General features: G+C 40.0%; 3 protein-coding genes across 5 annotated transcripts in view; 1 reads left to right on the forward strand and 2 right to left on the reverse strand.

Annotated features, from left to right (window-relative positions):
- Positions 1-6,337: 6,337 nt before the first annotated feature.
- On the reverse strand, positions 6,338-67,861 carry znf385d (zinc finger protein 385D). 2 transcript variants are annotated; one of them, XM_063877984.1, is made up of 8 exons: positions 67,586-67,861; positions 60,326-60,465; positions 38,050-38,157; positions 27,161-27,329; positions 15,894-16,229; positions 13,430-13,611; positions 10,150-10,251; positions 6,338-7,819 (listed from the first exon to the last, which is right to left on the reverse strand). In XM_063877984.1, exons 1-8 carry the CDS (start codon positions 67,605-67,607, stop codon positions 7,583-7,585), a joined length of 1,296 nt encoding a protein of 431 aa, XP_063734054.1. In that variant the 5' UTR covers positions 67,608-67,861; the 3' UTR covers positions 6,338-7,582. The 2 variants fall into 2 exon arrangements, with proteins under 2 accessions (XP_063734054.1, XP_063734048.1); XM_063877978.1 differs by having other exon boundaries at positions 6,338-7,825.
- On the reverse strand, positions 31,321-33,814 carry LOC134861028 (tetraspanin-8-like). Its single transcript, XM_063877995.1, has one exon. The coding sequence runs from the start codon at positions 33,037-33,039 to the stop codon at positions 32,344-32,346; it is 696 nt and encodes a 231-aa protein (XP_063734065.1). The 5' UTR covers positions 33,040-33,814; the 3' UTR covers positions 31,321-32,343.
- Positions 67,862-121,066: 53,205 nt separating the features above from the next.
- The window catches only part of LOC134862345 (ubiquitin-conjugating enzyme E2 E2), a 36,040-nt gene continuing 12,927 nt past the window's right edge, over positions 121,067-144,179 (forward strand). The window contains exons 1-3 of one of the 2 annotated variants that reach the window (XM_063880215.1): positions 121,067-121,165; positions 136,421-136,604; positions 137,598-137,648. In XM_063880215.1, the coding sequence (XP_063736285.1) occupies positions 136,429-136,604; positions 137,598-137,648 (227 nt within the window). In that variant the 5' untranslated portion in view covers positions 121,067-121,165; positions 136,421-136,428. Of the gene's footprint in view, positions 121,166-134,844; positions 135,026-136,420; positions 136,605-137,597; positions 137,649-144,179 lie in introns of those variants that run through there. The other variant, XM_063880214.1, reaches the window with a different exon arrangement.

Here is a 144,179-nt window from a genome sequence, read left to right on the forward strand (position 1 = left end):
TCTGAAAAGGATAATGTAAGTTTTGCCAGCAATGTTTAGTTCATGATGGCTAAACAAAAGGTTTTGATGGAGAAAACAAGTTAAAGGAACACTATGAATAAGGCTTCAACTAGCAGTTATTCAACCATTTCTCTGCCAATTTGTTTTCTATCAACCTATTAATCTGTTCAATGCTGGTCTGTCCGTGGTCCTCTAATCACTTTTTCCAGTATGTATTTTACCAAATGTTGTCCTTTACCATCTTGTTTTGGGACTTGTCTTGAAGACAAAAGGATTGCTTATGACCAGTGTGGTTTGAGGATTATGAACACCATCAGATTCTAAGGAAGATGAACAGTTAAACGGAGAGAGTGATTTTCTGTCAGCTGCTTAGTGTGAGTCACAATAACAGGAGAAGGCAATGCTGTCTATATTCATGAGCACTGTGATAACACAACTGTCAGACTAGTCCTTGAAATGTTTTGGATTGCACTCATTCTGTTCATGTACACCTGTTCTGTCCTGTGCCAGAAGTTTTTAGAGCCAGGTGCAAGCCAGCATCTGACAGTTTGACACCTCTCAAGCTGTGTGTTAATAAACCCAATCACACTGAGGATCACATCGTGTTTGCTTCTTGGACTAGTTAGAATTATTATTTGAATACTGGAAGACATGGAACATTAATTCCACTTCTCTTACTGACAGCATTTGTTTCACACTGAAATGTTCAGAAGCAGCTCACAATAAACATGAAACCAATTAAAACCTAGATTCTTGTTATTCACTCAATTAACATACAACATATTAAAAATATGATCTTTGTAACTTCGCTTTAGAAAAAGAGCCACTGCAAGGAACTTCAAGTTTGTGTTGATCCGTATCATAAAGGTTTTGCTAGCACATGATATGTCTGGGAAGTGAGTGACAGAAAGGCGCAACTTATTTTTAAGTAAACTTTGTTTTGGCCACCAATGTAAAACCATGTCATGCATAACTAGACATATGAAAATCAGAGGAAGATCAACATCAAGTTTCACCCTTGCTCTGTCGCTGTCCCTTTTAGCTTTCTTTCTTTCATTTTTGCTCTGTCTGCATCTTATTCATTTATTTGGTCGAATTTTGGGAATCAGGTGTGGTGACAGGCCTTAAGATTAACTGTTAAAAAATTGTCTTCTGAATAATACTCTTGTTTCATTATGAAGGTCATATACAGGCTTCCGTATAAAGACGGTATGGTAATCCTGACTTCAGCTCAAGTCACCATCGGCCTCGCATATTTTTTATTGCATATTATGGATGTTTTGTCTTCAATTTTAATTCCTGGAGCCAAGTGTTAACAGTTTTGTTTTTGTGATTTTGAGGCTTCAACAACTATGTAGTGGTTTGGAAATCCCCTCGAGTTTGGGTGGACTGAGTATGACATCAAATGTATGTTTTGAATTTGTAAAGGGGGGCGTGTTTAAACTAAAAGTGTCTCAAGTTGCTCTTTAAATGAAATTACAAAAAAACAAACACATTTAGCTTCTTTCTGTTCACCTCCCAAATAGCAGTAACAAACACTCTGCAGCTGATCAGCTAGTAGCAGTGTGGGGATTGTACTTTTCATTAACATTTTGAAAACAATGGCACAGTATTGGCAAACTTGTTATGTACAATCTGATTTAGGGTTCAACATGAAGATTATTTATGTCAAAATCTAAATGGATTAATATGTCCACCAACCAGATCTACCAAACTGCTGCCTGGTATATGAATAGAGACATATACTGTATTTTAATAATGATTCTGCTGTATGTGTGTGTGCATAGGCAGATTTGTGAGCACTTCGAATATATGGTACAGGCTCTGGTCATCTCACGCCTTGACTACTGCAACTCCCTTCTGGCCGGTCTATCTTCAAGTGTCATCCAGCCTCTACAGCTCATTCAAAATGCTGCAGCCCAACTGGTCTTCAACCTGCCCAAGTTCTCCCACACTACATCACTCCTTCGCTCCCTTGGATGGCTGCCAGTTGCTTACAGAATATTAAGACACTGGTACTGGCCTCCCATGCTGTGAAGGGATCTGGTCCATTCTACATCCAAGATATTGCCAAACCATACACTCCAGCACGTGACCCAGGTACACTTCAACAAAGTCACGCCTTTTGCTATCCTGGCTCCCAAACGGTGGAGCGAGCTTTCCAATGATATCAGGACAGCGGAGAGCCTGCATATCTTCCGTTGCAACCTGAAGACCCACCTGTTTCGCTTATACCTCGGTGAATATTCAACAAAAAAAGTAATTTGAAGCAATTATCTCAACATGGCTCTTGTTTTCCTTCGTTTAATCTTTATGGTTTATTGTACTTATTGTATATCGCTTTGGATAAAAGTGGCAGCTAAAGCTATGTAATGTGTGATGTAAATATGCGTGTGTGTGTGTGTGTGTGTGTGTGTGTGTGTCTGTGTGTCTGTGTGTGTGAGTGTGAGTGTGAGTGGGTGTTTTTCAAGTAGTCCTAAACCTTCTTGCCCTAACATATTTTGGGCTTCAGTGAGTCACTTGACAAATGTGCCAAGGTGTTCAGAGGGCTACTGGTGAGCAAACCTTTCAGAGACATTTTTGCAATCCTCCACTCTTGTTAAATCTTTATCTTTTGGTGCTGGAGCCTAAGAGCACTCTGTAAAAACACACACAACACTAAAACCAGGGCGCTTTTAATGCAGGTGTTCAGTCAGGTTCACAAGCGAGACAATGTTTCAAAAAGATCCCTGCCCGTGAGCGAGGCTTTTTGGAAACGTCCGGATAAAGTAAAAATGTCAAAGCTTTAATGGACTGGAATGTTAATTGAGGCATTTATCATAATGTGAATCAAAGCTTTTACACGGACATGGAAATGGGCTGTCTGGACCTGCACGGCCTGCCGGAAGTCCCGGGGGCATTGTCAGTGCAGCTCCTATCGAGTTACAACATCCCGCTTGAGTGCTGCGGCCTTTAGAGCTTTCTTTTCTCAACCGTTTCTAAATGAAAAATGAATAACAACTCGATAGAACTAATAGGAGCAATGTACATCTTTTATGTTACAGTGACAGAGAGCATAAAATGAAGAGTCTGGATGGAATTTGGCCAACACAAGCAGGTAGTCTGCTTATAAATTACCTTCCTGTGCAGTGAAATGAGCAAAGGGTGTTGCGGAAATGAAGACCATATGGATGTGTATATAGAGCAAGATGTAATGGTCTTATAATTGATTCAAATAACACCCAATGTGTTACCATTGCTGTAATTCTTTTTAAGAATTCACTCTCTTTCTACTGAGTTTTATTTGGTGTAAATATCCCACTGCAATCTTAAAAGTTTATCTGTTGGCCAGTGTTTCGAAACAGATGTCGACATGCTCTTTCATATTACTGTCGGCTTGTGAGTTCAGTCCTGCTACTCCTCCAATAACAGTCATAAATAACTTTGAGTTTGTTTTCTTTACTGGTTGTACAGTAGTTGACATTCAGTCATAGACAAGTAGATAATAGGGAGAGAATGGGATGCATTTTTTCCATTGTTCGAGAGTTCTCTTGATACATCACCACGCATAATTAAATGTCAAATGTACCTAAGACGGGACTTTTTGGATCACACAAGCTGAAAATGTCACATAATTATGACTCAAGTTCCGTGACAACGCATTCACTGGGAAAGAAATCCATTTCAGCATCATAACGAGCTGTGCTGCTTCATCAGGCTTGATGATAATGACATACAGGTTTTGCCCATTAAAAATGAGTTAAATGAGAAGAAATATTTTGCACCATTTCAGTTTTCCTGGTTCTTAAGACCAAAAACTGTTTTAATAATGACGTTTTTTTTGTCTCGCTCTACATTTTTTGGGAAACCAGCAGCTCTTGATTGGCACACTCATTATGCATACCTGCATTGCTGGCACTTGAAAAGTGAGAATCATATTTTTATAAAGTTTTATTCCAGTCATGCTCTCAGTGCGATGATCAGACTGAATTGCCATTTAATTTCAAGTCAACATTCAGACATCCTGTTCATGTTACTCTTGTTCTGTCTGCAAGGGGTTGTGATTTTTTGAAATAACTAAAAAGGTATTATTTTCAGTCGACTTGACACGGATATTCAGCAGCATTTACAAAGAATAGTTACCGTTTGTTGGTTTATCTAGGCAATCTATTGTGTTCTTTCTCCGTGAATGTGTTTGAAGCGGATGATTACTCTCTCATTCTTGTGAGTCTTCACGCTAAAACCTTGTTAAGTCTCCTAGAGACTGTGAATTGGACCAATTCCAAGATATACAATAAGTCTATCCAAGTTTTAGTTTGAAATATTTTCAACAATGTATTTATATAATATTGCTTATCATAATCGGAAAAAATAAACAAGTGCTAAAATACTGTTGGACAATTGTTATTGGAATCACCTCCACAGCTTAATGATCAAAAATGTAGCAGTGAAGTTGTGTTTTTTTAATGATATATTATGTTGTTAAACCTTCTCATTACTTACTATTGGTTATTCTTTTTTTTAAGTAGCAGGCTGAAAAAAGATGTATTCTTTTTGTATTCATGCAAATTCAGGCTTCAGCTAAGGTTAACTTGATGTGTCAGTCTTGACATTAACCGCAGCCAAGAACTTTTTTTTTTCTTTTTTGAGTCACACTCAGGCGTATTCTACATTCCACTGCTTGCTCAGTTCGATGCCCAGCTGTTCACAGCATTTTTCCCGCTGACAGCGATGGAGTCAGGCAGTGTTTTTCTCTTGATAGCTCTCCCGAACCGCAGATAGAGAGGCTCCCACTTACAGATGTTTGTGATTATTTCTACAGTGAGAATAAATGGAAGAGAGATGGAGGCCACTGAGTCACTATTGCTTTTGGAGAGCGAGCAGGGCCTTCGGCGGAATGAAGCTCCCTTGTCTGGCTGGACGGCCATCTTTCATGCGTCGGGGAGTTCGGGGATGGAGGTGCTGCAAACGAGGGATGGATGAATAAGCTTCAGGGTTCATGGAAAAGTTCACAGACTCAACATCTGAGTTTAATATGTACTGTATGAGTTATGGTGTTGTGGTAAATTGGGGTCCCTCCAGAATGTCAGAGTTAAGGCGCTCAGACCTGCTTTGTCAGTGATGTTATTTCCTGGGGGAAAGAAAAGCCATCTGGGCTTTAAGATGTCAGACATCATAGATTTATGATGTGTGCATCAGTGCCTGTGATGTTCTTTGTTAATGTATGGGCTGATGGTTGTCTACCACATGTATGTTTTTTGATGAAACCTCTGCATGGTAACCACAGAGTACTGCCTATTAGTGAAATTTATTTTTATAGTAACGCATAAATGTCTGCAGAAACATAATGTTACGTCAATCGGCTGGTGATATGCTGTGAACTCTTCATTCTGTTTGTGCACAGTATATAAATGTGGTGCACAATGGCAAAGATTGACTAACAGGATTCCTATGTTGCTATGCAGAAAAACAGTGCAAGAGACACACATTAATAAAGGAGAGAGGGATTGGAGCATTGTCAACAACTCCCATTAGAATCCAAAACCAACGATCCGTTTTTTCTTGTGTCTGTAGCCAAAGAATTATAAATGTTATTCATCTGTGTAAAATACCGCCATTGTCCAAAAACTGTAAGAACGCCAAGGGAGCTTCAGTGATGCACCCTGGGTATGTGTTCTTTCATTTCAACAAACATGCACTGTAGCTTAATGTAGTCTCAATACACTGTCCTGCTGCTGTAAGCATTCAATAGATCCCACAATGTGGATTAACCCACAAATGAATATAGCCCCTATTAAATGCACAATGTACACCTGTTTGTTACAGATGTGTTTTTACTTGCAGTGCCTTAATGTTATGCTGTTAAGTGTCAGATGCTGCTCGAGTAAAATGACTAGATGCAGTGAACAATATAGAGCGTTATTTTTCCAGTAGGTCATCTGTCATTCAGTTACATAGCACGTTTAGTTGAATCAACCCAAACGTTAATGGGCACGTCCGCTCTGTTTACTCGTTCTAGTTAAATACATTATAACACTGAATAATAATAATAATAATAATACATAATTTAATAGAATCCAACAGAAATATTTACATCAGAATTACGAATAAGCCTTTGTATCACAAACATAGTGATACAAACAAAGAGAATGCACATCCTTCAAAAACATATCTTGTTAGTAGTTCAAATGGAGCTGAGTTATGAATTTGATATATTCTGGATTTTAATGTAGTACTCTTTGTGTGTATGCGCATCTGAGAGACCTTTCTTCCATGGATAGATTACCCTAATAGTATTTCTATGTATATACATTTTTCTACCCCATATTTGATTTAAAATTACACAGAATCCACAGCGTTAACAAATAAGGACTCTTTTTATTTGAAATTGTTCACCTTTTACACACTGACAGTTAATATACACAAGCCTTTGTGGTCCCTCTGGTCCGAGACATGGTCAGTGACAATGGGCCTCATTCACCAATATGTGCGGAGAAACTTTGCACACATAAAAGTGTGCAAAATTATAGACGGATTCATAACGCTCATTGGTTAATGTTCTCCTTAACACAATGCGAATGTTAGTGAATAAGGTTCATTCAGATAGATTTGTGTGCCCCCTATTTGCACTAGAAATAGGTGGGGAAAAGCTGATCATTACAGGCTGACTATAAAATCAAACTAAAACAGTAACATTAAATTAAACAAAGGTTAAAAACAATGTGTGAAATCACGGTTCATGCACAGATTTGTGAGTTTGCAATGATGGTGAATGAGGCCCAAAGTGTACTGGATATCAACTAGAATGGCTTATGGCAGATGAGAAAACACACACACACACACACACACACACACACGCACACACACACACACACACACACACACACACACACACACACACACAATTACACACAATCTTATACACATGGACAAGCACACATGCAGAAGCACGCACTTGTACACACATACACATATGCTGGAACAGATACAAACACACACATCACGACACATACTCTAACAATCTAACACAGTCTAGCCATCTAATGTAGACATCAACAGAGGAGGGGCTTAAAGTGCATACAGGAACAGAGGAGGGCCTTTGCTCGCTCTTTTATCAGTTACAGCCTTTGAAATTACGAGCGACAGTAATCCTCCACTAAAGCAATGATCTTAGTGCCACGCTGTATCTTTATAGAAAGCATATCCGTACCCTATTTTTAGCTCAAACTGTGCCTTGCATCATGAAATAAAGACACTGCATAGTTCACGGGGTTATTCTTATACATTATTGCGGTACAATGAAGAACCAGGTAAGGGGTCCGGGTGTGAGCCGTGGGCTGCAGGTTGGCACGGATAAGCATGTAGACTGTAGCCCAGGTTTCTTCAGTGGGATCAGAGAAATAAATCCAATATGATAACAGCCATTCCTTCTTCTGGTTTAGCTTAAAATGTGGGATAATCCATATGAGGAGAGGTGGGGAAAAATGTTTCCGGATGCATAGAAGGAGTGCAGATGCTGACACGACTCCATGGCCTGGTCCTGGTGTACCTGGTGTAGCACATGTTTTGGTCCTTGACAGGAGGTGGTGCAGTTCCCCCCGGGTCAATAAGGGGCAAATAGGAGTTGTGGGTGGGAGGTCCTGACAGGGCCAGGGGCCGGGCGGAGCAGTGCAGCGGAGAGGGTCTGAGTCTGGAAGAGGTTGGGGGTCGAGGCGTGGTTAGTAATGTGATTAGTGCGGTGCGTGAAAGTGTTGCTGATGGCGGCCGCCACTGCCACTAGGTGAGAAGGTATGATCTGAGTGTTCAGAGCAGGACATTGGCGCTCCTTTCCCAGGGACAGCTTTACCTTGTAAAGTGAGACAAGATACAGTCAGCACAGTCTATGTGTACACAGGTTGTATAAAATAATTTGAATACATTTTAAAAGACCAGATCTATAATGGCATTGCATATTCTGCTACAAATAACAATCTTAATTTGACCTGGGTTAGAAATACTTTCAATTTACAGATTAAAGCAAAAGTCAGCAAATGGTAAATGTCAAATATGTAAACACAATGTTTTATTGATATTGGAGACACAATTGGGACCTTACCAAAAAATACTGAGGATAAATAGCAAGCCTGATTTTTGTAGCCTACGAGGTCACCGTACCCCCACACTGCTTCCCAAGTGCTATAGTAGCTGACCTCCTAATACTAGGATGGTTTCAATGCCGGGACTACATATGTGTGTTGTCCTGTGTACATGTGTGACAATGAACGGGGATTTGATTTTTATCTTCAATTTCCATTTCCATACAAATTAATTTGACAATTAATCTGAACTGTACAAGCAGGAAATGAATATCTTGTTATCTTGATAGTCAAGTAATAACTGGAGTCGCTTATTCAGGGAAAATGCAAAACAATTCCTATTTCCAGCATCTCCATGTTAATTAAATCTTGTGGTTTTTGGACTACTGGTTGGACTAAAATGTGAAGACATCACATTGGGCTCTGGGATAGTCTGGTCTTTATTAATGTTGTTCGGGGTTAACGGGGTTTTCCAGACTTCTCTGTTAAAATCGTGGAGACACCATGGGGATGTCACAAGAAGAAACATGAATAAACAGTTATGGTACGTTATGGCTGAGGACATTGATGCTGAAGTGCAGTCTTCACACACAAAAACAGTCAGGGGAAGGGGAGCAAACAGGTGCCAGAAATCAGCTGCTAATTGCTAAATGCAAGTGTTCCAAGATAATTTGAGGCACACAAGCTTCCCCTGGATATTTCAATAGAGTTGTTAGCCTCTTTACATTTAATAAAATGGTTCAAACACTCAATGTCCCTACACTTGCAAAAAAAATAACAATAAATCCAGACCTCTATTTATCGGACAAATGCTTATTTTTGGCAGTGTGTTCGAAGTGGTAATTTTTGTATTTCAAAGTCACAATACATTGTAGTGTCCATTGAAAAAAAAAGGAAGAAGGAATGCAAGAAACTACAGAAGGACAACAGGAAAAAAAGCACTCAACCTCCAAAACCAGCCTAATAGGGTGAAAAGGTCACCAAAGTTATCTGGCTTAATCTTCTGTATCAGTAATGGAAAATCTACAGTCTCACAGCACCGCGATGGCAGCCGTTGTCATGGGTTATCAATCACTGACTCAGACATCGTAACCCTATGGGAGGCATTCTTTGCTCCCCACTCATCAAAGAAGCTTCTCACCGTTAACTCAGTCAATGATGGGTTTCAGAAAAAGTCATTTCCCCCACACTGGTAACCCCCGCGCATTGTCTCGGCAAACAGTGGGTGTGATTAATACCTTCTTCTGGGAGCTTCTGTAAGATGAAAAGTCAGGCTCTCCTTTATCTTTCCTGCATTTAATCCACACAACTCCTTCATGCATCCTACCAATCCTCGTCATGTGGCATTCAACCACCCTGGAGTGTAAGACGGCCGGGGTTCAGTCACACAGGACACTGAGTACCAAAAAGTTTAAGTTCACTTCTCTTATTCTGTGGTTTGTAAACTTGCCTGACACTAATTTGGTCTTGATGCAGGAGACCACACGCTGAGCAACTCAAAAATAGTTAAAACCGACATTTACAATTACTTATAAATAGTATTTGACCCAAGTATGCATTCCACCTCCAGCGTGCTGGCTCAGAGGAGCCTTGATTCATGCCATTTTTGTCAATAAAATATCAAGTTTTCAAATTGAATCCAACTGTGTTCTGCCAGTGATCTTTAATAAAAGTCAGGTAACAGGTGAGCCGTTTATGAAAGTTGACATTTTATTGAATTAGCTGACGTCAAGCAAATTGAATGTGCCTTATCAAAGTGCAGAAACTTTAGAGTAGCTGTGCAGGACTTTTTGCTGATAAAAGAGAAACATTAAACTGCCAAAATTCTGCATGCAGTTCTTTCCAGCGTTTTCTCCCATAACAAAAAAGCACAAATGAGGGGTACATAATCGGTATGGGCACAGAACTATGTTTTTCTTTGGGAAAACAGGAAGTGACTAACAAGAGAAAGACAATGAACTAAAATATCAAACAATAACTGTTTGTCATGGGTTGATATGTCTCCTAAGAGACTGTCAGAACTGAGTCATTGTTATTGTTGTGTCGACACCATGACATGTCGCTGATAACAAGATTAAAGCGTGCAGTGACTCACCGGCTGCTTTGTCTGTCCTTTCTGCGGTTTGGTGTAGGGGCTGTATTTCGGTTTGGCTGGTTTACCTGCCGCTCTGTCTTTATGACGCCGGCTGCTGATGTGCTAAAAAATGAGAGAATGGAGAGATTATTATTTTTATGTCGCAGACAGGTAACTACAGGCAGGGAGGTAGGGTTCAGGGTAACACTCGATTGTGGTTAAAGCAGCAATGATTATGAATGAATGTATAACAGAATGGAACATTTCAAATGTTGTTTGTTTCTGTGTCTATCTCTCTTTATATTTATGCCTAAAATCCACATTAACCCGAGTGTAAAAGTTAACCGGCCTTCATAATACTTATATGAAGGCCGTTCGCGTGGCAATGCAAGCCAGGAAAGTGGAGGCAGAAAAAGTGAAGGAAAGAATTAAATGTTCTTTCAGAAGTCAAGCATTTGCACCACTGCCTCTATTGTTTCCAGTTGCAAGTAAAAAGAGAAGCAGGCCGGCTGCAGCTATTAGGAGCATGCACTTCTTTTTGCCTCTTACATGATAGCTGAACTATTTGGCCACAGCTCTCTTAAACCATTGCAACTGCTTGAACCATACAGAGGAAAACTATGTGAGAGTGTCTGGATGGTAACCCTGCATCTAAGGTACTTTGTGAAAATTCTTAGGTAACTCACTATCTGACATCTTATCCTAACCTTAAACATACAATGCCTAATTCAACCAAACAAAGACAACAGATCAATCATCTAAAACAGTCTTGGCGTCATCTCCTTTAAATTAAGTTACAATTCAATCTTTTGGGCTTCTTAATGAGATTAGATTTGATGCATGGCAGCAAAAAGTAGTATACAGGTTTTTAAAAGGATGAATTCAACCACAGTGAGGACGAAAGTGTTGTGCCTTGCTGCCAACTATCGTTAATACAGATCCGACAACAGAGCCTGTCCTGTCCTAAAGATGACAATAGAGATATGGCTCTATGTGGATTGTTGGAAAGACAGTGAGGGTCAACAACACAAAAAGGATCTATCTTCAGGGGGTCATGAATACCTAAAGAAATCCATTTATCAGATTTAAGGATAGCTTGTTAGACAATGAAGGAAGGTATAGTTTCATGGAAATGCTGAAACACCACTTTAGATGTGGCATCTTTCCCTGGATATTCCGAAGAGAAACTGTGAAAATCCTCATTATCTTTTTATGACAGAGGTGTTGCGATGCTTCACAGTTGCCTGCTACCTCAGCCTCGGGGTGTATGCCATTTCAGGGTAGATAGCTTATCATGCGTTGAGGTGGGAACCTGAGAAGGTGGGGCAAAACTAAAAATACACCTCCTGTCTCAAGGGCGTTAAGTATTACAGCTTTAAAGGTTTCATTGCGACGGGAACCACCCATGGTGAAAATTGCTGCAGTTATGGCACTGCAAAGTATAGCGCAGAAAGCATTTACCAGATGACAGATACATATGCTCATGTTTAATACAGTATGTCATACGCAACAGATATGAAGCTTTGCTAATATTTAACCAGAGACAAATAGTGGATCTGAATAAACAGGTAAAATACAAGAGGCTGGAAAGACATACAGAGAAATCCCCTCTAACATCAAGCCAATAAATAATTCATAATGGATAAATGTTGACAGCAAAGGGCAGATTTCTGGCTGCGTTCTAAGTGTATCAAGTCCTTGCAGTGGATTTCAAAATCTGCTTTCAAGCTCTAACTGAAATTTGTCATGCTGGATTTTTTTTTCACAGAGAACCACAGCTGTCTTAAAAGTATTCTCTTATTTTCTGTAAGGGAGCTCAAGGTTAGCTCAGACAAAAACCGAGTCGGTTTCTAGTATTGTAGACAAAACTACCTCTGTGACAGAATGATCAGCAGCTACAAGGAAAGAAGATTTGCGGGGTGCCCCAAAGCAAAAACCAGGAAACACAATCCCAGGAAGAGTTTTCATCCCGGCTTCACAAAGAGAAAACATCACTAAGAGATAAGTTCATGTCATCTTTCTAGGGTAACCTCATTTTGCTGAACATATTGTTAAACTAGGAAATGTTTTTCTTATTAGCGGAAAGGGATTAGCAGAAACTCCACTCAATTATGTCTATTTACGCTGGAGAGACCTCATTTCTTGGTTATGTATGCTTAACCGGTTTCCTTAAGAGTTTTTGCAAAAGACAGGGAAATCCTTGCTGTGACAGCGGCGCAGCAGGATGAAAGCAAATATCAGCAGGAGTGGCAGCGAGTCTTTGTATCCCAAGTATGTTTTATCTTAAAAGCAGCCAAAAGCTAAATCTGACACTGAAGTAAATGAGTGTTAATAAGTAGGTTTTCACAGATGAACAGCAAACTGTTCGTGCAATTAAGACACATGCACTCGGTAAACTGGGTGCTTGATGACACATTGAGGCTAAGTAGTAAGAAATCCGCATCAAAAGAGAAAAGTTCTTATCATGAACCCCTGTATTATTTCATTTGGTGTTTTACATTACATATCATTCCTCTCTTTTCTTCCTGTTAACCATTTCTGTCATTTTGACGACTTCATAATAAACTCAAGGGGGTAAACATTCATTTATTTATTTGACTGATGTCACACTGTGTAAGCAATACAATGAACAAATACTGAATTCCATTTCGATGGTTTGGTTTCAGTTCCTGGTGCTTATTCGCAACCCTAAAAAGGATGGATCTGTCATTTTCATACAAAATGTAAACTGAGAATAAGGTCTATTAGTCTATACCTTCTTAACTATGCTCGCATTTCAATTATCAAATCTTGCCAACAACTCTGTATGACTTTGAAACACAGTTAATTCCATTGTGACTTTAAAATAACAGTTCAAACATTTATGTGGGTTAAGTGCTGGAATACTTTTTGCCAGACATAGTCAATTTAAAGGCAGCTGATAATTACTATTCATCTAGTTCAATGGAAATAATGCAAAATGAGCTTATTTGCTGCTGCAACGTAAAAATGTCCCAAATTGGGATCAATAAAGTAATTCTATTTTATTCTATTATTTCCCTAAATGTTATGTAGTTGTTCAAAGGCAAAATATAAACATTTGTTATATCTGATTATGATCAAATCTAGTGAAATAACCCGGCTAAATCCATTATATTGTAATCAGTAGTTTGATTGTATTTCAGTCCAATTCCTGTCTATGTCTTGTCTTTGATCACTCTCTCTTTTGCTTGGATTTATTTACAAAAGCTTCAGTTAAAAATGCTTTGTGTGCAGGAAAGAATTGGTTGAGCATTTCAATGTCTTTGTGTGTCCCTCTCACCTGTTTTAGCTGAGTCTCTGAGTTGACATGCACATCACACGTTTCACAGTAAAACGTTTTGTTCTGCAGGCCCGTTAATGACTTGGTGACTGGAGCCAACTTGCTTTTGACTCCCGGCCGAGGGAAAGACTTGATGGAGCCCACGCCGGCCCTAGCCTCCAGCATCGTCTTGTGCTTCGTACCTGCGGGTTCAAGCAGAGGCGACAAGGTCAGTACATTAACGTCACAAAACAGACGCTTGCCTGAAGGAGAGGTGAGATCAGAGGCTAACTTCTGTTATCCCTTTTTTCTGGTGTGGGAAGTATGGAGGTCAGTGTAGAAGGATGGCCTTGTAAATTAATAGACCACTTCCCTGATAAGAGTAAAGAATCCTGTTAAAATTGCTCAGGAAGAATGTTGTGTTTGCACAGATCTTTCACTTTTAGATATCCCCGCAGGGCACAGTTAGCACTGAGGTTTACCCCGGCCTTTAAGCGACTGAACTTGCAAGTGCAAACACCATTTTTATGTCCATTTCAAATCCCTGCTGATACACCTCGTGTCAACGTGAGGTCTTAAAAACAGAAGCAGCAGCTGCCAGCACCCATGTGCATTTTCCTCAGAGAAAACACACCAGTGTTTGAGTGGAAATAGTTTTCTTTTGTTAGGCTGATGGTGTGTCTGAAGAAGGTAATTGCTGAATTTCTACACAATCGACTGGCTTCAGTGTTGAAGTGTTCTTTCTCTTACTTACTGAGGTATATTGGCTGTCTGTTAATACCTAGTTAACATAAACACAGAGTGAGGATATGAGATAACTCTTAGTCATCCATTAATCAAGGCTTAATGCACAGAAATGTCCCACTGCTTTTGCCTCATCCCACAATTTCTAATGAACATTGAACAATCTATAAACAGGTGCGTGGCAGACACAAACACACTGACATCTCTTGGATTGCAGGCAGTCCATAATAAATTACACAAGTGACCTCGAAGTTATTGAAAGCCAAGCAGTGAGGGTCCAATGCTAACTCATATTGATCAAATTTGTTCAACAGAGAGTGTATGACACCTTTAGTTAGCAGCCTGCTGGAGCCATTGTTTTAAGCTATTCCAAAGAAATGGGGGGGCATGTATAACATTCCCACTAAACACAAATAAACTGCATAATCAATTACGTTTGAAAGGAACATTTGTTTTTCGCCCAGGTTAACATCAGTTCTAAAGCAACTAAGTACATTATTCAAGTACTGTACTTAAGTACAATTTTGTGGTACTTGTACTTTACTTGAGTATTTCCATTGTATGCTACTTTGTACTTCTACTCCACGACAATTCAGAGGTATCGTGTACTTTTACTCCACTATATTTAGTTTGTAGCTTTAGTTACTTAGCAGATGATGAGAAATATAATCAACACTTTAAAAAGACTTTAGTTACACCTGGAGTAAATTAACAAGCTACCCTGCAGTATACAAAGTCATTAAAACTAGCTGCACCTTTAGAAGAAGAAGAAGAATCGGAGGATGAAACCCCCTTTATTGTCACATACATGCACACAGCAGAGCACACACAGTGAAATTGGTCCTCTGCATTTAACCCATCCCAGTACTAGGAGCAGTGGGCAGCTACCGTGCAGCGCCCGGGGAGCAATGGGGAGGGGGGATTGGAGATGTCCGGTGCCTTGCTCAAGGGCCCCACAGCCGGGCCCAGGAGGTGAACTGGGACCTCTCCAAGTAGCAGTTCACTTTCCATATTTCAAGTCTGTTTGGGGACTTGAACCGGCAACCCTACGATTCCCAGTCCAACCCTACGATTCCCAGTCCAAGCCCCTACTGACTGAGCCACTGCTGGACCATCTTTGATAACACTTTAATGCATCCATAATTATAATCCAAACATGTATTATATAATATTCTGAAATGGGCCTGTCTGCATAATGACTACTTTCACTTTTGTTACTATAATTATATTTGGATGCAAATACTTTTGTACTTTTACTTGAGTAACGTTTTGAATACAGGACTTTTACTTGTGGTATTCCTACACTCTGATACTTCTACTTTTACTCAAGTACAAGATCTGAGTACTTCTTCCACCTCTCAGAAAAACTAGTTTAAATAATTACTGTACAAATACCTAATAATTACACTATCATAGCATACATTTGTGTGTGTGTGTGTGTGTGTGTGTGTGTGTGTGTGTGTGTGTGTGTGTGTGTGTGTGTGTGTGTGTGTGTGTGTGTGTGTGTGTGTGTGTGTGTGTGTGTGTGTGTGTGTGTATTTCTGTAATTGTGTTTGTATGATTTGAGTTTTAATTATCTTGCCAACCACCTGACAGATCTACTTGAGTGTCGTGTGTTTGCTGAGGACCCAAAGGAGTGCCGTGCCGTACTTGGAGTTAATAATAATTACATTTTAGTTTTAGTTAAAGTCGCTCAAGTGATGTTTATATTTGCATCAAACATTGCAGATGCATCTCTTACCGCTGTTGTGAGCATCTAGCTGCGATGCCGAGTTGACCGCCACTTTGCACAGCGAGCAGTACAGAAGACGTCGAGCTTTCTCCTCTTCTGTTTCCGCATCTGTCTCAACCTCGGGTTCGGCCTCAGGCTCCAGGTCTGGTTCTGAGGGTGGGTTTAATGTCGAGTCCCCTCCAGCAGCTGAGGTAGTCTCGGGGGCTGTGGCTGCAATAATGCTCGAGTCTATCGGTGAGACCACGGGTGGAGGCGTTGGTGTTGAGAGAGTCGTCAAGGATGCCAGGGGTAGTGCCGGTCTGAGCACCGGGGATAGCGGTAGGGGCATTACTCCAGGAACACCATCTGCCGAGAGAAGGAGTGTTGTATTTTAATTGTATGGATTTATTCAACTCTTGGATGCAAATAATTATTGTGAGGTTCAACCAACCCGTGGCTAAACAGACTTTGAGATGTAGACTTAAAAGATAAAATGCAATAAAAGAAATAGAAAAAAAGTTCCAAAGCTGGATCTTAGCGCAGTAACAAGATGGGATTCATTAGGATTACGTGAGTGTTGGGTTAAAAAAGACAGAAATTCTGTGTATTTGCACATGGTGGTGTTTGCATGAGTGAACATTGAAAGTTAACACACTCCCAAAAACCACATACCGAGAACAAGTTAAGAAGACCAGAACATAAGGCTGGCAGCACAAACAAAAACGTTATTAAAATATCTTCACCAAACAGACAACACATGTGCGGCATGTGACCAAACACAGAAAGATGAACAAAACACAACGGAAAAGTTACAAATCCACCCAAAAATCCACCCGAACTACTTGGAAATGATGATGCAAGAAAACTAGTTGGCAAGGGTTTCGTAAAATATTGTGGCTCGGATTAAAAGATGTTTGTTTGTGACGTCTCATAGGTTACCGACATAAAGTAAACTTGACAACATGGACTTCTGGTTTAACGTGAGACATGGATAACAGTCTCCTGGGTGTTTGCTTTACCCATTCATCTATTCACCTCAGTCTCCTCAAATGTGCAGACTATGATTGTTAAAACATATATCTGATACATTTAAAACAAATGTAATACAGGGTAAAATAGTGGATAGGTAGGAAAGTTCAGTAAAGACATACACAAGCAAACCAAGAAGCCAGACTTTTATGTCAGTGTGTGAGATCACATTAACATGTAACACAAATAGCTGCTGGGGCATGAAAGAAATGTCTGATATTTTTAGGCAACGGGACAGCAGCAGATCAATATATTTGACTCACAGAACAACAGCACATGTCAGTGTTTGGAATACAGAGGACTTGCTGCCACATACACGAAAATCTAATTTTGCCTTGGGAGCACAACCTGATCGATGCCAATGCGTCGGAGTTCTCTGCACTCCAGCTTCACGAAATGAAGATCATCCAGCTACGAGAGCAAATCAATAGTGAATTATGTCATGCTATTTTTGTGAGCCATTATATATGGTCCTTATTTATCCCAGTGGAGGTGTTGGCAGTTGGCGTCGCAAAACTGCTCCAAGTTACATTGACAACGGGTTCACGTTTTGCAGAAGGTTAAAAAAAAAATCATCAAAGGTTAGGAACTATGGGTATCTTTCTGTTGAGACCCGGGGTTAGAGGAGTATGGCCTTTCCTTTAGATAAGAGGGATCCGGAAAGAGCTTCTGGTGAATGGTGTCTATTTATTCAAGCTGAGTTTTTGAATAGCTTCCAAGGATTGCAGCTTATTGCAACGGCACTCTGAATAAACGCTTCAGCTAAATGCTTTAAATGTATGTAAATATATGCATTGTCAAGTATTTCAGTGTTTGTGAGCATCCAATCCATTAACCTTTAAAATGGTTTTGCTGCACATTTATACTTGTTGTTATACTCTCTTCTTACAGTTGATTGACTCCAACTGTGAAATTTGCTGCACTTTCACGAAACTCGCTGAGTTCCCTGAATGCAGATCTGTAAAAGTAATGAACAGGAGCAGGTGGTAAATAACCGACCAAAAAATATGACATTTGCATTGAAATGAAGAGGGTGGCTTGCTTCAGTGATATGCAACAGAATCAGAAAGCGTGAGATAAATGCCAGATCTTTTGCAGAGTGGGTGAGCATCGAAGTCGAGCCCTAATGACGGTGATGCTGGTATTTGAGAACTTATCTTTAACAGCTTTTTAACAACACGGATCAAGATCAAGGCTATTATTTCCAAAGGGCTCTCTCTTTGATGGCTCTGCAAGCCAAAGTAGCTGATTTTCCACCAGGTTAGAAATCGATAACTGCATTTTCACAACATGATTCATTGCAAGGAGAAGGAAGTTATGTCATTTTATTAAAATAAGGAATGGTGAAATGTGAATTCATGTTCGTCCTTCTGGGACGTCAGCGAAAAACCTCGAGAGAGTAAAAGACTGGAAGGGGATATCCGGTTATCAAAGACTTTTTGCCATCTAATATAATATGTACTACCCAGTCACGAAAAAACTATTTGTTCTTTGTGTTTGGTCTGACAAGCAGCCCATCTAATCTTTGAATGAAACTCAACATCAGCAGGGAAATCAAGAGCCTTGCCACAGTCTCAGTTCTCCCCTCAGCATGACAGTCCATTACAATTCCCACATTAAGGCAGAGATAGCATCAATCCGCCTGTTGAGCTCTATCTCTATGAAAAACACCCAAGCACTTGAACAGATGCACCGTTAATATTTGGATATTTAAAATGATAAACTGGATTTCATGGTAATGTGAATAGGAGTGCATTAAGCATCTTTTTTCAGTCTGCCAGTGTTTCTGCAGCAGTTCTTTTCTGCTGCTCAGACTGCCCTGGAGAGGATGTGTCCATCACCTGACCAGACGACCTTAAGCAAGGGCATCTATAGATTAAGGTTGCCAGCAGAGGATTGATCGTTGGTGATGCAATGTTGTGCAGCTATAACTAATTGACCTCTACCCGTTTATCTGTGTGATTTCAGTAGACACTGCCTGTGAACTGATCTTAAGAAGAACATATGGCATGAAAAGGCCATTATTCCAGACTGTTACACTCAATGCCATGACTGGAACATTTATTTAAAGACTCTGGACTTTTAGAAAGGGGTCAGTGCCTTCAGTTATTAGTTGTGCGTAGCTTATGTTCTGTTTAAATTGAGGTGAGGCTGAATACGTTACACGCAAGAGCCAGAAAATCTATACAGATCTTCTAATCCAAATGTTAAAACTGATTTAACAAAAGGACATTTATATTGATACAAACAAAATAAGATATTAGCACTTCCACATTCAAACTTCAGCGAAAGCAATACATCTTTCCGGGTATGTTGATTATCATCAGTAACTATCAAACCCAAATAATAAACGACATCAATGACATTAGTGTAATGTACATTACCATGTCATATCAAGCCCAAGCCATTACCGATAGAACAGTAATTAATCTGTGAACTGTTTATGATGTGGCTGACCTTGTCACTCTTGATGAATAATGTTTATGCCTTGAGCAGATCGGCAGCGACCTCTTCACCCCCTGCAATTACCAAATCACCTACTCCCAGTCTGCGCTTGTGTGCCAGGCATCCAAACAACCTGAAATCACAGAGATTAGCTCACTCGATCTGACCGTTCTCACCAACGAGCTTAAAGCTGCCATCACACCTGCTTCTCTGGGCAGCTTTTCAATGGCACGGACTACAGGCTGTGTGTGTTTCCAGAAAAATGCAAGTAAAGTTTTGGTGGTGATGTGAGTGAGCAATGTTTTGCCTGTGGATTGTTCCTTAACTGCTTTTGGCGGGTTATCTGGTCATTGTTAGGGATAATATTTTGGTGCTGTGATGTCTTTGACCATCATGCATTTCTTTGGTTTCTTTTTTAAAGATGGTCTTCATTTTTCCTCTTTCATTTAGAAACAGCTGGGAAGTATAATCCGAATCATTTTCCAAACAAGAGAATGTTTCTCTGACAAAGACATACTGCATTGACTCAGGGTTTTGATCAGAATCGAGCAGTTGGGGAATGGTAAGTTGTTTGGGTGCTGTTATTAAAGAAAACTCAACAACATTTTGACAATCTGCTTATTTGCTGTGATCTGTGGAGTGTGAAGATCAATAGCAATTTATTTAATATGAATTCAGCAGATGGCTCCATGATTTGTTGAGCCTATCTCAGCACAGAGACTGAATGTAACGGGAAATCAGCTTCAATAAGTGGAAAATACACCTTCCAAGCCTTTTATTGGATGTATGTTTATACAAGTTAATTATCCAACATGTAAACAATATTTTGAATATCTCAGCTTCCACTCACTTGCCTTTTTTTATTGAGATACTCCTTAGTGTCTGCTAAGCGTTTAATAGTGAGTATGCTAAAACCTGTATACAATTCATCAACAAATCTAATAGGTGTCAAAACTCTACAAGGATGATAAACCACCATGTTTGCTGTGTCAAAATGTCTTCTTAAATCTCCAAAGTTCTCAATTATAATTAGCGAAACACCTTTACATTCATAACTCTCTTTTAAACCCAAACTGTTCAATTTGAAATTACTGTTTATTTTCAGATCAAACAGACAAATATAAATGGGCAGCTCCAGAAATATTGTACGGCATACATTTTGCTTTACAGAGCCATGGTAAGCAAGCTTTTTCTCCATGCTTCCAGTCTTTTTGCTAAGCTAGGCTAATCGATTATTGGCTCCCCCTCCACGCACAGACATGAGATTATTAATATTGTACTGATCTTATTAACATCAAATAAGATATAGCAAATTAGTTTATTTCCAAAATGAAAAAAACGTCATTTGAATGATATGTAAAAAGACACTTTTAACACAACATTTTTGGCATATATGACATCTTCATGTTACTAAGCTAGGCTTAACATATAAGAACCCACCCCTGTTCTTAGAGTATATTGTCTTAAAGGGCCTTTATTTGCAAACATTTTGGCCACCATTAGCACAGTATTACTTTTAATTCTATCGTCAGTAAGGACTACACAAGTCCAAGCTCATAGCTTTTTAATCTCTGTCTAACCGAGCAAAGAAGATTAAAATATAATCAACAAGAGCAAAAAGGGTTGTGTCTTTATCTGCCTACTTATAACAAAGCCTGGTTGGTGAGGCCATGTTAAGACATGCATGTCTTTGCCCTTGTGTTGGGGTGAACCCATCTACCATGGTGTCATTAAAGAGCCATTTGCCATTGGAAGGGCAGGTGATTAAAGTGTACTTTGGCTCGCCTAGGACGCCACGCACTCTGGGAAGCCTCCAGTCATCTATATCCCCAGTCCGTGTGACCTGCCTGGCTCTGCAAGGCCCAGTTAAGAACTCAATCCCCTCTCATTAATGGAGGTAATGACTGTGATCAATCTAAAGTTGGTATGGGCAAGCAGGGCCCGACAGAAAAATGTGGAGGGAAAAAAAGAGATAGGAAGGCCAGGTAACTGAAGAGGATAAGCAACAAGAACAAAAGGGGATAGATTTGGAGGGATGGAGCTTAAACTAGAGAAAGTTAAATGAAGGTGAAAATGGAAAGTAAGCTAACTTTGAAGCAGAACAACATTGAAGATTGAGTGTGTGAAATGGGGTGAAAGAAAAAGGGGGAGGTGGGTACGGGACGTGAGAAGGTGAGGGTAGAGAGATAACATTGAAAGAGAGTAATCGAGTATGGGACACAATTAAAGAGCAAGAAATTGAGAGGCTAGGAGGGGTGAAGACAACAAAGATGGAAAGAATCAAAAGAGAGAAAGATCAGGACAGGTGCTGCGACCCTTGGAGATAGGACACTGCCTCTTTTCATTCCTCCATTTGTACCTCAGCTTCTCCCACCTCTCCCCCGAGATTTGCTTTGGTGATAGACGAGAAACGCCGCTCTGAAATCCTTCCAGTCTACTTAGGCTTTCAGGCAATCACAGGACTCCCTAGAGATCTGATTACCTTTCTCAATGAAGCCGGATTAAGCCCTTTAATTAAAATGATTGGGCCTTATTATATGCCGTCAAAACTTAAAGGACAGAAATCCCTCATGGCTCTTGAGTTCTGTCAAATTTCATTTGACGGCTGTGATTCGCCCCCTCCCCCCACTCTGTTCTTTTCAGTATTCCAAGCAAATAATAAGAAGAGTCATGGTTGAATATTCCTAAAATAAAAGATTGATAAGGTAAGAAATTTGCATTCACAAATAAGGGGGCATCCACCCTTGCAATAATCTTTCTTGTTGAAGGGGGAAAACCGACCTTATCTCAGATATTTCACAGCGGCAGAGTCACTGAATTGAATTTAAACTGATTTATCCCTTTCCAATTTCATCCGAGCGCAAATGATCCGCACCTAATTTCTGTTGGGAAGATTCTGCAGTTATACATCACCATCAAAAAATCCCCTCAAATGAGAACATTTGTAGCATCGTACAGGTATAAAGCCAATCTAATCACACACTCATCAGGTTTGCGGCCTGTCTGACATCTGCCTGTAGGTGCTTTTTCCAACCCAGTGCGCATCTACAGAGTTAGAGACAAAGGGAGTTTTTTTCCTGGGGTGGAGGAGGGTGCGGCAAGGGTGGCGGAGGGCGTCGGCATCCGATGGGGACCTGAGGAAGGCTGTGGAGGGAGAAAGCCTCAGCAGCAGGCTCCATTGTACAGCTGCTGTCAGTGCTGGCATGGCTCCCCTGACAATCTGCTCTTTAATAGCTAATATCAGGGTACATTTCCTCAGGCACTGGACTGGAACTGAGAGATGGCGGGCTGTGCTGTGGGCATTTCTTTCTCTCTCCCTCTATCTCTACTCTCTGGCACTGGAGTAAGCACACACACACCCACACCCACACCCACACCCACACACACACACACACACACACAGAGACACACACACACACACACACACACACACACACACACACCACACACACACACACACACACACACACACACACACACACACACACACACACACACACACACACACACACACACACACACACACACACACACACACACACACACACTTGACAGGCGGCCGCTGAGTCACCCTGCTAATCTATACTATCTCACTGTGTCCAGCTGTCCATTCATTTCAGAACACACAAGATCCACGGTGAAGTGAAGAGCGCGGATGCTCGGTGCATTTTATGAAATCGACCCCGTGATAACCAGCTTTTATGCAGACTCGTTATTCCCCGATGATGCACTTATGTTTTTCTCACATCATCTTGAACTGCCCTGAGCAGATGGACTAAATGCACACTTATCATTTACTTCCATTACGTTGTGTAAGAAGTGGTCAATGTTAACTCTAGCAATTTGTCTTTGTTGCATCTCTTGTTACAGAGACTTCTATTAGATAATATAATACAACCTAGAAAGTATTATGCCTACCATCATACAGGAATCCACTAAGCTTCATCTTAATGTCAAAATGCACTATTAACTCAAATTCTAGTTTTCATTTTCAGCCAATTTTACAACTGTTGGTGGTCGAGTTGCATTGTGGGTAATGTAGACGCCAGGTTTTGACAGGGAAAAAGAGTGTGTAGATTAAACCTCAGTCTAACTCTGAATGGATCCTTTCTTTTAAACTGTCCACTGTGAGTCTAACAATTCTTACATTTAGAAAGAAATGCATCAAATATAACAGCAGACTTCCCAGCATGCACTGTTTGCGAGATAAAAACTCCAGACACCCCCCAATATGAACAAGGCCAACAGGAGCAGATTGACAAGTTAATTGTTAGGTGGATATAAAACAACTAACGTACAACTAAACAGCGACACTTAATGATGATTACACTTAATTCATTTGGTTATCTGTTCTACAATTGTTACCAAAAAAGATTTAAACCACATTTTTACCTTAAATCAAGATAAAATGTTTTACAGTGTATGCCTACAAATAACAGCTACCTCATCCAAGAAATACCCACTATTTATGAAGTGATTAGACCTCTTGTTACTAAAAAGCCCGTGATTGACACAATCAGGTTTATTTCTGTGACAAAAAATATGCAATTACCCTGCATTGTTCCCTGCATGGATATGTGGTGTTTTGAAATAAAATGATTACAAACCAGATATGTTATTCTCTGGTAATGTTAGAGCAAAACAAACCCATTGAAAGCCGAGTCTGAAAAAGGTAATACTCTCCCTCCCTGTTGTTTCTGCCTACTCTCAATATGGTCATTACTCTTCCCTGAACTGTGCTTTTCATTAGAGCCAGTTTGGTGCCACTGATATTCGTCAAATACTTCAGCCTTACAGATAATGCAGCATTTACCCGCCTCGACAATTAATTCCTCTGACATCTGAGCACATTAATATTCATTACCGAGTGCCATTTGTGACAATCTGCCGCCCCCGTGCACTGTAGATACGATAGTGAGATGGTGCAGAAATTTGCCGGGGGTTTTTAAGGGCACCGAAATGATTAATAGCTATTTGTCTGTTTGGTTATGAAGGCTTGCTGTTTGAAGTTTCTTGAGTTCTCCGCCTGTGTGTTTAATGTGTTTACAATTTGATATTTTTTAAAAGTGCAAGTTTAATGTCAGATAGATTCCACTGCGGATTACAAATGGCTATCTCAGTGCAGAAACAATCTTAACTGTTACGCACTCCAGTCATAAATGTGTTTGGTATTGTGGGAGTAAGTTCTGTATGAAAGTATTATTGCATTTTCTATCATGCTCATATACCACATATTACCTTTCAAACATATTTGCTGCTCATTGTTTAGTACTATGCTTCTTTCATTTAAACATCTTTAATTGAAATTGTTCTTCCTAGTTAGTGATTGAATCTTCAATTGAATCAAAACGAGCTATCAGTTAATGTATTCTGAAAAATGTGATCCTTTTGAAAGGTCCAAGTTTACTGGAGTTATGCATCTAATATTTTCATTTCATTCATTTTAAACATATTACCAAGAGGCCAAATAAAAATATATAGCAAGCGCTCATTACACATGACTGTTCACGTTCATCCTACCAAACCTTCCTCATCCCTGCAACTCTTTCAAAAAAAGGTTTCATCTTCTTTAATTGTTTCATGTTTTAATTTGCTTCAGAAGCCAACCCATCCTTCAAATTCACCCGAGAACTTGAATTATACATACGTTTTATAGTGGTATTAACACTACGTTTTTTTAAATAAAATGCTCTTGAAGTCGCTCTATGCACTTTCATCGACATTTTAGGCAAGGGTGCGGGGTCTGGGATGCAAATCAGCCTACACCGCGGCCCCTTAGCGGCTATTGGAAATGCTGCATGGAAACACCTTCAACACGGAAATATGCTAACAGAGAATATTTACCGGTGAATGAGCTTCTATTCACACATGGGCATAATCTCACTTCGGACTTAGTACTAAGTATCTTTCAACGTAAAGGCTGTTTGATGTCAAATCCAAATGTTTGGGGTGCTTGCGTTCTCACTTACAGCTCCTCCGGGCAATTTTTTGTTAATTTCAGGGTTGCAGTGCATGTGTAAAAGTGGCTCTAGAGACCTTGTAGATGGCTGCCGAAGGGAGCATAACGTCACCTGAAAGCTTTCTTAAGGTAAATGTTGCCTAACTGCAGTGCGGATTAGCTCAGGGGTTGCTTAAGTGCAAATTGCTCCACTTAACGGTCTGACAGTATGGGAGCTTAGTAACTCTGGGATGCGAGACAGAATGCTGCCAGGTATAAAGCTCTTAAAATACCATAAGACTGTGACCTATGTGAGGTTAAATTAGTAAAATTAAACACTGGTTTTCTCTTTGAACTCAGGAGAACAACATATGTTAATATTTTTTGCATTTATGAACCAGAATCACCAGAACATTCCCTTCAGAGCCATCATATGAAGACCTGTTTTAGAGCATCAGAACAGTTTAATGGCTCAGTTTTCACCTCAAGCAACATTTAAGCGTTAAGTGTGAATAGGTCAGACTTGACAAATAGGTCATGGTGCACATTGAGCTACAGAAATGTGCTCCTAATTTAAAAACGTGTGGAACATTGGAAGAAGACATAGGCGAAGGTAAAATTAATCCCAGAGTGTAATGGCTCAATGTGTTTCCAATTCCTTTAAAAGACCATTGTTACAGATGAAGGGGAAGACTTTCATTGGGCCCATTTCATGACATTATAACAAGCAGCTTGAAGAGCATTACAGGAGAGGCGGCCGAGAGAGCAGTGCTCCTCTGCAGATGTTATCCCCCACAGAACCGCTCTGAAACACTGCAGATAAAATCATTTAAAATAATCTGCATCTGGTTCCTGTCGAAGTTGCTGTTCTTGTTTGTTTACTTTTTCAACATGTTTTAAAGTAGGAGATCCACCGAGAATAGAAATGTTTTTCGTCAGACACCTGGCCAAGATAACCGGAATTAAACAGCCACCTGTCTGCTACGTGATGAATATGAAGGTACACACAGTCATCACACAACAATGTGCAAAAACAAAAGTCAATTAAGAAAAGGGATAAAAGGCAAACACCAGGTACAAATCCAATATAGGAGGCATGACTTCTGGAGTACATAGTTATATAAGTTGCAGCAATTTTGCTCAATTCCTGCAAGATGAAGAATTCAGTATGCTCCAAACAAACTAGTGTGTACAGCATGTCTTCCAACAACACTAAAGGTTTACCTGATTACATTTAAAGGATGAAAAGCATCCCCACTGGACGCCACCTTGACCTCCGTCCAAGATATCTATGGCGTGTGCATGCTCTGCAGTGTCAACGCAGTGCATTGTACAGACAATCGATAATGTCACACCCTTTTAAAAAGTCTTTCGCGAAAGGCCTGCATTGTAAGTACAAGCTTTACAAATAAAAAGGTGACAATATACAATATATCTTGGTGAACAAGAGGGTTTAACACTCTATAGTTGCATTCAGAGTGAAAAAAGCATGGCATTTTGACGCTGCATCGAACAAACAGAACCCATTCAAATGAATAAGGGAACTTCGTTTTTTCCTACAGTGCTGGTTGTGACCTAGGATGATCCAACAAGCTTTTTGTTTGAGGCATAAACAGGCCCTCCCTAATTCTTCTCTACAACTCTACAAATTCAATAAGTCAGCAGCCAGCCATTGACAGACCAGCCAACACATTTAATTGATTTAATCAACAGTGAGTCCATCCAGGTCCCACAGTGATTGCATGTTGTGTGCAGCAAATGCAAAATGCCCAAACATTTTTTTTTTTCGGGTCCAACATTCATCCTCAACAATGGCAGCAGCTATAAAAACACCACAACAAAGGACATGTGTTGGGGAATGTGCAGCAGGCAGAAAAACACAAACCTTTTCTGTCAGTCCCGTTGGGGACCTGCGAGGTGTTGATGCCCTTGGCGATCTCCTGGTTGGTGGTTTCCTTGGTGACCACTGAGCCTTTGAGCTTACTCTTTGGAGAGTCCAGGGCTTTTAGCTTCTTGGCATGTTTTGTGCCCTTGTAGTGGGCCAAGGCTTGGCTCTGTGAGGAGAACAAATAACAGGCTCGATTTAGCGCTGGGAAAGCAGCTCAACACAGAGCCAGAATGAAATAGAATATGAAAACCAGAGGAACGTCGTCACACAGCGAAGAAGAGACTAAACACAATTAGCAGGGGACAACTGATAGCAAAAGGGTGTAAAACATCTTCTAGTACAAAATTGTTCATAAATCCGTAAATCCAGGTAATTGGTTAGAAATGTAAGTGCTTTGTTTTGGGAATTTGTATTTTTCATTTTACCCAAAAGGATTTCATATAGTTAAATTAGCATTTTCAAATAATTAATTGTTCCATACAAATGATCTGATTAAGAATGCCTTGATGTCCATAAAAAATAAGTCAATCAAATGTATTAGCCCCTGAGTGGTTATTAATATTTCAGATTTGTCGGGCCATTGTTACTGAATTATAGAGATACTTCAATACAGTGACAATGTGATTATGAAGCCTATTTCTTCATTTATAAAAATGAAGAAACAAGTGATTCAGATATTTATGTGACCCTCGATGTATCATTTATGAAGCGGCTGTTTGTTTTAAAGTCTGATCACGTAGCGCCGCTAAGTTTCACCTTCAGGAAATACTAACCCAGGCACACAGAAGTGGGACATATGCAGAGACTTTGAACTGTCCTTGTTTACCTTTGCACATGCCCGTGCATACTTTGCCTGTGGCACGAATGAAGGTATCAGGAAAAAATGCAATTGCCTTTGGAATAAACAAGTAAGCCAACCACGCATCCCTAGAAGACATTTGGAAGACTTTTTATTTATGTGGGGACATTCACGAAAGGCTGAGAGAGCACATTGCATGTGGTCCTCTTTGCATTACAATTCAACCCAAAAAAAGATTCCTTTCCTTTCCTTTTGTTCCTCTTTAGCAACCAGTTATTTTTAGACAGTGGGGGATGGAGTACTCTTTACTTAACAGGTGAACACAATCCCCAATGTGACTACACCCAGCAGGGAACTAGCCCATGTGTGCCAAACAATCCCCAATCAGAAAATACAAGTTAAACTCATAAATCCAAAATGCTATCAAAGCAATAGCACAGAAATAGTATCAGCCAATGTATTTCAAATATTAAAAGTACACACATTATGCTTAAAGTCCAGTATCATTATAAAACATTATTTTAAATGACATATTTTTATCATTTACTGCCAATGGTTTAATGTTGCAGTTCCTCAATGTGGGGCCACAATCAGTGTATAATGTGTATACTTTGTACTAATACTGGGTAGTGGGTACTGCTCTCAAGCATACCATGTGTTGTTAATGTAAAACAACCCAGCAACTATGTCAAATATAGGTGCGGTATATTTCCCTCTCAAATATAATGGCGTGGAAGTATAAAAAGGACATATTGAAGTACAAGTCGCCGGTTCAAGTCCCCGAACAGAGTTGAAATATGGAAAGTGGACTGCTACTTGGAGAGGTCCCAGTTCACCTCCTAGGCCCTGCTGTGGTGCCCTTGAGCAAGGCACCGGACACCTCCAATCCCCCCTCTCTATTGCTCCCCGGGCACTGCACAATAGCTGCCCACTGCTCCGAGTACTAGGATGGGTTAAATGCAGAGGACCAATTTCACTGTGTGTGCTCTGCTGTGTGCATGTATGTGACAAATAAAGAAGGTTTCATCCTCCGTGACAGGTTATCTAACAAGACAAGTAAAGAGGTTTAATTATGTGGGGAGAATGCATTTAGTTCAACTATTTTGTTGGCAAAGGATGTTGGAATTGCTTGAACATTTCCCCTTCATTCCAATGAAAACATTTCAGGAAAAGGCGTCACTTTTTCACACTGAGTCCACATCTTGCTCTAGCATGAAACTATTTATTTTGACCCACATTCATCACTCTCCAGGTACTGAAGACATAACTTATATTTTTGTCATGAGACTCAGGTGATATGAATGGGTGTTTAATGCGAACGCGCCATAAATTCATCTTTCATTAGAGCAATGAAGCGAAATAATTGCCTGAATTCCAAGGCTGACACATCCATGATTAAAACTGTGAAGGAAATCATTTGTTTTCCCTGCAGGTGAGCTGTGTGAGGCGGGAAAAGACATCAACCTAAATCATAGTCGGAGGGTTTTAAGATTTAGAGGGGCTGTCTGGAAACCAAAAGGTCACCATTTAAATCTCCATGTATCCATCAACAGTCATGAGACCTGGTTTTGGCACTGCAGTGTCAGTTGAAGTGTCAATTTAACTCAGTTGTTGCATTAAAAGCCCTGAAAACATTTCTGCTGAACTGGCCTCTTTCTAAGACCTGAACACAAAAAAAGTTTGCCAAAGATTTAATAGTTTTGGTAAGTTTACATGAGATTTCTGCATTTGTGCTTGTAGTGTGCTTCTGTGTGCTCAGGCTTTATTGATATTGAAACTGTTAATTCTTACCTATCAGAACTATAGCTTTCATTGTACTTATTTAGTCCTGAAAAAATTGAATGATTGAAATGATGTTTTAATGACATTAGAACAATGGTGGTAATCACTACTCTGAACACAATATATTGTGTAAACCACTTAAACAATTTCACACTTGGATAATGTGTCTGTTTATCTTTTGGACTTGGTTTTTAATCTGTACTCAAAGAGAAGTATGCCTTGTTCCGCCAATCTTAAGCCGATCATTATTTCCGTGTTAACAATGGAATAAATAACTATGTGTGATGTGAGAGGTGCTGCTTGGGGCTAGAAATCCACAGAAAATGACCACAAATGCTTAATTTCCCCTAAGCCCTAAAGACCGGTTTGGTTTAATGATCCTTAACTTTATTGTTTGGGTTTATTCTCACTACACTCATCAGCTTTGCCTGTTCCTGTTTTTAACAAGAAAGCTCTAAATAGTGGAGTATTTGCTGCATCAAAGCCAGACATGGAAAAAATAAATAAATGATTAAACTATTAGACATACGGAGCAGGTCTTTGAATGAATGCGACTGTTGGTCTGTGTCTGCTGGACTTGAAGGCAACAGTTTGTCAACCAATTAATACTTCCAAAAAGTGGTAATATGTCAGTGTTCCCTTTACAGCCATTTAGGGAAACAGGGGAAAACAATGAATGCAGATGTATCATTTAGTTTACTTCTTTTTACTTTAGGAAACACAACCTTCTTGTTAAATACAGCCGCGGAAAAAATTAACAGACCACTCCAATTTATTCTTAAATCTTTACCTCTACATGTATGGCAGCCATTCCAGTGTCTGTTGAATTCCAACACAGAGAGAAATTGCCAGTAGTTTATAGAATACAATAAATAAAAAACTCAAAAGACGTACTTATATAAATAAAACAAGAGAAAGTGATAATGCTGAAGTGGTCTCTTAATTGTTTCCGCGGCTGTATACTACAGTCAATGTATATAACATGTTACTTACTTTAAATGTCAATATTCTTTTCCAGAAATCATCAACTTAAATTCAAATTTATAAGATAGATGAGGTGATGTTAACACTGAGGAGGTAATCTGCACACTAGTTAGTGTATCAGTGGCTCTGTCCTTATCTGATCAATGCAACAGGATAGTTTAAAGCTTCATAATCTGCATCAGTGCCTTTATTTACAATTGCGTGTTATATCAGATATCCTTGGAAATGGTGTTCTCAATCCCAATTTAAACACATGTAATTGAAGGTACTTTAAATACTAGTCTAAATAACAGAGGCAGGGTCATGGAAGAAAACAATACCAACTTGAAATGTTAAGTTATGATGAATGAAAGCTTTGCAAGTCACTCAGGAAAAACAACTTCCTGAAAAAACACATGTTTGACATTTGAAAAACAATATCAAACTGAACGTTGTTTTGCTGAACAAAGAGGGAACATTTTAGGTATTCAGCAAAGCTGGATTTCCCAAACCTGTTGTTCTGGTTTCCATATTCATTTAACTCAATGTGATTTGTAAAAAACTATGAGCATTTTCTTCCATAAACAGCAGATCATTCAGGTGGTCAGGGTGATTCTGAACAGAGCTCAACCTGGAGGGAAAGTTAACAAATGTTACAGCTGTGTGTTTTCTCAATTGCTCACATTCATTGCCTCCTGCTCTCCAACAAATGTTCATAAATGTATCTCCAAAGTCCAGAATTGATGTAATGGAGGGTTAACCAGCTTAAATCATTTTTATTTGTGGAATAGTTTACTCAGAGTATTTAACTTAGTGTGGATTTTTCCAGGTTTAATTTATGGAGTTGGAGTCTTCTCCCACGTTTGTGGTACTGAGTTTATGCACCATATTAGCTAGGCATAAATCTTTATGACCTACTTTCCGTGAGTGTATGCCAGGGTGTGTAGCCAGTATTGTACTGTTTTTTAAGGATGAAAGGACAGTTTTCTTTATGAGAGACTGAAGATGTTTATCAAAGCCCAGAGCCACATTAATTCCCTCTGAGGTCAGAAAAGTTAGCAGGTGAATCTCATCACCAGTTTTACACAGCACACATACATTTAACTACCATCTTGAAAAAAGTCCCCCGTTAAAAATCATACTTAAGTAAAAGTATTATCAGCAAAATGTAAGACATTTACATGGATCGGCAGAAAACAAAGATTGCTGTATTGTGATATAAAATCATTTGTCAAGAAAAATGTGTAAACTACGACAAATTTCTCGTAAGTGTTAACCTACTTTCCTCTGATGCATTAAAGTAAAAGGCGGAGCTAGTTTTCACATTTTTAAATAGTTAGTAGAGTGCAGTACTTCCAAAAATTGATTAACTGTTGAGGATTTATGAAAGTTCTGCTACACAAAAGAAAGAAACTCCGCACTAGCAATTTAGCAATTTCCATGAATAAATAAAACGGAGCTTTTTTTCATGGTTAAAATGTTTAATAACCAACATAGTTGCAAAAAAAACTGTTAAAAGACAAGTAAACAAAATGTACAATGACGCAGAGCCCAACAAAGAAGCATTCAACACGAACATGATGCTTTGTCCTTTAAAAAAAAACACAGGCAAACTTCAGGGCTTGTAATGAACCTTTTAAAAGAAGCGTTTCTTTCCAGTGCTCAGCTGACAGAACAGGACTGATGAGAAAATCATGCCCAGAATCATCAAGATTCCAAATCCAAATGCAATGCCCATGAGGGTTTCTGATACTCTGTCCAACCACGTCATTATGTACGTCATACAAGGCGTCGCATAGACCTCACGTTCTTCCAAAGCAGTGCAGTTTCTGGAGGTGTCTGTGCAGGTACAAGAGTCCGGCACCATTCTGGCGTTTCCCCAATCAAGATGTCCAACGAAGAATCCACAGCAGAACCCGGTCGTCTCCACTGTCTGAAATGAAACTTGAATATCTTCCGGCTGTTCGCTGAGCGGAAGCAGATCTTTCATGTGTTTCTTCAACATCTCCTGGGCCGACGCGGTTCTCGATACGGCTCCCAACACTCCCACAGACAACAGCATGAGGAACATTACCAGCAGGCCCTTGAAGAAAATGGCTAGCAGGCAGCGGCTCTCACGGATAGCTCCACAGCAGCCAAGGAAGCCAAATGTCATAGTCATGGCGCCAACAAAAATCAAGATGTTTATGGCCGGGAGAAGCTCATCTGTGATCTGGAAGTGTGCTTTGTTGATCCTGACAAATGTGGAGGAACTAAGAATACCAGTTCCTCCAAGGAAAAACAAAAAGTTGAAGGTGAAGAGAAGGTATTTGACGAGCTTGCTGACTGCCATTGGACCAGGAGGTTCAACTCAACCATGAAGCCAACGGGAAACTTCCTGCAGCTGGGTGCTGCTGATTAAATAGGGGTGGGAACCTTTGACTCTAACATGGGGGCGTGTTTAGTCTGTGGGGGTTCACCTTGTTGAAAGCAGAGAACAAAGAAAACTGACACGGTGGAGTGAAGAAAACTTGTCCTCCCAATTATTCAAGCTACCCAATCACAGATCACACATCCCCAGAGGGAAACTGTTGTTACTCAATGGCATGGAAGTATAGAAAATGATTAAAATGTCACAAATAATGATAAGAATATATCTTATTTCCCTTTAAATATTTATTACCTTTCATGTGGCTCTTACTAAAAAATATTTGTTATGAGAGTAAACAAACAAAACTCTACACAAATCATTTTCATATGTTAAGTATTTTATACGAGCAAAGCACGAGAACAAATGGTTTATTGTTTACAATAGTATTGTATGCAGTTATCCGGTTTCATTCAGCATGTTTGAGTTCAAAGATCCCAGAGAGCTCTTACTTCTCACACAGCGCTTATTTTCTTTGTGGTTTTCTGCTTTAGGAAATGTCTCCAAATAAACTATGCTCATCACTGTTGGATTGGTGATACATTTTTTTACAACCATTTTTGTGTGCCCTGTTGCTATACTCCTCATCTTAGCACCAAGTGCTTGTTCAAACTACCGCCTGTCTGACGCTTGAAAAGCCACAAGAACACATCACACACAACCAATGAGCCAACATTCACACCCAAATTACACCACGGTTGGAGCCAGGGTTTGAACTTCTCCCTAAAGCTCTTAAAACAACTCTTCAAGTCACTTTTTGTGTGCACTACTGTTACACCATGAACACATTGTGCCATTACTTATAAATTATATTGTGTAACCCCCCCCCCCTATAATGTCTGGACTTGTAACAGGGCTTCAAAATGAGTGTTATGAAAAACTATAAACTCAAATTACATCCTGTAAAAGCAACTTGTGTTGAGTCTGTTATACCTTTTCCAACCAAAATAAGCGCAAATGCAAAAATAGGCAATAGATTCCTGTTCTATTGCATGTTTCTAGTATTACTTTCAGTATTACACAGAGGAAAGCAGTGTACATTTCTCAAATATTTTTAATACAGTGTCTTTCAACTCCATATTTGGTAGCTGTTGCAGCAATGGAAAACAGGTAAAACCGTTTCCACTGGAAATGAAAGCCAGATGTAAGTGGGCTTACTTTCACATTTGGAAAGGGCTTTAAGTTGAAAAAAAGCCTATGAGAAAGTAATAACTTTCTGAGACTTATTCAAGGTCAACTCTGGTCCCACCTGTAGAGATATGTTCTTGACTTCCTAAAATACTTCCTGTCCACCTATAAAACATTATATACGATATACAAAAAAACATTGTTATGTATTGTGTACATCTAACTGTAATTATTAAAGAGAATGTAGACTCAGAAATCTCCTTTGGATTTGTATGTTGTAAACTATAAGTCGGCTAAGTAAACTTGTTACATTTTCTAAAAATATGATGCATAGTATGCAAGAATGTAAACTGAAAAAACCTGCTGAGGGAGTATATCAGTGCCTGCTGTCAACAAATTACAGACTTAAGTCCAGTTTATGATCTTGACTCATGCGTGCATCTTGTAAAGCAGCAACAACCTAAGATCTTTCTAAAAAGAAAAGCTTTTCTGTTTATTAACTCATGTAATTGTCTAACAAACAGTCTTTCTGATCTCCAACAGAGCAGCTTGGATCTGTATTTAGTAGAACCCCACAGGCTTCCTGCTCTGCATCATCCAAGCTGCAGCTTTATTTCATGATAAACTGTCACTGGAGCATATTAAGATTCACTTCTGCTGTGGCTGTGGTTTAAATAGAAAGAAACAACAGCACCTGGGTATTTGAGGGCTCCCAGCTCAACACAGCACCACCTGATGATTGACAGGTAAACACTGAGCCTATCTCTCTAATGAAGTGTTTAAATGAACCGCTGATGGACTGTAAATACATACCGATATAGATTTCTCCATGTAAAACATAATAAGCGTATCCTCTGTAATCACTGACACATTCAGTGTGAGAAATAGATTGATTACTCCCTTAATGAAAGAGCGATGACATTGCTATTTAGGGATGCTACTGATTTAACAACATGCAGCAGCAGCAGTAATTTTCCTTTCAAATATTTTGATTACTTTGGAAATGGTATGGAAATTAGATGCAAGGGAAATCGAAACCCATCTGCTATTCCATCGCTTAGATTTAGCAAGCTTCTATTAATGCAATGCATTTCATTATTGTACTGAAGAGTGCACATATGAGCTAATGACTGTGGAAATACTTTGGGATAAACTCAGAGTCTGCCAAAATATCTACTTCCTGTAATCTGTTTTGCTCATACGATGCAATATATTGAATCATTAAGACTAGTGATCTATAGCGAAGCTACCGTGGATAAGGATGAATCCAGAGAAAGCTTTTGGTGGATACCCTGAACACTATTAGGGCATGCTAGAGACTTTTTCATCAAAAGCACCCCCTGTGGACTTAAAACGGTTCCTATTGACTCGAACACTTCTGTGGTTTTATCATCGTAAAGCTGACGGTGCTTTGTTTCAATATGAATGGGTAGCTTCAGGCACGTCAGTGATGTGTTTCACCGTTCTTTTGTTTTGTAAACGATGGAATTGGTCCTTTCACACATCTGCCTGACTACAGCTAGGAGGACTAGATGCTATCACATTTTGAGAATTCATTGTGGGAACCTAAGCAACCATTTGTGGTCCAAGTAAGTTTAACTATTGTTGATAACTTATTGCAGATATAGATTTTGGTCAAATTGTTTCCAGAATGTTGTGGACACGAACAAACAGTTGTGTAGCTAACTTTAGGAATAATCTATAGAAAAAGAAGTCAGGTCAAACGCGTTGAGCTAAATTTTAAAAAGACATTCAATATAGAAAGAAGACATGTTTTGAAGCAGAATCAGAATACATTTCATAGTCCCACAGAGGGGAAATTCGCAAAAGAAAAATATCCGGAGAAAGAAAACTGTTTTCATCTCCTCACCTTTCTTTTACAATTTACTTGTACCACAGTACTTTTACAAAAAACCTGACATACTGTTAAAGACAACCAAAAACTATGCTCTTGAAATATGATGGAACATTTTTGGACATTATTTATTTACATGCTGAGGGGCAAGATAATAACATTTCCTATTGCTTATATCGCTCAATGTCATGTTTTAGTTGTTGTTCGGAGATTGTGTTATGGACGAGACTTGTCTGCACGTCCACTTTGTGTCTCCATGATCCATCCGACTCCACAAAGCTGATAAAACGTTCATAATGTCTGCTGCTTTGATATTTATCAGTAATGTGTCTTTTTAACATTTACACTGTAACACAAACTCAGCTATGATTAATGTTCTCACATCTAACAAATGAGAGCCTCAGACTAGAATGGGAAAATAGCAGCTAACTATGTGATTCTCCATCAACCTTTTGTCTGATTCACTCAACACCATCAGAACAGGGGGCTGAATACATCGACGGTATTTCATCTCTTTACTGGAGATTTATCTTTCAATGACTCATCTATTTTCTGAAAATGAAGATCATTAACCTCTGTATTTGTATTCATATCCCTCGTCCTGATTACTTTGCTTATTAAAATATGTATAATTATAAGCATGTTGTTCAAAAGTGAAGTATAGATTGAATATAAATTATACAGATAGGATAATGTTGTTTGAATAATTCAGACTTTTTTGAAATTGTATCCGATAATTTCCATTGTTGCCTTTTTCTGTGTCCTACTCCTCTTTCAAGTGTAATTAATTTGCCAAAAGAAAACCAAGGAAAGCTGAATGCTACTGATGGCATTTCAAGTTTACAAATGTTGCAATAATATTATTATTATATTACTATACTTTATTGCAACTCTGATGTTGTGAAAGCTGTATTTGGTAACCAGAAATGTTGGAATAGATGATTTGGTAATTCGTTGCTGCTCTCACAAATGAATTTCTGTACTGCGACAAAAAAAGGTTTTCCACAAGCTGTGTATTGCTATGCAAAATAGAGGCTCTAGTGCTTGACGACAGCCATTCAGACATAAGCTTCAGGCACAGCTGAATTGACCTGAAATTTACAAAGACTTGACATTGTTTCCAATGAGGGACCAAATACACCAGACGACAAACTAAACGACTGGTCAGTAACGGCTGGAGCTCAGGTGCTAGACGACCCTGCCAATCGCAAGAATTAGCACCAAAACAAAGGAATGGTATTTTCAAGGTATTCAAAATTAAAAAACAGATACAATCTATGAACTGATGATGGCACTACAGTAAAAGTCAGAGAATCACAAGAGTTATTTCGATTCACCCTGAGTGAACTGTGTCTTTGCAAACTTTTCAAGGCAATCCATCCAACACTTGGCAAGTCATTTCATAAAATAATGAACATCTTGAGTTGGTGAAGAAGGAAATGTAAGGGATACACCATAGTGCAGATAATACATCCTCGGCAAGCCACACATCTTCGGAAAATAATCTTGGCAATCCATGTTCCAGGTTTTGGAGTATTTTAGTTTGCAAAGAAAAGGGGAACTGGCAAACAAATAGCCACAATACTGGCATGGCTGAAACACAAGACTTCCACATGTTCACTCAGATTTTTTTACCAGTGTGTACAATTACTTTTTTGTTTCTGACTGGTTTATTTAATATATAAGTTGCCTTTTATCTGTTGCCCTTTGTCTGTTCCTTGCTGCTCTGACGCCATAACATTTCCCCACTGTGGGACGAATAAAGGTTTTCGTATTATGACACGACACGATACTCCCCCCTCCCTTTTTTTTTTTTGTGTTACAAATATAGAATTGCCCTAACAGAATTCTATTTACGTGAAGGACATTAGGACTGACTCCAGAGCAGGTGAGGTTGTAATGTGGTTTTGGGGTATATCCTGTGTATATTTATGGCCGAAGCAGTGGCTCACCTGTGAGTTGAACCTTAGCTGGCAAACGCTGCAGGAGACGTGCCTTCTCTTTGCGGTGGGAGGGAGGCCGAGGGTGTGATGGAGGACAGCTTTCTGCACAGGGTCCATCTGGAGGACGGAGGGAGACACAGAGAGAGGCTAATTAAAGCTGTTGTCAACTGACCTGTAAATCTCCTTCGCTCGATCGATCACTCGGCTGTAAAGAGCGAAGATGCTGCCTGGAACTTTTCAGAAAGCCGGCAATTCATCTTTAGCTTTAACAGGTGATTTCTGCCTCTGACAGTAACAAAGACATATAGAGAATTTATTCACAATTTGGTTACTAAAGGCATGCTCTCTATCACAGTTTCACTTTAAGGGACCTTGATGTAATGGCCATAAGCAAAATCCCTCAAGTGAGCCCTTTACTTTACACCACAGGCTTTTTTGCATCTTTTTGTTCTCAACAATTCACTAGAAAAGACTTAAAAACAATGATATATTCAACAAGTTCTGCCTGTGTGGACACAGTTGGCTAGTGCCTTAATGTTATAGTATTATTGTTTCCCCAAAATAATGTAAACACATAAAGAGCTGTTCTCTTGCACTTGGTGGAATGGTCCTACATTTTAATCAGTGATGCAGGACAAATATTCTGCCTAAAATTCAATAATAATCCATCTAAGAAATGTAAAATGAAACCACATGCACAAGGCCGACATCTTTGTCCATGGAATACTTTTTTTGTTTTACTATAAATCACATACAAATAGGGTTCAAAGACACAGTAGATCCAAGGAGAATAAGGGCTTCAACATCCTGTTCGACAAGGTTTGCACGGCCATGAAGTATCATGCCTAGCCATTTTTTTTAAGAGAAAGAGCTAGTTTTCCTAGTTCTTTTCGAAAGTAGATAGAAAAATAGACCAACAATCTGAAGAAAATAAAGTCATTGTTTCGATTTCAGTGAAGAGATGCTGCGCATAAAGCGGCATCTGGAAGACAGACCAGCTCTATGTCGAGGAGGCACAAGCCATATCAAGCTGCGGCTTCTCTGATAATACCTGTTGTCAAGATGCATTTATTGGACCTCACGCAAAAAAACAACTATTACGAAATCAGTTTTTTTGTGTGAGCAGGTAAAACCTTTCATTTCTCCTATGTATAAATGAATGTGATGCATGGCTCTGCCCTGTGTCTTGCATACTGCCATCAATGTGGCATAATAAGATAAATGTGGCACCGTTACAATGCAATATGTCCTGGTAAGGTTGATCACAGTGTACTATGTGACCTACTCTATGTACTGTATACCATTATCATTTCTATGACCTGCATGCCTCAGACCCAGCCTCCCATTGAAGTCCTGCATTGCTTTACTTTCCCCCCCAGCATTTTAAGTCTATATAATATCTTTGCCTTTTTTTTTGTTAAGGTACAAAATGCAGATGTATTAATCATTCGTTTGTGGTGCCCTGAGAGAACCACCGACATTGCAAAATGTGTTGTGCTTTGCTGATTTTCGACAGTAATTTACATTTACCTAAGATAATTCACAAATAACATCCACATGCAAACAGATAAAATGCTTTTTCCTGTTTTTGGCTAACGAGGAGTGGGCACGCTCCTGCTCTGCTGCATGCTGCTTGTCTGGTTGGTATCTGCCTCCCTCTGTGTGGTGACAGGGCTTTGGGGAATGAACAAGCACATCTGCCTTGCAGAGAAAGTGTCTCAATAGGCCCCACTTGGCTGCAGAAGGAGAAGAGGTGCCGGCAGTGTGTGGGAGGATTAATCTACCTTGACAATTGTGCTGCAGAAGGTAGGCACGATGCTGTTGACAACATAGTCCTGATAATGGTTGTCTTATTTATTCTTTTTTGGTTTTAGTTTGATACATTTTTATTCATCCATCTTTTAGATATTTGAATTGCTAAAAATCATTTACATTTTTTTTTACTTTACGTTTTTATAATACAAAAACATGCTTTCAATGAACTCTCTTTGTATCAAACAATCACACAGTTATACATGTATTAGATTTGCCTGTGCAGTCTAATGCAATGCAGTACGGGTACAGTAAATCCTATTTTATTAAAGTCAAATGTTTTTTGTTTTTTTTGACAATGTATCAAAGGGAATCCGAATGACCTCTGGTGAATTTTGAGGTTGTTGTTGCTGGTCTTTACTGGAAAAAGTGTTCTGGATATTTTGATTTTCCTCCGACATTACCCTGGAGCAGTCGGGGTTATCCGGCAAACAATTTCTGAAGACTGACGCAGGAAGGCGAGTAATCAGGTGCAGGTGACAGGGATGGCTGGAACGCTACAGCAGCTTGGAGACATTGACAATTTGGCAAAGACTGGCTGTAAATGGGTCTCTGTATTCACACTGTGGCGGGCTGGATGAGAGCAGCTGGGCAGGCAGGGGACTGGGTCAAGTGATTTTTAGAGGAGGTAAACTCACTGAGGTTGACTAAAGGGTATGTGACGTAAAAACATGGAACGGAAAATTCCAGGAAAAGTTAAAGTTTGAGAAGTGAAGAAAGTGGCTGAAAAGTGGGAACAGGGAATCCATGACAGAAGTTCTGCTCTACGGACTGCGTCCAACATCCCTTCAGGCCGGTCAGGGGGCCACCAAGAACTTGGACACAGGAGGACTTGAGTCACGGGGACTGAAAGGTGGAGGACTGGCTCTAGAGTAAGGAATAACTGTCTGTGGCAGAGAGTAGGGAAAAACTTAATGAACTTTGTGGCACTTCAGTCACAATAAACGTGGCATTGACTGTTGAGGCTCTTGGTCTTGAAGGCTTCTCCTCACTCTACCGTGACTTGGATTGCAACATGTTTGTATGTTGTTTTGTACAAAAGCATCTGCCAAATATATATAAATGTGATAACTCAGCCTCATGTGTGTGGTCCAGTTTTAACACTGCTTTGATAGTTTAACGAGACAGAAGTTCAAACTTATCAGCCCGTAATTTGCAGTGTGAAATTTGTGTGAATGTCAGAAAGCTTTTTTCAGAAAGTTATAGACATTTCCTGATTCAGCCCGGCCAAATATGACTTAGGGGACTAAGGTGTCATTTGGAGGGGTTTCCTAAAGTTCAACCAACTCACAGGCAGTTCTGATGGAGTACACTGGGGCCTTTATACTCATGTGGTTCTGAATTGGAGATCAGAAATAATGCCAAAAGGCGCAATAAATGCTCTTTACTCATGATCGTTGACCGAGCAGTGGAGCCAAAATCGATGAATGTACTGTACATTAAAAACTGTACATTTTGTATCCTTTTCTTTCATATGCCGAGTCTCAAATAATGTGAGCTGGAACTGTGAAATCATAAATGGTTCCACTTTTACAGATTGGATTCAATCAATAATTTCTGGCAAAATGAAAACACTTGCTTAGACATGTAATCAAAATCATGCTACAATAAAATGTACCCCTCACAGCAAACAATTACATCAATAGAGCTGTCAGCGAAGTGAGGGAGTCTCACATGAATCACTCGCAGAGCTTAAGTTCACAGACAAAACTCAGTGATACTCCATTGTGACACAAGATGTTGTGAGGAATGGCATTTTGATTCGGCTGTGCAGCACATTTATATTTCTGATAAGATTGTATCCACGGAGTGTGTTTCTGTACCCCTGAAATGATGCTGGTCTCCAGGGAAACTATATGGGTTTTTCAAGATAAAATGATCAAACTGCTCCAACCACGACAGATGCTACATGCTAATGCTATTAGCCAATTCGTTCTTAAAGGGCTCATTAGCAAATGACTTCCAGGTTGTTGTAAGTAAAGGAATATTTTTAATAAAAGTTTACTTTACCAAACGTTTCTATATTATATGATATCAATAGCTGTTTGAATTTTCCTCTGTTCTCTGTCGCATGTTGCAGCTCCTTGTGGTGGTGCTATTTACAAACTTTACTTTACCATTACTCTTTCCTAATGTGACCTATCTCTCATAGGAACAGCTACAGCTATAGACAAATATAGTATGTTAATAAAACTGTATTTCTTTATATCTGTTAGTTAATGCTAAATGGTAAAAAGCTCTAAACAAATGCACTATACTGCTCAGCACCAAACATCAACAGATGTAGTAGCAACAGATAGTTGGAAATGTTGCAGCTAAAAAGACAGATATTTCACCTACGAGTTGTTTAAGACTCAAACAGAGATACAATTAGAATGGCTATTAGGCTTAACATTACTAGACACACACATTTAAATGGATGCTTATAGGCTACTTGATCTGTAATTGGGATAATGGCTGCCAACACATGAAATATATCCGCTTCAAAAGGTGATCTTGGGTGTTAAGCTTTTACCACTGCCTGTGGGTGGCCAAAAAAACTGAATCTATGCAGCTCTAGGGCAATTTGCTCTAAATTTGCATTCATATATAATGGATAATGAACTTCAGAGACAGTATGAATGCATGTAAGGTCTACTGGATGATGCAGGTGGAGAAAATGGTATCTCAGGTCCTTTTACCTTACTGCTGAAGCGCAATTTGCAGTAATTCTGAATTGTAGCTCTCATGAATGTCCAGAGATAATGCAGCAGTTGGGGAAAAACATTTGATACATTATCAGCTTTTAATGGAGAATACATTTGCTGAAAATGTGTCCTAAAATGACACTTTTAAATTATACATGAGAGCATTTAAAAGCAGCTAATGTCAGAAAGGAACCTTGCTGTGAACACTATGAAACAGCATTATGAAACAGGCTGCACCAAATGTGTAGGCAATGTCAAAGAGGTAGAAGCAATAGCACCCACTTCCTCTATTGAAATACACATAATGATATTCAGTGAAATGTGCAGCTTTTCACAAAACACAGAAAACTCTGCATTTCATTATCAGGGTGGGGACTTTCCTCTGCCTTTGCCCTGACACACTTTGTTGCTAAATTGGACAGAAAGACAACGTTATGCAACTGTCTACCTTTGTACTGTAAATCTCGCCCAAGTTTTTGAGATGGGAGTAAAGGATGACACATGGGGTTGGCGAAGCTTGCTGGCAAAGAGGAAAACACTACAGCAGAGAAGCAGACGCACTGCAGCCTGCTGGGAAAGCTCTGGAAAACTAACGCCAGTTAAAAACATCTGGGCCACGAGAGAACGGATGACCTCTTACTAGAAACATGCACTGGGCTAGAAACATGTTATTTCTCCTTCACTCCGGCTCAGATGCTGTGAAATGGATCTGTGGTGACGATGCCACAAGAAATGGCACAATCTTGCACAGTGATCAGAAGAGATTTAAGTACGTGGCAATGTCATTAATCACTGGGTTTAAAGTGGATCTGTGAGAACATATTTCACTGTGCTATTATTGGCAGTGTCGCTATTTCATCCACAATTCAGCGCCATTATTCCACCACCTACTGTGAATCTTTTCCATGTTTCGTTCAAAGAAATCCCCCTGTCACATAGCATTTTGTCTCTGCTCTGAAACATGATTTTCAGGCCTCTTCTGCAGAGAGCAGCTGCAGTGCTCCTGCTCCCATCAACCATCCACTGAGCTGCAAACTCCACAGGGCCACGCCTGCCAGGGCTGAAAATGTCGCCGAAGCAAATGTACCGCGACACACATATCATGCATGCCCAAACACAGAGTACACACACTCAAACACACGCCAAAGCATATCACACATGCCCAGTTCAAGCCTGCAGCAGCGTATAGCGCATTCAGTGTCATCTTTCAAATTACTTCCTAAAGCACTAATATGCAATTTTTACTCAGTTGGTTGATTTTCAGCTCTAGGACTTGTCAATCATCCTGATGAGCTGTCTGCCTTAAAACAGCCCCTCGCCCGAGGCTGTAGTAACCGTAAAGCTGCCGCAGACGATCAAAGAGCAGATGGCGAACACAACCAATCCGCAATTGAAGAAAAAGAAAATGTCTGCGGTGTTTTTGAACAGGTCTTGTAGTTGCATAAACAACCTTAACAGTCGAAAAAGCTATTTCAAGTAAACACGGAGGGTTAAGGATGTATCACTCAGTGTCAAAGACAGCCATGTGTGCTGATTTATTTTAAAGTAAATGTTGCATAATGTAGCTTGAAATAGCTTCATGATTTTTTTTTTAAATGGGTTCTTTAAATGTAAGTCTAGTTTCCTAAAATGTGTAGGAGTTTTTCTAAACCTCCTTTAATGTTTTTCTCTTTCTTTGTTTTGAAGCTTTCATATACGCTTTTTATTTCTTTAACGACGTTTCAGAGGAGTTGGACCATTAAGAGCAATTCAAAAGCTCATTTTAAAGCTTGATGGTAAATAAAGTATAACTTTTAAATTGTTAATTTGATTTGTTGGCCTTCTGAGAAAACGCATCAAGATTCAGTTACCGTAACAATGTAAGTAAATCAATTTTTCCCTTCACCCTGATCTCTGTCTGTGGGTGTCTCCTTTCATTCCTCTGTCTGTCTTTGATTCGCACTGAAGTGTCAGAGGAAACGTCGGCAGCGTGTCGACAGCCGAGGGAGTATAAGCAGGTCATTTGCTGAATACTATCTGACAGCCCACAGAAGGCCTGTCCGTCTCAAAGTTCAGCACGGCAGCCGCCGCTGACGCCCTGCCCCACTCAGCGCTGCCAGATAATGTGACAGGACAAGACAGTGATGAGCTGAGATGGTCGTCGAGACCGGCTGACGACTGATAAAAAGGGACGAAAACACACACTGAGTGCTATCTGTTTTGGTCGCACAAGGCTTTTGTATGCCAGCCGTCCCTGGTATCGGCTCGTGTGTGACAGAAGGAGCTGGTGTGAAACAAACAAGCTGGCTTCAAAATACACAAACAAAGGCTCAAATAATCAATTATGTGACATTTTGGTTTAAATCCTCTGTCCGAATGATTTCTGGGGAGATTACAATCTCTTTGACGGAGCATTATTGCTGCCCTACAGCATGAACGTGTTAATTCACCTGCATCATGTATGAAGTCTGTTTTCTATTACGTGATGTGTTTGTGAAAGCATGTTAATGACTCTTTACAGAAAGTCGTACTCCGTAGTTCACAAAATCTTTTTTTTACTACCAAAAAAGCGACATATAAGAGAACCTGCTTCACACCAGGCAATAACAATCACTTAGTTATTAATTATTGATGCTGTTATGGTTTGTTTGTCAGTACAAAACAATCTGCATTTGGTTAATCATCTAATAAGCAACACACAAAATGGGGGTTTCCCATCAACAGTATAACCCAAAGTTTTTCATTATGCATGTAACTGTATATGCATAATTTATTTGGTCGAACAAATTACACATCAGAATATCTTGGAGGTGTAAACAGGCTGTCCACAAACAACTGAAGGTAATACAGCTCATGTTTTGGATAGAAAAAGAAACATCTCACGCTTGGAAATATATTATCACAAAAGGACTTGAAAATCTTTTTATACATATATTGCTTTTATGTTTATTTAAAACAAATCTGTTTAGTCTCGTTCCTTTGTGAATGCACCAACGTCAGGATTTTCTTTGTGATTTACAAATGATTTGAAAAGCTCTTGTTAAATACACCCGCTGATCTAATAATTAATCTGCCATATATGTCTATGCAAATCATTTAGAAACCATGGTAACAGAGCGGGGTTTTTGTAATCAATCAGTCAAACTGAGTCTGCAGCGCTTGTATCCGTGTACTTCACTTCATTAACTCCATTAAAAAGTATGTGACATAGCGATCCCACAGTAATACCCTGTGGATCATGGCTGTTCAAGGCTCCTTTTCATTAATCCCAACATGTGGTCGATTTCCCGTCTAATCATTTTAATAATGTTCATAATGAGTTGTTTTTCTTACTCATGTATATACATATTAAAAGCATTAAAGTGCAGCATAACCTGCACTCAGTCATCGAACTTAGATTTTCCCACACGAGTCCTGATGATCATGGCAATAAATGCAATCCTGTCTGTATGACTTCATGTGTACTCCTCTTCATTTGCAAAGAAAAGTCTGTGTGAACACGAAGCTGGAAGAATAAACCGACTGTTGGTGTCAAAACAGATAACATTTATGTAATACATAGCCGTGGTGGTTAAAAGAAACAAATGTTGACGGCAGGTAGGAGAAGGAGTATAAACCACATGCTCAGATGTCAAATTCTATCACTTCATAGCCCGATTTTCCACCTGAATGCTTCTCAAAAGAGGTTACAGGGACAATGCTCAGTATTCATGTGACCCTATCAGGAGATATGAAAACAGGTAGCTTTAGGTGCTTTCATTTTTGGGTTAGGTGGGTACAGTCTCATTTTGAAGAACAGAGAGACTATTCTAGGTTAATTTGTTTTCAAGGGAACACTGAGAATCTTCAGATGGTGCAACATGATCAAGCAGCCAGATCAGAAACAACTAGATTTGACTCCCATCTATACATTTTGCTAATAGTTTTGACTGAATTTAATCTGTCAAAAATATTTAGCTTTCCTGAAGCAAAAATAAAATTCCCTACCTGATTTACAGTAAACAGTGTCATTGTAATGGGCTCTTCAATGCCAGGGGCAGAACAGTCATCTTTCAGAAACGAAATGTAACTCACTGTAATTTATGTACAGCATAACCCACATTATCAAAATGCCCTAGAAATCACTTTTGTAATACTATGTTGAACTTCTACTTAGAATGTGTAGAAAGTAGTAGAAGTAGTACAAAAACCAGAAAACATGAGCCTAAACCAAATATAAAAGCCAGCTGCAAAACCTTCATTTCAAATAATAGGTCTTTTATTTGCAGCAGTGGCAATTTGAAACACCTTTTTATGAGTTCTTGAAAAAGTGTATGTCATAGTATTCAGCTTAAGTGTATAGAGTCGCTGGATAGCACATACCTGTCCAACAGACCCCATGTGTTTTGATCTACTATATACAATGTAGTCTATATTTAAATATATGTATGACAGAAGAATGGAGTGTTTATACTGGGTGTTCTCTTCCCATGCTCCAGAGGTGCTGAAGAATCTTTTCTGCATTAGCTACAAGGTCTTTAAAATATACATTTATATCTAGTAAAACACATATAGAAAGAGCGAATGAGCGGCCAATGAGGGCTCCACTGGTGAGGTCTAAATGCTCTGTTCACAGCCGTCAGCCTCACTTACTATTAACTAAAGTGGGATGAATGACCTGTCAAATGTAATCCTCCCCCCTATGTGTCTCCCAATTACCTCCGCCGCCTGACCCAGTGCGTTAGTTCATCATCAGTCGATGTCGTGGATTGTTGCCACACGGGATGGACTTTAAGAATTAGCAAGTCAAATCCGAGGGGGGGATTTCATTGGCTTGTAATGAGCGAGAAGAGGCTCTTAAGGTGTTCGCACAAAAACAGAGAACATTAGGATATGTGAGGAAAATGAGCAGGGAGGGTCCAACAAGATATTAAGCCAATAAAATGTAGTGTTAACTCTGAACTGTGCTCTTTAAAAAGGTTAAAAAAAAACAGCGCTAAATAACTAATGCCTAATACATGACTGAAACCCGAAAACTAAAAGAAATGTACAGAAAGAATATCAAACTAATAAAAAGTAAACTCATAACAATATAGATAACAGTGTTAGCTGAATAATCTAAATGCAGTATACAGACGTTTTTGCCCTTTTCATCTCCATACTTGATTTATTTGGAAAACGAATTCTAAAGAGTGCAATTAGGTGCAGTAATGGGTGTAATGAGTCTAACAGGCAAACACACAAGGACTGAAACAGTGATAGACAGGAAGGCAAACGCAAGAGATTTCTTTGTTGAGCGCTTCACTGGATAGGAAAATGTGTCTGTGCTTTGAATGAAATCCATCAAATCTGCTTTCTGTCTTCAAACCCTCTTCTATATTTCATCGATTCTAACTGAGTTACCAAAGATCTATTTAATCTTCCTCAAACTTTGAAGCAAAAGTCTGTTTCCACTAAATAATTAAACTTGTTTATCTGCCTTTTCTCCTCAGCTGGAAATACATTTGTTTAGCATTACATTCAAGCACGTAGTGTAGGAACATTTTTGTTAAAATGTAGTGTTTCTGTCCAATTACAGAATAATGAGGAGCCAGGAACTATATACATTTCACAAGTCTCATTGTTTATTTTCAAGTCAGGTTGCCTAGTAGAGAAAAGGAGTGCCAAAAGAAGCAGAGACACAGACACACAAATAAAGGTGCTGCATGGGCCAAATGGATTGTCTGTTGTAAGGAAGGTTGAACATTGGTCTTTATCTGCTTTCACTGGCTATTTCTTGTTGTTTTTTTATCTCTATGAATATGTGTTCCACCCTCGAACACTCAACCCTCTCCCCCTCTCCAGACACCACTTCTTGTTTGTCTCCTCATTTTCGATTGCTTTCACAATTTACTGAAACCCTGACCCTTTATGTCCCTCCTTCCTCTGCTTTCTTTGCACGTGCTCTCTCAAACACGTGGTGTTTTTTTCACCAGGTATGAATGTTCCCTCCGGATTTTCCCATTGCTCTTCACCGCTGACCCCTCTCACACAACTGGGCCCTATCAGGATGAAATATTGAACTAGGAGAGCTCCCCCAAGGCATTTGGCAGTCTCACAGTCTCTTTCCCTGTTCAGCAGAGATAAAAGATAACAATATAACCCTCTGGCCCCCTCTGCACCAGGTCCTCCTGCAACGTTAAGGAATTACAATCAGCACCGCTGTTATGCTGCTAAAACTGGCTACAATGCTTCCACATACACGGTTTAAAGTAAATATTCATACCACTTTGATTTAAATAAAGGCTTTTCTTTTTGGCCGATAAGTCTTGCCTGTCCACTGAAACAAAGCTTTGCTCTGCTATCCTAAAACATCCAGGGTCAGATAAAACCAGAATAAATGCTGCATAAAACCAGCATTTGGTTGTACAATGTTACTTTACAAGTTCAAGAGAGCTGTTCTTTGAACAAAGGAGAAGATTTTTTTTTGTCACAGCAACCTGAATGAATGCAGTTTGGTTTAAAGAAAAGCGTCATCTTTTCTGCAGCATTGGACTGCATAGAGCATGTCATTTTTTATACTACAATAGAAACAGCCTATTATAACGGATGCGTGTGTGTTATCTGTAATTGGGGGGATTTGATAGTGATGACATTGCAGCCAATAGTAAAAGGAACATCTATAAAAATGATTTGTTTAGTATCCATCACCTACCGCTGTAGGAATCTCCAGGACAGTAAGATGTAAGATTGCAGCGAAACAAAAGTAAAAAAACGATATACATGGGTACAAATATATAATGTCTATGAATAAAAGTTAGTTTATAAAAAAGATCACGTGATTTAAACATGTGTTTTTACTAGTTTAAGTTTTGAAAAAGTGTAATGTCAGGACATTAAAAGTGTGTTTTGCACGTGAATCCTCTTCCTTGCAGTTAAACTCCAGCGGATGGAGTTTGAGTGTGTTTTTGGTAAATTCCCTCACAGGCTAATTTATAATCTATCATTCTATCAAAGTGATCCAGCTACACCCACAGGATGGAGGAGAGTGTCTCACTCATGACAGGGTTCAATACAAACTAAGATTAAACGATTTATCTTCTCATAATATTCCACCATGAATATCAAACAAGGCTGATACCGTGGTAATGAGAGAGGAGCCAGAGGAGTGTGGCCATCTATTGGATTTTCAAAAATCAATGCCCTTGGATAGAAAAATGCATGAGCCACCTGCAGACACTGGATCTGAACAATGCAACAGACTCCCTGCGACTTTCCAGAACCTGCGGGTCATCATGTTTTCTAATCCTGCTTTCATTGAAGTTAGTATTATAATATATACCTAATGCAGGAACAGTTTGCTGAGCCAGCATGCTCTTTATCAACACTCCCTGATTTTCATTTATTTAGTTTTACATATTTATGCATACTATCTGCTAGAGTAAAGCCTAAAGAGCATTCGCACATATGAAATCCACTTGAGGGGCCCCCCTTCTGGTTGTGTGTGCTCCTCAAAGTGCAACACAAGGACATTTATTACATTTTCTCAACATAGATTTCCCAAGGCAAAGCAAGGAATTCAAACTGACTTTCAGCCCAGTTTCCTCAACTCCAAAGCGGCTTCTACCTTCCTAACAGGACGTTGCAGCAGAAATGATTTATGGTTGACCCTTGTTTGAGTTCTCTGAGCACACAGGGGACAGATTTATGTATGCTCATGAAGAAAAAATGCTACTCGTGAGAAAAATAGGTGAAAATAGCTTTACAGAGGGGAAGTATCACTGAAGACAAGCAGGGTGTGTCCACAGACCTCATATGACTGTGTCAGCCCCAGGCCGCCTCATCAAAACAATGATTTAGTCCTGAGAGTATGTCACTCTCATAAATCCTTGGGTCAACCCTGTCTCCGTGCAAAAAGACACAGTTGAATTCTCCCTCTGGGACCGGTGTGCTTTTCATTATGGGAACAATGGCGTTGCAGGTGCAAACTCCTTGCACTCACGCTCCAGCTGGTTTTGTTTTGACAATAAAACACAGTACAACGTGAGGCCAACCCTGACACACGCACACAAAGTTAAGTAGATAACTGAGGGACGGATGTCAGAGAATATGCTCAGCTCTGGGAAAGTCACACAGCTGTCTTTAAAGGTAATAGCACACAGTTTTCATGTGTTGGCAATGTGAACATTGTTATAGTTTCACTGATATAAACATTTCTTTCAGGCAGAAACAACCTCCGGATGAGTTAAGCCTCAATGGGCAAAAACAAACCACAAATTTTCTGTCTAAGTAGCGTCAGACCTCCAGTGAGACGGGCCGTTAACGTGAGAGAGAAGAAAATAACAATATGAAGCTGAACTACTCTTCCTGTAAACATCCAAATTGAACCCAGCCATAATATCACAATGTCATCGATGGCAATAATTTCCCATCACTTTTGGCTAGTGAGCTTTTCAAGGATTAGGATTTTCAAGAACAATCCTTATTCAGAGTTTGAATCAAAGAGTGATGTTCAGTAGTGTCAAGTAAATATTACTTTTGATCTTGCCAATTGTTGAGTTTCAGGTTTTTCTTGTGAAATAAAGCCTTTAGATGTGAAGGAAGCAAAGTTTTCTGCAAAATTAAGGGAACGACTTTCACTCGTGGAGCAGATTTACATAATTCTCATAATTTCTTTAATCCTCTGCCCTTTTGTGTTTTCGTATGAAAGGTAAAAACATTTTGACATCTGACAGTAAAGTGTACTTAACTGTGGACTACAGTAATGTTTTTCTAATGTGACTTCTATTTAATTGCATCCTCTTAGCAGGGGTTTAACCACAATTGGCCCTAAACTTAATAAACTCTGGCTATTTTTAATGTCCATTTGCCTTCAGATCATCTTTAAATTAACTACAGGTGGCAGTTCCTATAAACCTCAAACTGTGTGCATGTTGTCTCAGTCCCCTGCTTTTAATGTTGTTTACAGAAATCTAAGTAATTTGTTGTGCTCATTATTCTCTCACAGACTTAAAATCAAACAAACTGCTGCTTTTAACGGCTAAATGAATTCTTACATTTTTAAATTGAGTAGTTTTCCAGTTTTAGGATGACCAGATGGGGATTTAAAGCTGACATATTTTTGTTATCGTCTCAAAGAACCCCAAGCACATGGCAAATAAGCAAAAACAGATTGCTTCTGTCTTCCATTCCTCTCCTACACCCAAGCCTCTGATGTGCAGACTATGTGCACTAAAACACAGGAGAGAAACAAATATACATCACTGTCCTTCAAACCTGTGTTCATCCGTTATCACACTGTGGTTGACATTTCAGAGAATTTAAAAAAACACCCAGAGGAGTTTTAAAGTTGCTATCCTGTTCACGGTGTGGAGTACCAGTAGGTCACAGAGACAAGGATGAGATACTGGACTATAGCATCGACACAACCCGCCTGGGAAGCTGGCTCTAAGCTCCTCCATAAAAAATCATCTTGAGCTCCCCACTATTATCTCTGCATTCCACCGGAGAGACTGCGGAGAGCTGGCAGCTATCCAGAGAGAGTGAAATATTATCGTGGGAGAACACATAAAGACGAGCTCCGCCAACATAAAGCTTCCACTCAGTTCAGGGGGTTAAAAAGCCCCAGAGCATAGGCTAAATGATAAGGGCCGCTGCGCTGCACATTAGACAGATATTCACTCCACTACACTCCAGCAGGTGTGAGTCGCTGGAGGGAAGGCAGCCGGCACCGTGGTGGTCCCGCTCGCTCTCTAGCTTTGATCATTTACCGTTGTTCGGTGGCCTAGCAGGCTTCCCACTGGGATACATTTTATTGAGTCCCTCAGATGTTTATGGGACATGTGTGAATCAAATGAGAGTATGCAAAACAGCCTTGATTCGTCCTCTGTTCTTTTTAATTTTATCTTCATATACAGCAGGATTGGATTGATCATTCTTCATTTGAAAGTCAACTAAATATAAAAAGCTGAAAGGAAGGAGGAGCTGCTGGTTCATTAAGTAGTTTTACTATGCTGGATCGTTGTGATAATACCATAGGTTTAGAAGGTAACAGATAATCATTTTTTGACAAAATTGTAAGACAAAATAAGGTTGAATTGATATTATTGCCTGCAGTTTTAATCAATTAAACTCTAGGTGTTATGGCTAGGAGTGTTGTCAACAGCACAAAAAAACCCAGCAAGATTACCCTTCATTGGGAGTAGGAATCTCTGTAATGCAATAATGTTTAGGGCTTTGAAATCAATCATAGGGCAGAAAGGTGTTAAAATGCTTCAAAAAGCCGAGAGAAGCAGCCGAGTCGAATGATAATTCATCACTTCAAATGTTCACATTACACATTGTCAATATAAGTATATACATCTCAAATGCATGATAAACTGTTTTTCGTCACTTCCTTTTTGGCCCTTTGTTATTTGGCCATCCCCTAATACTACAATACAGATAAGCCTCAGCTTCTGTTGCTATGAAGAGCTTTGGACACAGGTGCAGATCAAATTTCATGCTGAAAAACTCACCAACTGTTTCTTTTCTGACCCGTAAAACAAGGTTAATCTCACCTACAGAGCTCAACTGTTTCTTCAAACAGCCATCAATGAGCACATCATCTGACTGACAGTAAACACATCGGGGACTTGATTCTTGGAAGTGTTCGACTGTCATCTTACATCGAACCATGGAAAAAACGACTGGGATATTTACTTCTAGTGCCGTGAACGCACAACAGGATTCCTCTGAATTCACTGCGTCCTGTGCTTTGTCGAAAAGCACATTACAGCCATTGATGCTAATATTGACTTAGCAAGGGTGGGTACACATTTAAAAGGACTGTGATGCTGTCGTTGGTGCACACGGAGGCCTCTGTCATTGCTGCTGCGGGACTACAAAGCAATTTCCCAGCGTTCAGATCTGCGCGTGGAATCGATAAATCACATTCCTGATTACTCTGCAGGGGGAAATGGAGGTTGTATTGTTTCTTCAAGACAAATGTAAGCTCCGGGCAAGATAGATCTTATTTTCAGAGCCAAAGAAAGACACACACACGCACACACTCACACAAACACACCTCGATCACTCTGTTAAACTGAAAACTAGTTTTGCCCCTTCCACTTTTCCCTTTCATTACACTCCAAAACTCACTCGTTTCTGTTGAGCTCTCCCTCCTTTCCCCCACTTTTTCTTCTCTGGTTTGCTCCATTTCTTTCGGGGTGGCAATTTCAATAACTCTTCAACGATTGAATCAATTGAAAGTTGCAGAGCAATACAAAAAGTTCTTCAAAGCTCTCTTTCTGTTTCTTTCTCCCTGGAATGGCCTCTTTGCTGTTAGTAACTATATGGTATCCTCAAAACGTTGAGTTTCAAATCAGGTCAACAGCAACACATCCTGACACAGTATACAGTATGTTTAGGTTCCCAGGTATCAGACACAGGGGCTTGTTTAGAGAACATATTATTCCAATGTAATTCATACAGTAAATGTATTTTGTGCCTTGTGATTTTGTGACATGTCTCCATGCTTTAATGTTCAAAAAGCTCTTTATTTTTCTCATACTGCCTGTGCTGCAGCACCCCTTTTCACCCTCTGTCTGAACCAGAGCCTGAGTCTGCTCTGATTGGTGAGCTGGCCGGCTCTTTTGTGATTGATCATCCTCTTAGAGATGTCCTGCCCCTTAACCTATCACATGCAATGTGTTGGAACGCTAGCCAATAGAAGCGCAAGTGTTACATAGTGATGTCATTATGGTACAGAAGTAAACAAAAGAGTCCATTTGAGGGGTTTCAGGCAGGGGGGGGGTGGCTGTGTGGGAAGGCTAGTTTAAAGGTTTCAATAGGAGTGAAGCATGTTTGTTAGGTGCTGTTGAATTGCTGAACTCCTCAAGTTTGCAGTCCGTGCACTATGTGTTATTGTACAAGCGCCATAAATGCCTGAAGTTGAAAAGATTTATGATGAGAAAAGGATCAATTGTGTAGACTGTTGCTGGATACCCACAGCTATATGGCTAAACAAAATGGTATTTACCATGATCAAATAAAAACAAACAGTAGTCCTTGAGGTACTGTGGTACTTGAGATTTCATTCATTTGAAGTGCTCATTAAGCTATCAGTCACTTCATGTTCTTCTGTCAAGCTAACACCCTGTCATTTGGAGGTTGCCTTGACATTTTATTTGATAATGCTCTCTGATCTGCCAGCGTTCAATATCAGAAAAAGGCAAAGAGGTTTGCCTCGTGTTTTCAACCTGCAAAACTCATTCTCACATCTTCAGTTTGGTATTCTGATTTCGGCGTTCAATTTTGATGATTAACTTCAACGCTTCCACTCCGGTTGCAGGACTAATTGCTCATTATAGGTTTAGAAAATAGATTGAATTTTTAACAGCAGGGAAGTAATACGTTGTGACAGGTTGGGCATCATTTTTTGTTTTTCGCTGCTCTAAATCTTCCTGATCATATGAAAACAAATGAGGGATGTAATGTTAGACCGAGCCCAGAAAATTCTGATTGCTCCGGACATGTTTGTTTAATTGCATCAAGATCTGTCACTGATATATGTATCTACATGACAAGCCGAGGTGCTGCCAAAAATGAATATGAGGCTTTTGACTCTGATGTGTCCAACTAGGGCGTACATATTGATTAGAGTCTCCACAATGGAATTTTATATTACACTGACATGCACACTTTCACATTGATATTTTATGTTTGATTATAATTATTGATGCATTAGAGTGTTGGCCAAGCTGGTTAAGGTGCAGCTAGTTTGAATGACTTTTAATGACTAATGTCTTATCTAAGAGTTGATTATATTTAACATCCCTAATCCAAATTAGTAAAGTAACTAAAGGTATTAAATACATGTAGTGGATTAATGTTCACGATTTGCCTCTTGAATGAAGTGGAGTAGAAGAACAAAGTAGTAAACATACTTAGTTAGCTCATACCTCTGGGCTGGATTTGCACACACACACCTGTCTGTAAGGTCTCACAGATGGCGATGCAAATCAGAGCAAGAACAAGCCTCAAGGTCATGAGACGAGTCTGCAGAGTTTAGGGAATGGCGACAATGAACAGATCTAAAGGAGGCTGCAAAGAAAATACTGCATAAAACATTCTGTTAGCCCAGCCTATTTAATTCCTATCTGGAGGAAGTTTGGAACAATCAGGACTCTTCCTAGAGTGGAACTAACCAGGGAGACGGGCCGCTGTAAGAGCGGTGACCAAGATCCAAACGGATTCTCAGACCGTGAGAAACAACATTATCTGGTCTGATGATCCAATATTGAACATTTTGGCCTCAATTTTAAGCGTCCTGTCTGGGTTAAACAAGGCACTGCACCCGATAGTGAAGCATAGTGATGGCAACATTTACGTCTGTAACCTTATTGTAACATACCAATGTTAAGCCAAACTATGATCTTTATTTCCAAACCTCACCAATTAGTCTAATTGCCATTTTGTTTTGCTTGGTTTTGTTTTACAACTTAACCAACCGTTTAAAACTGCAACCGTAATCCGGGATAGTTTATAGTTATAGTTTCATGCTTTTTTTAATATCAAAAAGCATGAAACTATATTATAACAATTTCGGAAGAGAATATGACAAATTAAAATAACCCATCTTTTAAAAACAGACTTTATGAAATCAGTCAGGAGCTCTTGTGTTAGGCCTGAGGAAACAGGAGTGGAAATAAAGAAGCTCATAAACCGCTCCACACCTGGTAGTAAAAGCACAACCACCACAAGACAACACTCAATCTTCCTCTCTTTTATGAACTACAAAATAACTTTGTTTGTCTGAGAGCTCCTCTCAAACTGGAGCCTCCAGAAAGACCTTTTTACTCCCGTGTGTCTCCGAGCACATGTAGTTACATGCATGAAGGGTTTTCTTATGTGTTGAAACCACATTTTTCTGTTACATTTCCTTGAATTAAGAGGCCCGCCAGGGACAAAAGAAAGAGGGAGTGAGAACATGCAGTTGGATAACAAACATCATTTCTTTCCCTCCGGCAAAAGACTTCCTTGAAGTGTCAGTCACTGCGTCCAGAGCAAGATTGCACAAAACCTCAACAAGAGACTCTGCTATTAGTCCCATTTCATGCAGGTGTGGACACGCTTTTAGGATTCTGTATTTTTCTTTTGCACCACAAGTGAAAAATACATCCAATAATGTGTGTTCCCGGGATGAAGTGTGCTGTTATTGTGTTAATGGAAGAACTGTCATCATATATAGGATTATTTCATGTTTTTCTTTATAAGAGAGTGTAAATGTTTATTGAGCCCTGGAGGCACATAAGCATATCTGACCTCATCTCCAGTAGATATATAAGAGCGTGCCATCAGTGGGAGTTCAGATGGAAACTAGCTTCAGCTTCATCCGGAAATTACAAAGTCTGCTGCAGTCAATCGAACAGCTGTTTGGTTTCTGTGCGCAATTACAATCAGAGATCTGCATCTTTTGCTCCTGAAGCCATGTTACCCATATGTGGGGGCAGAGAGCACATTTTTAGTTAAAGTTCAGAAAGTTGTTTGCGTACTTTACTCATGAAGTTTTGTAGTACTTCCATTTGGCCTGCTACATTTTAGTTGGAAACAAAAGTTGCATTTAATGGTATAAACCCTAAAAATATCACTAAAATGTTTGCTTTTATGTTGCTTTTTTCTTCCATTCTTTCATTCTCTCTTCACGTGTTGATTTCCTTCAATCCTTATTTCAGTTTTTCTCAGATGTTTAACTTCCTGGCTTTCTTTTCTTATATTTGTCCCTATTTATTATGTTCTTCAATAGATCTGAAACTACGAAATCCTTGCAGATTCACTAGGGATGCACCGATACATCGGTGAGACATCGGCTGATGTTAGTCCTATTTACCACCATCGACACATCGGTAAAATAAGGTGACATCACTGATGGTAGTCGCCGATGTTTATGTTTTGCTACGTGACCGGGAGAAGTCACATTAGCGTCGTTGTTTTTAAATCTGACGGACCAAATCTGAAGTCAGGGCATCATTTTAAAGGAGTAGAACAGTGACTGTAGGTCTGCCGTAACTTTAAGGTCATTCGGAGGGGGGGGGGGCGTCGTCTCCTCTCCTCTGTGAGGAGCTGCTGCTGCACGGTGTGCATGCTGCAGGACTTCTGCCCCGTGTACCGGGTGTCTGGAGGATCGGTAAATTAAATCCATTCTTCAGTGTTCTTGGGAGGCTGTCGTATATATTTGTGACTTTGTTATACTTGCTGCTACTCCCGTTAACTTCCACAAACTTACTGTGGCTCGCTCAACCTCTCACTCGAGCTTACACATGCACACAGGTATCCCCCACTCTCTCTCTTAAAGGGATAGGCCGCCTTAGTCTGCATTGTGCTACTATTACAGTTTATATAGTAAAACATCGGCCATCGGCATCGGCACATTTTTTATTCTTAACATCGGTATCGGCCGACATTTTTGCAATCGGTGCATCCCTAGTTTTCACTTTTTCACTTTCATTTCAGGTACAAGATGTTGCTACTTTGTTTGCTTAACTCAACTCAATATTTGAGTCAAGGAGTTTTCCCCTGTGGCACTGATTTGACATCTCAGCTCTTGGTGTTATAAGATTTGTAAAACATATTTTCCCACCCAGAAAGTCACACATACCACAAAAAGAGACACGACCTACAATCTTCCAAACTGGCTCCTTGCTTGTTCCCTTAAAACCAAACTTACACTGGTTTTAAAAGTGCTGAAAAAGTGGAAGCATGCAGAGCGGAAACCAATAACTTACGTGTGAAACCAGATTCTAGTGACAACTCATGCTTTTAAAACGGATTGTAAATAAATCAGGAGCTGTGAGAAAAGTTTGAGGAAAGACAAAAAGGAAAACAGAGAGAGGATGAGAGAGGAACCCGCTGTGTGTCTGTGCGACAGAGAATGAGAGGTGATTACTTTGTGTTAATCTAGTATCAGCTTTCCACCACTTGGAGGCTTCCCAGTGTATTACTCATTATCTGAAGACAAGTCTATTAAATACAGATTAGACAAGGCGAGAAAGGGGACCAGTGTTCCTGAAATTTCACACGAAACATCTATCATCCCAAGGGTTATCTGGGGTTCTTGCCTTGATGTCCTCACTGTTGTCTTTGTTCCTTCATGTGTGTTTTTCTCCTCACTCTTATCCAGCTGTGGTCCATATTTCAACCAGTCCTTCCAACAGATTTTAAATTGAGCTATCCTTGTAATTCAAAAGAAGACACTGAAAAAAGCTTTTAGACTTTGATCTGTCAGGGTTTTTCTTTTTACCAAGAGTCGTCGCTTTTTTTTTTGATGACCTTGTAGATATGAGCTCCACATGGCCACAAAGTTCCTCATAATTACTTTCTTGCTTTTAAAAGAAGAATCAATAGATCCATATGAGTGTACACATGAATCCTGGTACAGTAATTGCATAGCTGATGAGTGGTCCATTTAAAAAGGTAGTGCCTCAACAATTGCAAATCCAATAAGGTCTGTGCAGCCACATGCTACCGTTGCGTTTCAGAAAGCTGTTAACATCAATTCTGGAGAAATGGTCGATTATAGAGTTTGTCTCCATGCCTGTTTAAAAACACTGACCTTTAAGGAAGTATTTTAAATCTTTAAACAAGATGCATCCTTTTCCACGTCAGCTTAACAACATAGAAAGAGTATACCATTAATATTGTAACATCAACAATGAATCATTTCAGGACGGAATCGATATATTGTGCTCAAGGCCACAACTCGATATTACCAGACTACTTTTTCTATTAATCCATTTCTTAGTATTTTCGTAGTGTAAAATGTCGGAAAATACTAAGAAATGGCCATCCTGATTTTCCTGAAACGGCTTGTTCAAATCTGAATGAAAATTGGTTTACTACCACAGAAGCTATGAAGGTTTGGTTTCCTTGCTTTAAATTTAAATTGCAATTATTCAGTTATCGTTTAAAATAATTGCTTATTGTCATTTATTTCCAAACTGAGATTGGTGCAACATTTACAAACGTTCGTCGCTCTCAGAATGTCTCACAGAGATTCACTATAATGTTACCTTAGTCGTCGCTCTGGCACCTACTGCACATTTAAAATAAATATGTTAGACTAAATTAGATTGCCAACTGGCTTTCAGCATTTTCTATTGTAAAATATATTGCTGTGGTTTAAAAATAATAACAGATGTGAAGATAAATAAAGAGATGAGTTGTATTTGGCAGCCATACTCCTTATAATATAAATAACTGGCTCTCTATTAATGAGTTTTGGTCTTGGAGCCTAAAGACAGAGCTGTCAATACAGCTCCAAGATAAGGTTGAATATTCAAACTGGCAGGAGACTAAGTGCACATTTTCCACAAATATGTTTCTATTTTCTTTTCTATTAAATTATTTGAAATGATATGTTTCCCATATTTAAAAAAAACACAGTAAAGCTCGGCGACTCCTTCAAATTGCAACCTTTGCAACAAAACTCTGATCTCAGATGGAAATGTACTCCTCAAAAGTGGATAGTCAGAACCATTGCAAATATTCATTTTATGATTTTCTTTAAAGTCTTGCATTAAAGCTTTCAAAGCATCTATAATTAGATGTACCCAGGATAACCTAAGAGTGCATTTTATTTAAAAAAAAAAGAGATGCATGAACTTGACTAAATGAGGTTGAGGAAGGTCAGATTACGATGCCCCGAAGCTAAAAGCTGCTCTTTGTGTGCAGCTCTGAATCAGTGATAAGCATTTTAAATAAAGACGACTCCAATATGAATATTTCAGAGATATATCAGAAATAGATGTAAAATCCTGAACATATAGCAGCAGCAGATCATGTGACAAATGCTGGATAAAGAGGAGACTCACCGCATTGAATCCTTGGAAGAGGCTGACCGCTGTGGCCGTGTCCAATGGAAACGGGAGGAACTGCTTCATGCGTGAGGTCTGGACGCCAGGCAAGGCGGGACGCATCAGGGTGGGCATGAGGCCATTTTGACATGTGTTACCTGTAGGAGGCAGAGCAAAGGCAACATATTGAACTGCAGATGGCAGCAGGGAAACAAAGCTGAGTCAAAATCTCCAAGTGAACCGTCAGAGTGTTTGTTTAGTCTGTGAAACAATGCGTTTCTGCACTGTGTAACATGTTATCTGTTTTACTCAAACATTCAAGTATTTAACACCTGTGCTAACAAGGCCGCCAATGCATGCGTTCCTTACACTGGTTCCAGAGATTTGATTTATATTAATGCCAGGAGTAAAAACAACTTTTCAGATTTTCTACAGTGGGTTTAACCTCAGCTGAAGGCATGGAAATCCCCAAAATCTCCAATTTGGATGGTTTTTAAAGCATCCAGACTGGAAAAACCTTGAATCTCACTCCTTTTCGAGGATTTCCATCATTTAAAAGCCATCACTTTATAACACGTTTTTTATTATTCTATCATAAATTCTTTCATTTTTGGGTATATCTTGGCTTTTTCCTCTATTTTATAATGTATTTGACAAAATAATATCAACTCAAGATCTACGTTTTCTGAGCTTTCCAAGGCTATAAAAGTCTGAGTTGAAGCTTCAAAATAACTTGTGGACGGACCTGGGGTTGAGACCAACCAAGGTCAAGAATGAATTACCATGCCTAAATAAACAAATTGAGATTTGTGCATTCTTTTTTCAGCAATTTTGTATAGTTTTATTTCAAAATATCAGTATATGATTACGTAAATGTCTTTCTTTCTTTACACACTCTGGTCAAGTGGTTTGACAAAAGGACAAATTAATGTCAATATTGTACGTTTTTCAGATTTTCTCAACTACAGTACATCTCAGCTAATATTACAGTATTTGTACATTTTGAAGTTGCAACGTTTTTCAACTCTTTAACACGACAATTAGGAGAATGGTCTCCATTGGCTCAAAGATTGTGTCTGTGATAAATTGACTTAAGACTGAAGATTTCTGGATTTAGTTTCTTCTTTAAAATCACAGTCAGACCCACATAATGCACTGGGAATAAACTGTAGATGCAGATGATAACTATGTGACACTGCGATGATGTTAATCTCTTCAAAACAGATGTTCTCATTCTGACTTGTCCCCACAAAGAGCCGATGTGGAATGACTGTAGCAGGCACAGTTTGTCTTCTGAGATGAGTTAATTGCAAAGCAGGCCAGGCCTTTACATATCTAGGAAAAACAAAGTAAATACTTCACTTTTATTGTCATGTGAGTGCGCCACGCCAGCAGAGCGCTTTAAAACGGCCAATTGGAAACAGCACAGGGCTGATTTCAATAGTACAGGATAAAAAAAAAGGCAAAGGAAGCCGTCATAGCCCGCCAAAACATTAGGAATTAAAGAAGCCATTTCACGAAGCTGTAATGAGAACCAGAGGGATGATTTTTTTACTGCTGCACATTTAACAACAGTGGAACTCTGGGCCAGCATGGCTCTAAAGCGCTGGCAGATACTGTATCAAACCTCCGTCTTGAGACAAATAAAAACACGGTTTGCCACGTTTTGGTCCCCAGGCTGTGGTAAGGGGTAAATAAAAGTCATAAACACAGGAGGAGAAAAGGGAGAAACCACAGACTGTCTCCCACTCCAGTCGCGGAGCGCTGCCATCTGTTGGAAAAAGAACACATGCCGTCTCTCATGTGGAGGCACGTCTTCGTCCCAACTTTAGCAAAGCATGTCGTTCTGTACGGATCATCCAACCATGCTATCTCTCGACATGCCGGCCTGACGTCAACCCACAGGCACGCCTCACCACCCACCAGCCAAATCCACCACTAACGGCCTGACAGTCAAAACAGGCCGTTCAAACACACCAGAGCTGATGTGAAGGATTAGTCTGCAGCAAGATGAAGACTGACAAACTGAAATGTACGATAGGGTCATGTTTGGTTTGCTGAGTGATAGGATATGAAATATGATGTGTCATAACGACTGGAGTCCTTCATGATAAAACATCACACAGAGATTATTAGTTTCACATTAGAGTCTTAAAAGTTTTGTATTGACACTGTCGCTGCTTGAAGAACTAGCCTATTGAGAGCCTACAACAATAAGCTTCAATTCACATTCACCCTATACGAATATTCATCTTGCATTTAAAATCTCACTTCTTTAAAAGGAACATAGATAGAAGTTCATGGAGCGTTCTGTACCATGATACTTTTTTCTTTTTAATGTTGCACCTGGGTAAGAAGAACTATTGAAACTACTTTTTTTATCATGTGTAGTTAGATTTTTAACAACACATCACATTTTCTATGTTTATCATATGTTTTGAATAAAAACATATTCTACAACCATGCTGGGAACAGATGTGTTTCTTGCACAATCCAGCATATATACTAATCCTGCGGGTAGTATTTCCCGCAAGCGATACGCACTTCATCCATCTACAGTGACTAAATGTGTGGTTCTAAGAGCCTTCAAGAGCACACGTGGGCACTGAAGATGTTAATTAGCATTAAATTATTAGCAGGGGTGGGAAACCAAATTGAGGACAGACTGACATTTTGATGAAAATCGATTCAATACTTGTTGAGATATTTCAGTCTGGACTAAAGATGTGAACCCACTGACCCACATGATCCTAAAAAGGTTGATTAAAAAAAAGGACTCACACTAAATCCTCACTAGAAGGCTTCACTTTTTGTGCACCAAAGAAGGAATTGACCATTGCCATCCATAGAGACACGATGCTGCATGGCCAAACAGCGAGGTTTGTAAAGGAACTAGTTTCTATAAATGTCAAATGTAATTACGTTTTAAAGTATTGAAGGTTGGTGAAGGAGAAGTATACTACAGTTGTAAAATGAGGTGAGTGTTTGTGTAATGCTTATTCTTCACTGAATTTAACCTTTTTCACCTTATATACCATCATCCCCCCCGTTTGAGGTAAGATAAGGCAAACTGATTTTCTGTTGTCTGCTTTTGTCAAGGATAACACGCAACAATCACAATTCAGGAAAAACATGCCTGAACATAAAGTCACATTCCAGCCTGCAGCAGCGAAGTGTTTCAACGCTCTCAACTTGATCAGCTGTCATCACCGGCAAATGTGTAAAAAAAAAGAAAAAGAGGCAGAGCAGAAAAATGAGCACTGGCTGCTTAACCCTGAATCAGACATTTGATCTCCACACAGACTTCAAGATGCTTGAGCTATGCAGAAAAATCCTGTTGCAGCAGGCTCTGGCACAGAAGCACAGATGGCAACTGTTAGTATCACTTTGTTAGAGATGTCAATATTTGACTTGAGTTTGGCTTAATATTTTAGTTCTGTGTACTGCTTCTAAATTTTGACTCTGTCGACAGACTGCAGGGCCCGTGTGGCCTGAGTCTCAACGGGATGCGCGGTCATCTACTTCACATGGAGAATGGCTCGGGAGAGTGAAAGGTCAGCAGGCGACAATCATTAAAATAACTGAAGACTGTCTGAGCAGCCAGGGAGTTAAGACCAAAATAAAATGTGGAAAAATAAATCACAGTTTTGTCTTATGCCTGGTCTTATATTCTGGACATTCATCAATATCTAAGCAATCAAAACAAGTTCAAGCCAAACAAATAGAGATTATAAATTAAAATGTAATTTCCCCATCTGTACAATCTCTCCCAACACTAATTTATTTACATAGTGAATGAATTCCCCAATCTGAGGGACAATTTCTCACTGTGAGCTTCTCATGAAGCAGGAGGTATGTGTGGGTAAAAGGGAAATTTGAGGTTGCGAAATGTTTGTCTATGTAAAAATGTAGCCACAGATTTATTTAAGGCCACACAGAAAGCAGCTAAGAGTGGTTACTGTACAATATATCTACTCTTCTCAAAAAGAAAACCTAAAACCAACAAACACCAGGAATTCCAATAAAAAATGTACCATAAAAATGTGATTTAACTCAAAGTGTGCTTCAGAAAGAATCAGCTGCTGGGTGCCTTTTAACCACATAACCCCTCCTCTCGGTGAATGAATGATCATTTAATTGCACGTGAATTAATTGTATTAAAATAATAGAAGTCTCAAAATTAGCTTTTGCACACAACTTAACTGTTTGGTTTAGTGCGATCTTGTCTGCATCAATTCCATAGACCACGGACAGCTGTTTTTTTAGCAAAAAAGCCCTAAAGCTACTCCAGGCCCCCTGTCCAGCTGTCAATGTATGGGGACTAGCTTATAAACATTTGGCAACTAAAGAGGTAAATCAAGAGCTAGAAGGAAAGTGAATTCCACGTACAGTCTTCACATCACTCTAAATTAAAAGGTAATGTCGCCTGATGTTTGCTGGATGTGTAAACAATTTGCTAACATATTATCCATATCAAATTTATAAGGCATAAATATATGAAACTTGTGTTTTCCAGCTTCTCTCAGAGTAGCCAAACAAAACAAAGTAATGCAGCTTTAAAAGCTCTTATCATGACAGATGATATTATGCTTTAGGGGTGCATACTCTTAAAAACAATTTTACCAGTTGACACAAACTGAACCTAGGGCTTTTTAGGATTGCTTTTTCAGCCGGCTTTGCCTTGAAGTGTAATGATGCAAAACTAAGATGAAATCTGACTTCCCGAAAAATTTGAAACAGATCAAAATTGATGAAAGTTTTTTACCCAGTAGCCTTTGTTTATCCATTCACTTTGAGGCTGTGTTTAATGATGCAGTTTATACAGTCTAAGACATTACGAGCAGTTCATTGGACGGGACGTGTATACTGTATATCGGGTATGTTTCCGACTCTCTGGCTGTCCTCTGCATTGCCCTTCCTGAAAGATTCCCTTATCTGGGCTGAAGCGCTTTTACTCCTGCGGCATTATGTCGAGAGAGGGGGAGAGTTAAAATGATGTCTGGAGGACGCCGTCTGGCATTAATAATTAATCATCTTGCTCCGCTCTCCTCCACCATCCGCCTCCTTTTACTGTCCTGAACCTGGCTGCTCCCCCGATAAGATCTGTCCAGAGAGACTGAGAGTCCACGCCGCCAGAGAGATTCCAAATAAAAAGCTTGCTCTGGCACATAATTCCTTCTTTCCCTCAGCAAACATAAATCCAATTATTAGATAAATCTGAATTTCACTGAAAGTAATTTGTATGCTGATGACGCTTCAGATGTGATTAACACCTTTGTGTTTTCTTGGAGTGTGCTGATTGTATTCTGTGGCCCTTAACATGCTCTGAGATCAGTACCAAGCTTCAAGCGAGGAGGATAAGATCATTTCACCCCTATTACATCGAACAAAGTGAGCACAAAGGGTAGATTTAAAGCATTCTTATTTATTTTTTTGCTTTAAAGTTAAACTTTCACTTATTTTCCAATTAACCTTTACAGGATAAACTCTGTGTTCGTAAGAAATCCCATAAATCTCACAAGCGTGTGGCATACAGCATGCATTTGGCTCAGGAGGTACATAACTCCTCTCCAGATTAGCATACCGTAGCTTTTCCTGCTGAAGCTCACTAATAAACACAGCTGTCTCTGAATCAGATCCAAAAATCACTTGCCATGTGCGCTGTAATCTGAGGTTAACCAAAAAGATGTTTACGTGCCATTTAACGCCGACCACAAAGCCAGACGCACTGGATAGTTTTCCTCCGGGCCCTCAACGCAACAACACTAATAGCTTGTATGATTGCACCACCAACTAAAGACCTATTAGCCTGCTGGGTTATGGCTCTTTTACGGCCTCCTTTTGATGTATGCAAGAGGAGCATTTTCTTTGATCTGATTATATTCTTGTCCAATTTGGCATCTTGGTTTAAAGAGGTCAAGAGTCTCATGATATATCACCCGATAATAATTACTTTAACAAAAAACGTGTTCCAATTAGCTAGCAGCAATGCAGAGTTGCTGAACAAGCAGTGTTATTAATCTTTCAACAGATACCATCTATTTTCTCTCTGGAGTGCAGTGCGGTTGTGCACTAAGGATTCATAAATGTTAAAGCAATGCAGTTCCTGTACACAAACACAGTGACCTTTACTCCTCTTGTTGTTTCGCTCCACATTGAGCCCTGAAGATAAGGTGGTTTACGGTTCTTTGTCAGACAATACATGCATGAAAAGAAACATCACAAACTCCTTTGATTTCAGGTTAAAAGGAGACATAGTCCAAAACCATCCATTCAACCTGACCTGCTTCCCCTCTTTGTTTTCAAGAAGCTGCACACCTGACTGACGTCGGCGGTCGATCTCAAAGAGCTGAAGCTGTCTCTGCACCTGACAGCTTATTCATTTATAAGCCACCACCACCCGCACCCCCCCACCCCCCTCCTTCTCTGTGTATGGCATAACAAGAGAAAATCCTTCTCGCTCTTACAAGCCACAGTCTGTAACTTCAGATCACTTTAATCCCCAGGATAAAAAAAAAATAGTTTTTCATTTAACAAATCACCCACCTCAGAACTCCGGATCCCTGTGTAATTATTCCTCATATGTGACTGTAAGCCAGCCTTGAGAAGAGCACTTGACGAGGAGCCACTCGCGCATTAAGTCTCCCTAAGCCTCTTCCAGTCTCCTCCATAAAAAAAAACTAATGGAAGGGGCCTTCCTCTGATTTCTGTAAATATCCTACACAGAACATCAAGTGGCCCCCAGTGCTGCCATCTCTGATCTTACTTGATTTCTTACGAACAGTCAGCTGGTCACAATGAAATCCAAAGCTTGTAATCTCAGCAGCAACACCACCTGGGACTTAGTCCAATAAACCACAACATGAGTAATACAAAGGGGGTTACCTGAGAAGCAGGTTCATTCAACAGTTTTGGGATTCCTCAGTGTGCAACTTCACTGTAACAGCACCCGGCTCCCCCATACATCTTTTTTAGTTTCAAGAACAAGATACAGGCGGTCTGGAACCCATTTACATCTAGGAGAGGGGGAGTGTGCACTTATACTGTGCATTTGACTGTGATGAAACACATGCAGTGAACACACACACAAAATAAAAAACAGAATCTCCCTAGTGGGTAACTTCACACTGTTTCTTCCTTTAATGTAATCCAGCGCTTCTCCTGTTCGTGCTCTCAGTAACCAGAACAAGTAAAAACAAACACTCCTTGGATGAAAGAATCTGCGGACACACACAAGGATGAAATTATGCGTTTGAAAACATATAAATAAAAACTCACCAAAAAACATGCTGCTCTCCATGACTCCTCAGGCTTGGGGATGTGCTGTATTTCCTCTCTGGTGCCCTGCCAGTGTGTGTGTGTCCATGGAAAGCAGCCTGGGCATGTCTCATACACTCCTCAGGGGTGTGTGTGTCTGTGCATGTGTGTTCAATCCAACTGCAGCGTCAATGGCCAGCCTGCATGCTGCACTCTGCATGCCGCTGTCTGTGGACCTCCGTATCTGCCTCTCTCTCTCCTCGCTCTGGTCCTCCTTTGCCTGTCTCGTCCCCTCCCCTCCTCTTTAGCTCCCCCTCCTTCTCTGTCTTCCCCCTCTTCTGTCTTCCTTCTCCTCCTCCTCCTCCTCTCTGGCCCCTCCACACACTGGATCCCTTCGCTTCTTTCTTCTCTCTCTCTCCGAGGTGTCTATCTACATTTTCCAGCAACAGCCTCTTCTCCACAATCGCCTATCTCTCCCTCTCTCTCTAGGTGTCTCATCTTTGTTTTATGTGTCAACCAAGCCTCTCTCTCTTACTCTCACTTTCCCCTGTCTCTACTCTATTTGATCCTATTCTCCTTTCCCTGCTTCCATCTCTGGCGTGCTCCTCTTTTCTTTATTCTGACTGTTCCTTTGCTTTCCCCTGAATCTTTCTCTTCCTTATCTCTCTCTCTCTCTCTGTGTTTCAAACTCAGTAAATATCTTCGCAGTGCTGCTCCGTCTTGCTGGCTTTCCTCACTTACTCTTTCTGTCCCTTATCATTTTCTCTCTTCATTCAGCACGTTTACAAAAAGTAGAAGAGCTGGAAGAAATCAGGTTATGTTGGAAATTTAAAAGGGAATTATCACCCCACTGCAGTTCCCCTCAGTTCTACGGGTGTTTAGTATCGTTCAGCTGTTTTGGTTTAACAGCCCACAACTTTTGGATCACTCTCGCTGCTTTCAACACCCTAATTTTCAGCCACAAAACACTCCAAAACCGTACCTGCTCTGCATTAAACTGCAGGCAGTCACACTAAGCAACTAGCTGATGAACCTAGTGGAGAATTGAGCAACTAAAGAATCCAATATTTTTCCCAGGAGTTGGTTGAGACCAAAATCAGAGCTAATGGAAATATTAATATTGCACTTGCTTTTAACCGATATCCAAATGATTTCTAGACAAATTTCTTTCTTGTTTTAAACAATTCTCAAAGAGCAATAAGTCAACTCAATTCACAAGCAGGATGAATACAAAATCCTGGCGAAAAAAGGCAATACTTTCGCTACGAAAGGCACTGCCCCAGACTTGTTTAGCACGACTGACATTAAGCTCATTCAGCATAAGCCATTGGGATGTTGAAAACACCTGATCTCTGACCAAAGGAAAGGACAGTCTTTTATGAGCCATCTCTCTACTGTAAGAAGAGCATTCACTGGTGGCCAAAATGTTTTAATCACTAGGCGTAAAAGCTCTTCTGAATGCCAACAATGTCTGTTCCGATGTACTCCAGTTAGAAATTGAAAAACATCTCTGGTGCCTTTGATTTGACATGATTTGTATTGACATTAACGTAAAAAATCTTCATTATAACTGGTTTGTTTTTTTGGCAGTTTGTATTCTCTCCTATTCTCAGCCTTATTTTGGAGCCAGGGTAAATTTATTTTAATGGTTTACAGGCTCTGTGGAGAGGACACTGTTTAAGAAATATCTGTCAAACCTGATTTATGTATACTTATGCAGGCTGCCGTGTGTTTAGGTAGAACTTGTCTTGTCTTATTTTAAAAGAAGCATCACTATGTGTAACACAATTGCTTTAATCCCACTGCTCTGCTGTCACACTGATAATTTCCCACTCTGAAGTCATTTCTGGAGAAATATAGACAAGTTATGAGGTTTCTCAATTTATTTTATCCCAATTATGGAAACCAGGTTTCTTGTTTACTTGACATCAAAGAAATCTGATTACTGCAGAAAGTTGACAGTTACTTAAATGTGTGTAAGTGCACTGATTGCTTTTCTTTTTTGTGTTTCCTTCCCCTCTCTTGTACACCTCCCTTTCACCCTTTGTTGATGACATTCACTGTTTTATTTTCTCTCTGATGCTCACACACTCGTGCCGAGACTCTTTGTTGCATTGCACTCCCTTCAGTCTGGTTTCTCTCTCTGTCCTTTTCTCTCTTTTCAAGAGTAGTTTTTTGCCCCTCTCTAGCTGGTTGCAATCAGAATCAACAAGAGCTGATATCAGGCTGCTGCTGCTCTGCTTTTGCAGCCATGAGACTCTGCTGCTGCTCCCCTCTATCTGTGGTCACACACACACACACACACACACACACACACACACACACACACACACACACACACACACACACACACACACACACACACACACACACACACACACACACACTCTCTCTCTCTCTCTCTCTCTCTCTCTCACACACTTCACTCTCTCTCTCTAATGCTTTTAAAAACGGGCACACAGCATGATGAAACTATGCATCTACTACACACACTGACAAATACAGATATGACGACAAGCTCAACAAGAGATGTATGTAGGCTACAGGCAGCTAAACAAACACAAACGCATGTAGGCCTACGCAGAAACACACACACACACACACACACACACACACACACACACACACACACACACACACACACACACACACACACACACACACACACACACACACACACACACACACAGTTAAAAACAGATAAACAACCACACTCTTGACATTTCATACACATGTCCACTGAACATACATTTGAAAGAAACACCCAACTCATGACGTTTGCAGACACACATAAACCGAGACAAATGGCAATATGAAAACAGACTCATTTATCCACAAAGAAAAGTCCAGTGAACCTGCAAACCTGCTTAAAGGCCATAGCACAGCGGGGTCGTGGCGAATAAGCTAAACAAAAATAAAAACAATTCATACCGTATCGACTCAAATTCGCGAGATTTGCAACCAACACAGGTTTGAGTTATTTGCGGATTCAGAGGACGAAACTGGCATCTTATTGACATAGAATGGCATCAGGTAGTCTACACGAGGTACATTCTGAGCTAGTGTTGTTAGCTATACTATTAGTAGATCTGAGTTCCCACTGGTAAACAGTTTGGTAAGAAATGTGTCTAGGGCTTTTATTGTGAAAGGATGGAAGAACAGGATGTGGTATTTTCTGCGGTGCAGCTGTCAATGCTGAAAGGAGAAATAAAGTTTGTCCTTTTTTTAATTTCAAACAGTAACAAAAACATTTAAATCAAGATTAAAAACATAAGGAAACAATAATATGCGATGAACATATGTAAAGGCCCTTACTGTGATATCTGTTTTACGAGCAGCAAAACAAATAATATTTTAGGTGATTTGAAATGTCTCGAACCATATGCCAGTTTTTGTTTGTTTTTTTCAGATTTGGCCTGGTATTTCTCTCTCGTGTTTTTTCTATTGTAACTCAAGTGTAATCCTCAATTCAAAAGGATGATTACATAACAAACTAAGAGCTGACTTGTCATCACTGCTTCCCACCTGATAGCTATCATTTTTTAATGAATGTTATTGTAAAGAATTGATTTGTCTGCTTTGTCCACACAAACCGTGGGGGCAGTTTTTTAGCAGCCCTTTGTATCATCAATTTTGTATGTCTTTCTGGTGGAGTTGGGGCGCACCAGGGGAGGGAACAACATCTCCCACAGATTTTACAGCTGTATAAAGCTGAGACCTCAATGTGCATTTTAGTTAGGTGCAAAGGCAGAACTGTATACACACTGGAAAGTTTAAGCAATGTCATGGATTGACATCATTCATTTTTGAATCAGTTTTTGGGTGGCAAGACTTGTTAGCTACTGTTACTACTTGTATAGCTATGCTTGATAAAGCCAAAAGGTAAATGCATGCTTTTACACCTTGTGCTTTCTCTTCATACTGTTCCAAAGGTAATACCAGGTAGGCTAGTGCGTTTAGCGATAAGCTAATAATAATAATCATAATACAAAAGATTTGTATAGCGCTTTTCCCAATGAGACTGCAACTGTGTGTCTGTTCCCAGAAATAACCAAGACAATCAGTTGATGGTGTTGGTTGTTATTTTGAGGTTCAACTCAAATGTATGTCATCATCACACCTCCAGTGTTTGAGGTGTGAATCGATGCCACAAAGCAACAAGAAGGAGCAGAAGCAAGCAACGTTTTTATTTCTTCTTTTTTTTCTCTAATCAGCTCTCATAATGCTTTATTGCATCTTGCTCAAATTGAAAGAGAAATAGTTTTTAGATGTTTCACCGGTGTAATAACGTGCTAACAGAGGCAGTCAATGAAACATTCATTTAGTTAAAAGATGCATATTTGTGCAGCATAGATGACAAAAGTTCATGTGTGTATTTGATGCAATTCCATGTTTAACTTCTGCTTGGAATTATGGCACACACACACACACACACACACACACACACACACACACACACACACACACACACACACACACACACACACACACACACACACACACACACACATACAGTACACACTCATACACTTTGTCTGATTGGCCCACTGTAATGCTGCATCTGAAGGTCAGACAGAATTGACCGCTCTTGAGCCCCGGCCGCTGGTATCGACTAAGAATGAGATGGTTTCTTGATCAAAGTGATGTCTCCCTGTGCCACACACACACACACACACACACACACACACACACACACACACACACACACACACACACACACACACACACACACACACACACACACACACACACACTGAGATATCCAGCCAGACAGTTGGTGGCATCATCAGTATCTCTTCAGGGTGGAAAAAAAAAACAGAATCAAATATATGATATGTTCTCAACTGCTGTGTGTGATTCCTCTCTGCTATCATCCCCTTCAGGCTCCTCTGCTGAAGCCATTTTGCACAGCACAGATGTTTTCAATTAATCCTGAATTCCCATTTTCCCTGTCCACCCCCCACCCTCTCCCACGACTCCCCTACAGAGCACAGCTCCAGTAAATAAGTTTATTCTATCTGAAATGGCAGCTCTCCCTTTTCTCGCTCTCCTTCCTCTTTATCCTCTCTCGCCACTTCCATCTTCCATTCCTTTATCCTCATTCCCCCATCCTGACGTCCTCCACCGCGCACCGGCTGTGGCGAATATGTTTTTTAACCTTGACTCGCAGGTGTCAGTGCAGAATGGGGTATTATTTGTCACCATAAATAGCGTTTTAAGCAGCGGCAGCAGCCCTGCAGGAAAAGCCCAGTGTACCTCGTGCGAGTGCTGCCCAGGATACTACATTAATCTTGCTGTCACTTCCATGACGCTTTTCATTAGTTATAGGGCTATCTGATCAACAGGCAGACTCTCCACTTTTCAAAGCAGTCTACCAGCAGCCGGGGAGACGAGAGAAGCAGAAGAGAAGAGGAGCTGGAGGTTTGTAAAGAGAATGAATGAGACTACAAAAGAATCAAAGACTTCTGATAGTTTGGAGTTTTTGGGAGGTGTACTCATGTGGTGCCACTGAGAAACCTGCTGACCCTTTAACAGAAACAGTATGTGATATGCAAATCAAAAAAATGTGTTTGTTATCAGTTATAATTTGTTCGTTTGGATGATTTAATCTAAATCTCTCTGTATAATTGGTCTCAATCAGATTGTTTTATCAAACACAAGCAAAAACAATCTGTCCGAGGAATGAAATAATGACATTTTCTTTACTCAGAAAATAAACTTACTTGAAAAGTCTGCATAAATGTAGTTCAATCCCTCAAGTTTTCATTAAAAAAAAACTTCATTCTTGCTGGCACTTTTCAGCAATATCCATTCAGTGTATTTACATTCTGTGATTGCTTTTCCACATACTAGATTTCAGTGTTTGTGGCGGAGTCCACTGCTCCAGGCCTGGATTCAAAATGCCTTCACATGCACACGATTCACAGAAAACAACACATGCTTGTAATCCAGCATTACTGTTTGCTATTCCCTCTCATTGATAACAGCCTCTCTGTAGCTGTTCTGTTGTTTTCTGAAAAGAAGCTGTTGAAGGAATATTTACTGTAGTAATAAACCAATATGGATGTTACCATGGAGACCACGGGTGTGGCTAAATCAAGCAAGACTAAAGTCATATTTGTAAGACTTCATGCTTGTGTGATTACCTGCCTTTTTAGTTTTATTTCAATTCTTATTTCACAAAAATGTCATAAAAAGAAAATAAGTATATTAAGAACAGCAGAATCTAAATCAGTTTTTGCATCTGGGTTCAGTTCATATTCCCATGCAGCAGTTATTAAGATGAATACGTATGTCAGCTTGTCCTCACTGACAAGTCTGTGTAATGCGATATGTTGTGATGCTCTGTAACATCTATTATCGACACACCTCTCTAGCGCGCCCAGCTGAAATGTCATGACAACAGAGTGAGGAAAAAAATAAAATGTAATAAGCTGAAGCTTTCCTTTTTTATGAGTCATTCACAGAGAGAAATATTATAACCACACAAGTTGAATTTCTACACCAGATGAGAAAACTCGGGCCCACATGGCATTGATCTGAATCCTTTTTAAATGTGGCTCAGCATTACACTGATGACTGATGACTCTCATTGAGGTTTTATGAACTGCTACATAAACCTGCGCCATGTCAAATGCGGCTTGTGTCTAACCCACCTTCACGTGTGCCGACGGCACTGCGGCCTGCTTCCCTCCCACTAAACCTTCTGGGATTAAATATGGTTTCCCACCATTTCCTCTCCATGTATTTGAAATCTTTGGGTGAATAGCGAACAGACGGGAGATAACAGCTTGTACCTGTAGGGCAGAACACTGGCTAAACAAAGTAGATGGAGGAGCTTTTATTCTGAAATTTGATACACACCAGCTGAAACAATTGCCAGTATTTCGAAACCAAGCTGGCACGTGAGTAAAACTCATAGTTCTTTCCAGTTTACAGAGATGAGTCATCCAAATCTGTGTGGAGAATAGTTTTATTTTTTAAGGGATGTCTTCAATGTTATTGAAAAATTGATTGAAGGGGTTCTTCTCTGTGAGTTTTAGGCCTGGCTTGATGGCAGCATGTAGCAGTTAAGAAATAATATGATAACACCGCTGCAGTTACACTTCCAGTTGATGTTGGATTGAAAATGGAAAATAAATGCGGTTTCAGGTTATCAGTTTGAAAATGCAACGCTCGGCCGCTTACAAAACTGTTGATCTTTCTCTCATCCTGTTTCTTTTTTTATATATATGTTCTTGCCTCAGAGTTTCTCGGCAGAGAGGATCAAAGCGTATTCATAGTACTTTTCAACATCCTTCTAAACCACCACCACCCCCCTTTTTTTACCCTATAAGGTAATTGGAAGCAGACCGAGTGCGGCACCCTGGATGGGTACTGTGATCGTTAGCAGGAACAGAAAACCAGAGAACAATGATTGCAAGACGTTTAAAAGACTTTGACTGCGGAACAGCTTGTCTGTGATACTTAATTTTAACATCTGAACATCCTATTCAGAAGAGATAAGAAATAATATGTCAGAAGGTTGGAACTAGTAATACTTTATTTTTAAGTATCAACATCTGGACATGTCTTTCATCACATTTCAACAGGATTTTTATTTTCACCCCATCCTGTCAGAGTGGTAGATACAAGTTAGTTTTCAGATAAAGATGGAAACATCAACATGAGATATTTATCCGTGTTGTCTGATCACAATATTGTTTTAAACAACCTGTTGCACAACTGTATTAGGTTAGTTGAAAGCAATAATAATAAGTTGAACCTATTTAAACGTAATATAATTGCTTTCAACTAACCTAATACTGTTATGTGAAATCTTTTGACATAATACATTTAATTAAAGTCAGTGTGTTTAGCAACATGAAGAAAAAAAAAAGTCTACATTTGAAAAACCCCCGAAAATGGTAACCCACAGCACAGGGCTTTGACACCTGAGACGAGGGTTGTGTATTCCCCGTGTGGTTAGGTTTACGCTACAAAAAGTTCCTTTGGTTAATGTTCAGGAGAGATGGTGGTTTTGGTTTTTCTTTTATATAATATTATTACCCTAACCTCAAGTGTATTTCGAAGCCTTAAAATAACCACTGTGATTTAGTTTTCAGAAGGAGATGAAAACTGTTGGCCCTCAATGTTTTTTAGGATATGTTTTGTTATTATTTTGATGAAAACATGAGGTATTATATTAATGTCACAATGTGTTACATATTGGAAATAAGGACTATATATTCGTCTGAAGATACAAGACTAAGTAAACTGATTTTGGAACATTCACATTTTTTCTCTTCAGATCTTTTACCACACAAGTATAAAAAGGGACAACCGTTATTTAGATGCTTAACACTTAAACTCGCTGAATGAATGAACTAAATAGATATTGTTGTAGGAGTAACTTAAGGACACAGCTTCCAATTTTCACCACATTTATTTTCACTCCCCACCTCTGTATGAACTCTGTCAGCCCATCTTATGTAACTAACAGCATCCAGTATAAGGTTTCATTATCTGCTTTTTATCAGCCTGTCATTCATCCACCTTTCACCTGATGGATTTTCCACCCTGTAACTTTGTAATGAAATCTCAGTTTCTGCACACATTTAATTTGTTCATTTAATTGTTCAATTATATCGAGGAAGAATGACGCAGTGTCCGCAGCGCTGGAAAGGATCTTAAATTGGGTACAAAAAAGTTGAGGAGCTGCTTTGAATACATAAATGGAAAAGGACGAACTGAGACACTCTTCCCTTCGTTTCAGCCGAATGCTTTTTATCAGGCTGTGGGAAACTTCCATTATACTGATGTTTTGTAAGTGAATCTTTAATTTAAAGGCCTAATCTGTCCCAGAGACTCCCGACAATATATGGGTTCATCCTGACTTGACAAGCTGCTAATCTTTAAAGAAATTCGATTTTCCAAGGAGAGTTGACAAGTTCTTTTTTAACACAAAATGAATATTTGTAGTGTTTTTGGATGAAAGTGGGGATATTTAAAGGTGAAGCAAGTGTAAAGTTTCATAAATCCCTACTAGTAATAAACATTTAAAATAGTGCAAAAATTCTGGTAACCTTGATCTGAAAACACCACACTGCCCAAGCAGAAAACATCAAGGAAGTCATGCTCTAGCAATAAAACCAATTCCAGATTTACTCTGCAGCTTGGCTGTTGTGATTCCCTCCACCTCTATTTCCCTCTCTCTTTTCAATCTCACTCTCCTTCTTTCTTTCCACTTTATCTGTCTTTACAGCTTGTAAAGCCGAACAGGCAGAAAGAGATGAGCCGAGGTATTGATCTCAGGGGGAGGGCGAATTGCTGCAGTCTAACAAACACAAATTGGTGTCAAAAGCTCATCACTGGACTAAAGGCAAGTTTGCTTGAAATAAATGTTTACCACCACTCAAAGACATCAAATGGAAAAAGACAGGATTAACCAAAGTGCGTAGACAAAAGAGGCATCAAAGTTTAAAGATGATTTAAGTGGAAAATAGAGCTAAAGTAAATGTCAGCTCTGATGTTTTTCTCTTATCTTGGGTCGTTTAAATCCTTCTCTATGTGTTTAGACGTAATTTGGTAAAGAACCAGCTTACTGCAAGCCTTTGGCGATGAAGTCACTCTATGTCAGGACAGAAAAGTCAAAACAAGAGTTCTGCAATTTCTGTAAAAACATGGTGAACTCTGGTGGACACTAGAATGATGTGATCTAAGACAACAGGCATCCAAAATGGATTTTTTCGCAGGCACTTCGACCGCCAGCGGCTGTGATTCCCCAAAACTGAAGCAAGGATTATTCACTCTCCACTCCCCCTTCAGACACGAGAGCAACGGTGGAACCTCTACCTCTGCCAAACTCTACACGCAAAAGTTCCCAGTTTTAACAGAGTCTAATTGGATACTGATGTGTTCCTCACGACCTACGCCAACTCCATAAGGTCTCCTTTAAAAGTCATCGCCGGCACTAAATCAGGAAAAGCAGCAACGTGTGCTAGAGATGGCAATTATCTAAACATTTGTTTTTACAAAGAACAGAAAGAGTAAACTGTTGTTGTTGCATCACGGTCCACCCTTCATAACCCCTGGAGATGCATACAGAAGGCCATTACAAATTCAGACATTGACACATACTGTAACATTTATTCGGACAGAGTGCAGATGTTAAGACGTATTGAATTGGATAGATCTCTGCTGCGGCAATACATGAAGAAATAGCGCTGGCTGGCCGGCCAATCATCTGACTTGTGTTATCTTGAAAGATGAGGAGGTATAAGCGGTGGAATGCCATTAGCTACACACAAGGGATGGCTTTACGAGCGCTCGAAACAAAGTGTGTCGTTGTGGTAACATTGTCAAGTCAAGCCTGATGACTAAAACTTCAAAGTATCGTCCAAGAGTCTGCACTTTATCCTGGTTGATCTCTGACTGGGACTCTTTCCGCTGTTGTCGTTGGCGGTCTCAGGCCTTAATTAAACCTGCCAGGAACGGGGCGTTTCTCTAAGAATAAATCAGGGAGCTTGCTGAGTAACACAGTACCGTGGTCCTAAAGCTGTTCTGGTGCGGTCATATTGATTGCAGCCCAAGCGGCTCAACCGAGCCTTTAGTATGTCGGGTCAATGCGGATCTGATTTGCATCACCGTCTCAGAAAACTGAATTGGAAGTTTCCCTATGAAATCTCCAGATGAGCGCCTGGTGCAGCTGCTGAGTCTGTATTGAGGTCATTATAGATGCTAGAGGAAATGACAGCTGAGACAAACCAAGACTTATCTTTGCTGCACTTACAGTTTGATTGTGTTTCCATCCGAATCAAAACCTTGTGCGGAAGCTCCAGCAAGAAATCTTAAAATTCAGCTTGTTTGTTTGAATTGCTTGGTTGGTTGCGTCAGTATGCGTCTTGCCAAATAAATCCCTTTTTACGTTTTATTGGGAGAAGTTCTTTATAACGACCTACCCAACGAACCGCACACCTTTCACATTCCTTTAACCTGCATTGCTTTGTATACATTTAATTGTTTGTGTTCTCATTATGCTTATCTTTTTCATTCATTTATTTTCAAGCAGTTTAAGTCTGAATAATAGTGGCCTATAATTTGTAAATACAGGAGAAACATAGCTTCTCATTATGAGCAGGAGAAGTAATTATAAGTAGCATAAGAAACACAATGTGAACATCCTCTACCCTATTTACATTAAGTGAGTAAATGTCTCAGGTTGCCTAAATTAATGTTGGACAAAGACTTGTTTTCTCACAGTAAATGTCCTGTTTTTAAAACTTTACTGCAAAACAAAACCCAGTTGATATTTTCCCCACAAGAGGTGGGGATCCTGGGATTTAAAAAATACATTTTCCTATCAAATCTGTCTTCATTAGTTTTTGCAAGAACCAAGAATTTCCCTGACATCAGGAATGCACTGGGTTCAGTAAGCACTTCACTGCCTATACAAGCATGTCACACATCCACTCGCCGTGCTTAAAATGCATTTGTGATCCGATCCAACATTTTCTTGGCAGGTCAACAAAGGCTGCCATTGTAAACCATCTGAAAAAATGTTTGCTGTATTTTCCAGCATCGCTGGATTAGCGAGCTGAGAAGAGAGAAGAGAAGCTGCAGGAAATTAATGCAGCAGGTCGACCCTACAGCCAATGTGTCAATGAGCCCTCTGCCTAATGAGTCATTCCTTTCTCGACAAAAAGACACGTGTAACAGATCTCATCAGTGCATTGTGCTAAATGGACCCAGGTCTCATCGTCGAGTGTGTTTATTTTAATAACTGCTAGCGGGAATCTGTATTAACTGTTGTCCAGCGTTTAATTTCAATTCTTCTGATAAATCCTTGTAATTCAATGGTTAATTCATTGAATTACAAGTTGATAATCAATGTGATCATTTGTTTATTGGATCGGATCGCTAGTTTGGGGTAGTAACCTTCTTTGATTTTTTGTTTTTTATAGAACAACATAGATGATTCGATCTTACTTATTCACAAAAAAAACATAAATACATTTTTTGTGTAGGAACGTGAAAGGATTACCGATACCTGCTAGTCTCTGCAGATTTCTGTGTGTGTATTGGTGCTTAACATTTGCTGTGGCATCATTGTTTTCACATTAACACTCATAAAGAACGGGGAATATATTTCCTCCACCTCAGTTCACGCTCCACTGGGAATTGTACTCGTATATTCTTTTATATTTTTTCCTCCATAGGGCTTCAATCATAAATTCAACACAATGTATAACTCAATAAAAGGCATAACCTCGAGGTTATTTACAGGGAGCTTCCAACTACTATCATCTGGGCCCATAATGCACGGAAAGAATGTGCACCTTGTCACGGGATGACACCCAAAGCCCAATAAATCCCGCTGCTGCTACTGCACCACATGACAAATGGAAACCTCCTCCACCCAAACTACTAGCAACCACACACCACCAGCAGTCACTGTCAATGTTATGAGCGAGGCACTTTGTGAGGGATCAGCACTCTTTATTTTCCATCACTGCAGTCCTGAACCCCACACAGCTGGATTGGAAGATGTCCAGTGTGAAGAAGTGAAGGGATCAACGTGTGATGTCTGACTGACAGCTGAGGGAAGAGACTCGACTGCCCTGAAGGAAACTCATATAAAGGCAAAGCGTTAATTAATTCATGTTTCATTTTAATTAATATTTTGCCAGAGGTTAAACATAGACAGTTTTAGAAAAAAGAACAAAATCATTTTTCATGTCTCCTACCTCGCCCTGCAGTCATGTTCACGCCATGATGGAACCAAGCTTCGCTGTTCATTAAATCTCACTTTTTGTTCAATAGTTTCTCCATATTGTGAACCTAATATATTTAAAATCATGGATGGGACCTGCCTTCTTTCTTTCGTTCATTTGATTTTAAATATCTCATCACGCACAAGATCTCAGAAACAGATTGGAGTTTTTGTAAAACAAACACAGCTGCTTTTGGAGCATAAATAATCATATTGGTTGGTTAAAGCTCAGAGTCAACAAACCAATTTCTTTCAGAGCCAATGAAAGCTATATTCAACTGATAGAAAGAGGAATATTGAGTACAATTTAAATACAAATGTGAAAAGTGAAAACTAGGTTTGGTCCACATGACGATAGGAGATGATAGACATTAGTTCCCTTTCTGTAATCACACATGTTGTTTGTTGATGCATGTGCTCAGCATGTACACTCATGGCCTTCAGAAAGTATAATGTGAATAGCTAGGTTTCCATCAAGGCGTCTTAAATATACTATGAGGATACTTGTGAAGGATCATGTTTGATTTGTTCTTCTTATGCAATTATTAAGTGTTGGTCCATCACGAAAAGCGGTAAGTTGCATCATTTGACCAAACACATGGCAAAAGAATAGGGCAAAACAAGGTGACGTAATTGCAAGAGCTTAACATACAAACACGTGACTCTCCTTTTAAATGTTTAGGTTTATGGAATTAAAAATCATTTTAAGTTTATTTCTAAGCAATCATTATTTTGCTTGTCATTTGGGCATGTTGGTCAAGTCTAAATACTAAAGAGCCTCTTAGCTTGTACGGTAGCTGGAATCTCGTGATAGTACGAAAGCATGTTAAAGTCAATGAAACACACATCACATGACATGTTGAGTTTGGGTTTCAGACAATCTTTTTCATGGTGAAAGTCTTGCCTTTCTTTGACCCATCCTGTTCGAAGTCCTCACTACTCTTGTATTGAGGAATAACCATGTAAATAAATGAAAACTGTCTTCTGTTGGTGAAGATGTGTTAGACATTATCTATTCACATGGTGTACCAAACCCATATCTATGAGGCTGATAACATTGGAAGTGGTTGACCTTGGCTACTGCTGCTGCTGCGATGGAAAAGAAACCGGTACAAGAAATGTTATGTCATGAATTTGTAATAAAGACACGGGAAAATAATAATCCAAAATGCACACTATAAAACAAAGCAGGGGTTCTGACAGCGAAGAAACACAAAGTGGTGCATCGTCACACATCATTTAATAAGTTGGAGTGTGCCTTGAAGTTGGTGGTAATTTTCTGCTCACCTGTAAAGCATAATTAGATAAGAGAATCGTTGCCGCTTTCCATTTCCTTTTTTGATAATCCTGAAACTGGACGTGCAGGTGTTGTTTTTCATTTCCGTTCCTTATTGCACGTAGCACTATACCCTGAGAAATGCAGCTTGTGTTGTTTTGCTTCCCTGCTTTCATCCCTATCTTAAAAATGGTTGTTTGTTACATGCTTGTTAGGGTGGCTGTATAATTCATTGCAGAACAGGTTTTTGGCTATTTTATTTTCAGAGATTTATTCAAAAATATGAAAGCAAAGAAAAAGGAATAAAGGACAAAAAAAGGACAGTGATGCCATGTGAGTAGAGGGTTTCATCACTTTTTACATACAATATGTAACGTTAGGATTTAGAAAAGGGCAAAAAAAGAACACGAGGGCTTGAGTAAGATATTAGCAAAAATTGGTGCCATGTGGATCTTGTTAAAGGAACAAAGTCAACCTTGTGCATTCAGCAGCGGGTTTAAGCTCTGAATAGTATGATGGGAGGCTGGAGAGAGGCTGGAAGATTAGAATAATAACATAATGATGATTAGATATTTCATTATAGTTAACTAAGAGGAACATAACAAGGCTCTCATTACAATCAGCATCAGTGAAGGAAACTTGTTCACCGCTGGCTCCATCAACACCACAACCTGCCAAGGGCGACTCAGCACAATGCAGAAAACCACACCATTCTCAAGAGGCACATTACCAATTAAACAGTTACATAAAGAAGGTGAGAACCCATTAGCATCAAGTTCATTAAAAGGATCAGTTCATACACATACACACAAAAATACACAGGTACAAATGTTAAGCATTAAGAAAAAGTTTTCCACATTTTGTAACAAAATAAACTAACATATATATCCTTTATTTAACCAGGTAAAAGTCTCATTGAGATCCAAAATCTCGTTTTCAAGAGAGACCTGGCCAATAGGGGCAGCATGGACAATGTTATAACCCAAACAATACAGGCAGACGAATACAGCTGTCGTAAAACACCAATGAAATCGCACATTATCCAGTCAATATTCAAATAATAAACAGTTATAAAGCATAAAAGCTGACACAATTTTGAAATGACTTCAATTAGGGGATATAAGAGCAATCACATCGACCAATAGTATTTTGTTTTCTGTCGTTTAAAATAATCTTGAACTTCCCCATAGTGATCAAATCTGAAATTTTCAGCTACTTCTGTACATTATTCCAGCCAGAAGGGGCAGCATATTTAAAAGTTTTGAAATAAGATACCTATTAAAAAGTATTCTAGCCAGCTAGTCATACTTAATTTGTATTTTATTTTCAATCACTTTAAAGACTGAACACAGGCAAGCACAATCCAATGATCCATTTTTGCTGCTGTCTGGAGCAACTCTTCTCATCTTTCCATGGCAAATTCATGCACAGGAGTAAAAAAACATGCTCTGTAATATTTGAAAAGACCAAAAATACAAAAAAGATGGTGCATGCACTGTAAGAAAATATTCAATCATTAATGTAGTTATCTTTCTGTCATGTTTGCATGTGCTTCCCCCCTAACAGATGAATGCACGTCTGTGCTGAAAAAACAAATTAAAAAGCTTTCAGCCTTTAGGCTTTTGACTTTCTTTCACACACAAAACATCAAAACAGTTTTCACTTGTTTGCAGCTGAAGGTAAAAAAAACAGACAGACAATTCAATCAAATTAAATGGGACGAAATATCACGCAGACAGTCTGGGAACAAGGCCACCAAAGGATGTACGTGGAAGACAAAGACTTTTTGTTATGAATCTTGGTGAAGCTGCGGTGTCTGACATATCAACGAGGCCTCAAGTCTGTGGAGTATCATTAGTAGAAAACACTGGGCTGAAAAGAAGAGTCTTGCTGCCTCATGCTCATCATCAGCACAACTGCAGAAAGAGCGAGAAACTCAGCGAGGGACAAAACACCAAGTTATATTCAGAGAGAGCCTGAACGAGGCTACCACAAACTTCGAGGTAAAACTAAATATAGGGGTGACATTGGGACAGCACCCACACTTCTCTTTTTCATCTATCTTTTTTCCAGAAGGGGATGATGAAATCTGCACTCGCCAACAGGGCAGCAGAGAGACACCATCTTATTTCACTCCTCCTGTAAAGTGATGAACACAGCATCTCCCTGAAGCCTTATCTGAAGCAACAAGGTAACACGCAGCGCGCCGCTCCACTTAGATATCTGCGAACATATAAGCAGAGAAATGTGACAGGGCTTGTAAAGCCGACTGCATCTCAGCCGTCATCACACAAACAGGAGCTAATGTGTTAAAACACTGCCGCTGCTTTTCTGTCGGGTCCCTCCTGCATGATCAGATGAATTTGTCATCAGAAAAATAATAGAACTCTCATATGAATCACGCAATGGAAAAAAACATGCTCCAGATATACATACAGAAGGCCTGGTAACCCCTCACCTGACAAATAGTAGCTGACACCAGAGAGGCCTGTTCATTTATCAACTGAGGGGAAAAATATATATCCTTGTGCATTTTTTAAAGCCTTATGGTAGAGTCACTCACCAAAGACACACATCTGCGATAATCTAAATTAAAACCTAGTGGTGCTGTCAACAAGTTTGATTTATTGTTGAACATCACAGCAAGTAGATGTAGGACTTTCAGCTCTTAACCGATTTTCAATTCTTCATATTTTTAAAAGACAATCTGACAAACCACTGCCGGTTATGGACCGGGAGAAAAAAGATCTGATCTGCTTCACATCAGCAATATTTACGGAAACATGCCACACGTTCCACCCTGGGAGCTCTATCACATTTTCCTGATAGGTGTAATTTAATCTAAGAGAACATCTCTCCGAGTTTCAAGAGTTTATTTATCTGGGGAATGACAACTGAGCACAGTGTCGCCCCTTTTCACTCATTCAACCCACTTCCACAGTTTCCCAGCACGGCCACAGTCTGCTTTCTGCTCCTCACTGAGTCGTCCTCTTATGAGGACGCTTCTTATTGAGGGAGCGGGAAGTATTATTCATTTATTTTCCCCTAACCACATTTTCCCAGTCAGACTCGGAGACTGGTGAGTCTCCAATCACAAACCTGATCTAAACTCCTGCAGATGGTTACTCGCTCTTCTACGTGCACAGTCATATTTAGCATATAGTAGTTAGTAGTGTAGTTCTCCATGCATCTGTTAAAAAAACGCTCCTGCTTTGCACTATGCTTTCCTCGTCAAAACCTCAGTTTATATAACTATTTAGGGTTTTGTCTCTCTGAAATGTCAATGATAAGTTTGTGATAATATTAGTAATCAGATGAAGTTGGAATAATTATCAATGAGAACTGCTGGTTTACAGAGAATGGTGTTGTATATTATATCGAGTATTGATCAATCAAAAAGAGCTTTCTTTGTACTGCTTCTGGGCCCTGGAGCAGAGGTCAGAGCCTCTGGCCCACATTTCAGAAAGTACAAATGGGGTCAACAACAGACTTATTCCTGCAGGGGCTTGCAGTGTAGAGACGCTGCATTTGCCGTTGGTGTGGATATTGAAAAGACAATACAAAAAAGTAGACAGCCCAATCCATTACAAGGCCTCTAGAATTACATTTTCCTCAAATAAAGAGGAGCCCTGTGAGACCCAATTCCCCATGCTCCGGGAGATGGAAACAATTTGGTCCAGGTTGGCTAATTCTGAGAGACTATGTACTCACTGACAGCAACGATGGTGTGACACCAAGAAAAAATGGGTTTCACAAAGGAAATATAAGACTCCAATTTATTAGACATAACTCCCCCATAGCAATTGAAAACATCTGGCCACACAACCTCTACCAAAGATGAGTGAGCTTTAACCTCATTGCTTTTTTCATAATCTGACATGCAATTTGAGCGTGTTGAGCAACCAAAGCAAGACGCCTTTTGTTCAGCATTTCAGTTACTCAGGGACAACTGACAAGAGAGAATAAAAATGAATTTGGGAACAGATGGCTCCCCTTGAGAATGCCTGAAGGGTGTGATTCGGATTAAAAGAAAATGAATTTTATGAGTGTTGTCTGTTTTCTGATTGAATTGCGCCCTAGCGACTATCACCAAGGGACAGAAGTGAAAAGAAAATAAGTGTTGTGAAATGAAAAACTCTGTTGTCCATAGAAACATGAATGTTTTTTCTAAATGTTTGACACTCTAGGATTTGATGTCCTGTATCCTCCTCAGAGATGTAAAGACATTACAGAGAGCATGTTGGTGTCGCCGCAGCAGCTGTCTTGTTTTGATGACATCAGCAGGAAGATGTCTAGTTGTCTGGATCGGTGACGTCCATCCATCTGAGGATCAATTCGCTCACAGGATAACCGCCAATCTGAATCTCTGAAGGCCAAACTATCCAAATGCATTGCAAGATAACATAAGCATTGAGCAAGAAATGTTCTAAAGTAACATTCGATGAAACATGACATGAAACTGAATGTGTAGTATGTACTCATAGACTCGGGGGGGATCTCCCTTGGTGACCCCATGTCTCAAATAAACGTTGCAAAAGTGCTGAAAAACTCCACATTATATTGTACCTTTGTAGTTGATGCATTAAGGTAAACCATCTTTGTTCTTGACCCTGATGATGACCAGTGTTGGGTGTAACACGTTACAAAAGTAACAGAGATACAGTAATGTATTACTTTTTGCTGTAATGCAGTAATATAACGCATTACTTCTGAAATGTGGGCAATATAATACCCGTTACAATTCTCAGTAACTCAGTTACAACACATTTTAACCCGAAATGATGTGGTGTTTTGTTTCTAAGAATTCACCAACATCGCGAGACATTCCGACACCAGAAAAATAATTGTGCAGGTAGAATAGTTACTCAGTAAGCCTGTTTACTATTGGTTAAGAGGGCTGCAGAAACAAATTTGTGATTGAGAGCTGCATGCTCAGCGAAAAGAAAAGAAAAAGACAGGAGTGCGCTCAACCAAAGCAACAGAAGGTAACTTTCTCTGGGTCTGCTATGCTGCTTGAACCCAGAGAAGTTAAGAGACTCGTGGCAGAGTGTTGAAAATATGCATCCTCCGTCAGCTGTGAAATCACCGGCTTTTAGAAAGCTTGTCAGCAAAATCCCCGCTAACACACCAATGACAAGGTGAGCTAACACTGCCATAGAGACTCGTTCATATACAGCAGGTTACAGGGCCGTGCAGAGGCTCCACTGACATGTTATTAATAACACACAGAGACGTCATGTTATCGGTATCAAATATTATTTAGCCCACTTAAACCGAGTATGACTTTAATTTCTAACTGTTTTCCTCATTTTCAGCATGTACTGCTAGATAGATAGCTATAATTAATGAGCTGCAATAAACTACATTTTAGCATTTAAAGCCATACTTTTTGCGGTTATTTTGGTGAAAGTAACTCAAAGTCACGCAAAAGTATTGTAACGCATTACAGCTCAGAGACAGTAATAATGTAATGTAACTTATTACTTTAAGAAGACAGTAATAACTCATATTTACTGTATTACATTTTGGAAGTAACTTGCCCAACGCTGATGATGACACTGTGTTGGGAGTGTCATCACTGTGTAAAATGTTGGGATCAACGTTATTACAGTTCATCTTTTGGGTACAATACATGCCACTTCAAAATGTCACAGCAATCTATTCAATAGTTATTGAGGAGTTTTGATAAAAGACAACTGTGAACCTCATGGTGTCACTACAGGAAAGGTCAGGCTATCACCAAAGTAATTATGGTTCATCCTCTGGGGAACATGAATGTTCATCAAGCAGATGTTGAGATGTAGCTGATCCTGATTGTGGCACTTGATGGAAAGTTAAGGGATGAAGTTGCTCTTGGACAGAAACATGTAATTTCATTCAATGTTCAATGTAGATACATTTTACTCAAAACCACATTAAGCATGAGGTTACAATATCCTTAAGGAAACATCCTCAGGGGGCGATGAATGCCAAAATTGTTGCAGAAATACAGATTTTTCACTCGATTTCTGACATCTTTGAGTGACTGACGTTTCTAGATAACAGGTCAGGGGATCACCAGAGTAAATTAGATTCATCCTCTGGGGAACATGAATAACTAAACCAACTTTCATGGCTTTATATTCAATAGTTGTTGAGATATTTCAGTGTTGACCAAAGCGGTGAAATGGCCACCTTTGACCTTTTTTTAATGAATGTTATCTCCATCTTATTTTTCATTTGTTTTTATTTACATGCTATCATTTCAAATCATATTAGACGTAAATGGTTTACTGAGCTTATCTTAGGAATACAGCACAGTCATGATTCTAAATCCAAGCATTAATTCGCTCTGCAAAACCTTGGGCACCCTTAGTCCCAGCCAGCGTTTGTTGATGATGTTTTAAAGCTTTTAATTGGCAACTGCTGTTTCTGGTTTACTAAATGGTTTTCAGTAACATAACCAAGTGCTGCCCTCAATTTTCATGGAGTGTTTAATGCTCAAACAACGAGAAGCAGCAGCAGCAGCAGCAGCAGCAGGGATTTAAAGCATAACAAAAGAACATCCTAAAAATATATTTTAAAGGTTTTCACACCAGGGCAGGATACCAAGGGGTAGGAGATGGGGTTTCCTTTTCCTGTAAAAAAATAAACGCTGGCAGCTTCTTATGTTTGATTGCTCCCATATTTGTTTCTACATTGAATTTTGACCACAAAAGGAAAGTCAGTGTCTTCTAAAACTAATGTATTATGTTCTTTTCTGGCCAAACTATTTCATACTTAGACAAGAAGCACACTCAATACAAGCATCCCGTTGGACCTGTGCTTCTTCCACCTGTACAATGTTATCCCAATGGGTTTCTGTCCACCAACTTGACTCTTTTAGTTTCTAAATCCTGTATGTCTTTTTTTCATTGGATGTCATCTGTCCCCAATTTATATTTGTAAATTAGATATTTTATTTTGCTGCCAAGTACCAGGACTTACTGGCAAGATACATATGGTCTGTCGACGGAGCCTTTTTGGTATTAAAAAAAAAAGGATAAACAAATAAATACATATTCATGTGAAAAATATTTTTGGTTCAATCTCAAATTAAGCTGGGAAAACATCAATGGTTTTGAAATGAAAGCTGTGTTTTTTTGTGTATCTGTATCAAAACAGCCCAGGAATCCATTGAAGTGTTATCACCACAAAACGGAGCTCGCTTACGAAATAGTTTGAGTAACATCAGTAGCTAAAATGAGCCGTTTGATAATAAACACAAAATAGCTGCAGGCCCAATCATGTAATAATCACATCCTGTCAATTTCATAAAGGAATGCAAATGTTTAGATCATCCCATCTTTGTTTGAACTTTATATTATTCCTCATTCATTTTATGAGAATACGTTACAGATTCTTACATCAAAGTCTGCACATGCTTATTGTTTCTATACTTAAATACCGTGTCTTTATTAGCGTCTGTATCTCCCAGCAAACCTCATGACTGAGAAGAAAAAAAGAGATAAATTAATTCAATTGCCTGTCAACCTCGTGAAAGTAGCGTGACTCCAGTTTACCATTCCTCCTAAAATTGGAGATACCAACTACTTAACCCAGTCAGACACATGAAGCCACTCAGCAAGACAAATAAACTGCTTGATCCCAATAATCCAATCATCTCTCAGTATTTTTCAAAGTATGTAGAAGTTGCATGAGCAGGTAGAGATAAAAATGGAATTAAATCTTGTGTCTCTCCGCTTTAGAAGACACCGCGACTAGTCGGTGAAACAGGATGAAAGATTTCTATCGCTTGTCACAACGCTGGCAGTTTCTGTGATTTAGCTCAGATGTTCCTCTTTTTTGTTTCACAGTCTGCCTGCAAAGAGCTTTGATCCAGATTTGAGATATCTGAGCTATCAGTGTAAAAAAGGGTAACATAAAAACCTATTAAAGTCCTATGCAAGCGATATGAAATTAATAGTTTTCAAAATGTCTGACACTTTTATAGTTCAAACATTTTTTTCTCAGATTTATGGCAGGTTTGTTGCATGCATCCATTAAAAGACAAATTATTAAAGAGATCTCTAACTGTGATGAAAAGTGTGTAAATGGTGGTCTGGACATCATGCTGTGTCTGGCTTCCGAAACCAGCAGAGATCACATGTTTGGAAATGAAGGGGGGGAGACTATTTCCTGTGTCTCTAACCAGCGCTCTATTCACCAAAAGCCAGAGCTTGTCGAACTGACAGCTCCATTGACAGCACACTAGTGAAACATTGAACCAGGCGAATAATAACAGAGACTCAAACTAAAGAATAGGCTGCCCCAGTGTTCCTTTGTCAGCGATGCCATTAAAATTCAGAAGAAAAATAGCTGGGTGAGAGACTTGTGAGCAATTACTTTTGTGGATGCTGTAACTGCAAGAGAAATGCTACCCTGATCTAAATCAGTGCAGTCCAACGGTTCCTTTCATTTACTGTCACTCTTTTATAAAAACGGTATGTTTCTGAATGTCAGGGTGCAGATGTGGAATAACTAATATACATTTGTCTACATCCCTTTCCATAAATCTTTCTCTGTCCATATATATTTTTAATATTTTCCTCCCTCTCTCACCGATCCTATCATTTCATCACTTGAAATCCAGCCGACTCAGGCTGCAGGTTATTTGTCATCCCTCATTTCTTCTTTGATCCAACTGCTTTTTGAGGCTCAGGAGATGCAAGCCATCCCTGTCATCCTTTTGTAATTAATAACAGGCTTCTTTCTTGGAAATTCGATACATTTGTTTTCTTTTCCCCCCTCAGAACCAGCCAGCTGTTTCTGCTGCGTCCCATAATAATCGTTTGTTGGCATTTGTTGGAGCAGACTATAGCGAATAATTTGTATGCGTGCCAGCGGGCAGGGGAAGATTGTGCTGTTGCTTTACTGGCCCACCTTGGACACAAGATGATGTCAATTCCTATTAAAATAATTGGTTTTAATAAGAAACAGGAGGGCTTTGATATTTGTTTCATCCAAAAGTATGAAACTAATTATTATTTGGGATCAAGTATTTGATTGTTGGAAAATGCAAAAGAACAGTGCCTTCCTTAGGGATAAGTGAACTGTTATTCTGCACTTATCTCCTCCACTTATTACGCAGAAACAAGGAAAGACTATATTAATAAAAAAAAGAAATAGAGCTGAAAGAATACTGGGAGCAAGAAAACATTATCAGCAAAAAAGCTGTGTTTTGCCTGGGAAGAGAGCCAGTGTGTAAACTAGGACTTTGGTTCTCCGCGCAGCATGTGGTGTTAAGTTGTGTCCAAGCCTCTTACCAGCTTCTGCCTTACACAAGAGCAAAAAAATAGGAAAGAAGGAAAATTAAATTGAAGCACGCTTGAGTTAACCACTTCAGTTGATGAAGACAAGGTCAAAGTTAATAACTTGTCAGCCGATCTTGACTCATGATGATAATGCGTAAATGGGTTGGGTCCTACTGGTGACCTCAAATCCCACAGCGCTGCAAATGACCTGGATTGAAAACGTCATCCTGAGATTTGGATCTGAATCTGGAGGCTACTGTTCTTCCCAGTTTTTGCAACAACCACAGATTTAACCAGATTTTAATCACATCTTGTCTAGTCCAGTGTTATTTTAGGAGGTTACTGTTGAAGTGACTTGTCTAGGAGCTGTACGTCATACTGTAAAACTTACAGGTTTTTCTTAATTGCAAGATGAAGAGAAGCTCAGTAGTCCCATTTGATCTAGCAAAGCCATATGTCCTGATCACGTTCAATGCATCCATCTGGTGCTGTGGTATAATCAACAGGAAATCAGGTTTAGCTTCAGGTTGCTTTTATGAACCTTAAGGTAGATTTTAGTATCACTTTCTTATTGAAACTGTGACAACACTTCCTTTCTAAGGGCTGAAGGTTGGGGTATGCTTAGTGTTGTTGTATGACAACAGGTAAAAGAAAACATGTCCCTGTTCCAAATGGCCACACTCAAAGCTGAGCAAAACGACTGCCTGTCAAAAGGGCAGCCACAGTTTTTACTTAACTCAGTTTGCCTCTCGTCTCCAGTTCCTCCATGCCCACGCATTGCCATTCTCCACACATCCACCAGATGCCCTCAGATTTTCCCATAAATCCCAGTCACCTGATTCCTGCATCCACCAGCTCACCTGTTCCCTGTTCTCCAATTACTCCCGTCAATATTTATACCGACCCATCTCCACCTGCTCCAGGCAGTAGTTGGAATGTTGCTCGGATTACTTACATATAGCCACCCCCTCTCTTGTTCGCTGTTACTTGCATCAGTACTTTTACCTGTCCCTGACCTGCTACAATGTCATGTCCTCTTGAATGTTTTTATCTCGTTGGACTGCCATCCTGTTACCAACCTGTAGGCCTGTTTGAGACCGCCTTCCTCTGAATTTAATCTGACAGTACCATCATAAAGGAGAGTGAGACACAGAGCTTCTTTAAAGACAAAACAGCATGAAAAATGAGAGCTTCATTTCAAAGCCTGCCTACTTTCTGATCTGCGCACATCCTCCGAATCGCTGCATGAAGTGGACATTCATGCAGGACTTATGGTTATTGAATATTATTAATTTTTCTGAATGTAGCCCCCCCTATTGCGATGTGAGGAAAGTGTTGGAGGAGATGGTCTCAGGCACATTTTTATGATCCAACGAGCACTGCATTTGGAGCATACTGGCGCCTTAAGTTTGATGAAATTTAATTAAAAATATGGCAGATGAGTCCGCCCTTGAGCGCAAAAGGAGGGTTGAGACAAGGGCTTCTTTTTTCTTGGTGGAAACATGAATGTTTGGAGCATACATATCAGAAGCATGTGATTTATGCTGCAGACTCTGGTTAGCATTAAGTTGATATCTGATGTATCCTCTACAAAAACTGGTCACCGATTGGATCCAAAAAAAAAAACCTAAAGCGGAACACAGCCTAACAAATCAAATTTCCCTTTTTCCTACAGTCCTACGGGGACTTTACTATTTGTTTTCAGAAGATAGGTTTGGTTCCAGTATCAGTGAACGTTTTGGTGGCTGAACACCATTTACAAACTTTGATACAAAATCAAGCCCCAAAGTCAAACAGTAACTAAACAACATGAAAATGATTCATTCAGTCCTCTCTTCCAATAAAAAAGGCTGCTGATCATCAGTGTTGAGAGGTTGGAGGTTCCTACAGCTCTGAACGCACCACAGCACAAAAACAAATGTCAGCCGCTACACAATCAGAGCAGCCTGAAGCAGACATTTCAAATCAAATAATGAGCAAAAGCATGGGGAAAACCCTGTTAGGGTTCTTGAACGTCATTATAAAAGATGTAGAATTGAAGTAAGGGGACAGTGAATTCTTCAGTATCAATGGCTAGCAGTACTGGGAAAGAAAACTTGGGTACAAAAATAAGACAAATGTGATGTGGCAAATATTCACTCAAGCTTATCCAAGCATTCCTCAAACTGCAATATTGACTTATAATATTTTGACTGCATTAATTGTGTCTGTATAAAACCCAGCATCTCATCACTTAGCCTGACAACATTTCTGACAACAGCATGCTGAGTGGGAGCACATCGGTACCTCTTATGTGAAGTGGTCCAAAAACCGAAATCTCGATGTGGATTAAAAATAAACTCTCACCATTTCTCGACGTCCTTTAAATTGTTATATAATTGGACACATATGTGCGATTTATAGAAACAATACAGGAAAGAGTGCACCCAAAAGACCGATGTCAGCTTTATTGGTAATTGTTGACCACAATAGCAATCCTAATCAAGGTTCTTTATTACCTTAACCTAACCATCATCCCCATAACTGTATTTGAAAACACCATGACCGCCTCATCAACTCTCCTCACACAAAAAGTACACACTTGGGGCTTCAAATATACATGTTATTATTTCTTTGGATTAGAATCGGAGAATGAAACCCTCTTTATTGGTCACACAAGTGCACACAGCAGTGCACACACAGTGAAATGTGTCCTCTGCATTTAACCCATCCTAGTACTAGGGGCAGTGGGCAGCTATTGTGCAGAGCCCGGGGAGCAATGGGGAGGGGGGATTGGAGATGTCCGGTGCCTTTGCTCAAGGGAACCACAGCAGGGCCCAGGAGGTGAACTGGGACCCCTCCAAGTAGCAGTCCACTTTCCATATTTCAAGTCTGTTCGGGGTTCCCATTCCCATTCCAAGCCCCTACTGACTGAGCCACTGCTGGATCCATCCTGGTTTACCTTGGGACTCTGTATTTAACTTCTAAACCACATCAAACACTGATTTAATTTTTTGTGTAATGAAAAAACAAACTATTTGACTTTGATTTGCAAATATTTCTTGGTTCCAGCGATCCAATTATGAGGATTTGCAGCAACTGTGAATTTAATATTTTTTAATTCTGGACTGATCGAAGAAAGCAATGGTTCTGGGCTTGAATATCATGATGGGCATTTTCACAGTTTTCCCACAGAGTAAATAGAAAAATAATCAAGAGATTCATCTCAAATTAAACTAATATTTAGACAATCAAACACATAAACACATAAACACATTGACATTTTGTTTTGAACAAGCCACAGCATATATTACTGCAAATGTGGTGAAATGTTCCATTATAGTTAATATTCTGTCCCTCAAATATTGCGTCTTAAAACTATATTTGTGATGAACATTAAATATTGAAGTCTGTAAAGCAGACTAAGAAATTTGATTACATCTATTTGGTAAACAGGAAACAAACAGGAACATTTTTGATGGGATAATACGTGACTGGAAACATCTGCAGTGAAATCCGCTCTGTGGAAAATCAGCGTGTGGAGCTTTTTTCGGGGATGAGTAGATGTGTGTGTACTTTACCGTCAACCCCAATGACTCCAGTACAACTCGTGGTTCTTCTCCTGCGATTGATGTTCTTTTTCAAAGACCGCAACCTTTAGATTAGTTTTCGGAGACTATGCACTGCCAAAATTTAAACAGTGTGACCTTGTCTCAAGCAGAAGTGGATTGCTCGTTGAGAGGACATGATGAAGTGTATGGCAGCGAATCAGAAACCTCCACCATGATGAGCCATTATCACTCTCCCAGGTGTGGCCCTATTTCATTCCCACCTTACCACTGACCTTCATTGAACAATGGATCCTGCTGACTTAAAGGTTCCTCTGTCCTTCCTGCATGCATGATGGACACCCCACCTGTCCTCTTTCACCCAGCACGAGCCCAGCAACGAGGCAGATGTCTGTGTCGGGGGTGACGACCCATGGTGCCACCGATAAGGATAGTCTCCGATACAGTCTTCTTCTTCTTTTTCGGAAATCGACTTCCGGCTCTTCAATTATTCATGCTGTTTCGTTCTCCGCCTTTATCTGCACTCATCCTGACCGGTGATCCTTATCTGAAGGTTGAGTAATGGCAGAGTCAATGGGAGTTGGCAGGGTTTCAATACACGGCCGTCGTCATTGGATGTTTAAGCTGAATAACGACGTAATTTATGACAATGTCGATGAGAAGTTCAAATTTCATGTAATGAGCTACAAAGGCAGGGGGAGAATAGGGTGTCCATTAATCACTTTAACATGTATGTGCTGGACTGGACAGCTTGAAACGTTACTAAGTGCTATGATGGGGAAAAAAAAAAAAGCTGTGAAAAAGCTGCAGACGATTATCACCCTACTACCTAGCTAATTTAAACTTTTGGTTTTCTGACGCTTTTACTACATGGTTCATTCTCTCTGTTCATATCAACCCTGCATCCAGCAGCAGCCGGCAGATGTTTGCAGCTAAAATGCTCCAACCCAACAGCTGGATGAAACCTGTCGAGCACCGACAGACAGACAAATCCAGCTAACGAATTGGTGGCGACCGAAACACAGCTAAGGCTAAATGTCATTTATGCTCACATTTATTAGGTAGATTGAAACACAAGTTGTTCTAAATCATTTTATAATTTTGGTCCGGAATGCCCTTGGTTTAGTGTCCAAAAACACTCCAATAAGGGGCATGCCCAGAATGCTTCAACAATTTCCGTTTAATATGATGGACCAGCTCTTTTTGGCTTGTAAATCAAATGGAAAGTATCTGTAATCCTCAGTCCCCTAAAAACCTATCTTTGTTCAGTTTACTTGTTATCAACCAGTTCCATATTCCTGTACACCAAAATAATGAAACACAGGCCCAAGATCATTTTCTGAGTTGAAATAAGTGTGCGATTATATATATATTTTTCCATTTTAAAACTAGTGCACTGTTTTTGGCAATATCTGTAAGGCAGACAACAATATTTGCACCCGGGTGTAAATAGTCAACAATGCTATTTGTAAAAGGTATTACAAGTTTATTTATATTACTTAGTTTGCTGAAACCAGATCCACTTACTAGGCTCTGGTTCCTGGCACTACGTTATTAAAATTATTTTGAAGATGTTACTTTATCATAAAATAGTGACATCACTCTGCTTTAATGACTGCTTAACGCATATATTTAAACCTATTTGTCTTATGGAAAGCATATATTTTATTGAATTACTCACTTCTGAGATAAAGATATCACAAGTATAATGACATATTGTTTAATGAAATGTTACATAATTAGTGTACAGGTCTATTGGAACATGTGTGAGCTATAACTTATACCTAGGGTTGCAAAACAACATTGAACTCTGTGTTACTTTTGGGCAAGATTCATCTTTAAGATAATCAGTAGAAAATGTAATCGGGCTAACAAATATTAATCGTTTAATATGGGCTGCAAATCATTTTTATGAGTGTATCAGCTCAGTGCGACAGCGTGGAACTCAGTTTCCCATAAAACAGACCTGCTTGACTCGACTGAAAGGTGAAAACTTGGTGATTTATAAAGATTTTGAAGGTGCATTATCAAGCAAAAATGAGAGCCATTATTCAATATGAAAAGACAAGAAAGTACTCGCTCTCCTTTCGCCCTGCTCGGAAAGGATGTTGACAAGAAAGAGCAATGCCTGTGTCTCATAACAGACAGCACATTCCCGAGCTGTCAGCACACTGCAAGCACTGACACACACACATAAACAAATCATTATGCTACAGGGACAGCTGCACGAGTACACACATCCAGAACTAAATCGAATATATTATCCCTGCAAAACTTTTATTGTCTGTGTATATATTTTCCACAAGTCTGTCATGGAGTCTTGTTTTCCTTTCTCAGATTGAAAACCAGAAATCACAAAGAAATTAAAATGTAAACCCATTTAATGAAACTACAGCAATAATAAATAAATCCCTACTCTGTACTACTTCCTGCAAACAGGAATGGCATCAGGCAACAGTAACTCGGCCAAATGGGTGATATGACTCATAGCACAATAATTTGATTTTAAACAGGCATTTAGGAGGACAAAAACAATGAAACACTCACAGACTTCCGAGAAGCTGAAGCAAGTACCCATTAGATCCAGTAGATTGTGCTCTTTGATACTGGCAGTGCCCCGAGACAGACAGAGGGAGGCAGAGACTCTGCGATTCCATCTAAGCCTCGTGACTAATCTCTGACAATGATCTGTTCTTTATGAGGATTGCATAACGTGCCATCATTAGTCATGTTCCATGAGACAAGTGTTGAGCTAATTGACAACAATGGCTACGATCAGGGTGAAGTGGAAAAGCTGCAATAAGTAGCCCATCAACCTGACAGATGTTTTTGTTGTTGATATCTTCTCCCTCCTTAAAAAACTTTAAATCGCTTTGACTTTCTCTCTAACAAACATCATCATAGCATGTCTTGGCACAGCAGGCTCATCAGGGTTTGAATCCAGCTCAGGAACTCTTTCCTTAATACAAATATAGTAATATAATTTCCTATTCTTTTGCACAACCAAATCAGGTTCTACACATCAATATTATGTTGGTTAGGAGCTTAACTTAGAAGACCATTATGGGCAAGTTGGAGAATATATTGTGTGTTGTTTTTAGTGACTGAATTTTGTCATCCAGTCTTAGCAGGATACAACCTTTGAGGGAATGGAAAGCCAGGCGGTCCAAAATGTAGGATGCTATTTTAGCTAATTAGCTACTATCCGCTTTAATTAAATCTTCGCTGTGACAGTATAAACTGTTCCACCAAAAGGCATGCACCGCAGCAGTCAAGGGTACCAATATGTGTTTTGAGTAAACTGTGTTAACTGTTAGCCACCAAGCTTTAGAGCTAGCTTGCTTGAATATGCTCTGTGAATTTGTAAAAACACACAGTTTCCAAATGTATCCAAAATTGACATTCTAAAAGTGAATCGTATTAAGATGCAATCAATCTGTTTATGTATTAGGTTAGTCTTTGTGCTTTGAATTTTTCCTGTGAACGCCTCCTGCTGGGATTTTCGTTACCAGCATAAAACGTCAAAACAATATGTTTTTTTCCTTGTAGGAAAATGCACATCAACATTGTTTTGAATATTAACTAAGATCTGAAGCCTGAACATAAAGCATGAAAGTAAGGAAGAAATTTGAATGATGGAGGTAAAAACTAATCGGGTCAGATGTACCCTCCCCTGAGGAAAATGCCTACACTCCCTCATCATCTACAGACGAATGTTTCCAAGGCTGCTGGCTGGAAAGCTCTCAGCAGCCTATCTGTTTTGATCATCAGATTTCTGACAGCACCATGATTGCAGATCACATAGCATGTTTGCAGTTCGGGTACTGCCTCCTCCTCCGCTCTTGATTTGCCTTGCTTGCAGATTTTCCTCCATATGCAGCACTTTGTTGGATGGCATGCATCTCCTGATGAATGAGCCAGACCTTTGGCCTTTGTAGCACCGTTTGAAAACAAGTGGAAGCTGCGAAAGTCGAGTCACGCTGCAAACTAAAACTAGCATGCAATAAGTCATCAATGACATCCCATACACTCCCAGAAAATAAATCTGCCTTGAATAAATATAATACATGTGCCTATAATAAATGTTCTAATTATCAGCCTGTCCACAACTCCTTTTGCATGTTAGGAGGAATCATCAGCTTAAAATAAAAGAACAATACATAGCAAACTAAGAAGTCCCTGCAGTCACCCTGCTCACTTTCCCAGGTTTTTGCCCAGAGGCCATAAAAAAATTCTTCTTGGGCCAATTTCTCTATGTGTTGTTCCAAGTTAGAAACCCATGCCAGATTTGTTCAACCAGAACAATTAGAGCTGACCCATACTGAGTGCATTACTGGTAGTTTGCCTCATGTTTCAGCTTGGCTTTGTCAGAAATAGAGAAATAAAAGAGGGAGACTTTTCAAGGGTTGGTTCAATGAGGCTTTCCATCACCTCAGCTAGTTACTACCCCGAGAGAATGACCCATATGGTATCCATGTGCTTGGCCAGTGTTACTATGAATGGGTTAATGTTAGTCACGGCCAGGTTGTCATACTTCAGAGACAAGAAGGCTTTGATGGATTTCCTCTCGGTTTAACACTGGAGCCGCCGGGAAATCTTCAAGTGAGTGTTTTGCTGGAACATCTGTCGAGTGATTCATTTGAAGCATTGGGTTAATGTTGTGTTCCTGGCTTTACCATTTAATCATCATGCAGGCTAACAAGAGGCTAACAACAAAGATCATTTCCAATTGTCATAGTGAGGTTTATATTTTGTAATGCTATATTAGGACTGTGGTCACGCTCCTGTAAGCGTTTGTTTGAATCAGAAAACACAGTTTGCATTTCACCTTGTGTACTCGCGGCTCTATGACTCTTCAAAAGAGCTCATGCGAAGCAGAAAGGGCTAATTGGGTGGAAACGTGTTGACATTTTGCCAACACGTATCTCTAGAAGTAGCATGAGATGTATCCAATCAATTATTGAGATGAACTAAGCATGAATAGGAAGAGCATGCGATGGGTCACTGCTGGACAAACACTTTCCTCCTACTTTAATTACTAATGGTTCATTTAGAGAACTTCTGCTTGGTGTGTTGCATTTGCTTTCTGGAAAAACGTCTCATCCTTCACAAAGAACACCAAAAACATAGAATTTGCTGCACAAATCTGCAAGCTGATTTATCATTCTATAAAACCTACATTAGACACTGTCTCCTCTCTGCACCTAAAAGCACCTCAGATTTCAAAGCCTGATATGAGTCCCACATTTCTGCACACAGTGCGCCTCCAGCAGCATTTGCTTTGCAGCCACATCTCCACTCTGGAGACTGTCCCACATCTGTTTCTGTCCCTTCCTCTTTTACAGCACACTGTCCTTGGATAGGTCCTTAAAATCCAATTTATCATTATAATGTGTTTTATGTTAACAGCCTCTGGGTTCAAACTCGGGGAAACCGGAACTGATCACCATGGATGTGATCATGATTAGTCTCAAATACTGTATACAACTGGCATTTGTGTGTGTGTGTGTGTGTGTGTGTGTGTGTGTGTGTGTGTGTGTGTGTGTGTGTGTGTGTGTGTGTGTGTGTGTGTGTGTGTGTGTGTGTGTGTGTGTGTGTGTGTGTGTGTGTGTTGTTGTTGTTGGGAGTGGTCATGTAGAGGATGCAGTGTGGCAGGCTGGGGGATTGGAGGGAGGAGAAGAGGGGAGTCAGGCTGACGGTGGCGTTCATTACACGCACCGGTGCACACACGTAACCTCGACTCATACACTCAGTCATCAGTCAAACACACACTCACATGAAGGCATGCACACACACACACACACACACACACACACACACACACACACACACACACACACACACACACACACACACACACACACACACACACACACACACACACGTTTCTACTGGCAGAGAGGACAACCTGACTCTGATTCACCTTCCTGCCTGTCGCACTACAGCATGCCCTTTTAACTTTTAATCAGTAGTGCTGAGTAGTGGCAATTTAGTTTTCACCAGTGGAAAGATCCTTTTGGCATGTGGAAATGATCATTTAAGATATCTGTAAAACAATTCTAACATGTTAACATGTAGCCATTACATTTTGACCAGTCAAAACTGATTCACATATACCTATGATTTAATTATAGATATCAGTTATGGAGTTTGAATAGAGGTCAATGGTAAACGTTTACCAGTTGTAAGTTACACATATCTAATGTATATTTCCACAAATGAATTGTAGATGTATTGAATTAGAATTACTTTCTGGATGTGATGGCTTTGAATACTAACTACTCAAATAGTAGTTTCCGATATCTACACTTTCTATTCCTAATGCGACTGATAGAATGTGGAAAGGGCTTGCCACAGTGTTAAAACCACACATGGATACAAATACAGTGCAATACTTTCCTTAGTTGTACATCTTCAGTTATATCCATTCCCCTCTCTTAACTAATTTCTTCAGTCACATCGGCCATGACCAAAACGGTTCAACACAATCCAAACAGATAAGATAATGTGTCATGTTCCCAATAAAAAAGCTTTTGGTTTGTGGAATTACTTTCATCATTTGCTGTAAACCGCTTGTTAAAACGTTAAAACACATAAACGTCTCTATAATTCTGTGTTTTTACAGAGAGGAGTCTGGTGGTTATAGCTACTTGTAAATGTCTCGAGAAAAACAAAAGTAGAGCAAATGGATTTAAGTGCTTTTAAATAGTTTTGGAAGGTGATGTCATGCTTCACATGTGAACTATCTGAACATAACATGCAAATGAAACGCATAAAATCTACAAACCAAACGTGTTTAATATTAGGTTAGTTTTTTGTTTTAATGAGTTAAAACCTGAAATACAACAGAGAAATTATTCATTTCCAGCTGTTCTCTTAACTATAGATCTAGAGAAAGATTATGGCTCATTAATCAAATTAATTAGATCTACGATTTTATCAGGGTTTTTATTATTAATTTAAAAAATATATATTTATTACAAGATTTAAAGGAATAATGATTCAAATAAATTACATTTGCCATTATAAATATGATTTGCATCACATGAAGTGTAAATTATCAAGCTTTTTTCACTTATTATGTAGTGGTGTCAGTCACATTTCCAAAAACATTTTAACCCTTGTGTGGTGTTCGGGTCTGTGGGACCCGTTTTCATTTGTTATTAAACAGTGATCAGTGAGCCTTCTTTCGGATGGAAACATACCATTCATTCTATCTTTAAACTCAGGTGAAAATGCTCAAAATCAACTCCGATGATCACTAACAACAATCCATCCTGTATGGCCTGTAGGCTGACGCCATCTTCAGTTATTGACCACAGAAGGAGCGGGGAGTTTTGTTGGTTTCCATCAATGCTGCGTCCCATTACAACAGATTCAGGTCAGAGAACTTGACAAATGATTGGCTGTGTCTCAGTGACACACCGGCCCAATCAGCACAGGACGTGTGGATGAAATTGCGGTGGAGATAATGTTGCTGGCAGACTCATCATTAATTACTGCCCTTCTATCAATATCTAATTATACCGGCTGTCTGGCTGAGCGAGAAGGAAGATGAACCTCTTACTGGAAGTCTTTTTATTGGCTATATAGCCACCAAGCCGTGATGCCGTCCCTCTAAAAGCAGACGTTTTCCACCGAGGTCCTTAGTGCCCAGAGCTCTGCCGGATTTAATTTTAGCTGTTTAATCAGAAGCCATTTTACTCTCCGGATGCAAAGTGAATGCAATTAATTTTCATTAACCACCTCGCGGGAAAGATAAAACAGCAGTAGTAGGAGTCTGGGAACCACTACCTTAAATAAAGCCTCTCACTCATCACTCCTTGTATGTGTTAGGTCTATGGTAAGTCAATTAATGTTGGGTGTATAATCATGGGTTTACAGATTCAGCTGAAATGAAGCAAATCAGTGTTAAATGATTTTCACCTGGAAGTTGTTTCTTTATGTATGTCTTAATGGTTTTAAGGTTTATGTCAAAGCATTGCCTGATGTCATAATAAACACACACATTTACATACATATGATGGGCATGATTGGCATTACCTTGGTGTCCTAATGGGAAGCCATGATCCATCTTTTTAACATTTCTATTGTTGTTAATGTTTTAATTAATACAAATTCCCAAACTTTTAGAAAAAGAAAAAAACTGTCTTAGGAGTTAGTCTGTTTTTAAATGTTAATTTATGTGTGGCATCATTTAGGAGCTGGTGAGTATTGAGCTGATATTTCTTATTCCATTGATCCATCCTCCAAAAATTCTCCATCACTTCAAGAAAAATACTCATCTTTCAAAATGTTCTTATTTTGGGGAGCAACCAAATCAAATCTGCCCTCTCAAACGATGTCATGAAGTCTAAAAAAAATGATCGTAATGATGAAGGACAGGTATTTCTTTTCATAGAAAGAGATATTTATAGGATATATAATATACCAGAAATAGAACTGTTTGTATATAGCATCAATATCCAGCTGAGAAGAAAGGCCCCGCCAGATAAAAGTTGGACCAGCAACAAAAACACCATTAAGGTTTTAATCAGCGTGCAGTAGGAAGAGACACAGTGCATTAGCTGAGGTACGTAGTGGAGATCAGGCTGGTTATTTTTGGCAGTCAGATCATTGTTGCATTAATGTGTTTCCCTCAAGAGGACGATGCAGCTGTCCTTGAGTAAAGCACTTAAATGCTATTGCCTCAGTAAACACTCGCTGCCGCGCGGGCGGTCGAACAAGGGAAAGGACTGCGGAGTGATTGGCCTGCTATTGTGTGGTAGAGGTGAAAGTCAGGAGTGGCGTTTCAATAATCCAGACTGTATGAGTGAGCAAATAGAGCGAAAACCTTATATCATATCTACTTTCTCATGAATAAGAAGGGAAGGTAATCTTTAATAGTACAACAACACCCAGGAGGCGGTTGACTTTATCGTCAGAAACTCATTTCCACTGTATGGCACGGTTTGAAATCACATTAAAAGTGGCTTTCAGAACTACGTAAAACTTATATCAAAACATTTTGTATCTCAGCTTCAAACAACAGCGGAAAACGTATTGTGTGCGGGCAGAAGTAGTTCCTTACAGTAGTAAAGGTTACAGTCAAAGACCAGTGACGTTTTTCATCCTATTCAACATGAATCAAAGTGTATTTATATAGCCCAATATCACACATTTTACATTTGTCTCAGTGGACTTTACAGTTTGTACAGAATATGAATACGATACCCTCTGTCCTTGGACCCTCACATCGGACAAGAAAAAACTTCCCAAAAAATCCCACAGTTAACGGGGGGAAATGGAAAAAACCTTGGGGAGAGCAACAGAGGAGGGATCCCTCCCCCAGGACGGACAGGCGTGCAATAAATGTCATGTTTAAACTAAAAAGAAAATACATTTACAACATAGGTAGTCAAAATGCTTGAAAATGCATGTGTCTATAAATAAGAAGATGATGAATCAGGGTGGATGTCAACAATCCTGTCGGTGCCATCAACGAAGAAGTAAGATGAGCATCAGACCGGACTACAGCGGCAGGCACAGCCACAACTCGGGATCCACGACTCGGGATCCACAACTCAACATCCAAAATGCATCTATTACAAGAGGAAATCCACAACAGAAGAAACAGAGACAGCAATTTCCTCTCTCACGGCAACCTCAATCAAAGAGTCATGCAACAGAAAGTAGTGTTTTGAGTGCACCTGCATCGTTTTCTCTCTTGGTCTTTTAAAATGTGCTTTCCTGAACTTAACCACAAATCCAAAATAGGAAACATCAAGTTTTCTAGACAAATCCAAAAAGGCAAAACATGTTTCTGCAACATTTCTGCCAAAGAGCCTCTGATGATATCTGAGTGCATTGAGAGACGGTGGTCCAACAGCACCTACAAATCAGATCTGTCTACTTCCTGCTTACATTCCTGCATGCATCTTGAGGGTCCTGCAGGTCAATTATCATCAGTGTGCCCCGTGCACAGATGACTTCTGGGAATGCTAATCAATGCTCCAGGCTTTCATCAGGACCTACCTCCAATTAATAAAAAAGTCTGACACAACTTGAAAGGATTCTTTTTCTTTTTCTTGCATTGTTCAAACGTGTCTTATTTCCCTAGCATAACAAAATACATTCTTCCTCCTGCTGCATCAAATCTTCCAGGCGGTTCATTAGGAGGAGGGCTGTATAAATATCCTTGTAAGCTCGAGAAGTCTGGCATTATCTCCGACAGACGAGATCATGTGCTGTTCTTGTTAGGACACATTCGCACGGACCTGTACAAACAAGGTAAAATACATTATAATAAGACCCACTTAATTGACTCCCTTGGGGGAACTGGGTCATTGTGGCAACAGAACAGAAAGTTAAAAACATGAATGAAAAGCCAATTGCAGATATAAATATGTATAAGCCTCTGCGATACGTGTAAAAGTTCCACATTTGAAAGAACTGCCGAACAGACAGCAGTTTAAACATTTACATTCAATGAAAAGGCGAGGAAACGTAGTAGGGACGTCGTTATGAGGAGGAGAACTCATACAGACGTTTTTTCATAAAGAAAACCCTTAATAACAATTATAAAGAGTATAGTCTCTAGACCTGCTCTATATGTACCGTGAGAGATAACTTGTATTATAATAATAATTTTGAATGTAGTTAAATCAAAGCAGCACAGATATTAAGGATGATAGACACCAGTGCATAAATAAAGGGACAGACCAAGTGATGTTAATGTAATTTATGCTTTTTTCAGAGATACAAAATGCTCTGGAAGGAAGTTAAAGCAGTGAAGGAATTTCCCAAATGATGTTTTTATTATTCTTTGATTCTTACCAACCCTGAAGGTTATGGTTCGAATAGAATTATGGAAGGTCCAATGGATATGGCAAATAAACCATGATTAATGTTTGGTTAGTTCCTAAACACTTTTTTTTAGCAAACAGCTTCAGCTGGGCTCCAACAGTTGGCTACATCCTAAACTTAACACTTGTGTTCTGTCCTCACCAGGCGCCCATTCACTTGACTAGACAGACAGCTAACGATAGAACGATGGAATGACTTTCTGAGGCAGAAGTGGATTTTGAACATTTACTCCATCCTTCAGGTTTACAGAATTATTCCTTTTTCCTTCGTAAACTAAATAAACTAAATGTACATAAAAGTGTGTTTGCTTCATCCTTCTACATACATACACAGTGTAGCATAGAAATCACGTGAGGAAAATAACATGCTAGTTAGCTTGCTCGCTCTACATGACTTGCGGAAGTTCTTCAGACATTCTATCTACACAAAAACGATTTATTGCCATTAATTTGACTACAAATTGACTTAAGATGCATAAAAGCATAAATTGGTCCTTCATACACAAAATCATAAACATTGACTTACAAGCAAAGCCTTAACAAGGGCAAGAACGTCCTTCAAGGATGAGCATCTCTTCACCTTGGCATGTTCTGACTCAACTGAAGTAATGAACTTCCTACTCTAGCTAGATTTGACATCACAGGAAGGTACATCAGCTGAAGGTAAGTTTCAAAATAAAAGGCAGGATTAATAATGAGTGTTTCCTCACTAGAAAGACACTAGGTGGCGCTAAAACCCCAAAATATTCCAATGCCATGACAACTTGCTTTATTTATTTGTGAGTCATTTTGGTGCAAAGACACAAATTCAACTATGGTAGGTGCTGTTATTTTACTGTGTGATGTTTCACTGAGATTATGTTTCTCAGAAAAATATTACCTTCCGAAACAACGTTCTGCTGCCACAAAATATTACTGCAGATACAAACAAACAGTTTTAATTAAAAACACTTGATTTAAGAAAGAACAATCTACACAATGTTTGTGAATTTCTCAGAGCCTCAAATAGGTTGTGTTGACCAAACGACACCAAAGAAATATGATTTTGAACAAATGACAGAGTTGTCATGTCGAGAAGTAGTGGAAAGGATTGAGAAAGATCTGCTTCTCCTACACATTACTTTTATATTATTTTGCAACAGTAAATATGTTAACGATAAAAACATAATGCTCTCCTGAATGTGCAAATCTTGGTTGTGTAGTCAATGTAGCTCTTAACACAAAACATATTCCGCAAACATAACTCTGGATCCAATGATGGTGTTTTCTTGCAAATGATGGCAGTTTGTTTTTTTTAGCATTCTTGCTTCATGGATTCATTAAACAAATTCTAAATCTTCAAAACATTCTATTTATGGGATATACTCATCCATATGGCTTAAACTGCTTCTTTCTTTAGTGAAATCCAGATGAAGTCTTTGTCTGCAAGTGATTGGCTAGATACAAATACAAACTCTTGAAATGATTTGAAAGTGCAGGTGGAATCTAAGATTTAAAACAGCACTTTTTAACTTGACTACGATCCATTACATCCTCACCAGCCACTAATCAATTCTGGCTATATTCTTTTCTCCACATATCAAAATGTGAAGGAGCCAAGTTGAGAGCTGTAGCTGCCAGCGACCCAGCAGAGGATTAATGTTCCATGTATTCTACTTGCTGTACTGAAGAAAATGTGAGGAATGAAAAGCAGAAGGGCCACGTTTCCTCTTCTGCAGGATTATCTCTCGGACGTGGTGTTCCTCGTGTTCCTGCAGATACTTGACCTCAGGGGAAGACTCATTTGACACCGAAAAATGACACTGGTCCAACGTATAAAGCGTATCTGTGTCACTGCACACTTAGTCTGATGAAGCACTAAGCAGGGTGTAATTGGTTCTTGCGAGACCTAAAAACAATGAAGATTTAGTAGGCTCTGGTGGATGCTCGACTCATGTGGAATTACAAAATGAACTTAAGTTGCATTGTGCTAAAGGAAATGGTATTACTGGGGTAAATGGTCATCTAGAATGTGCATAAAATTAACACAGTAATCTTGTTTATGTATTTGTAGTTTTGACCATCACTTTTACAGCTTACGTTACAATGACATTTTTGTCCTTATGTGGAAGAAAACACAAATTGTTGACACGTCAGAACAACTTCCAGACTCTATACTTGCAGTTTAAGTTACATAAGTTTACTTTTACAGAAATATATCAAAAACATGTTAAGGAGTTTAAAATCCTGTAGTGGATTGAATGTAGTTTTAGCAAGAGTCTAAGAGTCTTTGTTGATTCCAGAAAGGGGACTACCCATTTCTCTGATGATGCACTCTGCTATAGTGGCGAGATATGACCCACCATGTTTAGACACAAAGTGACTACTATTACTGTCATGGCTTCATGAGTCATCCTAGATACACATTTTTTTGTTTACGATGTTGTAAAACAGGAAAAAATTGACAAATCATTGTGAACGAAGGTCCTTTTTGTTCCAGGCCTTGTCAAATCAGACAATTGTAAGGATTATATCAACTTCTTGTAGATAGTATCGGCCCTTTTATGATCTATACCTATTTATCAAGTATCAAATGTTCGTAGATTGTCTATTTTGCATCCTGTGAAAGTTAAACCAGTAAATTGTGCCTCAAGTTTATTATGTAGTTGCTGGAAGTAATCTCATAGATTTGATTACCCACTCACTGGCACATTCACATGCTCATTACTTTCCTCTCTGCATCACTTCACCAGCACTTACAGTCACTGCAGCAGCTTTCAATGCAATTATTAATTTCTGTTGGTCTACTCAGTGGACGTCCTCTGCATGTAAAGCTGCTCTGGAGGTTTGATGTATAGCGACGTGAATCCCCAGGTCGCCAGCAGACTGGGCACTCAATGCCCAGAGTCAACACGCCCCAAGGACAAACCAGCAACACACATAAAGCCTGGAGCATTAATTATTCAGAGTGGGGACAGTTGTCTGAGACAGATAAATGTGCTTTTACAATTCTACTCTAGCTTTTTATTGCAATTTATGCTGGAGGGAGGAAAAAAGGAGCTCAGTTGACCATTATCATGCACTTTATCTCCTCAAACCGACAAACCCCTGAAAACAATGCAATTTAGTAAATTGAATGGCAACAAAAGAAAAAAGGAGCGAGGCCTTTGAAAACGTGTGTTTGTTGTTTGGAGAAAACCTTGTAACCCTTATTTTGGAGATGATTACAAAAGCAATGACAAAAGGTTTTTTTGTTGTATTCCCCAAAAAATTAAAAGTGTTATTATTGTTACTATAGGTTAATCTTCAAATGTAATGTCTGTTTTACTGTGCACCCTAAATACATCAAACTTGAACTCATGTTATTAAATAAAATAAGTCAATGTTTAAATGTTATTTCAACTCGTTGTACGATAAGTCTTCCTTGCATTCAATATTACTTTGTAGTAAGGCATAAAGGTTGTGATATATTCAATGAATAAAGTAGTCGTTGACAATCAGTGCTTGATTCAGATTGTTCTCTGTTCAATGGACAGACTGCCGCAGAACACGTTAGCTTGGACTGGAGCAGAAGCAGCTAGCTTTTACGAGAGAAAAGGGACTCCCAAACTCCAAAGTTCATTCTAAGGTCTCCAAAAATGTTCGAGCAATGGCCCTGGTAAAGAAACCAAAAACAGGGCAGTTATATTCCTCCTCCATAAAACATTTTGGGAAATGAAGGTTTCCCCTCTGACAGCAGCGATGTGTTTCTTATGCAAGTATGCAACTGAATATGTATTTGAGCATGTGTATGCCCCTGAGTGCCTATGGTTTGTGTGTGTGTGTGTGTGTGTGTGTGTGTGTGTGTGTGTGTGTGTGTGTGTGTGTGTGTGTGTGTGTGTGTGTGTGTGTGTGTCTGTGTGTGTCTGTGTGTGTCTGTGTGTGTTGTGTGTGTGTTCACAATCATTGCGGCATCTGCGAGCCAATTCAACTCCTGCGTTGGCGGGAAGATCTGTGCTTTGCTGCACGCTCTGTCACAAAAAGCTCCACCTAAACGCCTCTACTACTTATCTTCCTCTGGGGATTACAAAGCATTGCAAATACATGCCGCGCGGCGTAACCGACAACAGTCACATTATTATAGCATGAGTGGCGATAAGGCGCCTTGTGCACTGCAGGGTAGTCTGTGTGGCCTTCCTGCAGCTTTCTGAAAGTGGAACACACATAGACAAATGAGAATCTTTGCTGTTTGAAATCTCTGTTATCCGACTTTTACCACTCCTCTCAGAACAAACTCAGCAAAAGCTCCTTTGGCAGAACATCACTGGACCTCCTCATCTTTCTTCCTCAGGAAGAGAACAAGCAGGTTTCTCGGCCAGCTGCTCCTCTCATCATCTAATACAATTCCTTCACATCTCCCCCTCTTAATTTTAGCACCCCCACCTTGTCACTTTCTTCCAAATAACAGAAGCCAGGAGGATGGAGGATGTCCTTACTAAAGGTTATTACAGCACATTTCCTGTGACATCCAGAAGAAGACAAACCTACGCTCTGATCCTGAGCAGCAGGGAATGTATTCACAAAGGATTTTACACAAGGTTGAATCAATGGGTGTGTGCTTAGGTGATGATTAACATTATTGCACAGTCGAGGGCCCTTTATTCTCACAGTGGGAAACTTTCTTTTAAGGGCATCTGAGCTTTTTGCCAAATCTTAGATCTCCTTTTTTGGTCCTGAGTACTTTGAATCATAAAAGGACTTTATAAGATGGTTTCTACTTCCAAAAACAGCCCAATAAAAATTCAACTACAACGGGTGATGTGCGCTGCTTTCAAAGGATCTACAACAGCTCTCAGCTTAACTGCTTTGAGAAATCCCTTTATCCTGCTGTGTTACCTTATTTAGCCACTGCTGTTGCTGTGGAGAGAGGCAAATAACAGCCAGCTGCTCCAGAGGTGGAGCTGGGCCACATCCAGCTGAGAATGTGTGCAATTGTACGAATGTGAAGCAGGCCGTCCCTGGAAAACAACATGCATGCTCAGCAAAAGCCTTGGCTGTGGTAATTGAGGTTTATAAAACCTTACGGCTTCATAAAGAAAGTCTTGTTCTGTGCTGAAGGTTTTTACCAATTATATCAGATTATATGCCCTTGAATTCTGCTCTCTCTGAAAACTATTGTCCCAAATGTTACAAAGGTGCCCCGGAGCAGTTAGCATGTCATCCTAGTTATCTCAATGCAAACCTTAGATGTGATTTTCTTTTTTTAGTTTGCTTGTTTCTAAACCAATGAACCTAAAAAAGAGCTGAATGCGTACACACAGAACAAAGTACAAAACCTCATTTTATTTGTCAATGCTTTTAACCCAAGGGAGAAGTCAGCAATTTCATCGCTTTCCTTTAGTGGGCAAAGTGGGAAAAACACAGCTGGAGTCTGGTGAGAACAGAAGCAGTCAGGGCTTGAGTTGCTCCCCTCAGCACTTCAAGTTTTGAAAAACGTTATTGGAATTGTGCACAACTGTGAATGAAATGTCCCCATGTCTTTGATTGAAATAGATTTTTTCCATACTTCGTTATTTCCACACAAGTAGAGATCTGCTGATAGTTTGTTTTCTTGTGACGCCGGTCTGACAGAAATGTGTTGAGCTTATGGTCAGAGCAGAAAGGGCACAGAGAGACAGGAGCTGGCTAAAGTTGTGACAAATGCTGGGTTTTGGTTTCTGGGGAAGAATTAATCCCTAAAATAGCTGATCAGAGATCTGTTCATATGGAAGTGAACTAAAACTGGAATGTCTGACTTACAAGATGTCAAGATAACATATGATAAACATATCTTTGCTTGTGTGTGTGTGTGTGTGTGTGTGTGTGTGTGTGTGTGTGTGTGTGTGTGTGTGTGTGTGTGTGTGTGTGTTTACATTTTAAACATTATGCAACTACTGTCACCTGCAGGGCAACAGCAGCACTGCACGCCGTCCTTAGTGTCTTGATTAGTTTTTTTCCGCCAGAAAAGTCAACATCATTAAAAATAGATGTGACTGAAATAGAGCAAACAGCTTCTCCTCTGTTATAAATTATGTTTGCATGAATTTCCTACCACAAATAACATCCGATGGGTTTGTTAATGACAGCTCAGCAAAATCTAAGCAAAGCCTGCTCCAGGAAACAAATTGTTAGCAGACAGCATAAAGTCCAGTTTCAGTGAAAAATAAGAGGTTTTCAGGCACAATTTCGACAGCGAAGGGAATAAAATGATGGGTAAAGAAGAGAAATAGACTCCTGATTTAAATAAAAAAGGGAAAGCCTTATCTTTCAGCTCCTCCTCGTGTGTTGCAGGAGGGTTTGTTCTAATGAGCAGCTTCAACTTGTAGATATCTGTAAGTGACTGGATTAAGTCAGACGGCTGCTTCTGCTGCTGACGGAAATGGTGATGAAAGACATATAACAAGGATTCAGACATTATTTCACTTGGCGAATGGCTTGGTTGAGTGTGAACATCTCACTGTAGCCGCATTAGAATGAAGGTAAGCAACGAAATGGCACTGCAGGTCACGTCAGGTCAATATTAGATTTGAAAGAAATGTTGTGATTAACAGCTTTGAATTTCTTAAGATCTCAGACGGACGACGTGAGAGTGATATCATTACTAGAGATGTGAAAAAACAAAAACATCATTAAACAATTGTTCAACCTTTCTTAAAGCCAGTTTGTAATGTAACAAGAGCTGAGTGTGAAACATGTTTCCAGCAGCTAAAAAAAAACCATTAGTTGAATCCACCGCCCTTACAGAAATACACTTTCTTGACAATAAATGCAAACCCCACATTGTACGCAGATACTACTGCTATAACTTTATAAGAGTACAGAGTAGCACTCATATAACCCGATTGTATCACAAAGAGTTTTTCAAACTTTTATTTTCCTCCATTGAAAACAAGTGATGAATATTTTCCTGCTTGAAGATAGAGCAGATTATGAAACACAAATTCTCCTGTTATTTAGACCTTTGCCTCCAATTAAATCATGTTTTGGTGACGGAATAATTATTTCCTTTGATAGATTTTCTATCGCAGGAATGAAACCTTAGACTTTTCAAACACATTTATTCAGTGGCCCGCTGTTTCATTACACAGATAAGCCGAATAATTAACATGTGAAGCAACATTAAGACCTGTTTTTCAGTCTTTCTCTCATTCATTGCCGCCTTTCAATGACTGATACCAATTATGTTTGAGTTCAAAAGGGGATTGTGATCATGTTGTCGAACTTCAAAGGCTGACGTCAATCTGTTCTCAAGGGATTAATGTGTGAACCCACCAGTTTTCATGATGAATAAACAAACATATTCCACATTTTCTCCTGCCAAACATCTTGCTTATCCACAAAAACACCATCCTTTTCAAAGATGCCCGAACAGCTCCTATCAGGCCTGCAACAAGCCACTGCAGGTCGTGCAAGAGGTGAACATAAACACACAATATTTGGGATATCATCTGCTATACCATCCTTAAAATGTATATTATAATCATGATACAGTTGTTAATTGAACCCAAAGGTCAGCACACACATCAATTCCTTAGAACAAAAAGTCTAAATATTAGTTAAAACATGCCAACAATGAGTTATAGTTAGTATTATTCAGTACCCCTAATAACCAGGTTTAGTCTAGCACCTTTCTGCCACTGATTCCAAATGCAGAACACCACTTCCTGTCTAAAGGCTCCTTAGTGCCCAATAAACTTGTTATCTTTCAAAACAGGTTACAGTGCCCATTAAATCTCAAAGCTTTGCTATTGTAAACCTCATGCAGCATGGTATCCATCAAATGAGTCAGTAGTTATAATTTCATGAATTACATAATCTCTTCATGATGTCTTCCCAACATGTTAGGATTTGCTAGAGAAAAATGTGGCTCCTTTCATTTCACCTCAACTATAAAGCTGAAGAATCACAACATAAATTGAATGTTGTATTGGTGGGTTTAGTAAAGATGCAGATGCTGACACAGACCTCACCAATCTTGTGTTAGATAGGTGTAAGATGTGTGTGTGTTTCTGCTGCTATTTGACCATCAGACAAGTAGGTCAAATGAATATAAGGACCTATTAAAGTCTGTGTGCGCTAATAGGCTTTCATTCTTTGGGTGCTACTGTCCCCTGTCTCAATTTGACAGAAAACCTTTTTTGGGACCAAAGTAGGGGTAGGGAAGAAAGTGCTATATAGAATAAATGTTATTTTAAGGTATGCATATAAGCAGACACTTACTTTGCTTTTGCCTTGGTAGGCCTCTCTCACCTACCACAACATCACAGTTTGTTTATGAGTCCCTAATACTGTCCATAGGTAAGAAGCTAAACACAAAGAAAGATAAACAACAGTAACCTGAACATAAACCATTGTATAGCTCATCTGTTAACAGTGAATTCCTCTTATACTGTTACCTATCCGTGCAGTACTCCCCTAGGAAGAGTTTCTCCCCTTCCTGCCACATTTATCTTCCTTTATATGTCCTGTATGTGTACAGCAGTGTGCTGTTTTGGACAGCAAAACGATGAACAGCACGCAGGGAATGCAAACAAACCATTAATCTCCCCCTGCCGAGAGGAAAAACAACCCACACTGCAAGCATTTCCTAAATACTTTATCCTGCTTATTTAGTTCTATGTTGTTAAAGCTGCGAGGATGATGCAAACTGTAAGGCTACAGTGTATTTGTTTTTAAAATAAAACTGCAAACCAAACTGTTTATTAATATTTGACTGCGGGGAACCCAGAGGGAGACAGAGAGGACGACTATAATCAGTGTCTGGATATTAACAGAGTCCCTGTGTGTTTGTGAGCATGAATAAATAACTAGAAATATCAGCAGCGCTTCCACTCTTTTGCTCTCAATAACAGTCAAAGTTGCAGCTTTAAATATTGGCTTTTAAAATCAACTATGCTGCCAAAGTGGGTTAGAGTTAGGGTTAGGAAAACAGTGGAATCAGATGTTAAAAAGAAATACAAAGTAGTGGCACAATTTGTTCTACTTACATACTGTACGTCAGATCTCACTTAGAGGCCAAGTTAAATCAGGCTCATAAATACAGCACCTTTCTGGTAACTGACCAACAAACACATGATGAGCAATCAGATGAGATTGTTTGGGTAATTGGAGAGAAGTTTTGTGTTTTTCCGTGGCACAACATGTTTGATTGTGTTTGAATAGACACTGATTGAAACGTTGTGCAGCCAAACTGGGCCCAACATGTGTTCCTTAAGGGGAAAAAAACAACCGTAAAATTGGTTTCCCAGAAAATAAAGAGTAATACACTTCTAGACATGACACACTCACAACGCTGTTGAGGGACTAAGTTTAGCCTGACCGCCGGGCTGAAATTACTCTATTGAAGAAAGGGAATACATTTCAGGGGTGAATTTCATTATGGAAAATGATCAAGCTGTGTAAAGCAAAGCACCATGCTGTGTCAGAAATAACAGTGTATATCTCACAGCCTGCACTGTAACTAGTTCTTTGAGGGAATGACTTGGAGCAATCAAGTCATCGTGTGCTGTTTTATTCATCTCCTTCATCCCATATACTTTTTAGAAACTTCCTGAAACATTTATTTTGTATATAATATCTTATTCTAACTCTCTTCATATTAATTCAAAATATTCAGGGTGGGAAGTAGTTTTTGGTGACAGCAACATCTGCATGTTCATACAGATTTATGTATGAGATTAACTTTTCAATAATAGGTTTTTTGTGTGTATTTAACCAAGTGATGCGTTTCAGACTCGTAATTTTCTTTTTTGTGATCAACTTTTTATTGAGTTTAATACACAACATGTACAACCAAAAACACAACACGTTTTTGCATAAGAAAAAGGAAATTGCTCACAAAATATAAAAAATGCAGAATACATATGTAAGCTAAAAATAATAATAGACAAACAAAAATAAAACAAACCCAACCCTCCCTCCCAGACATATAAACAGACACAGACACACACAGGGCGTTCACTGTTGGGTGCCAGTACTCCACCAGCGTTGTCAGACAGAGGTGTATATACCATCACTAACACACGCACACACGCGCACACGCACACACACACACACAGGGAAACGCTATGGTCACAATTTGAAAGGCTGTGGATTAGGGGAAGGAAGAAATCATTCTAAAAGATCGTTGAAGGAATCAACTGCAGAGCGCCAATTGTTTACCTTGGTTTCACTTGTCCCATTAATTCGGGCAGTTTGGAAATATCGAGCTTGGACAGATCATTTAACAGGAGGGGCACAGTCACCGGCACTGTCATTGAAAGCACACGTGACAGACCAGAAGCCACTTTAGTCCAGAACAATGCGACTGGAGGACAGTCCCACATCATGTGAATAAACGTGCCAGGGGCCTTCATAGTGCATAAACCACATGAGGGATCATCTATCACTTTCATGCAGTGAAGTTTACGCAGGGTTAGATATGTTCTGTGGACATAGTTAAAGTGGATCTGTTGGTGATCAGGATTCCGAGAGGCCTCTTTTATGCTTGACCAAACACCCTCCCAACTGAAATCAGGGTCAAAAACTGGACAATCACGTCTCCATACTCTGTTCAGCAATAGGGTATCGTAGCAAGTCTCCAGAAAGAAATGATACAGTGTGGACACCATACCCCAGTTTTTTCCTTGTACAGTAAACAATTTATAAAGAGGATGAACGGGCAAAGGTTGTTGCCTTGGGACACCATGTGCCTTGAGAGTAGATCTGAGCTGCAAATAAAAGAAAAACGAGCTACCTGGCAGATTGAACGCCCTCTTAATTTCTTGAAAGGCGCGCAAACCCCTGTCATCATAAATGTCGCTCAAGGGTGAATGCTGCTGTTGCTCCAATGAGAGGATGAAACAGGTCTCCCACCAATTAGCAGACCTCTATTGTCAAATATAGGAGAAAGCGTATGCCACTTGCAGGAAATCTTACATTGTGATTCAGCTGTGCGCCAGATCTGGACGAGATGTGAAACTATAAGGCCAAAGCGCAGTTGACATTGCTTATTTGTTAAATTGGAAAAAAGAATACCTTGCAGATTCCGTGGTCGTATGATATTTTCTTCTAAATTACGCCAGAAACGGATGAGCTAGGTACAAACAGATATTACGATGTGGAGGCAAACTTGCCAAAAATAACACAAAATAGCTGCCAGACCACTTGCCTTCTCCCTCAGTTAAGTGGATGCATTTCATCGCAGACGATTATCTGTCCGAATTGAAGCGAAAAATGTAGTAGTGAGTGTGTTCAGAGTCACAGTGTAGGTAATTAGGGCAATTGACTTGACAAACTTAATCTTAAAAATGATTCTCTACTCTATAGAGAAGGGGGAGTTTGGCAGGCCCAATTCCATCTTTATCCAAACTCCTTGGAAGTACAGCTTCATTAATCATGGGTAATTCTTCAAATAGCTGATTTATAAGATGGGAAAATTCTATCCAAGATTTAAGTTGCTGTAAACTTGAGTTGGATTTGAAAGTCTTTTGCCTCTAGTTAAAACAGGCAACATTCCTCACGATGATTTCATGTGAAAACAAATAGCATCTTTACAGTCGCCACAGGTGTATGTACACGAAACAGAAACCGATGTACACTTGATAAGGCCAGATTGGCAGTGTAAATTGTGCATAGTTAAGTTGGATTGACAAAAATGAATGGCTGATGACATCAATGTACTGTAACACTAGAACATGGAATGCACATGATTGATTCTAATTTCATCAGTTGAGCACCCGAGTAGGAATAAGAGGTTTTCAATCACTTAAAACCCATAATGTGATAAGCCATTACCCCCATTTTCTTCCCCACAGTATTACAAACAATAGGACCATCCTCGCTGACCCAAAGGCTTTCCATCAACAGATGGAAGCACCTGGTGGTCTTGATCTGATACGAGCATCTATCAAGTGCACCTAGACGCCCATTACGTCAGCTAAACCTTGATATTATAAAGCCAATCTGATCACAGTAGAAAAAGCATAAAGCCGAATGGTTCTGTCAACACCTTACCACAATCATACTGCACCTTGACGTGACCTTATGGCCTAAAACTAGCACATCTGCATGGTGGATGATCTACCTCAAATCTTTTACAGATGAATAGTGAATGAGGCTTGTCACATCACCACGGAATATCACTTGGCTTAATCATGATCAATACAGCTATATGTCCCAAAAGTATTGACCTATTGTATTATCCCAAACTACTAAACTTCTGGAGGTATCCCATCCAAACCTGGTGATTTGTTTCATTGCATGTTGCGTACTGCATCTTTTAATTCCTCTAAGGAAATGGGATCATCAAGATGGGTGGAATCCGTGACTGTAAGCTGTGGTAAGTCTAGCTGACCAAGAAAGGCGTCACATCTATTCTTGTCCAATTGAACCTCTGACTTATATAAATTGGAATAAAAGGTGTGTAAAGTCTCATTTATTAGTTTTGGCTCAGTTGTGACATTACCATTCAAAGATTTAACGGAGGGAATATCTGCAAAGTGCTCACTAGACCGGATTTTTGAAGCCAAGAGGTGACTGGGCCTATGTACCCTATGTATTAGAAATTCTGACCGTTGTCTCAAAATATCATTTATTTCCTTTTAGAAGAAAAGCCATCATGCCAAGAAACTACAGCAGAAAGACAACCTGGGGCAAACGCTCCTCGCAGAGATGGAGAGTGCAGCCGCTGAGGTCATGCAAGGAAAGAAGTCCTTAAGAAAAGCTGGAAGGGATAGAAATAATGACAAGACAACCCTACAAAGATTCATAGAGAAAAAGGGGGAAGTAAAATCAGTAGCCTGGGGTGCAGTAGCTAAGGCAAAGAGAATATTTACAGATGAGATGGAGGAAGAACTTGCCAACAGTTGAAACAACTAGCTGACCAGTTCCATGGCCTTGCTCCAGTTAAGTGCCGTGAACTGGCATTTCAATACGCAGAGAGAAACAATATCCCTGTCCCTGCCAATTGGACAGAGAAACAATGTGTAGGTAGGCTAGGGTGTGCAAGAGATCACATGATTCTGTAGGTTAACTTAGGCCAACTGATCTTGCCACAAGCTAAATCTTATAAAAATGAATTCTCTACTCTTTAGGAGAAGAGTGGTTTGGCAGGATCCTAGCACATCGCCATCTCTCTGTCCGAACTCCGGAGGCAACCTCCCTTGGAAGGGCTACAGCCTTCAATAAAACTACAGTGGGGGAGTTCTTCGAAAATCTAGCTGTAGTGATGGACAGGTGACAGAATTAATTCTTTAGTTGCAAATGTTTTTATGGAGGTTTTACCTGTAAGATTTAGTTTTGATTCTGATAAGGTTCTTCCCTTGCCTCTCTTCTTTAACAGGCACACATTCCCTCCACACATGATTTACAATGTGGATGAAACAGGCGTCTTTACAGTTCAAAAGCCACAGCAGGTAAGCTACGCCTACTGATTGCACATGCCATTGATTCTAAACTTTCTATTTGATTCAGGTTGTGGCAGAGATAGGAAAAAAGCAAGTTGGTTCTATCACATCAGCTGAGAGAGGAGAGCTGGTGACTGTGGTGTGTGCAGTGAATGCTGCTGGGAATGCCATACCTCCCATGTTTGTCTTCCCCAGAGTTAGGTTTAAGGACGACTTCATGATAGGAGCACCTCCAGGAGCCAAAGGTGCTTCCACCAGAACAGGATGGATGAATGAAGACACCTGGCCTGAGTTCCTTGATCACCTGATACAGCACACTCAGTGCACTCCTGACCGTCCCATGCTGCTAATCCTTGATAATCTTAAAGCTCACATCTCACTCAAGGCAGTAGAAAAAGCAAAGAGCAATGGTATTGTTCTGCTCACCCTTCCACCCCACACATCCCATCGCATGCAGCCTCTCGACGTGACCGTGTATGGCCCGTTCAAAACCCTATACAGCCGAGCTCTTGATGGGTGGATGAGATCTAACCCTGGCAAAACAGTCTCTATCTACCAGATTGCAGGACTTGTGAATGAGGCCTTCTTGTCAGCAGTGACACCACGGAATATCACTTCTGGATTCAAGTCCACTGGGATTTTCCCATATAACAGAGATATTTTCCCTGAGGAAGCGTTTGCACCATCCATCCTGTCAGACCGGCCAAACCCTGAGCTGCAGCCTGTATCCACTGGTCCATCCACTTCAGATGATCCGGATGGTCCACGCCCTGCAGATGATCCAGATGGTCCACTCCCTGCAGATGAACCACCTGCTGCAGATCATCCACTCGCTGATGCTAATCCATCCACTCCGCGTGGTCCACATGGATGTGCCTCGCCAGCTGACTCAGATGTGCCACGTGTTCCCAGCCGACCTGGATATGTGTCTCCTCGTGAAATCCTACCACTTCCCAAATGTCCAGAGAGAGAGAGGTGATCCTGGAAACACAGATCTGAACGTGGGTGACTTTGTCCTAGTTAACTTTGCAACCAAACACAGGAGTCTCCGTTACGTTGGCATGGTTGACAAAGTTGAGGATGACAAAATACTTACACAATTCCTCAGAAGAATCCAGGGAAAAAAGAAACAGTGGGAGAGACCCACGTTTGCTATAAAAGAAAATGATGTGGCACATGTTCCTAAAGGTGATGTGGTGAAGAAGCTGCCTCAACCTAATAGGCCAGGAGGAACCACACGGAGAGAGCAACTCTTCACCTTTCCCTGTAACCTTCTGGGCTGGAATGTAGAGTAGGCCTTGTTATAGAGTATGAGGCTGATGTTATAACCCAGGTGGGTCTAGCCTGTGTCCTGAGTCCCAGGCTGTTCTAGCTGGTTCTGATGGACCGATGTTCTGAGCCCCAGACTGTGTACTAGCTGGTTCTGATTATGGGTCCATGTTCTGACCCCCAGACTGTGTACTAGCTGGTTCCGATTGTCCTTTGCTCTGACCCCCAGACACTAGCTGGCTCTAAAGTTCCTGTGTTCTGACCCCCACACTGTGAATGTTAAATAAAACATTTTGAATTATATTATGTTGTATTTGATTTACTGGTTCACTTCACCCCCTTGATTTCTCTGGTCTGTCTGTTTACCACTGAGCTGGGGTAAAGTGAGACACAAGACCACTTTTTAACAAAACAATCATATTTTCATTGCCCTTTGTCCTGAAGACATTCTGATCGTTTCCATAGCTAGGAAACATCGATAAACAGTGTCAGACAAAATAAATAAAAATAACCTGCAGAAATAATCCAGTACTCTGGCAGAGATTCCAGTCGACGCAGAGCAGTGTGAACTTAGTTCAAAACGGTGACCTTACGCAGTTCAACAAGTCCCAAAGGATGCTACGGGTCCCCATCCCCACCCGTTGCTGCAGCCTGCACCGCCGGTAGGGAGACGATGAAGTCCTCGGCATGTTCCGGGGACTGAAACGTCTTAACTTGCCCAAAACCCTTGAGTTTCAATGTAGCGGGGTAAAGGAGGAAAAACTCCACACCTTTGGCCTGGGCTGTATCCATGGCTCGGGAGAAAGTCTGACCACGTTTAACTGTGTAGCTGCTGTAGTCAGGGGAAAAGCGAATCCTCCGTCCATCAATCGTGAGCGGGGCTTTCTTTGCGGCACAGATGATGTCTTGGCGGGTGGTTTAACGGAGAACGTTGAAAATCAAAGAGCGGGTGGCGCCCTCCTGCTTTTTCCTGTTGTCGCTGTAAATACGATGAGCTAGCATTAACTCGCCCTGTAGAATAAGGAACGCTAACAAGATGGCGACGGTGACGTCATATGAGGACCCGCCCCCGACGACGTCAACCAATAGAAGTCCGGAAAACCCCATGTGACGGCAAGCGGCCAACAGGATCCAGCCCCCGCTACTAACCAATGAGAGGACGACACCCCAGCTCGTCTTATCCCTTACCGGAAAGGGATAATACCATAAAGTGTGTTTGTATTGTAAATTCGATCTCTTTTGTTCCGGACGGCCACACAGTAAGTACTAATAAGTTCCACTCTTTCAGTGGCCTGTGGAGGCCAGTTTCGGGCTATTGGGCCACAGCTGTGAAACTTACAGTTCCTACACTAGCTTAAGATGCATCAATTCCAGCGTAGCTTCGTGGGTGGCTAGCATGTCAGAATTGTCCACCACATCACACCATATATTGTCTATCTCCGCTTTTACGGTGCCGATACCTTCAGTTAGTGTCACCAAGTCAGCTTGGATTGCACCTAATTTTCCCTCCGTTTCCTTTCCCATCTGTTGAGGTTGGTCGAAATGCGAGTCGAAGTAGCTTCGTTGCTTCTCCAGTACCGCGTCGGCTAACGCATCCATGTCAGACTTTCCCCTCGTTTCGGAACCACTATTAGACGACGACTTTTTGCTCGATTTAGACATTGCCTTCAATCAAATACTCACATTGGCTAAACAATTTTAAAAGTAAATTGTCTCAACGGTATAAATTAACAAAATTAGCGACACTGGTTTAAACCGGTTCAACCTATGCTGCCATCTTGTCCAGATGATCACGTTACTCCCCTTGGCGTACTTTTCTTATAGTCAGTGAGTTGCTGTGAAGTGCAAGGAAGCGTAGCAAGCCACAGACAAAGGAAGTGACAAAGGACACAGCAAACTAGCAAAAATGGATTTAAACAAACCAGTATTTATTCCAAAATAGATATCAAATACACAAAGTAATGTCCGCAATCTGCTACATTTGGTTACAAGCAAACTTCCCAGATAAGCTTTAACACTGAATTTGAAATGGCATTCAAAATACTAATGCAGGTGTTTGATAAAGTAAGAGCAGACCTCTTTCCCTCTTGCTGAAGATATATCTGCATGAATGTGATATAGAGCAGGGGTTCTTAACCTTTTTGACCTTGAGGCCCAATTTTCATAGTACAAAGTGGCCCGGGGCCCATTAAATATTTACACTGTATAGGTTTAATTGACCTCACTCACGGTTTGATTTGTATTCAATAATAAACCAAATCCACTTACAGTTTAACAAGCAAAAACCTTGTCAAATAAAATGACATGATAAAATGGGATCATCACAAATACTTTTATTAGACATGTGTATGTAAACCTGCACACACATCAAGCCACTGAACAGGCTGATATTCCCTGGCACAAATCAAGGCGGGACAAGAACATTTTTTAAAGGATCAAGTCAGGCTTTTTAATTAAAAAAGGACCCATATTTAGATTTGACTTATAATTTAAAAAGTACATATATATATATATATATATATATATATCTCAATCAGTAAAAAGGTGACCAAAAAAATACATTCAAATAATATGAATATTTTTTTTAATGAAATAAACTGTAAATAAAATTGAAATAAAGTGCAAATGAAACTATACCCTTATAATCTGCAAAGTCATTTGACAATTGCGTCAGCAGTCATGCAGAACCAGAAGAATCTTTATATCTGACAAATCAACAATAACAACAATAAACAACAGTAATACAACTCCCTTTTTATCTTCACCTCTTAATGAGATATTTGGGCCTGCCTCTGAGACATAATCAGATCCAGTCTGGGTGGAATGGAGGAAAGGCTCACTCTCAGAGTAGCCTCCAGCATTGCTCTGAGTCTGTTTCGGGCTTTGGTCTTGGTTGTGGCCACAATGGAGAATCCTGATTCACACAGGTATGTAGTCGTGAATGGGAGAAGGACTTTCACGGCCCTCAGTGCAAGACATGGGTACTCCTTTGAGACAGCAATCCAGAAGGAGCCATGGTCCAGTTTGCCCCACTGCAACTTTAAAGTGCTGTCAGTGGAAACTTCCAGAAGCTGGGATTCCAGATGTGAGGGCAAAGCAACATCATTTTTAGTGGGATCCACTGAAAATGGGTCCAAAATCCACATGTTTCCCTCTATGGGATCCTCAGGAAAGTAGTTGTGAGTTGTGTGAGAGGTGCTGAGAGACTGAGTCACTGATATTCACCTGAGGGGAGTTTTCCAAAATGTCAGACAAAAGTGGAAACCTGTCCATCCTCTTTTCCTGGGCCCTCCTCAATTTCCCTCGGGATAAATGAAGCTTCTTGAATCTTGAATCTTGAATCTCTTGGTCCACAAAGCAAGTTTCCTCTTGAAAGCTTGAACTTTGTCTGCAACAAAAAATATGTTGCTGTTTCTTCCTTGAAGTGAGATGTTCAGTTGGTTCAGCAGTGAACAAATGTCAGAGGTAGGCAAGTTTTGCTGTGAACATTGTGTTGGCATAGTACTGTGCAAGATGATTGTTTTTTTCAGTGAGAAAAGAGAAGACCTCATTCCTCAGTTCAAACAAACGCTTGAGGACTAGTCCTCTTGAAAGCCATCTCACTTCACTGTGATACAGCAGCTGGATGTGATCTGCTTCTATGTCCTTGCAAAGCTTAGCAAAACATCTGGAGTTTGCAGCATTGTTTTTAATAAAGTTTATGGTTTTCGCACTTACATCCATCACCTGGTGGAAATCTGGTTACATCTTTTTTGCTGCAAGGCTTTCACAGTGGAGAAAAGAGTGTGTCCATTTAGCTTCTGGTGCACAATCGAGTATCTGTCTGATGACACCCTGATGCCTGCCAGTCATTGATGCTGCACCGTCACTGCACACCCCGACACAGTTCTGCCAGTCCAGGTCGTTCTCAGTGAAGTAGTTATCCATGCAGCGGAAACATTCCTGAGCCGTGGTACGTGTTGGTAGCTCTCCACAAAACAGTATGTCTTCGTGCAAACTACTGTCCCAGCGATAGCAAACAAAAACCAGCAGCAGTGCAGCATTTGTGACATCCGTGGACTCGTCTAGTTGTAAAGAGAAAAACTGGCTACTTCTTATTTTTTCAAGAAGTTGATGCTGTATGTTTGAGGCCATGTCCGCGATACGGTGACTCAGTGTCGTTTGACAGTGGGATGGTCAGCAGCTTCGTTGCAGCGGCCTCTCCGATCATCTCACGGCAGAACCAACTCCTCCGTTATGGTGAACGCCTTCTTGCTCTGTGCCACACGTCTGGCTACGAGGTAGCTGGCTTTCAGTGCACATTTGGAGCTGCCAGTCAGTGACACGACCAACCTTTTCTGCAGCCCATTTTCTTTTCTTTTGAGAAATTCCACAGACTTTACCACGAGCGTCGGGTGCTTGGTCTGTAGATGCCGCGGTAGTTTTGAGGGCTTTAGTGCCTCATTTGACAGTGTTAACCCACACTCCACACACTGGGCTCTCGGCACTGCCTCGGTACCTCCGGGGGGTCGGCACGATGTTCGTCATTTTTCCGTTTTAAAAACTTCTCCATAAGTTTATATATCTATAAAATATATATATTTTATATACATCGCTATATATCTAGGGTAGAGAAGAAGACAGTCTTCTTCTCTGTCTATTGCAGCTTGTTAAACAACTGACTGATGCATTACCGCCACCACGTGGTCGAAAGCTGCATTGTAACTGAGCTTCTCATGGATAACATATCTCTGGTGTCTTCAGTTGATAACCTATGCAGATACCCACAGGTGCAAAACTGAACGTTTTTTCCGGCCCTCTAGGTGGCGCTGGCGGCCCAAGTTTGGGCCGCGGCCCTATGGTTAAGAAGCACTGATATAGAGGATTCCTCAGTAGATGACTGGACATAACTATGAGTTGAGTCACATTTTGGGACTGACTGTTGAGAGAACAGGCTTCAGAGAAGCAGAGTTTGTCAAGGAAGCAGTGAAATGACAGCTGAAAGCAGTAAAGAGCAGTTGGACAGTGACCGTAATGGTTAAATCAGATGAGTTAGAAAAGGGGGAACACCAAAAGCCAACGTGGGATGACGGCACAGGAAATGTGCATAACTATTTTAAGAGCATGCATATGAAAAGTATTTTTTGGATGAACTCGTTTGAAGTCCTTTTAGACGAATATGAGACTAAATTGTAGTGACGTGAGACAGCAGATGTTTTTGCTGGACTGGGACATGGAGGACAGAGTTGCTGGTTTGAATCCAACACGCAGCTGTTCCAGCAGAGATACTGCCCACAATTGTTGAGGAACTCCAAGTTGTGGATGAGCGTTTAGCACTTGAAATAAAAATCAGGTTACATATGAAAAAATAGAATTCATACTCCATAAACCTTTTCCCTGGATGCATAAAGGTGAAGAAACACAGAAAACACATCATTTACTTTGCTTACAGAGTAACAGCAAAGAAGAATGTGTCTAAGTTGCAATAATGGCAACACAAAGCCCTTAATTCCAATAAAGGAGCTGTTTTATCATTTTGCACTGCAACAAAGTCTTTAGCTGTGACTCAGAGCCCGTTGGAAAGTATCCAGCTCCACTTGAAAAGTGAGTCTCACATGATCAGCCCTGAAATAGAACAAGACAGCCATAAAGTGCACTGCTGCACCCTCGGATGAGGTTGAAAAAGTCTCCAGGTTTGACGATTTGATTTTAAAGTGACTAATCCACATTTATGTCCATTCTGGGACCAGAAATGTCAGAACTAGGGATGAAAAGTGGAGTTGCTTGTGAAAGTCAGAATAGACTTTACGTTTGGCCATTACCTGAGAAGTGTAACCTGTCTTCTCTCCCAGCCAAAATCCACTTTCATACCCATGTGTAGCTGAGTTTAAGGACTCACCGCTATCAAAGAAAAGCTATAAATGTCTCTCGAAGACCAAATGCCTTTTCTTTGACATTTCAGGAGGGAGATTACACCTGGTAAAACAATTGAAAGCCTTAAAGGATCATTGAGTATCAAACGATTCTGGGCTGAGAGTTCATTTTTCCATGCTTTAGGGTCTATGAGAGAATCCTTTAAACTGCCCGTCCATCCCATGATGCCGTCTTACTTTGAATAAAGATGTGATGGGTTTGAGTGACCTTGGCATGCTGGGGTTTGTCTCGTCACAGAGAGGCAGACCCGTCCTAACCAATGACTCCCAGACTCAAGTACGTCCATCCTTGAGTGGGAGAGGGAAAACAAGACCCCAGAAAGCCCCCCCACACACACACACACATCCATCCATCTTCTACATCTGACATACATTCTTAAGTCCGATTATTTGGCATTAAGATGAAAGCAGGACCATCATTACCACAGAGAAGTAAACATGCCAAAGGAAACATGAGAACAGAATGTCTGCTGATTAGCACAGGAGGTCTCACAGCCCCATCTTGTGTTCAAAGGCAGGAAGTGAAACATATGCATATACACACACACACACACACACACACATCAGCGTGGAAAGAAGGGTAGAGTAATATTTTCCAAACTGAGTCAGAGAACCTGAGCACAGCAATAACGCAGATTTGTTTTTCACGAGGCAGTAATGCAGACTTACACACATAAACAAAAACACACACTTGCTCACATGCACACAGATACAGTCTGTAGCAGATGCCTCTGATTAAGTATCATGCAATTTGGCTTTCGGGGCAAAATATGTCATCATTCATGGCTTTGCACAATATTGAAATTGAATTGAAAGCTAGGGAGTGAAAGTAATTAGCATGGCTTATTGTTACTCTGCGTCACAGTTGCGCCTGTCATGCAACCAACACTTTGATTTGTCGAGGAATGGTATTGATTGGTGGGCCACTACTTCAGTCTTATACGAATAAATAACAATTATTGAATGGATTTAAATAAAGTACAGGCATTGGTGTTCAACAGAGGATAATGACATGTTCATTTATCCACTACTTTTGACAAAATACATAAATATTTTACATTCCCACCGACTCTGCTGTGTGTATAGGGCTAGTGAATAGACCTTCTCTCACAGTGAATCAGTATGGTGAACATTGTCAATATTACCTGCTAAACATAACCAATTAAGTATTTCACTCCTTTGTGTTTGCCCTGCGCCCTATAGACTCTTATAATACGGTTCAAAATCATTTTTACACTTGCAGCTCCAACCAACACTGAACACAGTAACACCACTTAAGGCAATTTATAGACTGCACACAGCTTCCTCTGGAGCAACAAAAGGCCTTACAGTTGTTGTTTTTTTGACACAGGCAGTTTTACTCTTCAATACCATCAAGAAAATACTTTGAAGTGTGAAATTGATGGATTTTCCCCTTAAGGATCGTCACTGGGATCATGTGAGTTTGCTGACATTAGCATTTACTGTCCAACCTCACAGAGGCTTTAGTCTGTTTTTCTTCTGCATGCTCCTGAAGCAGATCCTATCCTCCGTTTGTAAATGTGCCACTAAACAATAAACAGTTAGGTTTACAGATCACTGCCTGAAAATCTGATTGCATGCTGCCGTGCAGGACAAAAGATGAGATCATGGTGAATCAGCAGGACAGAAGAAGAGATGAATTGTGCTCTTGGCATGAAACCCATTACAGTCAGCCAGCTGACATTGAACATATTTACTTCTTTATGAATAGTGAGCGTGTTTTGAAAGTTTACCGAGCTATATTTAGTTTCTCCACTGATTTGACTCTGCCTGCCAGCATAAAACAACTTGAGCTCAGAGGAGATTGGGAAATGATGGTATTTATTTTTCCCCCTCCCAGGGGAAGTTAAGACTGGGTGGTCCTAAGATTTAAACGTTCTTTGTATGTACAACCGTGGAACAGTAAGAGCCTGATTTGAGCCTGTTTCTAAGTTGTACTTCTAAGTGAGTCATCCTGGCACCAAGAAGAGTTCCTCTTATCTTGAATTACATGCTTTTTTCTTCTCATTCTTGGCTTAATATCAGCACAACAAAAGTCAATTGCACATGAATTGATCATTCATGCACATTATTACAGATGGATTTCATTCTCTGTGCTTCTCCCTTCCACCCCCGTCTCATTGCCTTCAACATCTGTGTCAAATCTAAAGAATACAATGTCACCCCACTCTAGCATACTTAACGCTTATCCATCCAATCTGCAGACAGGATCATAACAAGGATCTGCCACGGGACTCACAGCCCTATTGCTTCTGGATTGGAGCAGGGGTGACCAGGGAGGGGGCTTTGCGAACATGGAGGGCCAGGTTTTGGATTGTTCTAGGGGTTAAACTTTATCCACAGGATTTCCATCACAAAAGCCTCCTCAGAAGAGAGCAGACGTGACCTTGGGGCCTGCCAGGGACAAACTGAGGAAGTGAATTCGCTGAAGCGTCCCCCATTCACGTGTAGGCCTTATAGGTCGCTGTCTATCACACCGAGTACCGACCCTCACCCCACCTCCTCCTCCTCTCACACTGGCCAGAGTCCCTTTATCATGCTGATCTAATGACTGTGGAGGGTAATCCAAAAGACCTTCATTAGAATGAGGGTGGCGTGTTACACACTCAGCCAGATCTGAACTGACACTGGGCGCTATACCTGCCAGCTTGGGTGAGATTCAAAGGCAGCAGTAGTAGCAGAACCTTTTCTTCTTTTCTATAATTTATCAATTTATTTATTTTGAACCCACATTTGTAAATTACCTCTTCCATGAAACACCTCCAGATGTACAAAGAGCAGTCAATACAATGCCCACACAGACCGAGAGCAGCAATGTCACAGGAAATGCACACCACTCAAAGATAACGTCTTGCTACTTTGCAGAAGATTACTCATTCCGATAAATGTGTAATAATAGAGAAGATATCTGCTGGGTTTGTATAAATATGTGATTCATTTTAAGATAGCAACTGAATGCCTTTATGTCAAAAAACATTGTATTTATTGATGCTCTGCTAACTGAGTGAGAGTGTGACGAGACGTAATTTTCAAGAATGAAAAAGAGAGCTTGATAGAGACATTTAATTGCTTTCACACAGCTGGCATTTGGTCATTGCTTGAAGTGTCTATGATTATTAGATTGTAGATATTGGAATAATATAACACATCGTCTGAAGGGTGTAGGGGAAAGGGGGTTTCCAGACGCTGTTTGATGATCCAACAAGCACTTTGTTTGAAGCACACTGATCTTTTCACGCAATGATTGTACAACTGAATGCAACAGTGATGAGACTGTTTCTGCAGTTAACTCTCTACAGAGACATGCAGAGGACACAGGGTTATTTAAGAGAGCGGTGCAGTCTGTCTGAAGCTATGATGATCATTTGGAATAGGTATTGACACAGATTACATCTTGCACAATTTAGTTTGAATTACATTTTGGTCAATCAGTCCACCCCTTTGGTATCTGAAATACATGAATACAGCATTAATATGCCAACTGTTGGATGGATTGCACAGGATAAACCCTATATTTTTGGTGCTCATCTTACATTTTCTCTAGCACTACTAAAATATTTACTTGATTTGTAACATCTAGCGGATGGATTGGTACACAATTGTTTACAGGCATTCTTGTTCCCTAGACGATGTACCCTAATAACTTTGGTGATCTCTGGACCTTTCCTGATGTGCCAACATGAGGTAGATATTTTAGCTTTTCATTAAAATAACAACTACCAGTGGATGGATTGCCTCGGCATTTTGTTCAGGCATATATGTTCCCCAGAGGATGTACTATAATAACTTGTGTGGAAAGCCACGTAACAAATATTCAGTCTATTCAATACTTTGGTTCAGATGTATTGCATTTTTGAGCATTAGAGCTGGTGGCATCAGAGTTGGTAGCATTGCTGTAGACTCCTCGACTTGTTTAATTAAAAGTGAAAGCATTGCACTTCATAACTCCTTTGCATTTATTTCCAACTCGTGTTGTGCAGAAAATGATTCCTCGCACTGTAAGAATAATTTTTAATTCCAGTCTAGAGCCCAAGCTTTCCCAGAATACCAAATCAGTGAGTCTGAATTACAGGGAAATGTGCGTATGATGATGCAGTGGACATCTAAAAGATTCAATGTAATGCAATTCTGCAGGCCTAAAAATAACAGTGTAATACAGCATCATTAAAGGGTAAGAACACATGAATGCAGAGTGTGCATAATATTAAAAGTGATGTTTCTTACAGGAGATCATTTTAAATGTTAATTATATTTGTAGAAACAGTTATGGGGAAATAATGTAACATTTATTTTCTGGCGTTTCTCAGCCTCTGATAAATGTCTTTGTAATGTTCAATTAGCAAAAACTGGGAATAAAAGACGATCTGGCTCTGCTGGATTATCAGTGAAGTGAGTAACTGCCCCCAGGCTCCAGACCCCAAAGGCCCCCTATTCATTGCGTGCCACTTGATTTTGATGAATTGCCAATCTGTTTGGGAATGTGTTCTACCAAATTATAGTATCAACTCAAATAGGTCACAAAACGGATTCTGCATTATTACTTGTATTTCTACCTTTTACGAAATATTCATGCTTTGCATTCCTAGTTGAATTTGTGTTTAACCAAATTATCACATTGGGGGTTGGTGGGGGCTCACAGCGAATGTTTCCCTCATTGTTTCCCTTGTGAGCCTTGTTTATGGGTCAAACAAGATGAGTCAAACTCGTGATCCAGGGAGGGATCGGAGTTTAGCAAAATGAAAAGCTGAATTTTTTCTTATCACAATTCTAGAGAAAAACATGGTATCTCTCCAAAGGGTGTGTTCTTCATGGTAATTTAACACCTCCACAGACGCCACTCGTTTGAATAAATGTAACTGTGCTTGATTAAGAGGTCTGTAATGACACACAGCCAGTGGCGGCTGGTGAACATTTTTTTTGGGGGGGCGCAGTTGGGCGGCACGGTTTAAATAGCACTTTTTTAGAGGTTTAGCTTAAGACGGTTAGGTGGCTGCGGCCACATTCGTGCTTCTTACATTTTTGTGTGAAGTGCTTTAGATCCTTCATCCCGGTTGTAGTCCAAAGTGTTTCAGTCCCAGGACTTTGAAATAACAGACAAGGGAAACAAAAAAAGGCATTGCTCACTGTACAACCAGCTAACCAATTCCGCTTAGCATACAAGTTTGAGGAGAAAGTCCGAGTGAAGGTTCTCCCGCGATCAGTGGTCGTCTGTTGAATGTTTAAATCCGGACGCTCGGGTCCCAAGTCTTTCAATTTCTTCTTTTCGACATCTGATAGTCGATGAAACGGTGTTTTAAGTAGAGCTTGCACGGAGTTCTCAGCCATCGATGTCGCCATATTCACTCAATCTAAGTTTCAGCTAGCTACGGTGCTGCTCTTTACGCTTGTGGTTAGGGAATGATAACGATGCTGATTCGCCGAAATAGTCCAATCGCGTATCTAAGAATGTCACATTGAACTAAGAAACAATGCCATTGGCTGTGGGCGCAAAGATTTGCGCCCGCAAAGATTTGCGCCCACAGATCTAAGTTTCATCCCCCAATGAAAAGCTATCCTTGCTAAAATGACTGAGAAAAGTATAAGCTCTCCTATAGACTCCCATGTTATCGGCGCCCACGGACGGTAGCCGACCTGCCTATTCTCAGAAAAGGCGAATGGCAATATATTATGTCCGGACACATTTTAGCGGTTCTTGACAGTGGTCTCCCATACACATTATACCCATAAACACGGTACATTTCTTATTTCAATTATGTTGTATATATAACGTTTTTTAACTCAAAAAGTCAGGGTGGGCGGCGCCCAAGCGCCCACTATTGACGCACCGCCACTGCACACAGCCCACTGTCAAGAAGTGATTTTGACCTGGTGAGCATCCACTCCAACTCCTTCAAACTTGTAAAGGACACTCGAGACTTTTCAACAAACCATTTTTTTTACTTTTCACTCTCTTTTGAACCAATTTACATTTTCTCTGCTGGCACCACAACATTTTCTTGTCTTAAAATCAGCTTGGCTTTTATTGACATAGAAAAGCAGTTTCTTATTATTATGGGATAGGCAGGGCATTACATTTTCTGCAATCAGTTTTTTTTGGCTTATTTGGTCTATAATACCTAACTCATTCAAATTCTCGTTCACTGTTTAAAAGTAAGTGAAATGTAAGGCCATGTTTACAGCATCATCCCAACCAATCTAGATCCTTAATATCATGTTGAATTTGACATCAAATGTAATACTCAACCTTCTGTTAAATAACATACATGATACCTTTTTTAGTCGGTACAAATACAAACATACCTTTTACAGCCTTTAAGTAACCCTTGTAAAAACCACACCCTCTTTCAGACCTTGTGGTAAATGTTCTGGTTATAAATTTCACAGTTATAATAAACATCCTCTGCCCAATAAAACTCTTATGTAAAAGAAATAGCACGCTTCTATCACACGCTGAGCTGTGTGTGTTTTTATTTATCCTCGAACACACAAGGAGGTGAGACTGCGAACCGTATTAGGTGATCGCTATTTATACATTTTTCCTTATTTGAGGAATTCTGCCTTAGAAATGCACATATGTAATTAACCGACATGTCACACAAGAGGGGTACGTTTCACATTGAGTGCTGGTTTGGAGCCATTTATTGAACAATATATTCTTCGTAGTTTACGACTGAGCTTCCCCTCAGGCGTTCCTACAGATCTCAGAGGATTGACTCTTGAGGAGGCAGAAGAAAAGAACAGAGCTTCCAGTAAGCCATTACCTCTGACTGCAGGGTTATTAATCCAGACAATAAAGGCTTTAGCTCTCAGCAACCCATGTTTTACATTTTACAGTGTGGGCTTTTAGAGAGAGTTAGAACTATTCAGCAGGAAAATGCTTTGTTCTGGTACAATTTGAGTCAGGTAACTTTATATCTTGTTAAACACTGACGGAAGAAGTATTCTGAATCCTTATTTAGGTAACAACAAGATAAGAGTAAACAAATTAACTAAATGACACTTATTTACTAAACGTACTGGAAGTGCTCTTATTCAGAAATAAAGTCTCCTTTTAAAGGGTTGTACTATATTATTTTAATCATTATATACATTGGATTATTATTATTTAACAATTTCACATCGTAGTCTATGAACTCTAATATGTGTATGTAAAAACATTTAGTGTAACTAACTAAAGCTTTTCAACAAATGTAGTGGAGTGACAAGTACACATATTGAAAAGCACACTCTGAATTAGGGGGGTAGGAGTTTGAATTAGCATGAAATGGAAATGTGTAGGTAAGTGACTCAGATGTGAACATATTTTTAACGCTTCAGTTCATTTCATAATGCTCTGTCAAACATGGCACAAACTATAACCTACATATTTCTTTAACACTTCTGTTTCAGCACAGATCAGGCCCTTGTAAGGAAGTTATAATCAGAGGCGGAAGTCGTATGGTTGCACTTATCTTGCTTTAGCTGTTTTGTATAAAAACGCTGAGGGCCATCAAATCCTGGTAAAAGGAAAACACAGCTTTTAGCCCCTCCACTGAGGACTACTCACATGTGAAACAATAATGTAAATCAGGTCAGCAGGGATGTAAAACATTGAACCATATGTGTTGTGCGAGATCAAATGAAACTAGAACGGTTCTATGGTCATTTCAATAGCTAGAAAGATACGATCAAAGATACTTACATGACAAAAAGTAAACAACATAAGAGTTCAAGCTCCGGGGAATATACTGTATTAGATTAATAGATGGAGATGGTAGATACACAAAACATGAAACTAAAGTGTTTATCGTCATCATTTTCCACTTTTCCACTACGCTGCATTGTGTTTCCAAACATATCTGCTGTTGAAAATCACTATTAACTTTAAGGAGACAAGTTTAGATTTTTCATTTTATTTGTGAGCATGTTTTAAATCAGCATTGTAACCCGTTCACAGAGTCAGATAAGATCATCCTTTACATGATGTCCTGAATATTCAGGGTCATATGCCTGAACTGATGTTATAATAGAACAAGTGTTTTAGTGCTCTGTGGGTGCTTTGCTGAGAGTTTGCACAGTTTTAAAGCGAGTGAAATTACATTAAATATTCCATGAAAGCGCTGCGCAAGCACAGTGCTGTTTGAACTTAAGAGAATTATTGAACAGTTGTTGAAAGTACTTAATTCATGCATTGACTTTTCCAATTAAGTATAAGAACTATTCTTAGGTTTGTGCACGTTAATCTTACCAGCTTCTAGGAAAATATTTAGTTTCAGTACTGCAGGCGTCTCCGGATGGTGTGGATTAATGGAGAGCAGTAAAAATATCACAAAACTCTGTAAATGTCAGCCACTGCTGATTTTCCTATATAATTAATTATAGTGTGTACAGAAGTTAGTCATATTGTAATATAGAGTTTCAGTTCCTCTTTTTAAGGGAATACACTCTCAACCATGTGTTCTGTGTTGTGCTGGCATAGCTAAGAATGAAAACCAAAACTATTTTCATAACATCATGAAAAAAAGGAGTTGTCACAAAAATGTCTCAACTCAAGCTGACTAACACCTTAGTTTTTCTAGAACTCACATTTCCTGCTGCCAACAGCATATGGCTCTCTTCAAAACCTAAACTGAAGTTTGCTGAATTATTTCATTGAATGTGAGTAGGTGGACTGTGGGCTCTGGATCATATTGTCAGACTTAAAAAAAAAAAAAATCACAAACTACCCTGCCGTATACAAAGTCATTAAATTGCAGGACTTTTACTTGTAAGAGAGTATTCCTACACACTGGTAGCCTACTACAAAATCTGAGTAGCATGCTTTTCCCACCTCTGCACATGGGTCCCATAGTTTTTGTCTACAACCATGAACAGAGGAGAAGTAAAGACATTTGAAAAACAATGTCAGTTTACATGTCACAGGATTTAACCACATCTTTGTCTGGATTCTTAACGAATTAACACCATGGTGTCGCGAGGGCTACTTCTCTCAATGCAGTGCACGTGCACGAGCAATGCACGCAAGCCGGGAGCGCGCATGGAGGCGGTCCGGGGCTGCCTCAGTTTTTCTGTAATCGCTTTTCTGCTGCTGCTACCTCCAGTTAAATAGCTAGGACACGGGAGCGAGCAGACGGCCGTGTGAGGATATACTTTTTAGGTACCTTGGGATTACCACGCGGAATTGCAGCATCGACGGCCAACCGCCAGGTAATATCGACACACACAATAAGCCGCCTCTCGTAACGTTAGATACGCCAAAAGTAAGTAAATGTCCCGTGAAAAGTGTCGTTTTTCCAGTGAAGAAGAAGGAGGAGGTGGAGGAAAAGAGGGGGGAGGTGGTGGATGTGTGGGACGAGCCTCCCTTTGTGCCGAGGCAGGGTCACTGCTCTCCAACGCACAATGTGGACACTCCAGAAACGGCGAGGATCCGCACATTTGGCCCTCCTGCTGACCGTCCTCCATCAGCCCCGCCGTCGGCTGTTTCGGACGAGTCTGGCAGAAACGCCTTCTTCTATGCGTCTTTTCATTGACTTTAAAACACCGAGGCCTGTTAAGCTGTTTTAAGAAAAATACCCCTCAGCGCTAATGTAACGCACCCTACTTTCCGCCTCCTCCCCCCGGCCTTGTAATGTCAGCCAGCTCCCAATAATGTTTATGATTGCTTTTGTAGGACGGCTCGGTTTCACACCCCCGGTCGACCCCTATTGTGTTTTTCCTCCCCAGAAATGTTGACTTAACCGGGTTTGACCGAACTATTTAAGTGTCAGACGATAATACACACACATTTTAACTTGTATATTTTTGTAGAGTATCATGTCTCCGCATCGACCCAGGCTATTGAACCGGGTACATGTTAGCGTTGATGTCCCTATCATTACCGTGAACGCCCCCCGGGGAAGGCGAGCTGTCCTCTACTTCATTACCTCGTTTTGATTCACTTAATATCACATAGCTTCTATCTGTCCGTTGTTATATTAAAATTCAACTATCGATAAATCTGTTTTACCCGCGTCTTTGTCGCCTGTAGAGGAGTGATGAAGTAATCCGTGCAATTTTCCTCTTCACGGATGGTCTCTTCATTTTTGTCCTCTGATCTGTCAGCGATAAGATGTTGTGACTTAATCATATAAAGAGCTATTATATCAATCCATTTGGCTGTATGACTGACCCAAAACCACAACAATTTCCACTATTTGTTTTTAAAAAATGGGGGGGATCATGACACAAAGGTCTGATTTATAAATCTAGACCAGTAAAACCACTCTCATAAAGCCTTCCAAACAATTAGCCTGTAATATATAATCCCCAATAGATCATTAGGTGAAAGGCTTATTATATTATTTTTTACAAGGGACCCATACATTTGTAATTCACAGCCCTGTAAGCTTTGACAAATGTCTTTTCATACGCTCACACTTTGCATATCCCTGCTCGGCTCATCCACGTCCAGCTGTACATTGATTAAATTAAACCCACCCTACTATAGATTCCCTCAAATCTACACTGTTTGCTGAGAAACTGACCAACAATTTGCCATTATCTCCTTTTAGTGGAAACTTGCTCTGCCATTCTCACAGGTTGTGGCTTGACATTACTTTCCAGGGCCCACGATGTCCAGCGAAGTACAGAGACCGGACGACAGCCCCAGCACCAGCGGGGGAAGCTCAGATATTGAACAAAGGGAATCGGTACCACCTGAACAGGAGCGACAGCAAGAACAGCCCAAAAAGAAGGAGACCAAGATCTCAAGCAAAACCGCTGCTAAACTTTCAACTAGTGCCAAGAGGTAAGAAAAGAAAACTGTCTCTGGAGAGCGGCATTTACACAGGGTTGTTTGTTAAACTAAAGGCCTCTCCCCATGTACCCTGAGGGTGTGAAGTTATATAAAACAACCATAGCCCCACAGGCATTGTCATTTCAAACAGCCATGCCATTCAGTGTGACACTAAACCCACAGAAAGGAGGTAACTCACACAGCTCGGCTCTGGAGTGTCATTGCTGTCATTCGAAAGAGATATTCCCATTCCAGCCTGTTTTGTTTGAATAGGTTTGCCTCGTGCTCTGTAGCACTCTGCTCCTTCCTACACTGCCAGCACCACCACCAACACTTTTCCTTCACCGGTCTTAGTACTAATACCCAAAAAAAACCCAGGCAAAATATTATGTAACCATTTGAGCAAAGGGTTGGCTGAGGCCACTGAGTCTTTTTATAACAGTGACCAATGTTGAGAACATCTCCCTTTTTGTAAATCTATGCTTCACTTAAAAGTAGATTCTGTGAGGGCCTTCTGTCAGACGAGGGGTTTCATGATAGAGAGGCTTCTCTGTTGTTTGAAGTACTATGTTTATATTAATGTGAGCTTAGCTGCAGCGTTTGCACTGGGCTGCTCTTCACAGTCTGAATCATAATTTTGCACGGTTATCTGAAATTCCAAAGCAGTCGCGTTCATCCCCATGTTTGATGTTTCTTTTAATTTTGTTTATGCACCACACTCTTATGACTTCACTGAGACAACACAAAAATATTAATGCTGGAATGATTGCTCTACCCAATTTGTTCTCTTCATATGAACAGCATATTTAGTAAATTACAACCGGCATTAATGATGTGCTCTGTATAGCATATTTTAGTGAAATGTTCAATTTTAAAGGCGACATCACAAGCTGGAAGTACTGACTCCTTGCTCTACAGAATTGTCCATTCCTTCAGCTTGTATTTTCCTCTGGAGATTCTGGAGCCCTATCAATATAGATTTTAACAATAACATTCTTCTTCCAGGATTCAGAAAGAGCTTGCAGAAATAACACTAGACCCACCTCCAAACTGCAGGTAAGAAGATGTTATCTTTTCAAAGCTTTTTCTCTAATGACTCATAAGCCTGTTCATACAAATGTTCACGCTATAATGGATGTAGACGGCAGAAATGTGCTTCTCTCAAGGCTTCCTGTCTCTTGAAAAGGAAAGGCCACGCTGCAATGCACTCGCTTTTGTCTCCATTCCCATAATGCTGTTGTTTGTGTTTTGTTTGAGATGGTAATCTCAGGTGAATTGGAGAGGCTGTAGCCTATACTGGCATTGTTGTTGCTGCATAATGCACGCTGCAACCTCTGTTGAAAGCGCATCCTTTTTAGATCGCAGTATTGTGGTTGCAATGAAATGTTGGAAAATTAGCATTAGTGTTACTTTAAAAGCTGTTTCGATTCTTGTGTGGTTCCCCCCTCGCTCTGCTGGGGATTTACCACAGACAATGGTTATTGTGTGCCTCTGCCGCTGCTCTCAGCCCTTTGAGGAAGAGATATGGTTGTGAGCGAGTGGCACACCACATGTGCATCACTCCCTCCTGACTTGACAAAGGGCATGCCTCTGGGATGTAGTGCTCAATCCTTTTTTTTATTAACTTAAAGAAGTGACACATTTATTGATTGTGATGCTGTTTATAAGGCACAGTAATTGCTCGACACCGCACTGCAAATTAAGAAAGAAAATGGAGGCCGTTCAGTGCAGACTGAGGACACTTGTGGGAGAAACTGATATTTTTCTGTTGGATTGGCTGTATCCGTTCATAGGCACTTGCTTAAAATGATTAAGGAAAATAGATTTGTATGACTCATCTGGCGATTTGGAATTACTTCACCCCAGACGGCCTTGTTTATTGCATGAATTAATCGCCCCTGCTGGGTCTCATCAGAGCCCCACCATCATTAACGATAAACATTGAGCTAACCTTTTCATTCTCGCTCACAGCCCGGTTTTGTTATTGGACTAGAGGCTAAAAGAGATGTTGTTTTCCTCGAGGACTCTCTAATCTATTTCAACCCCCCACCCATCCACCTCCCCCCCCATAAAACTAGGTTGGCTCACATGGAGGATTTAGCTGGAGGACACGAGTAAGTCATTTGAAAGTAAAATAATCGCTAGCGGAAATTTCACAGTCATCGTCTTAGTGGGGTACTAGTTGCCTGGGAAACAATTAAGCTTCTTCAAGATAATCCTTTTCCGAGTGTGTGTGTGTGTTCCCGTTCTGTACACTCCAAAATGATACTGAAATCTAATAATGTGTTTTCTCTGATGCACCCAAATAGATTATCCCTCTGTTAACAATGACAGGCAGAAGGAGGAGGGCGGGGGGGGTCAGCTGTATTCAACATAACATTTCTCATGCAGACGATCACAGCACCATTTACATTCTCGCATGAATGAGTGCGCGCAGTGGAGCTAGTGTCGTCATTTGTATGCCACGCGCTCCCCGCTGCCGGCCAGGTTACCCTGAAAGGTTATTCATTTCTCTCCCTGCGACAAAATGAAGTCACAGACTGTTGGTCCTCTTCAGGAGGCAGACAGAGAGTTGTGTTAAAGAGATTCACTTTGGCACATTCAACCAAACGCTGCGCTGGGGGCCCAGGCGTTGTATGTCATGTCATCTGTTTCTCGGCTGAGAAGCCCCTCTCGGTCCCTCGCCACTTTGTCCCGGTCCCAGAGAATATGCCGTCCTCATCACGTTCGTTAAAATCTCCTTCGTATCATGTACGCTTCAGTGTCGCCTTCAGGGGCCGTGTTTCTCTCAGCAAAATGGAGAGCCCTGCTTCATGCCTTTCAGTGTGCTGGGAGCCAGAATGTATCCTTTAACGCCTTTTAGAAGTGTTGAGGATCTAATTTAAGGAAACATCTGTGGCAGGAGGGTGCCTGTTTGATAAGACTAATAAAACGCCCACGTCTTTTCTTCTGGCATCTATCTGAGGTTACCGTGTTTACCCTCAGCTGTGTTTAATATCACCAACTGTTGTTACAATAACCTGTCTGTGTTGATAAACCACACACTCGCTGATGTTTCCCGTCTTTCTGTGGCTCTGAAGAGTTTGTAAAAATAATGTTGTTTTAGAAAGAATCACTTTCCATACAGTGTGACTGAAAACTGTCATACGTCTAATGCATTGTCACTACTTGAAAATCGCAGGCAAGTATTTCAATTCGTCTCCAAGCTTTATCTCACTCAAAGCATTGTGATAGCTCGCTTGTCACCTTGGCAGTTGTCATGCATCAAACGGGAACACATTGAAGCCCAAGAGGATTTGACATGGCAATTATTCTTACTGTCAAACACTTAAAGTATATTGTACAGGCAGCTTGTGCCTTCACATAAATTGATATAAATTAAGCAGGGTCCGAATGAACTCCCTGCCCTGCTGGTTGCACACATATTGTAATAACTTGGAATAAAAAGTGGATTAGATGTGCTAAAAGGGAAAAATGGCATGCTCATGATTTCCACTGTAGTCATTATGTGTTTTCAAGCTGTCCTATAAAAGCACGCAAGGTGTAAACCAAAACTGTTAATACTTGAAAAATGAACAAAATGGCGTTTTATGCTTTTTTTTACTTCCCTGTACATCTTAAATATAGTTATTTTACAGTTGACTGCAGAGTTTGAAGCGAGGTCCCAAATTTGCTTGATTCTTCATACAGTCAAAAGCCCAAGGCTATATGATCGTATAAATCCCAGAAAAGCAGAGAAACCTTACAAACTAAAAAGCTGGAAGCAATGAATGTTGAGCATGGATTAAAGGACTTAGAACAATTATGGAAAAAGTGAATAATGAGTTTGAGCTTAAGCTGTACTGGTTCAAATATCCTGCATGCCAAAGACCACTGGAAAAATTGAAGTGATTCTTTAACTATATTGCTTCATTCCCCATTCCAGTCTGAATAACATTGCATCTCCATGTCCGATATGCTCCTGTCATAAAAATACTCCTCTCTACGTCTCAGCTCATATTTCCACACTTCTCCTGCATATGCATCCCCACAAGAATTGTTTTAGCTGCCTTTGTGAGTGCTGTGCTGCGACTGTTGTGACTTGTAACTGCTCCTTCCTTGTAAGGTTGACCCACAGATGCCAACATTTCACGCAGAAATCCAAACAAAGACATTTTGACATCGATCATTTAACAATCACTTGTATTGTACCTTACAGCTCTGCACCGCTTTGCTGTTTGATGTGTTTATGTCCTCCTCTCAGATGGACAAACGGATACTTTCATTACATAACAAAGGAGGGATGGCAGAACAATGATCAACTGCCTAAAACATAATGGTACATGTCAGGTTTTGGTGTCGAGCCATCAGGATTCAAAGACTCATTTTTTTTTTTGTAAAGCTGCTATTGTTCAGTGACGTTCAGCAATCACAGCTGAATAATCCATTGCAGAAGTGGCAGGGATACCAATTTCTCATCTGACGCCCAAATACATTAAATGCAACGCAGCCACAACCCATGGCGCGCTTCGAGTAACAAGTTTACCCCTCTCCTCTGACAAGTTGTCATAAATCATTCTGGGAAATGTAAGAAACAAATGAAAGAAGATAAGGTTGGAAGTCATTTATAAAACCTAATCGCAGAAAGACTGCTTTGGACTTTACACACACAGAGAACGCTTTAACAGTTTAGGTCTTAACCCTAAAACTTAAATTAAAGAACCCCAATTATATGCCGAGTTTGTTTTACTTGCAGGTTTGGTTACACATTTTGACCAATAAACAAGTCTGTTTAGTCACCCCTTATCCCTTTCATCATGCCAAAGGGTTAGGTCAGAGAGGAACGTGTGTAATAAGAGGATAAACAGAGGTGTGTGTGTGTGTGTGTGTGTCCTTGTGCCATAAAGCAAGTGTTGTTAACAGAGCGCCAAAGATGCTCATGTTCAAGATACACTCAAAAGCCTTGTTGTTCTGGCAATGTTGAGACACTTAGCCCTCATATTTTGGTTTTGGACCAGTTAAAACATAGACACCACCTTCCAGACTCTTTCAATTTGGAGCATTGTTTCAGTACGTGGCGAAATGTTAAGCGTGACAGGCCTATTTATGGTTGCTAAGCTATAATTGGAACATCACTACTTAAGGGAGGGGTTGAGCAAACTGTCATTTTGTTCGTATTGTTTCCCTCTTGCATCAAGGTAACCTCAAATGCCATTCCTTCGTCAGTACAGCTGTAATTTAAGGCTCGTCTTTGGAATAAAAAGCCTTTAGGTCCCTACATTTTCCTTGCGTGATGTAAGGCTCCCATGACGCCCAAAGCAGAGCTGTCACTCCCTGATGACATCATGCATACTGCAGGGAACAGCCTTTCCCTGCGTCCTACGTTATCTGGCTTAAAGCCTTGACATGATGCATCTCCATCATCAGCAAGTCTCACCAAGAAATGAGGCGCTGTTCATCGCAGGTTCTGACCTCTAATCCTCTCCTCGCTGATGGGATCATCTTCGTGTCTGTGGTGGCTGCATATTAGTTTGTGCCATGCCCCTGGGGGATTATGTGCCAGTGACACACCCAGCATCATTTTTCACAGCGTTACCATTAAGCACAGCAGGGAGGGTTATCAATATTCATGAGGGGGCGGAGGCATGAAGACCGGAGGCAAAAGTGGGGGGGGATTTTTAGATGAGCTGCTGGAAACCTCCTGGGTGTTCAAGCCGATCCCTCTATTCTGCATGAATTATTGCGGGAAAGATCTTTTTAAATGTGCTGTCAATTTGAAGCGAGGACAAACAAGCTACTGCTCTAGATGAGACACAATTCTCCTTGGATAAATCAGCCCTAATCTATGTCTTGTTCCATAATCACAGGCTCTATAAATATTGATGAATAATAGGCACCCATCTGTGTCTGAAGCTGGCATGTTCCTGACCTTTCTGTGGAGGTCTTGTCCACTGACTGCAAAAGCTAAAAAACCTTCACGAAGGCATCGCTTCAGAATCGCTTTGTTCACAAGCAGAATAAATTAAAAGGGGGCTTCTTTGAGGCGCTTGTGAGATCAAACAGCATCAGGAAGGGTCAGAGACCTGTCAGGTAATTGGCCAAAACAATAAGCTAGCCAATACTGAATGCAAACAAGGTTTCATAGACTTTACTTCACATGTTTTCCGTTGGAGTTGTCACATACAGCCCCGGAAAAAATGAAGAGACTACTCCAAATTGTTCTTAAATCTGTATCTCTACATGTATGGCAGCCATTCCAGTGTCTGTTGAATTCCAACACAGAGAAATGTTGTCAGTAGTTTATAGAATACACTTTTTTATTCAACTCAGAGACATACATATTAATAGTAAAACCGGAGAAACTGCAGTGGTCTCTTAAGTTTCTCCGGAGCTGTATATGGACACAAAAGAGGTGCGTGAGGGTTTTAAAAGCAAGTCATTACAAAACATAAGAGTTGAAATGTATAGTCAATTTTATTTAGATCATTAAAAATAGATTCCCTTTTTAAACAGGGCTGTCGCTAATGCTCGCCATTCTGGTTTTATCAAATGTCAAATAGGGTTACATTCTTATTCAGAATTCTGAGTGTCTTTTTGGAAAGGTTTTCTATTCCGGAACAGCAGTCACAACCCAAATATATGTAGAAAATATCTTGCTTATATTTTTACAACCTTTCTTTGCTTAGATGAAACATTGAAGGAGTAAAAAATGGGTTGGTTAAAAATTGAGAGTGGAAAAACCTAAAGGCCCCTTGTTTGCGCTGATGGAAAAGGCAGCAAATACACAGTTTGAAGAACTGAGATTTATTTGGTAATTCACTGTAAATATATCATATCTTAGATAAATATAAGTGCCCTCAAAAGGACGGCAAGACAGAAAGAAATGTGCCTCCGCCAGACTGGATTCTTTTGATTTGTTATGGGCCCCATTCCCCCGTGTGCCCCTCTGACACATCTGCGGAAAATAATGTCCTACCTGAGCAAACCAGTCTGCCCTCGTCGTTTTTCTCCTCACACAAAGTTTGGAGTGTAGAAGAAATAAATGTGTTCCTATGGAACGACGGTAGCATACGCTCTCCCTCTCACACCAGCCTGAGTTTAATTTATCCTTAATGTTTTCCACTGCGGCAGTTGTTTGACAGCGAACACGGCCGGCCTTGATTCATGTCTGTCATTGAATTCTCAATGTCCTCATTTGTGAGGTAGTTTTCTGGCAAACATTTGTCCACAATGTTATTAATGGGTTTGCAGGGAAGCCGAGCATGAAGCAAGTGGACATTTTGCGGCGTAGTGTTGCTATTACACTGCCAGTTACAGAGACGCAGTTCAGAAAGACTAAATGGTAATCTGACACGAAAGCAAACAGAAGACTCTTTTGGCAACAGAAGAAATACAGTAACTCACAAGTAAACAATTCGGATGAGATCATATCGCTCCTGAGAGATCTCCAAACATGATAGATTCCCCCTTGAAATCAAGTCATAGCGCCTGCCAGGACGCTTTAAAGTGTCTTGATGACATATTTGCAGGCTGGAGGATGAAATGTTAACACTCCTAACATCTTGTTGTAAATTAATATAAAGAGATTAATTACATCCCAAAGAAATG

Source organism: Eleginops maclovinus, chromosome 3, assembly GCF_036324505.1.
Source record: "Eleginops maclovinus isolate JMC-PN-2008 ecotype Puerto Natales chromosome 3, JC_Emac_rtc_rv5, whole genome shotgun sequence".
Taxonomy (NCBI): domain Eukaryota; kingdom Metazoa; phylum Chordata; class Actinopteri; order Perciformes; family Eleginopidae; genus Eleginops; species Eleginops maclovinus.

Coding starts and splice junctions, on each gene's coding strand:
- LOC134861028 (XM_063877995.1), bottom strand. CDS start 33,039: ATGGCAGTCAGCAAGCTCGTCAAATACCTTCTCTTCACCTTCAACTTT.
- znf385d (XM_063877978.1), bottom strand. CDS start 67,607: ATGGAGAGCAGCATGTTTTTTG. Junction 38,158..60,325: donor TCTTCCAAGGATTCAATGCG/GTGAGTCTCCTC, acceptor TCCGTCCTCCAG/ATGGACCCTGTGCAGAAAGC. Junction 16,230..27,160: donor CAACGGGACTGACAGAAAAG/GTTTGTGTTTTT, acceptor TTCTCTCGGCAG/ATGGTGTTCCTGGAGTAATG.